Here is a 117718-nt window from a genome sequence, read left to right as displayed (position 1 = left end):
CAGAGCGGTGGTGAAAAGCATGAACTCGGTACGGCGTTCCTGGCCATAGGAGATTTGCGGAAACTAGTGATCGGGTGGTGTCCGATCAATGACCGGATGTGCAAGTTGAGGATTCGTGGCAGGTTCTTCAACCTGAGCATTATAAATGTGCATAGTCTACACCTTGGGAGCACCTTTTGAACACCTGGGAGGGATAAAGACAACTTTTAAACGCAGTTGGAGAGGGAGTGCGACCGCTGCCCACAACACAATATCAAAATTGTCATCGGGTATTTTAATACTCAGGTCGGACGGGAGGAGGCATTCAAATCGACGATAGGAAGGTGTCAGCGCTCACCAGCTGACGAATGACAACGGGCTTCGGCTCGTCAACTTCGCATGCTCCAAACACATGACCATCCGAAGCACCTTCTTCCAGCACGCAGCTCGCTTGACTTACACCTGGAGATCACCGCAGCAGACATTATCCCAGATCGACCACGTTCTCATCGATAGACACTTCTCGGATGTAATCGACGTAAGGACCTACAGAGGAGCAAACGTCGACTCAGACCATTTCCTGGTTACGGTTAAGTTACGCCAAAAACTATGCGTGGCTAATAAACTCCAGCGTGAGACACGACAGACCGGTCTGGTGGTACAGTCGTCAACTCGTACGACGTAACAACACGCCCGTCATGGGTTCAAGCCCCGAATAAACCGTGTCCCCATACGTAGGACTGACTATCCTACTATGGTAACAATAAGTCACTGAAAACCAAGCTCACTTCGCTAGTGGGTACAGACAGGCCTTGACCGTCAGCGGTTGTTGTGCCAAAGAAGAAGAAGAGTGTACCGAGAGCCGCAACATTTGCTAAAATCGGCACGAAGTGGTTTTACTCCCATGACCGTCATTTGCCGCAACAAGGAGGGAATACCGCGAGAGCGAGAGGCGATCGACAGGTGGCAGTGCTACTTTGACGATCACCTGAACGGAGCAGATAGTGTAGCAGAAGCAGGAAGCAGAGGAGAGTAGCCCTACGACAGCCAGTATGACGATGATGAAGTGCCCCCACCATCTTTGGACGAAGTCATTGGTGCCATCAAACAGCTGAAGTGTAACAATTCAGCTCGCAGCGATGGTCTAGTGGCCAAAATGTTCAAGATGGGCGGAGCGGCTTGCCGTTATCATGCATCAGTTGATTGTGAGGATTTGGGATCAGGAAGAACTACCGGACAAGTGGAAACTGGGTGTCATACACCCAGTGTACAAAAAGGGCGACAGGCTGGACTGTGCCAACTTCCGAGCAATCACAGTCCTGAATGCCGCCTACGATATCCAGTCCCGAATACTCTTCTGCAGACTTTCACCACTAGCTACAGATTTCGTTGGCATTTACTAAGCTGGATTTGTTGGAGGCAAATCGACCATCGACCAAATTTTTACTCTACGGTAGATCCTCCAGAAATGCCAAGAGCACCATATCCCTACGCACCACCTTTTCATCGACTTCAAGGCAGCCTACGACACCATAGACCGAAGTGAGCAATGGAGCATCATGCTCAACTTCCACTTTCCTGGGAAGTTGATCCGGCTGTTAGAAACCGCCATGAACGGAGTGCAGTGCAAGGTGAGAGTATCAAACTATACGTCGGAATCGTTCGAATCTTACAGCGATGTGAGATAAGGTGACGGACTCTAATGTCTGCTCTTCAACATCGCCCTTGAAGGTATCATTCGAAGCGCGGAGCTAGACAACGACATCCGTGGCACGATCCTCTACCGCTCTCTCCAATTTCTTGGGTTCTCGGACGACAGCGACATCATCAGCAGGACAACAGCGAAGGTGTGTGAGGCGTAAACCCGAGTAAAACAAAAGCAGCTATAATTGGATTGAGAATCAATACGACGAAGATGAAGTACCTGTTTGCCGGATGCTCAGTCCGTTTTAGTGTTGGGAATTTCGTTAAAAAAAGGAACGGAACGGAACTAGTTCATTTTTCAAAAAGATCGGAACGTGAACCTGGGGTGCAAATGAACCGACCCAGGGCTTAGAAGCAAAACTGTCATCCGGGGGGGGGGGGTGTTACTTGAGACAGGATATGAAAAGGCATTCATCATTCTGAAATCACCAAATCCAAATGGGTTCAACCTGATGTCCAGGAAGCTGTACCAGCTGTGCTAATATAAAGCATGCATTTATTATCTATCATTTTTAAACTTTTTAGATGCGACGACCATTTTCGGTCAAAGCCTTTCTGTACCACTAATAGGCTATCAGTAACTTAAATGCCCATAGCAGGATAATCATCCCAGCGTATTGGGGCACGATCCATTCAAGGCTTTAACCCATGCCGATGTTATTGAGTGGTAGGAGTTGACGATTGTATCACGAGATTGACTAATTATTTGAATTTCACTTACTACTTAGAACAAATAGTTTTGTTTTTTCACATAAATCGTTTACAACATCACGGCACTCAAACGGTTGTCGAATGGAACAGAATGCTTCGAATCGAATGGCTAAATATTGGAATCATGCCGAGTGCCAAGATCAAGCGGATATCGTGGCATAAAAAATAAATACATTTTATTTTTCGTTGTTCATAATCGCATATTATAATACATCTCTTCCAACCCGTTCTGCCATATGAGTACAGATTTAAATTTTATAATAATTATTTGTCTGGTTAGGATAAGCTAAATTATAACAAAAAGTACAATAGATGTTACAAATTGCACCATAACACCAAATAACATTTTTGGTCTCGCTTATCACGATTTTTATAAACGATACGCGACGAAGTGCGATGAATATTCCTGTGAGCATGGGAGAGTGCACAGACAACACATACTGTGTGCGAGAAAGAGTGAACAGTTATCTTGCACGCAGCAAGCAACAGCCGGACAAAGCCGGTTTTTTAAAGAACGGAACGCACGAACGATAGCACCTTGCTGACAATATTGAACCGGCAAAGACCGGAACGGAGTGAACGGAAAGAACGAATTGAACGGAACGGAATGAACGGAAAGAACGGAATGAACGGAAAGAACGAAATGAACGGAACGGAATGAACGGAATGAACGGAACGGAACGGAATGAACGGAAAGAACGGAAAGAACGGAATGAACGGAACGGAACGATTTTGTATAAAGGATCGGAACGGTACGGCCTACATAAAGAACGGAACTTTTTTACTAGGTTCGGACCGGAACGGCCAACACTAGTCCGTTTTAGAGCCCAGGCCCAGTGGGTGGCAGTGTATTAGTTGACGACGACAATTTCGAAGTAGTAAAGGAGTTCTGCTATCTTGGGACGGTCGTTACTTCAGACAACGACATCAGCAGAGAAATTCGGAGACGCACTGTGCACGGGAATCGTGCAGCGAATCAGGTGAAGCGAGTGCTGTCGGAGATCGGGTGTCTACATGGACCGAGCATCGGGGAAAATTATAGTTGACCGGGCCAAGTTACATCGACGTGCGATGTCGTGAGCAGTGCAACAAGAAAGAAAGAAAGAGAGAGAGAGAGAGAGAGAGAGAGAGAGAGAGAGAAAGAGAAAGCGAAAGATTGGCCCGTTACAAGTGTAGGGGCACGGTGCATTTAGGTCTTGACCCATGATAGGCATGTTTCTAGGTCCTGCGAGTTGACGACTGTACTAGTGTTGGGAATTTCGTTAAAAAAGGAACTGAACGGAACTAGTTCATTTTTCAAAAAGAACGGAACGTGAATCTGGGGTGCAAATGAACCGACCCAGAGCTTAGAAGCCAAACAGTCATGCTGTGCTAACATAAAGCATGCATTTATTATCTAGCATTTTTTAAACTTTTCGGCACGATCAATTCGAGGCTTTTACCCATGCCGATGTTATTGAGTAGTAGGAGTTGACGATTGTATCACGAGATTGACTAATTATTTGAATTTCACTTACTACTTAGAACAATTAGTTTTTTTTTTTTTCACATAAATCGATACGCGACGAAGTGCGATGAATATTCCTGTGAGCATGGGAGAGTGCACAGGCAACACATACTGTGTGCGAGAAAGAGTGAACAGTTATCTTGCATGCAGCAAGCAACAGCCGGATAAAGCCGGTTTTTTTCAAAGAACGGAACGCACGAACGATAGCACCTCGATGACAATATTGAAGCGGCAAAGACCGGAACCAAGTGAACGGAAAGAACGAATTGAACGGAACGGAATGAACGGAAAGAACGGAATGAACGGGAAGAACGAAATGAACGGAACGGAATGAACGGAATGAACGGAACGGAACGGAATGAACGGAATGAACGGAAAGAACGGAAAGAACGGAATGAACGGAACGGAACGATTTTGTATGAAGGATCGGAACGGAACGGAACGGCCTACATAAAGAACGGAACATTTTACTAGGTTCGGACTAGAACGGCCAACACTAGACTGTACCACCATACTGGCCAAATTTCTTCCATCATTAATGCAGAAATAAAATATTGAGTTATAAAAAAATAATACATAGTAAAATAATATTAATCACCCTTCTTGCTGTTTAGAATCCATAGATTCACTTGAGGAATTCAACTCATTTATTAATTCTTATTTTTATTTATGTATTAAGCAGTTACATGAAAATCTTTGAAGCTCCAAAAACTGATGCGATGCTTTATATTGTAGCATATCTGCTCAACAGATCTTATTATAAACCACACTATCAGCTATACCCGGTCTCGTAGTATAGTCGTCAACTCGTACGACTTAACAACATGCTCGTCATGGGTTCAAGCCCCAAATGAACCGTGCCGCCATACGTAGGACTGACTATACTGCTATGGGGGGGGGGAGGGATATCCATAAGTCACTGAAAGCCAAGCCCACAAATGGTATAGGCTGGCCTTTTGACCAACAACGGTTGTTGAGCCTAAAGAAAAAAAATCAGCTATAGGCTCATTGCAACACATTCATTATATTACATCAGCAAATCAATCCACACCATATCAACATACCCAGACCATACCGTCCATAGAAAAAACCATTGCGACACATTTATCGAAAACAACCGAAACGCGCAACATAAGCAATTCAAGCGTTACTGCAGCAAAGTGGACAAACAGAGAACGCATAGCAACTTATTGCTAAAAGCGCAGTGTAGGCAAAGACGAACGCATCAGTTCTTTGGCTAGAACGGTTGAAACTTTCCAGAACCTTCGTAAAAACACTAAAAGCGCAGCATAGGCATATAATGACAGACACCTCACTCCGATGCAATGTATAAATTGCACCTCATATCAATAACCCTTAATAGGCACAAAATCACATTCCATAACATCTATTGAGAATAAATAAATCCAACACCGATAGTGGCAACTCAGATTCATTCGAACTGTCAAAATGGGACGTTACACTGCCTAAAAAATTCGCCTACCAACTTATTTCAAGAGTTTAGTTATGTCCCCCTACCCAAGGTAAGGCTTCTAAACTCCAACGTTTCCTGTAAGGGAACCCCCTTTTGGGTTTCTATGATCGCCTGGATAATCAAGTGTTGAAAAGTCCGCTTCAACCAAAGTTTTCACTGACTACCGCGACGGTACTCGATGTACAGTTGTGCGACCGTATTCAAAATCGAATTCATTACATGGCGACCGTAGCATCTTCCAAACTCATTACAATATACTAAAGAATATACTAAAGAATTGGCTAATATGAAATATTTGTTTCATAATGCTTAATTCATTATAATCTATTTTGAATCATGTAATTATTTGTTTCATTTTCATTCACTTCCTGGGAAACAGAACGATTGATCTTGAGGTACGCAACGGCCTACAACAAAGTTGAACGATTCCAAAAACGGACACGTCTGTGGATACTGAACACCATACAAACAGAAGTAATAACGCCGGCAGTCAGTTGGATGCAGCAAAAAGGCACGGATGTCTTCTGGACATTCAGAACCAGGAAACAGTATGGGTAATGCACCTTCAACTTCTGGCAAAAATGTATTAGACGGAGTTGATGTGGTCGGTGCTGGTGTTGGAGCCTCTGTAGTGGGTGCTGGTGTTGGAGCCTCTGTAGTAGGTGCTTGTGTTGTTGGTTCCGGTGTTTGTTCGGCCTGAAAATCATTAAATCATTTCGAATTAGCAACATAACTTATTTTTATGTGTTGTTGCTCATTTTATTTACCTCACATTGTACATTTTCAGCAACATCACAACGTTTAATATCATCATTCCAAAGTAATCCCCCCGGACATTCAATGATTTCTACTACACCATTGCGACAGGAATAAAAGTTGTAACACTCTGGACCGGCAGAAAAATAATCGTCTCCTGGCAAACAAGTCGGCTCGTTTCTGAGCTCAATAACACCGCATGATACAGCATTGACAACAGCAAAGCAAAATACTGCGAGGAAATGTGCTGCTAAAAATATGTCAATTTGAAAAGCTGCATACCACTACATTACACTTTCGAACCATTTTAACTTACGCTGCATGGCCATCCTTTGAATTTTACTATCTCCAAAATACAGCAACATATCTGCTAGAGTTCTATTGCACTAATATGCTATTTTTGTACTTTCATGGACAGTTTAAATAAAAAAAAGGCTATCTTGAGTTATCTTGAAAGCAGTATGATTAATTGCTGCCAACTCCAAGAGAAGACTTTTTTGCACCTATCAAATCAACCATGACAACCAGCACTTGTGAGAAGATAAATTTTAAGGAAGTAGCTATGTTCATTCGTAACAGGGACTTCCTGTTATCTATACCTTTCAATAATAATAATAATTATAATAATAATAATAAAAATAAAAATAACAATAATAGTAATAATAATAATAATAACAATAATAATAGTCATTATTATTATTATTGTTATTAATATTATTATTTTTAATAATTATTATTATTGTTATTATTATTTTTATTATTATTATTATAATTATTATTATTATTATTATTATTATTATTATATTATTATTAGTATTATTATTAGTATTATTATTTTTATTAGTATTATTATTATTATTATTATTATTATTATTATTATTATTATTATTATTATTATTATTATTATTATTATTATTATTATTATTATTATTATTATTATTATTATTAGGATAAAAGTTATAATAATAAAAAATAATAATAATAATAATAATAATAATGATGATGATACTAATAATTAAAATAATAATAATAATCATAGTAATAATAAAGCAATAGTAATAATAATAACGGATAACACATGCCATCTGATGCCATTTCAGGAAACGGCTTTATACTCATCAATCATTGTAGTAAAAGAATGACACAGTCACGTTACACATACGTTCTTATCAAACAGCAATATTGAAGACAAGGCCAGGTTTCTGAATCATGCCTAATTCATTCAGCATGCTATGTTTCTATTGTGTGTATGTTAGAATTCCAAAGACTGTCTGGATATTTTATCTGTAAGAATCGAGTTAAGGCACCCCGAGTTTGACCAATACAAACATATTACGTAGCATAATGCCTACGTCTGTCTTGTGGCGGGTACATCCATAATTGATTAATTAGTATTGACTGAACACAATCGCAGACGCTTCAAAATACGACGTCACTGTATACACTAGCGTAACGTTAACGTGAATTCTGCAGTCACTGATAAGAAACACATTTTCTGGCCACTGTTTTATCTTATATGAACCTTTTTTATCCGTGTAAATAGATAACTTTGGCGCTCTGTTTGCCTACCACCAAGCATACCTTCTATAAAAAGAGCTGTCCAGATTTGATCGGACAGCAATTTTCTAGAAACAGTGACACCGTGGTGGTGCCATACTTAAATCAGGCGGCACATTCATTATTTTAAGGAAACTCCCACGTGACCAACGAGCAAGTGCTGCACAATATGATAAGTGAGTGCTCTTCTGTAAAGTGTTTGGTGTGGCTGGATAGCCTTTTCACAAAACCGTGCTGACCAGCGAAAGCGACATAAAATAGTAATTCATCTCAACTTTACTTTTTTATTGTCTACATTCAGGATCAGTATTGGCGCTATTCCTTTTGGGATGCGCAACGGCTCAAGCACAAACAAACCCTTGCGAAGGCCAACCTAATTACCGTTTTGTAGCCGATGCAACAAGCTGCTATAATTATTTTACATGTGTCAATGGTGAACCTTTTCCACAAGAATGTCCCGTGCCATTTGTTTTTGTTGAAGCAACTCAGTCATGCGACTATGGTGATCGAAACGCATGCGTTAACTGTCCAGCGACCGGCATTCAAAACTTTCCAGTAAGTGGTTCCTGCACCCAATTTATTCAGTGCATCGAGGGTACCCAGTTTCCGCGTGAATGCCCACCGGGTACTGCGTTCGACTCAAACAGTGGACAGTGCAACTTAGCATCAGCAGTCAATTGTATAGCATGTCCTGCCGAGGATGATCCTGCTAACCCGACTTTTATACCAGATGCAACCGACTGTCGGAAGTATTTCATTTGCGTCGGTGGTTCAGGAATCGAACAAATCTGCCCAGAAGGAACTAGCTTCAATCCATCGCTAAACGTTTGTGATCTTCCGGACCGAGTGCAATGTCCAGCTGCTGTAAGTTTGTCGTGAGAATAGATGTCAAAAACGCTCGAATCAAATGGCACTGTAAATAAATACTATTAGCTCTATGTAAATATTCATAATGTTATGTTGTAAATACTTTAACGCTCGTTGTTACGTTTGCTTTTTATCCCTTTTGCTATTCCAAATTCCTACCTCCTTGTCTAACTCCCAATCCACTCCTACTATTTCCAGCCTGTTCTGCTTCAAACATCTCAAGCTTCGAATGGAGCACTATGTCAAAATAATCGGGGTATGACATTTGAGCCCGTTCCTAACAAATGTAGTTCCTATATAATGTGCCTTAATTCCCTGCCATACGAAATGTCCTGCCCCTCCGGAAAGTCCTTTGATAAAATTGCTAAACTATGCATGAACACTGGCGAAGCTAAGTGTCTGTACGATTTGGAATCACTATGCGGTGGTACGACCTTTGTAGTGAACACTGTTGCCTATCCAAATGATTGCTCAAAATACCTTTTGTGTATCTACAACGAAGTCTATGAAATTGAGTGCTCCCCTCACCAGAAATACGATACGCGAACGAACCGTTGTGTCGACGCAAATAAAGCACTCTGTGAAAACGACGGCCCGATAATCTCAGAACCGAACCCATTTATAAACCCATGTGCAGATAACGTAGGAGTTAACATGGTGCCGGACCCTTCCAATTGTCAGCGGTATTTTACCTGCATTAACACGCAAAGCTTCCCAAATACTTGTCCCGGAAATCAGATATTTGACATTGTCTCAAAAAGTTGCGGACCCGTCAAGCAGTCCACTTGTATCCACGATGTCGCCCCAGCACCTCAATCCCCTCCACCACCACCACCACCACCGCCACCACCACCACAACCATCACCATCACCATCCCCTACCCCTATTCCGAGACCACCAGCTCCAGCACCTTCCAATCCTAACAATCCGTGCCGAAATAATAATGGCATAACTTACAAGCCCCATGCGATCGATTGCACGCGATACTTTATGTGTATGGATACTCAGTCTATCGAACGATCATGCCCAGCTGGTCAAGTATTCGATATCTATCTAAAAGCTTGTGGTTCCAAACAAACGTCCACCTGCATTCTGGATATTAATCCGTGCGATAAAAACACGGGTATTGCCTACAAACCACATCCTAGCGATTGTACCCTATATTACATGTGTATGGATACACAGGCAATTGACCGATCGTGCGGCTCGGGGCAAATATTCGATATCGAAAAGCTTGCCTGCGGTCCAGAATCGACCTCTGTATGCATTTTAGATCAGAAACCAGCAGAACCGATTCCCACCACTTTACCACCGAGCCCTACCACACCGTCCCCCGCCATCAACCCGTGCGCAAACAACGTCGGAATTGCTTATCTTCCACATCCACAGGATTGTAATCGGTACTATATGTGTATGGACTCACAGGCTCTCGAGCGGTCATGTGCCTTTGGAGAAATATTTGATATTTATAAAACTACTTGTGGTCCTAGTGAGACATCGAGTTGCATCTTGAATCCCACTCCAACAAGTACTCCTGGCGATATCCCAAAGCCCCCAACGTCTCCTCCAAACTTGAACCCCTTATTTGTTTGTCCTGAACCAACAGGAAATTTCCCGCATCCTACCAATTGCAACCTTTACTATCTTTGCATCAATAGCCAATCGTTTCAGCGTGAATGCGGTCCTAACCTAGTATTTGATATCCAAATCATGCAATGCAACCGTCCCGAAGATTCCATTTGCCAAGCTGATCTTGTCACTCCCCCAACTGCTGGTACGGGTGCAGCGACTCCACCACCACCAACTTTTCCAACACCACCAACAGTAGGAACCACTACTGAAGCTACGCCACCTGTACCCACAGCACCTACTCCACCCGTTACAGAGGGTGATGAACCAACTGCTCCAACTGCTGGGCCTACCACAATACCTCCTTCTGTTCCCACTGCTCCCACTGTTCCTGGACCTGAACCCACACTTCCTCCACCAACTCCGCCAGCCTCTGTCCCAACTGCTCCGTCTCCATCCCCTACCGTTCCGACTGCTCCGTCTCCTGCACCCACCACTACTACTACACCTGCACCAACTCCCGCCCCTACTACTCCAACTCCTGTTCCCACACCAGCACCAACTCCTGCACCAACACCGGCACCAACGCCGGCACCAACACCAGCACCAACGCCAGCTCCAACACCTGGGGTTCCAGGTAACCCTCCTTACTGTCCGGTTGATCAAACATTCTATTATCCCCACCCAAACTGCTCAATGTTCTACCGTTGTGTGTGGGGCACTTTATTCGAAATGACCTGTCCACCAAATCAGTTCTGGAACCAAGAACAAAGTTTCTGCGATCATCCTTTCAACGTTAACTGTCCCTCAGCAGGCAAATAATAAACTTTTTACAAGATGATGTTTATCGTTGGGAATGTCACAATAAACGCCACTGATTCTACCCCTTACAGACTGTTGATTTGATGTTTAAAAATATACAATCTACCAAGCAGCTTTTTTTATTAAAAGATTACATGTGAATTAAAATAAATAACACACTGATTATATACAGCTGCCACCAATAATGTGTACAATTGATTGCAATAATAATAAGAATAGCTCCAATAATTAGGGACCCAAGAGGCGAATCCTCCAAATAGGGACTCCAAATTTGCTATTTCCTGTTGAAATGGTGTAACAGGTGCAACTATTGTTTCTTGTCCATTTCAAATTTACTATTTTTCGTTTAAATCCAAACATATCAACCAAAATATTTAAAGGACAGTTTTTATTTTATTTTTCATCTGATTGATCACAGTTTTTTGACATTAGTTGGTTCATATGACTTCGCTTGTGGCCATGGCTGTGGTTGAAGTCGGCATGGTGATTTGGCTTGACTCATGCAACTAACACAGTTCTTAACGAAATTTTCAATGTGCTTGTCTAATTTCGGCCAAAACACGTGACTTCTCGCTATTGACATCATGCGTTCTATTCTGGGGTTTCCACGATGAAGCTGTTTTAAAATGCAATTTCGGAATTATTCTGGAATTATTATTCGATCTGCCATCATTAGACACCCTTTTACTGTTGAGATTAGTGATGGGTAAAGTTGGCAAAATGCGGAGTCGACTCCGATCCGACTCCGTTAAATTCGGAATCGACTCCGGAAGGTAGGTCCGCGCTGCAATATCCGGAGTCGTTCGGAATCGTCCGGAGTCGTACGGAGTCGCCCGGAGTCGCCCGGAGTCGGAGTCATCCGGAGTCGTTCGGAGTCATCCGGAGTCGTCCGCAGTCGCCCGGAGTCGGAATCGTCCGGAGTCGTTCGGAATCGTTCGGAGTCGTGCGGAGTCGTCGGAGTCGTTCGGAGTCGTCCGGAGTCGCCCGGAGTCGCCCGGAGTCGGAGCCGTTCGGAGTCGTTCGGAGTCGTTCGGAGTCGTCCGGAGTCGCTCGGAGTCGGAGTCGTCCGGAGTCGTTCGGAGTCGTTTGGAGTCGTTCGGAGTCGTCGGAGTCGTTCGGAGTCGTCCGGAGTCGCCCGGAGTCGCCCGGAGTCGGAATCGTTCGGAGTCGTTTGGAGTCGTTCGGAGTCGTTCGGAGTCGTCCGGAGTCGCCCGGAGACGCCCGGAGTCGGAATCGTTCGGAGTCGTTTAGAGTCGTTCGGAGTCGTCGACTCCGGACGACTCCGGTCGACTCCGGACGACTCCGAACGACTCCGACTCCGGGCGGATCTAGTGGTTCCATTTTGCCGGAGTCGGAATCGAACTAACAATAGTCGGAGTCGGATCGGAGTCGTGGGTGCGCTCCATACAGCACATCACTAGTTGAGATGGCATCTCGATGAGCAAAATATCCACGAATTTCTTCATTTTCAATAGTTTCAGCTCATCTAGGCCATCCCTCTTCACACATATTCTTAACATCCTGCAACACAGGACACCTTGATGTAGCATTTCGAATTATGTGGAATGTTATAGGTAACGTTTCAATAGCTTCATCTAATACTGCTGTGATGTTCTCTTCCGATAGTAATGAAGTTATAATAAACTTTTCATCTGGTTTGGTGTAATTTTTCATGAGCCACGAGAGAACGTCCGCATATCCAAAATTAGTTGTAGATATGTATTCTATTTCGAAATCATAGCACAATAATGCTAAAGCCAATCTTTCCAGACGATTAGCTGTGTGCAGTGGAATACCCTTCTTTGATCCAAAAATTCGCAGCAAAGGTTGATGATCTGTCTGAAGTGTGAATTTTCTTCCTAAAATCATCCGAATTTCAACACCGCAAACACTATTGCTAAACCTTCTTTCTCGATCTGGCTATAACCGGTTTCTGCTTTGAAAAGTGCACGTGATGCATGTGCAATTGCCTAAATTCTGCCATTCGAAAAACGATGCATGGCCACTGCGCCTATGCCATATTTTGATGCGTCCGCTGCTATGATGATTTCGTTCTCTGGATCGTAATGTGATAAAAGCAAATCTGAATGCAATATTTCCTTAATTTTGTTGAAGGAATATTCACAGTTTTTGACCAATTGAATGTAAAGTCCTTCTTTAATAATTCATCCAAGGGCCGTCTCCATTGATGCATGTTCTTTACAAACTTCGCGTAAAAGTTTACTGCACCTAGAAATGAACGAAGGCTTGTAACGTCGGTAGGTGCAGGCATGTTTTTTTATTGCTTTAATTTTGGAAGGATCTGGACGAATTCCGTTAGCATCTTGGATGTGTCCCAAATATTATATTTGTTATTGAAGCAAACTGCATTTTTCCTCCTTAAGGTGAAGCCCGTAATCTTCCATACGTTTGAAAAGTGCTCTTAAAAATGTGTGATGATCATTTTCTGTTTTGCTGAACACTATGATGTCGTCAAGAAAAAAATCAGTACCTTCAAGATTCGATATCATACCACTCATGAGCTGCTGGAATGCTCCAAGAGCAGATTTTACACCTGGCGCTAATCTATTGAATCGGTAGAGACCCCTATGTGTGTTAATGGTTAGCAATTCTTTGGAGGGATCATCGACTTCGACTTGCAGATATGCATTTGAAAGGTCAATGATGCTAAAAACCTTTGACCCATTAACTTTTGCAAAAATCTCTTCCAGAACAGGTAATGGGTAGTGGTTTGATTCAAGAACAGCGTTTAAACCCAAAGTGTATGAAGACCAGGTGGTCTCAAAGACTGCTTTTTATAACAAAATTTGAACGTCCTTTTTTGACAGCATGGGTGAAAACTTTTCCCCAAGCAAGCTTTCTGGCGACTTGCCTAATACACGAACAATGGGGCCCTTCACGATTCTAGTCAGTTTTTTGTATGGAGTTTGACAGTTGGAGGCTGAAATCATGTAAACACTCCATACAAAACCACACCTAACACAAAAACTAGCCTGCAATTTTTAGTCTAGATTATTCTAGCCACAAAGCTAGAATTAGATTCGAGTACCTGCTCGAAAACACGTTGTTGTTTACATTTAACCCAAGGTGTATTAAAGAGATCACGTGGTGGAATCTAGAATCAAAGTGTATGTAGTCTAGGTGGTCTCATAGCATTTTTTATAACCAAATTTGAATATCACTTTTTGACAGGATGGATGAAAACTTTTGTTCAAACAAGCTTTCTTGAGCCTTGACGAATACTCAAAACACTCTTAACATTTTCATTCAGAAGCAGAAGCGATAAAAATCAGCCTTCTAAATTCATACACCTTGGGATAAACCCACCTGTATATTATACTCACTTAGATAGCAGCTCGAAAACTGCTATACAATGCAAACAGCAGACAGGCTGAAATTTCAGCCTACGAACTTACAACGGAAAGGGCCCCAATCTTAGAATCCTTGTTATTTGCACTGAAATACCTAGACACGCGATTATTAATTTATTTCTTCACCAATCTGATCCTAGTAACCATTGTTTATCTTTACACGTCAAAATAAGAAGTTTCTGGAAACACGAATCATCCAGTCCAAATAGATACTCGGGTAAACGTGTAAGGACACATTTAGTATAAAAGTAGGCCATATTTTCAATAAAGACAGATTCAAACGCAGAAGCTTTTGGAGTTAAGAGGTTTAATTCCAATATCCGAAATAGGACAGAGCCCCTGGATTTTCGAGCCAAACATCCCCTTCCGTCTGCATAGGCTTCCCAACCTTTGGATTAGAAGCAACTAGCGGGAACTGGTTAGTAGGCGAAGTATCAAATACTCTGTCCACAATTGCTGTTTGTTTCTCCTCCGCTACGACGCTGCAACTCTTGCTGAGGGTCAAACCTTCGCGTGTCCTCGGAGAAGCTCGGTTCGTTACAGTAAGCTAAACCAAATCTGAACTAATTAAAATCCATTTCTGGATCAAAACTATGCCGTCGGTGGGGACACCAATGTGTACTACGTATGTGTTGCTAAGAACAAAGCGAACCGTTCCTTTGGAAATTCATTTCACCCATTGTGTCAAAAGGAGCTTTTTTTGTTTCAGAAATTAGTTGTCAATTTGTATGGGACGAGACCACCTGGTCTTCATACAGTTTGTTTAAACCTGTGGAATAGTCTGCACATATACGTACTTTGCCATTCGGCTTTTTAACGATAACTACAGGTGCAGCCAACGAAGAAAAATCGACAGGGGTGATAATGTTTCCAAACGATCGATCTGAACTAGAAATAACAATCGCACTTGTTCCAGGACTTCCATCAGAAGAACAAGAACAACCATTAAATTCCGTTGATCGTGGACAACAGAATGAGGAATCAAGACAAAAACTAGAGACCGAAACAGGATGACTAAAAAGAAATATTAAACGGCCAGAAAGGTTTGCTCCATTTTTCGTAAAATGAAATTAAAAAGGGAGATATTGTTACCATGTGATTATCGATCAGCCTTCAAGCTTAACAGTTGTGTTTACATTTGTTCCATTTTTACATTACAATAAGAACACACCACATGGCATCATTTGTGCAAGTTATCGAGTCTAGACGATCGGATATCTGAATTTATAGGTTACAGACTGAATTTATTCTTACAGAGTTTTTCGAGTCACTTTCGAATGTAAACGTTGTTATTCATCGCGTACAAGATGTTAATCCACATCAATCTGATATTTAATTTCTTACATCATTTTTTTTATTTCTTCTGCATGATTTCCTACACGTCTCAAGCCAGATTTAGTTGGGAAGTTCTTTGTGATGTGTTGAAAATCGTGTGTAAAAAAGTTGCTGAAATTTTATTAAGAAGTAATTAATTATGTGCATATTCGAAAGTGACATGGAAACCCCTGTAATATTACAGTTGTTTTATAAAAACGGAGCTTACATATACATACATATGCAAATTAATAGGTATAAACTGTAAAGGATTATTCGAGATTACAAAACGGTAACTTGCATAATACTTTGAATGTTTTTACGGATAAGAAGCATTATGTTTTACGCCCGACATCGCTAGCCCGAAGACAACATAATGTAACTAACGGAAGTTTGTAATTTTTTCTCATAATTCTGATCCAGTAACTAATGAATTTTGGGATGAGGCGATGCTTATGCTAATCATCATTATTGATCTGATTATGGGGGTATAAATGGGTGCACAGGAGAGTTCAACGGAAAGTGGACTGAGCGGCCATCAGGGACCCCTAAGATTGATGGATTTTCAATATGAAGCCCCCGATAGAAGACCCCTACCTGAACAATAGTTAAACAAGATTTGTTTCTTGTATTGTAAAACGGGAACTCACGTACTAGATACAACATGTTTTATTGTGGGAAATGAAACAAATTACTTCTTCTCTTCATTATAGCCGTTCTGCTTATAACTAAAACATCTAATTGTAAATCAAAAAACTTAAACATATTTTTCGAGTGCGAGATGTGCATAGTAATAGAGGGCTAAATCGTTTTGTTGTGACATCTTCTTCTTTATCACAATGAAGCCCTGCAAACGGTCGTATTCATTGTTTACAATCTGAAGGGTGAAAAGAAAATCAAATAATTAGTAATTAAAGTATTGATAGTATTTTATTGATAAAGTAATATATTCAAAAAATACTTACGGGCACTGAGCCAACTCGGGAAAGTCACATCGTTGAGCAACTCGGTTCCAATGCAATCCCGGAGCGCAAAACCGCTGAATTGGTGTCCCAGCTTGACATAGGAAATACTCATCACACGACTGAATGCCCGGAATAAATACCACAACATTAGGGTTATCGATATCGGGACATCTCAAACGTTCACAATCAACGCGCATTTCACTCTTGCACGCCTGCAAAACTACGTCGTACGTTTCGCCGGTCTTGCAATTGCCAACAAACGAGATCCCGTTTGAGCAAGTGATGAACTGGTCGCAATTTGTGGGGTGTGGAAATAGCTGGACACCGTCTTGTTGATTGCACACGTGACAGAACACATTCTGCGGAAAATCGCACAGCTGCTGTGCCTCGTTGAAATAGAAACCAGGCGGACATTGGGCATGTGTTGGAGTTTCACTCATGCATAAGAAATACCCTTCGCAGGATGTGAAATCATTAACAAACATCCCATCAGGTATACCTAGACAAGGATTACGCTGAGCACCAGTTGTGAAGATAAACGCAGTCAAAACTACACACACTAGCAGGTTATGTTTGAACATTTTTAATTTTCTGAACCAATTGCTCTTTCCTAGACAAATATACGAAACAACGTACCAATGCTACTGACGATATCCGCCCAGTTGATTCCATCTTTTATACAGATTTTGATTCTTCACCTACTGCGTTTTGCAAATCAATTCCGAATCCAGTTTGCGAAGTTATCTTTTATAGTGACATGGCCAAATTTACCGTTGAGAGTATTTCCTGTACGCATTGTTAAGCCTTAATCTTATCGACTGATTATATGTTACACGAGCGCTTCGTCTACACGAGCGCACACCTCTAAAAAGTGTATTTTAATCCTTACGCTGCACTTTAGCACCATTTGGCCTGGTTTATAAATGCGACGATGATTGTTCAAACATGAAATAATCATTCATTGCTCACATTACTTGTTTTGGTGACCACATGCTCAATTGTTTTATTTATTTGGTTGTGGAATGTCACCTAATCTCAATCATGCCTGTTACGTGAATCATTAAATCATTTCAAGAAGCGAAAGAGAGAAGAAATTTAACTTTGCCTCTGGCGCTAAATTCCTTTATTCAGCCCACAAGTCCATTTTGTTTTCCATTGTCTTTTCTACATACGTTGAACATTGAACTTTGATTCATTTTGTTCAATTTTGATGTGTTATATATGGATGTTCAAAAGCTTATCTTGTAATTGATTTCAATTATTAACAATTTAACTGTGGTATTGTTCATTCACTCATGTCTATCACTCATGGAACCATTCCAAGAGGCGAATTAGATCAATCCGCTCTATTAGACCAAGTCTATATAAAATAAATAATTCTCTTGTTTCATTTTTATAGTTGCTTAATTCAGTATTTGATTTATGATAATAAATGTGTTTTAAACTACAAAAATGATTTATACTTTTTATTAAAAAAAACTATTGCTGTGTATAAAAACATGTGTTGTATGCTTCTCGATTTATAATCCTTTATAATTAATCCTTTACAAAGCGTGACATTTGCTAGTTGAGTATGAGCGGATTCGAGTTGTCGAGCTAGTTTCGTATTAATTAAATGAGCTCTGTTAAATCAATACATGTGCAATGAGTATCGATTGATCGATCGATAAATTCTGCTACCCTATAGTCATTCTATATACCCTAGCACCATACTAAGCCGGTCCTATGGTACAGTTGTCAAATCGAACGACTTTACAACATGCCCGTCATTGCTTCATGCCCCGTATGAACTGAGCCCCCCATACGAAGCCCAACGACCGACTATCCTACTATGGGTAATCAACAGGTCATTGATATTCAAGCCCATTTGTGGTAAAACCGACCCGAATCAAACCGAAAGGCCTAAACCGACAGCGGTTGTTATGTCATAAAAGAAAAAGCATCCCAAGATTACTCGTATTGTTGGGAACTTAAAACCAAGACGGAATGATTGTCATGCCAAACACGATTTATTATCCTTCCTTCATATTTATTGCCAAAAAAAATTTTTCGTATTTTGCATGTAAAGTTTCATTTTTGTGCCTGTGTTCCCGTGTTCAACTCCTCGTTTATGACAGGTACTTAGATACTGTCGGTGCAAGGTTCCAACACGTGTCAAGCATGACTACTAGGTCTTTTACTAACTACCTTCGTTGTATCATCTGTCTATAGGGCGCATAGTCATAGATCGATGGACGCCGTAAGTTTGAATCCAGGTTTGCTATCCTGTGTAGTATCTATTTGAATCAGTACCACGCAGCTGGATATAGCGAGTTGGGGATTTAATGGTATGCGGACCGAGCGGCCGCGGGAGCATCATAGATTTTGGGGCACGATTTTGGGATGAAAAGTCCAGCATGTAAAGCAGTAGTATAGTACAGTACAACAATTCCAGTGAGTCTCGATTTTTTGTATCGCTTTGGGCTCCAGATACCCTAGATCCAGCACTGTTCATATGAGACTTGAACCCATGACGCTCATGTTATTAAGTCGTACGAGTTGACGACTGTACTACGGGCCCGCCTCAATTCACCCTCACTCACAGTGGGCAGCTGCCGGGCTGCCAATTTTGAACACCGTAAAACACCGTGGTATCATGTATACCATGTCAAAGCTTTACATTTAAAAAAAGAACATTCTGTAAAGAAATTAGCCGCTGCTTTGCGCAACTTTGGCAGACATTGTCATTTTAATGACAGTATAAAATATTTAAGAAAAAAAAGCGTTATCTAGTGAAGGATGACTAATATCTGTATATTTGGGATGTTAAGGGCAGTTTTTGATAGAATTTGACCATTGAATGTGATGATCAATGATGGCGTGATGATTGTTCATCGATATTTCGGAATTCTGATAGCAAAACAAATGTACCATGTAAGCATTATTTTGTTACAGTCAGGCTACGTAATATATTATGTATAACCCCGTATTTTCGTTACGCAGCCATAGAAGAACATGTATGAGATATCAGGATATTTGCAAAATAATTATAATCTTTATTTATACACACTGATATTTTATTTAATTTAAATGTTCAACACTATAATGTATCTAAGAAATCATGTTTTCAATGACAATTACTTTTATCCCGCTTTTTGTTCTACGGTGCGCACTGTGCCACCATTGAGTAAAATGGTGATGTTAACATAAATATAGAAAAAAAACCTTTCCTATCGTAACACCTGTTGAAGATCAAGTGCAGGCACAGATCAAGTATCCCTGTGGCCTTGTCAGGACCACGTGCTTCATTAAGAGCAGGCCAACCAAAGATAGAGAGAGAGAAAAAGAGCAAGAAATATAATGAAAGGGAGAGAGATAGAGAGATTGAGAGAAAGAGAGAGAGAGAGAGAGAGAGAGAATATAACAAACCTTATGCATTTCACTATTGCAATAACATCTCAATGCTCTGGAACATATGTTATGGTAATAAAAAAAATCTAACGAAAGAACCATCCAAACACAAAGGTGGAGAATTTGGTAACCATTTTCAATTCGTCAAAACAAATCGTGAGATACGCTGAGAATATAGATATCAATGGACTGTGGTATTTTACCTCGAGATAGCGGCAGGAATCTCAGACTACAGATTAACAGCGCAAGACCAAATTAATAAAAACAACATTAGCGGTCTTACTAACAAATTCCTATCTAAACATGGAAACGATTAAAGCAATGAACTCAGTAAAGTCAACGTTAACTTATAAACTGCCTTTATTTGGACCATGCATTGGACTTTTTACTTAAAATCTACCTTACATTTAAATCCCCGTTGCCTCAATACGTTCTGTGCTCCAGCGTCAGCAAAGGCATCGATAGATCATACGGACCTCCATACGCCTACCCTTCTCGCTTAGCAAGGTCTATGAATCGATCAACTGACTACCGTCTGTAATAATTATGGATGAACAATGCTCTACCACCGTCAACAATGCTTTTGGGACGACTGGTGGCGATATTCGTCCGCCATCAAGATATGAATGATATCGGGTAGGTGAAGTAATTATTTCTAAAGTGTATCGATATCGTATATGCAATGCTATCCGCCACAGATACTTACTTACTTACTTACTTATCCGGTGCTACAACCGCTTTGCGGTCTTGGCCTGCCTCAGGAGTATCCGAAACCGCTCACGGTCTCGCGCCTTCGTCTGCCAGTCCGTTATCCCGGCCTTAATGGCGAACACCTCCACGCCATCTTGCCACCTCAATTTGGGCCTACCACGCCTCCTCTGTCCTTGTGGACGGCCTAAAAAGACTTTACGGGCCGGGTCGTCCATGCGTATAACATGGTCAGCCCACCGGAGCCTGGCGAGCTTGATACGCTGTAAGACAGTGAGGTCGCCGTACATCACGTATAGCTCGTCATTATAGCGGCTCCGCCACAGATACACGTTACATATTAGCTGGTTTTTTTATCCTATGGGATGTAGATATTGTCCTTCTTTTTGTATTAGATTCAAGAAGCATAGTCGACTTGACTTGACACTTTTTCGATGAGTTTTAATAAATTCTGATTATTTCTTCATATAAAACTGTCTGTTGGACTTGGTTATCAAGCAGCATAATTTTTTTTTTATATAATTTATACCAATTTTAATTTTAATTTTTATAAGCCCAATTTTTTCAAGCTCTGCGATATAAGTATAATATGGCTGTTTTGATTGAAATTAGGCTCTTACAAGAAAACCATAATCAAACCTAATCAATAATTGTTTGTGAATGAACTTGCTGAGAATAGCCATCCTGCGAAGGTTATTTCTATCAAAGAAGACTTCGTATAAAAAAGGCTAGTTCCAGTTAAATTTCCATATTAGGCAATCCAACCAATGTGATCCTAACAGTTGTCTAAATGAATTTCAAAACTGTCACAAGGTTTTCATTTTCTCGAAAAGATATTGCACTTGATTCATATATGTTTACTTGATTTCAATAAAGCAATCTTATTTACGAAATAAAATAAGTGACATAACTTAAGTAGCATGCACTCTTTGTGGAGCAATATTTCAAGCCACCTTCCTTATTTTACTCAAGTCGTCTCGCGAAAAGCTATTTATGTGGTAAATACCATTTTTATGTATGCATTTTACACATTTCTTAGAACGATAAAAAAATTAGTTACGCCACGAGCATTCGCTCTATGGTCCAACAAGCAATGTTGCTCTCGACAGCAGTAAAACAGTGATCTGATCAGAGCACTAAGCAGAGTCATAAGACGAACGAAGCCACAAAAGCTGCGAGTAACTCGATTCAAAATGCTAAACGTCTTAGCAGATGCAAGCAAGGACCTCAATATGATGCGTTAAGCTAAAACCAGAGTCAATCCAAACATTTAGGTCCTCAATTACAATTACTAGACCTTGCAGCAGGGCAATTACAATAAATAGACCTACCAGCTGATTATAGGGGGTTTCAGAGATTGGCGTTTTTGGCTCTTTGTTACAGGAAGTGAAATTTTTCAAATTTAATACAATCCAAGAAGAATTTTCAATGTACCTGTCCAAAAAGGGTGCCGTAAAACCCAAAAAAGTGTAACAAAATTATGAGAACTCTTGAAGAAAAAAACAAAATAAGGACAGACAATAAATCCATCAGGGCAAAAAAGAGCAAATTAACGTAGCACCATTGCAAACTGAAGTCACAAAAGACATGGCAAAATGGAAGAGGAAGAAGTCTAACAGGAAAATACACGCTTCGGCTGCTCTAATCCGTTTCATTGTATGTGCCGTGAATTTAACGTTATCTGTGATCGTCATCAACCAAACATGTCGCGCGCCGAGTTACTAAACTATGACTAAGCTATGACTATTGGTACGTGCCGTGTGTCCTTTTACGTTTAATGTTATTGACCTATGACTGAACGTGAACGCATACATTTTGTGAATATGTTATTATATTATGTATAATTTTAAATGCTTCGAGAGAGCCAAGCGGTCCGTTGAATTATAAATAATCAAATAACAAATTACAAAAGGGAACGGGGACAGCAATTGCATCTGATTGTAATCTGTTTAAATAAAATACAGCATCTCGTTATTGAGTTCACTCTGAAGATTTTTGTATAAAGTATAAAGCCAACATGTATATTTAAAAATTCAAATTTTCGAGAACAAAGGTGAAGGAGCTTTGCGCTCTTAGAACGGTTAAAAGTTCGGCACGAGGCGCAAAGGAGAAAAGCGATTTTTTTGTCAGCATCAGGTGAATCAAAATCTGTGTACGTTCAAAATCATGTGAATTGCTTAAACTTAATTTTTGTTAGTATTTATTTTATCCAGGACAAACGGTTGCATTGCTTTGAATATAAATATCAATCAATCAAAATTGTTTCGGTCGGTGGCATGAAAGTAACGCATCAATCAAACGACGTGAAGAAGTTATTATTGAATTACTTTACATAATATTTTCGTACAGTTTTCCACATTCGTCGATTAACAACTTAACATTTAAGATTCGTGCACTCTATACCATCAGAGGAGGAACAGTTGGCTCTTCTCCATTGGCACAGCGTGATTCTTCATTGGGGGGACGGCATGCAGAATCCGTTATGTCAAATATTAATCCTGCAGCACAACTAACAGGTGTGGGACTCTTTTCTCCGTTCAGACAAACAAAGTAAGAGACGCAGTCTGCTGGATTGCCCACGTAGTGAATTCCAGTTGGAGGACACGATGTAGGTGATGGTACTCCCTCTTCCTGATGGTTAAAGTAAATTAAAGACATATTAATAAATTAGCATCAAACGTATTTTCTGTACATATTATCAATACCAATAACTTTTAAAACTAATCAGTGCATAACTCTTTAAGCTTATTGCCAGTGTTTACTTACACACTCTACATTTTCTTCCAAGTCGCACAGCCTGGTTTCAGGATTAAAAAGCAATGTCGGTGCACATTCACGTTCAGATGCTTCACCCATGAAGCAAATGTAATACCTCGAACAGTCAGATGGATTTGGCACCGAAAGTGGTACGTTAGGATTCACATTATTTGGACAAAGGGGAATTTCACAGTTCACATTTTCTGCCAAATCGCATGTTTTTTCTACAGGATCAAATTGAAGTCCTTGGGCGCATTCACGTAGTTCGCCAATACCTTGAACGCAAACCGAATAGTATGTGCACTCGCCATCGATTGGCTCAAATGTTGCTTCAAAACTGTCACTTTCAGGGCAGATTAAGCACTTCACATTCCATGGGTGGTCACACAGTTGCAATTCTTCGTTGAATACAAATCCAATGGGGCATACGCCTGGGAAGGCCTCTCCGCGCAAACACGTGTAGAAAGCGTCACAAGCGGTAAAATCATTTATGAACACGCCGTCTGGCCGATTCACACAACGCGTGTTATTCGACAGTGCTGCTTGCAGCAACAATATTTCAAGCAATACAGCTAATAGCCACACTCGATTCATGCTGCCAGACAGAAGTTATAGTTACGCTGCTGCAAAACTCTAGCACTGATTAGTCTTCCGTCGAAAATGAGTGCAAGCAATGGCTCGCATCCGGAACGTTCACGAGTATTTCAATACCCGTCATATATCACACCAGCGAATAATCTCCCTATCATTCGATTCGTCGGACGATAACAGACATATTGCGTTTTTGCATTTCACCCGGGCTGTAAAGTTGTTTTATGTTCTTTTCTTTTCAGCGATTATGATTAATCCCATGTTTTATGTGGCCATGGAACAGGAAGCCATTTAAAACCGATCGTATTTACCGTTTGAACTGCTAGGATCTTACGCAGGTGCAGACCAAACATGGGGTTGGCGTTAGGAATTTTTGGTCCCGCGACAACGAATTGTGTTAATCCACGGATAAGATAAAAGCATTAGTCAATGAAACGTTCATGTGTTCATTCACACTTATCGTGTCTACGAAAGTGTTAATCTTACCACTGCGCTACCTTCAGTGAAGGGCACCTCATTTAGTATCCATTTCAGCAGTCACAGAACAACATGGTCACGGGACGTTGGAGAACAAAGTTGCAGAGACTTATTGTAGTTGTGGGTTTGTTGTTAAAAGTTGCAAAAAGTTGCCCAGAACTGAGACAATGCTTCCCAGAGTCAGTCGTAACTGTGCCCTGCCAAAACGATCCCACCCCAGAATGGACCTCGGAGCCAAGTGATATAGACTGTAGTATTTACGTTTCCTGTTTCAATGCTATCGGCATAAAGATGTGCTGTCCGGATGGGATGCTCTTCAATCCGGACACACTTAAATGTGACGATGAAAGCAATGTGGACTGTCAAATCGAGCCCCCGCCGTGTCCGCAAACGACAACGACGTCCATGCCGGATACTACAACAGGCCTAGCCGATACTACAACGAACGATGCAGACACCACGATGGTAACAAATCCTGTAGAAACAACGACCGATTTAAGCACTGACGAAACTTCAACTACAACGGATGAAACAGATACCACCACGCAACCAATTACAACTACCCAAGAAATTACTTCGACCGCAGCGATAGATACCACCACCGTTCAGCAGGGGCCAGACTTAGCCGCACTTTGTGCAGCACTATCTACGGATTCGTTAGTGGAATTAGCATATCCCGGAGAGTGCAGTTCTTACATTGTGTGTTTGGATAGGCAATACATTGCCACCGAAGCATGCCCGGCCGGACTACACCACAATCCCATACTTTCCGTCTGCGACTCGCCAGACCAAGCAGAGTGTTTGGATTACATTTGTCAGAACAATCCCGAGGGCAGCCAAATAAATATAGCCAGCATAAACTCCTGCCAAAGGTTTTCAAAAAAACAAAGCTACAATGTAAGACTGTTCACTATATCAACCTTATCATTATTTACCACTACAGATATTACATATGCATTGGCAACATGACAGTAGAACGGTTCTGCGCGCCAGGTACAATCTACGATGACGAGAATGGTTGGTGTATCGTCGAAGATGTGGATAATCCTTGTGTGGTAAGCGACATAGCAATATCACCTACCACTGTGTATAAAACAATCAATTTTTAACTTACATATTTTACAAAACACAGCGCGAACGACTTCCCGCCCCACCTCAAGGGGTAATCATGCAGTGCACGGGAGAAAGTGAATTAACTAAAATTCGCCATCCAACGATGTGCGATGTGTATTACCGATGTCTTAACGGGCGGCTTTGGGCGCGACAGTGCCCCGCGGGTCTTTATTTCGATACAGATCGAGCTCAATGCAACTTGGCAGAAGTTGTGTCGTGTGAAGTACAGCAATAGTATACGTAAATATGAAAATATATATTGTCTTATAAATGATTACACATTACAAGCTTTTTGTGAGGAAAGGGTTGTTCACATGCGAACCAACGTTAGAGGGTTGCAAATACGAAAAATGCCGGCATAACGACAATCAAAATAAATAAATTTATGCATAGAAACATTGTCTGTCTATCTGTTCGACTAATAGTATTCTTTCAAACTTCATACAGTGACTCCAGCTGGAAAACCAACAAGAGCAAAAGGTTAACTATTTCTTTATTTCTTAGCACAAACAACATTAGTCGGTCTAGGTGTGCCTTAGCCCAAATGGGCTAAGCAATCAGTGACCAAATGATGATCAGTGATGTACCAAATTGAATATTTTCAAAATCATAGGGTATTTACGCCTAGTTTTTTTTCGGGTAAATTGCGGGGTTTTCCACAGTAAAAACTATCATATGTATAGATCATGCACGGCGCGAAATTAAAATAGAACCACTATGTTTTTTGCTAAAAATATGGAACTACCATATCACGATTTTTTCGTTTCAGAATGTTTAAATTACCTGTTTAATGCCTTTTAAGTTCATTTAAATAATACATCATTGGGATGTTTCTCAATTGCACTGAACGATTCTTAAAAACTGAAGCGAAATAAACATAGCACCATTTGTAAAAACAGCTTTCTGGTTTCTTTATTATTTTTTTTAAGTTCATTTAAGTTATGATTCAGTTTTGAGTAGTAATCATCAGAAAAGAAGTTCAAAAAGAAAAATCAAAAAGATGCTCGTTTTTTGTTAGACTACCAGTATTGTACTGATTGCAGCATCTGCCGTACGAAAAAAGTTTTAATGCAAAAATTAATATAGTACAGGTATATTACGACTGTGGAGACGGTTTGCATAATCTGAATACATAAAACGTCGTAAAATGAACCTGTAGCATATCTGCTTTACAGAACATATTATAATACACACTATCAGCTATAGACACATTGTAACACACTTTGGAAAGCCAAACCACACCATTGTAACACATTCATTATCAAATCACAGATGGAAAAGATCTCCCAATCGCGTATGCAAGCAAAAGCTTCGCGCAAGGAGAAAAGAATAAGTCTATCATAGAAAAGGAACTTACAGCAATTCACTGGTTAATCAATTATTTCAAACCATACCTATACGGTAGATAATTCACCGTGAACACAGATCATAGACCATCAGTATATCTGTTTGGTATGAAAAACCCAACATCTAAACTAACAAGAATGATACTAAACTTAGAAGAATTTGATTTTAAAATAGAATTTTTAGCAGGTAAAACCAACGTAGTAGCGGATGCTTTGTCTAGAATTGTAACTGATTCTGACGAACTTAAACCATTCATCCCTAAAAATAAGTCAGATATAACAAATCCTATCTTAATGGTAAATACTAGAGATATGACAAATAAAAACAAAGAAAACGAAAAGAAAAAGGAAGAAATAATAGATAAATATAATGTATGTCCAACAAACATGTATGAAACAGACAGGCCATCTGATACAACTAAAATGTTGAAAATGAAATCAAATATGAATGACAAAGATGAATTCATTGAGCTCGTGATATACAACCACAATCATTACAAAGCGCTGGGAAAATTTTAAATACCCATAACTTCTGCGAAGCAAAGTCAAACACTAGAGTAACAGCAAACACAGCATGAATCATCCCTATACGCTAGAAAGTATCACAAGAATTTAGCAAATGCATCGAAAACCTTTGAACATCATAACGATTGATACCGTTGAACCTTTACCAAAAACAGCAAATAACAACCGTTACAATCGAATGCGAATTATCTAAATATATCTTAATCATCCTGATTCAAAACAAAGAAGCAAATACTATAGCAAAAGCGCTAGTAGAAAATTTTATTCTTACATTTGAAAACTTTTTAGAAATTAGATCAGATCAAGGACTTGAATATAGCAATCAAATTCTGGCACAAATATCAAAAATATTAGAAATCACACAAACATTTGCAGCAGCATGTCATCCCCAAACAATAGGATCTTTAGAGCGAAACCACAGAAGTTTAAATGAATATTTACGAAGTTACACCAATGAGCATCATGATGACTGGGATCAATGGACTAAATTTTACGAATTCGTTTATAACACATTGTACATAGCAAACCTATCTCACCGCGAGACTACATGAGGTGAAATATACAGCGAAATGAACTATTTAGTAGGCGAAATATCTGACGGATAAAGCCTCACAGTAACCAGCTAATGTGCAATGTAAACAAATAACGTGCACAAAATCATAACTAAATCCATTTAATAACTTCAATATCCAGTACTTCGTCAATTTTGAGCCAACAGTTCATAATTTCTTCCAATTAGTGAATGTTCTGCTCAAGAAGATATTATTTTTAAGTGAATTTCGAAAGCGGATGTTGTGTCTCCCCCAACCCTTTAGCTGAATCTGTCAGATATTTCACCTGTCAGAATAGTTCATTACGCTGTATATTTCACCTCATGTAGCCCCGCTTTCACATCTTTTGAATTATTATTTGGAAGACAAGCTAATTCACCACAAGAATACAATACAAAAGTAGAGCCATTATACAATATAGAACAATACTACAATGAAATGCAGTTTAAATTACAAAAATCACATGAAATAGCAAAACAAAAACTTTTTGAAGCAAAATTACAACGTCAAATAAATATAAATGAAAATGCAAACAAAGTAAACATACGAATAGCAGATTATGCCTATTTAACAAATGAAAATAGAAGGAAATTAGATCCAGCTTATATAGGACCATATACAGTCGTAGAAATTACAAATACAAACTGCGTTATAAAACACAATCAAACAGGAAAAACACAACAGTACATAAAAACAGACTAAAACATTTAGTGAATAATTCACTCTTTCGTGTAGACTCAATCGTACATTATTCAAAAAGGGTGGAGGTGTAGCATATCTGATATACAGAACATATTATAATACACACTATCAGCTATAGACACATTGTAACACACTTCGGAAAGCCAAATCACACCATTGCAACACATTCATTATAACACACTCAGCAAATCAGATCATACCATAAAAAAACGCAACCAGAAGAATTCAGGCCACACCGTTCATATAAAAACAATTGAGACACACTTATCAGAACCAACCGAAATGTACAACATAAGCAGGAACAGTTTATGCATTATAGCCCAAAGCAGGAACAGTATATGCATTAAACGCAAAACAGGAACTTAGTGACACTAAGGGCGGTCCCATGGTACAGTCTTCAACTCGTACGACTAAACAACATGTCCGTCGCGGGTTCAAAACTAGAATGGACCGTCTCCCCGTAGCAAGGATTTGACTATCCGGCTGTGTGTTAATGAATTAAGTCTCGAAAGCCTGTATAGGCCAACATGTCCGCGTAGGACGTTACGCCGAACAGAAGAAGAAGTGGTTGAGTACCTTGATCTGTTAGATCTAATTTGGAAGATGTCAAATGTAGCGGGTAAAACGCTTTGATTAATTTCAACTTATATAATAAGTTTTCAACTTATTGTACGATATTAAGTTAAATGTAATCGCATTTTCTTATCAGAAAATTCCATTAAATCGAAAATACCCAATATTACGCGGGTAAAAACAGTAAGGGTGAAAACCCGGTAAAAATCAACGGTATCCCACGGTACAATACTACTCATAGTACCATAGTCCATCCTACATTTAAAAGTCTCAATATGGGGCATGAACCCATAACAGCAATTCGCGTTTGGCGTTGGCGTTTTGCTAAACTATGTACTTTTCCAGTTTCTACAATACATTTAAACTGTGTGGGTGTGTAATTGTATTTTTTATGTCATTCACTTTTTTATCATGTTTGTATCACCAATCGTGATTATCATCGGTGCCATATCATTTTCGCTGAGAATTTACACTTACTGCGAATGGTTAATTAAATAGAGTGGTCCCCTGCCGGTAGAGTGGAAGTAGATACACGCAACAAAGCGCAATATTCTCACCTTCAGTTGCTTTTCCTCTCGTCGTTAGCTATATCCTGCCTATCTTATGAGCACTATGTAAAAAATGTAATATTTTGTAATTCACACATACATAATTTCGTTTAATCTTAACAGAATAAATAGTTTAAATATTGTGCTGCTTAGTAATAGGGTCAACCCTAAGATTATACCAACTTTAATCACAACACACTCATTCGCACAAGATGTCATTATAACAATAATTGTGTTAATCAGAATGCCACTATCATAAATGCGTCCTGCCAGATATCATTCCGATATTGGAAAAAATATTCGTGATTATTCCATTAATACTATGCTGATTAAGTCAATTTTTCAACATTTTGGTCGTGGATAGTAGCTACCGGAAATGGCTACATTGCTTCATTGGAGTTGCCATAGACAGTTCAATTGAAAGTAAAGTGTAAATTGGAAGCAAATTTTCTTTCCTGAAGAATGTTTATCAGTTATCGAAGAAGCTGTTTCACCATTTGTTTCATATTTGCTGTGAAAAAAAAACATAAGCGACCGCTGTTTACGTCGGTAAAGTTTTATTAAAACATACGGTACGATCAATCTTCAGTATAAATAAAGAGAATATCGCTTAATACTTTTGTTTCCCGTTTGCTATATAATTGTAATTATATTAAATAATACACGCTACAGCTAGACATATCGGAGCACTGTTCGAAATTTGCTCAAAGTGTCTGCGTTCCACGTTATTAGTGTCAAAAATATCAGCATCTTTACTTTATTTTTTGTCTGTACCCTTACTAGCGTTACGATTGTTAGGCTTTGAATAATCGCAAAATTTTACAACTAGTTGTTGAATGCGTCCTATGATACATAACTATATTTATAAATAATCAGTATCGTTATTTGAATAGCTTTTCCATGAAATTATCATGTGTCACGATTTGAATGGTGATGCCACTAACGTTCTCCTACTTATCGCAGCTGTCCTATTTATCGCTTCGCTTCATTGTCTTTTAATTTTTAAAAGTAAAAAATAGCCGTACTCTAATGCTACACAAGCAATAACTACACGCGTCGAGTTGACTATTGCACCTGTCTTTCCCACTAATTTCCAGCTACGTTTTACGTACACTGAATATTGAATAAATCAGTTGCCTTTTGAATACCACCAAAGACATTGAAGGATTACACAATGGCACTTTCAACGCGGATCTCCGATGCCCGAAGATTAACATTAAATAATTATTTTATCGTAGGACGGGGGAGGAGTTTCCTCCGCATCCTTCGAGTTATCGGGCAGGAGAATCGCTATATGATACGGTGGCGGTGGAGCGACTATGCTTGCTAATGAAGCCTGTTGGATATTTCCAGGGACCAATCCACCCAGCGGCACACTTCCGGCAGTACCATTAAGCAGGGGCGAAGGATTGCTGCTCAGAAACTCTGGATTCTAAAAATAAAAGCATAACCAAAAAAATTAGCCTGGAACTATTAAACGAGTCAACGGAAATATTAGATACCCACCTGTAGTGAGCTTTGTTCTGCGTTCGAAATCGTTTCCGATATCACATTGTTGCCAGAGATTTGGATGTCCCGTGGACGTCTCCAGAGCGACACGGTACAAGCCGCCAAAAAGAATGTCGCCGAAAATGCACAGAAAATTAATACTTCTAGGCCGGTGCCCTGTGAGACCAAAGTTAAAAGTGGACGGGAGAATTAATTATGTTTGGCTAGATAAAGCAATGACTTCCAAATTTCTAACGGCAGAAGTACCTACCTGATGGTCGAAATAAAACTTTGCTCCAGCTACAAATACAGTGGCTAAAGCTAACGATGCCCACATACCACATTTGAGGTGTGCCGGCAACAGTTGTGCATCGTGTCCCACGTGCGGTTGTGCTTGCTGTCCAGCATTGCTGATTCCCTCGATTTCAGCTCCAGACGATTGTGTTGATGCACTACAAAGTTGAGATAGCAAGGGAATAAGCCGTAAACCTTTCTATATGTGGTAAACACATTTAACTTGTATTGCGCTACATTAAAACGATAACATTGTACAACAAGATCGTGGAACACAAGCATAATTTTTCATTTATTTTTACTATGTAATAAATTCACCAGATTTCTTGCTTCTTTTAATCCATCTATATGGGATAGTAAAATGTTCAAAATAATGCTCGATGGATTCTTTTAAGTAAACTTATATACTACAATTTTCTGTCGTTGTATGCTTTCATGTCAACAGAGGATTGAATTGAAGAATTTAATGCTCACCTATATATATGGTTCATCGACACAGGTACGTGGTAGTTCAGAGCATTCGGTGAAGAGCTCTGCTGTAAAATTGGACTCGACTGTGGATAAGGCGATGGCGCTGGCAAAATGCTGCTCTGGGGATTATACTGACCACTGATGTGTAGCTGCACCTGATGTACCTGTTGCTGCTGTAGATTACTCGCTTGCGATTGCTGCTGCGCAGAAGCTTGATTGTGGTGCGGATGATGTGGATGGTGATGATGATGCTGTTGATTTGTTTGCGACTGATGTTGTAGCTGTGGCTGCTGGTGCTGATGAGCTGTCGACTGTTGGTTTTGTGTGGACGAATGATGGGCTCCTGGGATAGACGGATTCGTTTGCGATTGATGCTGCTGCTGTTGCGACTGCTGCTGGCGATGAAAGTGAGGCCGGCTGCAGTCAACCGTTTGAAACCGATGTATTGGGGTGACCATTGATTTCCGGGGCACACGTCGCGGGTGGCCAAAGCCCAGACCACCACCACTGGACAAAGATGCTGCCACTCGGGCTCTGCCGAAACCACACGCTTGCGATCGTTTATCAATCCAAAAATGCATCTCCTCTCGCAGCCACCGCTTCTATTGAAGTGTTGCACTCTTCTAAATTCAAGAACAACGCAGATCAGACATCTGCAATCTAGCAATATATGGCACCGTCTAGTAGTTGTTGATCGATTGTCCGTTAATCTTATTCGGTTGAGCAGGAATCACATGTTAACTTATTTCGATTGGTCTACAAATAAAGTTTAGGGTAAGGTACGAGAAAATATTTCACTGAACAGTAAACGGTTTTTTTTAAATGGTGAAATAATGCAGCAAATTGTTTCGATGACACGTTGAATTACTTCAGTTATTATGTTCCTGTACACTTTAAAAAATCTCAAAAGCATATAGACTGTCAAAATTACAGCCTCTATAATTAAATCAAATAAGATATGTTAACATTTTATATTTACAATTCACATTTTTATATTATACATTTCCCTTTGCTTTAAATTTTCTGAACAAAAATATTTAAGCCTCGATTCCTCCTTAAAATGAAAGCTTAAATTTTACAAATACGCTCTGCCTTTTCTGCGTGTCAATATCAATTTTGCCGGGCGCTTGACAGTACAAAAACTGAATAAATAATGAAGTTACTGAAATTGAATCATTCCGTGAACTCTCTCTGTCTCTCTGTCTCTCTCTCTCTCTCTCTCTCTCTCTCTCTCTCTCTCTCTCTATCTCTATCTCTCTCTATATGTATATATCTTTCTTTCTTTCTTTCTCAACCTCTTGCAGATGCAAAAGGCTTCATTGAAAGTCCAGTACAGCGTTTGCATGCAGCCTCCACCCGGTTGACACAAGGGACGATCAATAATCAATGCCCTAATTTAGTTAGGACCGACAGCTGACGGTTGGCAAATGCATATATTTTCACCAGCTGTTCTCACGCATACTTTTCATCTTCAAAACAATAATCTATACTTGGCTTCAACACTATTAAGAATATTCGGTTCGATGTACAACCACTGATTATTGGCGCAATTTTCGTTCATTTTCAGATAAAGATACTTAAATAATTCTGTTTCTTAATGCTTTGCTTTAAATAATGTATAGAATATCCTTAAAGGAGTTAATTTGTTCATATTTTCTTTGCATTTTATTTCTGAAAATTTGGCTTTTAGCAGGGCTGGTCACTTACAAAAAAATGAATCGTTTTTTTGTTACACCCCTACTATTTCTTCTCCTTAAATATGTTCCTCTTCGCCGATGATTAGCAATGCTTTCTTCTTTTGTTATTAAATGTCAAGTAGTTTGGACGCAAAAGTGCACTCATTAACTGAAACAACATGTAAATTCAAGACTCTTCATTATACTTGTGAACATTCCTGTTGTGGACAGACCGCTGCCTCATCCTGAGGGCTCGCCGTTGACAGCAGGGCTGTCATCCGGTGACGTCCTCAGTGAGGATCGCGGCGCGAGAAGGACCAGCCGTCTTCTCCCCGCATTGCGTGTTATTGTGTGGTATTATTTATTATTGTAAACAGTTGAACATATACCAAAGATAGTGAATAAATACATATTCTGTTTGTGCCGTACACCACCGTCCTCATGTATGTTTTGTGCGGACACAACAGTGGCGACGAGGATGGGATCCTCCTCGCGTAGGGGGGGATCCTACAACGTACCGACGCAGCACGGAGGCCACCATTGCGGTTCCACCATTGCGCAACCGCCATCGCGCAGGATGGGCTCGCTCGAGCTTGCGCGTAGCCCCAGGATCCTCACTCCGCTGCAGCACTATACCGGACAAAGCGAGGGGACATTCCGCTTTGGACCGTCGTCACACGGCATCACCGCCGCCCGCTGCAGCGTCATCGGACACGCTGGTGCAGTATTGTCGTGCGCGGCATCAGGGCCGCCCTTGCTGCACCAGCATCATCGTCGAGCCCGGTGAGCAGGCACAGTGCTGAGGCATATCGGCTGCCCCCTGTCCATCTTCATCGCCGGCGCTCCAGCTGCACAGGTGCATCTCGACGGCGGCACCACTGTCGCCCCTGTGCAGCAACATCGTATGTGTCCCGGGTCACAGTCGTCGTGCGCGGCATCACGGTCGCCCCCTGTGTACCCTCATCATCATCGTCAACGTCATCATCATCCTGCGCGCCCTGCACAGCAGTTCACCGGCAGCGACATCACGGTCGCCCCTGTGCAGCGGTTCCGGCTGTGCGGTCCAAGCGCGCGCGGCACCACGGCCGCCCCCTGCTCAGCCGCACATCGACGCCCCAACGGCAGCAGCATCCGGAGAGCTGCCTCATCAGCATCATCGGCGTCCGGTGCAACGTCCTACGGCAATAGCATCATGCTGCAGTTGCACCAACAACAACAACAACAACAACACCACAGCGGCTGCAACGGAACGAGCAAGCGCAGCACATCGGCTGCCCCCTGTTGCAGCCCGTAACGCTCATCCCGTTCGAGCGTTAGGCACGGAGGCCGTTCAACACTCTCCCCCGTTTTACACAGCGCCACTTGAGCCGTACGCTTGCCACTCCGGTTTTAAGTACATTAAAACCGCTGCGTTGGCTTAAGCCGTACCGGCTTAATTAAAACGGGGAGATGTTGTGGACAGACCGCTGCCTCATCCTGAGGGCTCGCCGTTGACAGCAGGGCTGTCATCCGGTGACGTCCTCAGTGAGGATCGCGGCGCGAGAAGGACCAGCCGTCTTCTCCCCGCATTGCGTGTTATTGTGTGGTATTATTTATTATTGTAAACAGTTGAACATATACCAAAGATAGTGAATAAATACATATTCTGTTTGTGCCGTACACCACCGTCTTCATGTTTGTTTTGTGCGGACACAACAATTCCAAACATCTTCATCACTTCAGGTCAGAGCTCACTTCCGCTGCCCTTCATTTAATGCATTGCGACGAGGATTACTGTTAAGAGTTTCTCTCTTCATCTGTTGCCTACATGGTTTGTGGTGCAGGAAGGCTATCCGTACCTATCTTTGCTCATTCCTTGTTAGTCTGTGAGTGCAAGTATTTTAGTTATTCTTTGATTTTAGTTTGGTCAGGACACACTATCAGAATCGTTCGATATGATGAAGTTTTTTTTTCATCTTCTCCCATATTTTCTTTCTTGCTCCATGCATATGATTATCTTCACGTTCTCAACCAATCCTCTCAGCCTGTCGAGTTACAAAAAACCCATCGGGTTATAGAAACCCTTTTCTTTAGCCACATATGCAGTTTTTCGTATAACGCTATGTGTCGTATGGTTTATGTGTGAAGTTTTATGTATTTGTATGTTTTTCATCCCACGCACACCCCATTGAGGAAGTGAGGATGCATTACATCAAAGAAGCCCGGATGTTCTGATTGGTGTGACATTTTCCCACAGGAAGTATCCATACCTTGATCGTTGTGATGCACGCCTTTCAGATGATAAAACGTTGAAAATGTTGACGGTGATAACTTTTTAACCTGAAATCTGCATTTCCACCTAGCCCGATTGAAACAGTGAGACCACTACCACCCGCGACTGTTCTCATTTGACGTACAGAAGCGTCGAGGGAAGCAACAGCATCGCAATGTCCTTTAACGGCCATCTCATATCACCACATACCATATACACACATACAGTCAACGCGTTAAACATGCATCCGCAATATTGGCGTAGTGGCGCTACGTTCGGGTTACCATTTTCTCACGAGGTAATTGCACCACGAATACGTTCCATATAAATTGTTTTATTAGTGCACTAAACAATACATCTTTTTTAAGCGTCATTTCGCACTCTCTCCAGTTTTATCTTCACAAACAAGATGAGTGTGAAGAGTTTACCCTTTTTCATTTTTCCTTTTAGAGAGACACAACCGAATGGTTGTTAGAGTGTTTCCAACTGCATAGTGTGGCACACGAACCGGATTTCAACTAATTTATATTAGCTTATAACAACTGAGGTTAACTTATATCTTCCACTGTGCCAACAACGGAATGATGGCAGCATTTCACCATTATTCCACAACTCGCCACCTTCATTCCACATCAACACGTTAACTTTTCACCATGCATCAAAGTTCTTAGGTCACACTAGCCAAGATGAGGGCGGAATCGTTTCTCTTTTACGCCAACTCCTAATATGCAACCGTTTGCACGGCTCTAGGCACGGCGTAGGAAAACACTTTTTGCAGCAATATGGTCACTGGTGTATGAGCTACTACCGTTCTCAAATTTGCTGAGAGCAGTAAAAATGGCACACTAGCATCATCCTTCGATGGAAGGTAATTTTCCACCTGGCAGCAGTAGCTGCTGAAAGATTTTTCCCAGTCTATCTATCCTCCGATGAGGGTACTTTCGCACGGCAACACTATCACCTCAGTACTACACGGAACGGACCCAGACACTTTGGCTGGGGCGGGAACACATACTGGCTGGGGTTTGTTTCCTTTTTCATTTTCTACAACAACTCTCACCGTATACTGGCCGTTGCTCTCCATCATGCGCTCTTAGGCAATAGAAACTGCTCTCTATCGATGCGTATCTCCTCTCGCGCTCGCTCTTATTTCTTCCTCGTGCACAAACATCCCCCAAACATCCCCTTGAGGGGAGAAATCATAAAAAAGGATAACATGCTCATTTTTTTATCAAACAGATAAACACACACACGCACAACAGCTGTATCGTGTCGAAACCGATATTGTTTTCACAGTTCATTGGAGACATCCACCTTCACAGAGTGCTCTTTTGCAAGCTGTACATTATTGAGCAGTAAATCAGAATTTTGTTATGCCTATTACCATTACCTGTTTTATTTTCTTGCACGCAACTTGTTGTTACACTTTTTCATAACTTTTTAACTTTATAATCAACACATATATTTCTTCCTGAGTCTACGAATTCATGCCCGACCCGACTCCGATTCGGACCGTAGCATAGGGCCATTTTGCGAGCAAACCACCCAAGCTCTGACACTCACAAAACAAAATGTGTTGGGAGCAAATCTAGAGCGGATTTCCCAGCTCCAGTGAGTAAATCCTCTCACTCTCACAGCGCACCATACCCAGAAAAAATTAGTGCCACATTTCATCCGGCCGGAAAAACATTGGACCTTCCAGTCGGCACCCGAAAATGACCGATCGGTATGTTGATGTTTTGCGCACACCTTGGCGTTGAGTAAGGCGTGGATGATTCGCGTTTATTCGCGTATTTATTTTTGGATACTTCTTGGATACAGCAGCTAGCTATCCGTACTCATTATTAGCACCAGTCAAGCACCACCATGGGGTGTATTGCAATAATTTTTCATCCATTGACTTTTTCTGCCATCTCGGTTGATTAAGATACGCTTAAACTCTTTTCGTAAATGTTTTATCTCTACGAAATGTATAGATGAATGAAAGGAACTCATTTTGTAACAGTTAGGTGGCATTTTTCATTTACCCACACTAGGCTTCTTGTTAGCTCTTAAGCACCAGTTTTAGATAACGTTAAATGGCCCTCAAAAACTTTATATGCGAAGCAATGCGATCCGCTAGCTGAAAAGTTTGGTGACCCCAGCCTCTCGATAGACTTTAATCCGCTTTAATGGCATGTCTGTCCGACCATGCCTTTTTAATACAAATATTTCACAGTGTGCCCAAAGTTATTCAAACCTGCTCAATATGCTTTCTGTAAAACAAGTGGAGAAATTCACGTACAAAATATTTGCGTGGGAATAATTACTAGCCTTTTTCCCTTTTTTTTTTATTAATATTATTTCAGTCCGTCAGCTGACCATGAAGGGCAGGTTATCATCATCCCTTTGCGACCTTTTCCGGTGCAAACTTAATTCAAATGGGCCAATGTTCTACTGATAAGCAATGAAACCAAACCATCCGTTCGCGTTAAACATCTCAGCACATAATCCTTCGGACGCTTATAATGAGCTTGCATAAGAAAGTGCACGTGTTTAAAATACCAAACTAATGTACTGTAAGCGATGGTTAGCTTCCCGGTTCTGGGAGACGGCCGGCGTGTGCTATTGATGAGTGGCGGCGAGATAATTTTTTATATATATATAGTCATCATGAGGCATCGTGCGTCCTAGTATTCAGTGTCATTCTCCAGCGGTAGCATCAGCGTACGAGTACAATGGAAGTACGTAGCATCAAGTGCGAGCTTTAATCTCTGGGACATTTGTTGGTTTCCGATCTCAACGCCACCGGTACAGCAAGTGCAATCTTATCAGTGTGTACACAGCCAATTTGAGCTGCAGTACCAATGACATAGTGGATTCGAGATTTTAAACTGTATAAGCTATTAAATCTTTCAAGGACAAACACACAATTGAAAGAAAAAAAATAAGGCGAATTAACAGAATAGAGTGATGGTTGTAATTGAATTGAATCTGGGTGCTTAAAAGTTAACCAAAACTTAAGTGCTTTTTTCTGCCAAACGGTTTTACGTCCTGTTTTTACGTGAAAAGCATGCACTTTACTGCTATAGTTGGCTTTTGAATGTGTTGTGTGAAAAAATATAGTTGAGCTGTTGGCTGGATTGTACAACAACAATAGAATCATTTAATACATACCCAAGTGATTACTTCAGATTTCCACGCGCGGAACGCATGCACGCTACAGAACCGTTTCTTTGAGAATTGTAAATAAATAAAAAAAAAACTTGCTAACGGCTGATTGCTGTATTCTGCCTAACAACAAAACTGTCAAACGAGAATGTATGTATGTGTGAGTGATGACACAATCCATTTGACGTACAACAGATTGTTTACGTCCGTACGCCACACAGTATTGTTTCTGTGAACAAATTTGCTAATGTTGGTTCAAGAATCTTAGTTTTATTTCTGTACAATTTACCGGCTAGAAATTCTGTAATACGTCGATTGCAAGTGCCTTGATTTTGCATTTAACTGGAACGTGGAACCAGGAATGCGTCACTATATTCCGTGCGGTTCTTTGCCGGTAGTTCACTTCGTCTGATATTTATTATCACAGAATTAGTTCTCTTTTTACTTTATGATACGTTCTATTCTACAATTTCAACTTGGCTTGTAGTGGAACATAGTGCATCTAATACTATATAAAACAACCGACCATATTATGTATGAAATATAACTATTGTGTTGGACAGTAGTGCTATCGTTGCTTGCATGTGTTTATTTCATTTTACTTTTCTATTAATTTTTTATTATTCCCACGCAGGTGGCCAGCGAAATGAACGTTGTTCAACGAAGCAAAAATCCCAATTTCCTACGAACGAGCTGCACCGATAACTGGTCGGTCCCGTTCTGCAACTGCGAGTATCCAAATGAAACCCGATGGAAACATTCGACGAAGAAAATGCTGCCGTGCAGCTGCGGAGAAGATACATCGACAAGGCTAGATTGGATATGGGATAAAGCATTAACATTCGAAACGGTGGTATCTGGTGCGGAAGTGATTTTTCACCCAGTGTACAGCCAAGGAACTACCATAGTCCGTGGTAATGAACCATTATACCGAGGGCGACACCATTACTGGGAACTGAAAATTCTTTCACCCCTATCCGGGACAGACATCGTAAGTTTCCTTGTTAACTAATACAACTAATAACTTTATAGCAGTGGTAACATTTTATTTTTAATGTAAGCACATGTATCGCAATTGTTTAAACGAAACGACAGCGATCGGGGCACTATCTATTAATCTGGGATGCAAAATTCTTCCCTAACTGAACCACATCCTTGGGCAAGTTGCGAGAAGAACGTCCCGGGCGGACACTCTCTCGAAACCATGTTTCCGCCAATGCACTGATAATGGCGCCGACAGCTGAAGGGAAACTCCGACAGCGGTGGTCGTAGCAGTATATTATTGATCAGTCCGGCGCAAATATTGATCGTTTCGGTAGGATCGCACGCGTCCACACAGCGCTGGGCACGTTGGCTAAAGAAGCGACCCACTGGACAACGCCACTCGTGTTCGGTGCCATGATGGCAGGAAATGTATTCGTTGCATATTTCCGGCAATGGGAACCGTAGTCTCATTCCTGCCGGTATGCCATCGCAGAAGAAGGCTGTAGTCCCTGTGGCAAGCAGGATGACTGCTACGACGATCAACAAGACCCCTATAAAGGTTGGAATTGTAACACGCATCAAAGATAGATCGTAGTGTAAATAATATCCTAGGGTAAGACCTCCAAGACAACCTACCTTTCATTACTGCTCACCTACTAGGTAATAAACGTACTATTATGGAACGCAATCACTAGACGTGTTTAATTGCGTCTCCACGTTGCCAGACGCTTATCGTCTGTATTTTATCAAATCTGGTTCTCAATAATGATTGTGAAAAAGAAAATCCCTTTATTGCCCTTGTGATATTGCCGAGAATCGTTAAAATAAATACGCCATGAGGTAGTTGTGGTATGTCTGGTGATAAAAATAATATACCACCAGTCCGTTGAAAATAATTGATAATTGATTAACCTTGTAAATGATCGATACAACGTTGATACAAATTCGTGAAAGCTTCTTCAAAACTAGCATTTCAATCTTTTAAAACGCAATTTATTCTTATCAGTCCTCTGTTAAACCTCTTTTTCAGTTTTTTTTAATTTTAGTGTTTATTTTTTTAAGCATGAAAACATGCATAGTTCTTCAAGAAATTAACTATTCTCGTTTTCATAAGATAATTGCCCGTTTTATATTTACTTACTCATGTCACCCTAAAAAAAGCTTCAACACAATTATGCCATGTTATCCGAGTGTGTAGTAACTTTATTGTTATATTAGACAATTAGTGACAATATTAGCAATCATCTTGGCTAAAAGTACATGCCTGGAGCAGTTGGGAGAAGAAAAACCCTTGGGGACATGTGTTCAAGAACATGTTTCCTCCAAAACACGTGTAGTATTGTTGACAATTAGGAGCCTGCGTCGGTGGTACGCGAATGAAAGCACCATCCGGCACTCCAGCACACCATAAGGTTTCTGCAAGTAAAACGTAACGGGCAACAAGAATCAGGATATTATGCTATGCTATTCGTAATAATTTGTGCAGAATGTTGAAATTACCTCTTCCCGTTGGACAGGTGGCTTCACATTGTAGGTTACGTGGATTGAAAAATTCCCCAGTAGGACAGTACCACTCGTGATCGGTGTCATGTTGGCAGGCAATGTACCGATTACAGTCTGCAAAACTTTCATGAATCAGCAAGGTTCCGCCAGGAAGTCCATCACACCGAGCTGCCTCTGCAGCGAAGGGCAGAAGGGCAGAAAGCGAAACAAATAGAAGTAATATTGCAACAGTTGAGTGTGTTTTGATTGCTCCTGCCATTTTAAAATAGCAAATTTCACTATGCCTAGAACTCGTGACTGTTGGCTTCGAAAAGCAATAAGTAAATGTTTGTCGGACAAGTTGTAGAACATTGATTAAGCCGAATGGATAAGACTTCCTTGCGTCAGCTGAAGCCTAGACGAACGATTTCCGGCACGAATTTTATCAAAACATGATTAAAGTCGGGAACCGCAACCTCGATTAATCGTTTTATTGGCTCTGACGCTTGAATCTGAGCGATTACGACTGTTCTGTAGTAGCGAGATAGTAACTGCTAGTCGGGAATGGAAAGGTAAACTTATAGTATACGTAAGTATCGATTGTTATGTTATTACTGATTAAGGAATATTCTCAAGCAAATATCGAGACTGAGTGGTTTAAAATTTAGCTTACGCATATTTTTCCCTTCCTATCGCCCTACCAATTAACCCGAATAATAATATTTCTCTGATTCAATTCATTTTTAGATGTTTGGCATTGGCACTGATAAGGTGGATTTACTTCGGCATCAGTTTTCATTCACCAGTGTGCTAGGGATCGACGACCAATCGTGGGGCTATTCCTATCGTGGGTTGGCACAGCACAATGGCCAACTGAAGTATTATGGAAAGAAGTTCAGCCGTGGCCGCATCATTGGTATCTACGTGGACATGTTTCGTGGTACATTGGAATATTTTCTTAACCGACGTTCGCTTGGCCGAGCGTATTCGGGCATTCCGAGAGAAGACGGAGTAGAAATATATCCGATGGTTTCATCAACGTCCGCCAAATCGTCCGTTAAGCTTATAAATGCTGCCTCTTTCGAAGATAATCTGAGGTTTAATTGCATGAAGGTGGTTTGTAAATACCCAAAGCTCCTCGCACAGGTAAATGCTATACCAGGCCTGAAGAAGATCGCACAAGAGCTATGGTTCTTGCAATTAAAAGAGCCTAACCGGACAGAGGACTTCGCACTTAACAATTTACATCTGGCCGACGAAGCAGTACTGTGTGGTAAAAAGCTAAAACTCTTCAACTCAACCGATTCGGCCGCTGGTAACGATTCCAAAGGACAGGAAATCAATTCGGAATCCCAAATCTATGATAGCTTAATGAAGCGCGAGGATCTCAACGAAGAAACCACGAGATCATCAAAATCACACAACCACCGCTTCATTTCTACTGAGTCTAATAGTGAGGATGATGAGCTGGCTGTGATTATTTAGATAAATACTATTTATACTGCCAGTATACTGGTAACCAGTATACTGCAGGCGTGTGTACTGAACCAGTGCCATCCATTTCAATCATTTTACCACTACAGTTGTTACCATCGTAAGGATAAACATAAATTAACCTAAAATTGGGATCAAAATGATGCTGACGAAGTAAGTAATCTTTTGTTATGTTAGTCATTTTTTTCCTACTTGTGGATTTTCCTCGAAGTAATATGGTTATTTTACAACTAAAACTAAATACTTCATGATATACGGCTTGTGTATGATACGTATGTTCATCAACCGAGTTGGAAGCTCATTCATACTCGTTATCTTAAATTTCGTCTAGCATTTATTTTGCAGATGTATCGTGTACTTCCGTATGAATTAATAAAGACTTTGATTTTCACGATTGATAAACCTTAACATAGAACTGTTTATACATTACGAGGTTTTTGGACCGTTCCTCCCTAATAAAGAAAAGAAACATACAATTGTTTAGTAATATAAGCATTTTTCTTCTTATTTAGTACAGCTGTTGAATCAAGCCAAGGCCTCCAGGGTCTCTAGGGTTGGGCCAATTGGCCGATACCACGGGTGTGAGACCTTAAAAAGTCTCGTCTCAAAATAAGAAATCGTCATATTAAAAACGCACGATAATCATATCATTATTCAAAGTGCTTCTAAAGTAATTGAACATGACTTAACACACATACACATACACAAGTTCACTATAAAATATAAATACGAAGAATAATAAAAAATATTAATAAGAGTTAACAATAAACGGTTAGATTAGGGTATAGCGGAAATTCAAAGATGAATAGAATCGCTTGAAAACGAAGTTAGATGAGTTCAGTGGAACCACCCCTCATGACGAGTTGTTCGCATAAAAAATCAAAAACCTCTCATAACAAATAAAATCTCGCATAACGAGTTATATCACTTATGTTTTTAGTGTGTTTTTTGGAGGCGGTAAAATCTAGATCACGAACGGTAAACATTGAGCATATTATTGATGGTAATTATCACATAGGCAATCAAAGCTCTTATTTGATTTTAAGCAATTGTTTAATATTACACTATTATCAGGAGCAAAAGTGTCGTATAATGATGTGAGGCGCAAGTGTGGTATATGTTGGTTTCTAGCGCGTTTTTCTGAATTGCTTATGAAGGCGAAAGTTTCATCTGTCAATTGCTGCCACTTGTAGGCTGGGAACAGAATTTTTCAAATATGTTTTAGGTAAAAACAAATAAGAGAGAAAATGTGTATGCTTGAGCAATTCATTGGTGCACTCAAATGTGGTACTAATGATATGCTCTTGGGCGAGATGATCTTATTTATTATAAATTGCTTATAGCATAATTTCTTTCTTACTGAATAACTGTTTGAAGACGCGATAAAAAGTGGAAGACGGTGGAATCAAAAAGAGATAAAAAAATATATCAATGAAAAAATCAATTTTGTGCTGTAAATTAGTGATGGGCAAAACGGCTCCGACTGGCTCCAGGCAAGGTTTTAACACAAAGAACCAAACCCAAATAGCCAGAATTGCTTAAGCAGCTCATTTTGGCACGCTAAAGATCGCTGCTCTAATTCGCCTTTTGCAGTAGATAAACAGCATCAAAGTTCTAGGTGGGTCTTTCAAACAGCGCCTAAGCAGCTTCCTTATGCCACGATGCCAGGGATTATTTTTCTTTGTGTTTTATTTTCAAGCAAGCGTCATTGATGAAATAAACAACAAGATTTGTTTCGTTTAAACACATATGTATATTTTTAAATCCTTTGTATTGATGAATAACACAAAATTTTAAACAATTTACTGATAATTCACAATCACTTCACTCAATATTCATTCTTCAAATAACGAATCTAACTTGTGCAGCAGCAATGAGATTATTGCCGGCGTCCGTCTTTGACACTTTGACAAGAGCCACCTTGTACCGATGTCATGCATTAAAAAGCTATAAAGTTCCACCAAGTTCAGTACCCTTTCTTAACAAGCCTTCAAGTTCCACCATGAACCCTACACATAGTGCTAATCAGCCGCAAAGTTCCAAAAAGTACCATGTGCCTGTTAAAAAGCTCCATAGTTCCGCAAAGTACCGTCTATCTCTTAATCAGCCACAAAGTACGACATCGGAACGATTTTTCGTTAAACAGCCCTAAATCAGCTATAAAGTACGAGCTGGCTATTTGGGAAAGAACTTTTTCAATGAAGTTTAAATCGAGGAAATCCGTAAATAGCGCAGTAGGTCATGTTTAAAAGAATTTATCAAAAAAAAAACATCGATTAGTTTTCAATATTGTTAAAAAAGACGAGACTAACGAATGCTACACAACCACCGACAAACCGACGTGACACTGGTGTTACAAAAGTGTCCCACACGAAAGTACTGTCATTTACCAGTGAGGCGAACACTTCTGTCAAAGTAAGCTCTGTTCACTGCTGCTTCGATGTAAACAATTTTTCTAAATACAAATTACGAAGGAAGTGTGAGGCAAGATTTTGTAAGAATTATTGGAAAAAACACCCAGGAAAATCATTTTATAAGTTTCTAAATCAATGCAAAAGATGTGAGAAGTACATAAAACAATACGCAATGGAATTTGCAAAGAAAAACAAAAAGGGGGTTTAGCAGTTTCTTCTCTGTGTCAGTGTAGTAAGCGAATCATTATAGAGATGGCGCTAGTGTTTAACGTATTTTCATTTGAAATAAGGAGACAACTTTTGAAGCTCATTTTGTTCGAAGTGTCACGTCGGTTTGTCGGTGACACAACTTCATGCTTGTCAATACTGCAATCATATCGTGTGTTAGCTTCCACACGTGCGAGGATATATATTCATTTATGGAACGGAGGCATGAGTGTAGAGCCGTTAGTCCGGAGCCGGCTACGGAGCCGTTGGTGCGGAGCCGGCTCCGGAGCCGTGGGTGGGTGTGGGTGCGGAGTCGGCTCCGGAGCCGTTGGTGCGGAGCCGGCTCCGGAGCCGTTGGTGCGGATCCGGCTCCGGAGCCGTTGGTGCGGAGCCGTCGGAGCGGAGCCGTCGGAGCGGAGCCGGCTCCGGGAAAAGGCCGGGAAAAAGTCGGAGCCGGCTCCGGAGCCGTTGGTGCGCTCCGAAACGCCCATCACTACTGTAAATATTACCCAAAAAGATGAATTTAAAGTCCTTGAAACCGGTAAACTTTTTTTCGGCAAAATACCATTGATCTTCATACGAAGCTTCAAAAGACCAATGTTTCCGAATAGATAACTATGGGCAACATATGCTGATAATAACCGAACAATTCTTCATATAAAAAAAGACATCCCATTTGTTGATGGTGTAACATGTGTATCTACATTTGTTATAGAAAAATTTGAATTATGTTGATAAAGTTAAAAGGTACCGATCTAAAGACGCTTTTTAAAAAAAGTTTTAAAAAAATATATAGTACGAATATATCTTTTCATGCATCAGTTACATAAATTCAAAGAAAACATACTTTGGTGATATAAAAAGGAGGTAATAAGTTCACGTGCTCCAACTATAATCCACTGAGAAGCATTCGATCGTTGAATACATCATGTATTCCGCAATTGTTTCTAGTTTTGCTCTCGGATGGATCACATTTTTCAAAAAATCTATTCCAAGATAGTTTGTTGACGATTTTGAAGAACAGGCTCTACTGTAATAAACGCTCCAGTCTGGCGATGTTTTACTGTCAAATCCATATTTCTGTGTTTCCAATTTTCTCGGCGAACAAATCTCATCGCATCGCATCACTATCTCGTTCTCCGACGTGCGAGCAGGAGGCGAAGTTTTCGCGAGTTTTAATACTGCCATCCGGAATCGCAGAAACCGTACCAGAATATGGCATCGTTGGTGAATAGTGTACGCGGCCTGGCTTGCCGCAATACGTCCCTGCTCCGTTGCGTGTTTTTACGCTCGGTGTCTTCGGCCACGGTCGCCCGGCGGGATAGGTGTAATGAGAAGTTTTTGACAGCCCCGGCCTCCGCACTGCTGTCCCCCTTTGAGGTTAGAAACCCTGTGTTATTTGTCTGGTTCGTGCCGGAGCCCCCATTTATGTAACACAATTTTCCGATACTCCTTCGCCCGTAGCCAAAAGTATGGAGCGTACACAGATTCTTTGCCACCAAGCCGAAAGTAGATGAGATCAAACAGCGTGTGCTGAAAGTTGTTGGCGCTTACGATAAAGTTACAGCGGATAAGGTGCGAATTCAAGTGATTTGATAGCATTTGTTTTTCTTTTTCTCTCTCCCCCACCCTTCCCGCGCGTTCACAGCAAAATGGTCGATGGCAACTAGAGATAGTTAGAAATTACAGTGCTAAGGAACCGCTAACGCTTCAGCTGATCAAAGAGCGTGTCCTGCTGGTGCTCAAGCTGTACGACAAAGTCAATCCCGAAAAGGTAGGTGTTGATGCTGCTTGGCCTTTTTCTGTTATTGAAAATTGTTAGTTTCCAAGCAATATGACAACCAGCAATTTAGCACCTCTCGTTGCCAGCGATTGTTTTTGCTGTACCGTGGCGTACCAAAGCAATGCCTTTTTTTATTCTAAACCAAATCTATCCTGACCAAATCTATGTCTAATTTTTATCCCTACCAGCTTACACTGGAGTCGCACTTCATCAATGACCTCGGGCTCGATTCGCTGGATCATGTCGAGGTGATAATGGCCATGGAAGACGAATTCGGTAAGGAAAGCAAACCTTTGTAATGCTCGTTCAACTGTAATGTGTCATGTTTCGCTCTTGATTTAAGGATTTGAAATTCCTGACGGCGATGCGGAAAAGCTTTTCAGACCTGCCGACATTGTCCAGTATATCGCCGACAAGGAAGATATTTATGAATAAGGTTTTCATAAGCAGGACTCAAACTGTAAAAACTCTGTATCTGGCAGATGCTGTAGATCCTAGTGTGAGAAATTGATGATGAATGTTGTAAACAGATACTATTGATGGTCACCTACGACGAAAGCGTGCTGTAAGCAAGAAGAGATGCCGGTAAATATGCATTAGAAGGCACAAACATCTGCACATGGAACATAACAACAAACCTATAAATTAGGGTACACAGCTTCTCCGTGTTGCAAAAGAGCAAAAAATAGATGAATACCATTAATACCAATAAAATGTATCTGCTATTTCGTCGCTCCTGTTAAAACATGTGGATTTTTCGCAAAGCCCAAACAGTATTTACTTGAACCCTTGAGGTACATGAAAGAACTAAATACGATAAGGACCGAAACAAAATCTTGTGAATATGTGATAGCAAATGGGTTTGTATTAAGAACATAGTTAATTAATACGACATTGTTAAAAAATCTGTAAAAGATACCAACATCTTTGCTTATGATTCTCTTTTTTAGCATTATTGTGATCTACAGTATTTTATATTTTAATACAATTTGCTTACAACAATGCATCCACGCGATCATTGCTGTACAGTTGAGAAAATTATGATTGGCAACCCGGGATTGTAGCGAGAGAACTGCTCGCATTCTCAATAGCGAGAATAACAGACTCGAATATGTGAGAAAAAACTGCTCGAACGCGTACAAGTGAGAAGCTTCAGCTCCAACGCCGAAAAAGTGAGCAATAATTTTACTCACCTGACATTAATTACAACCAGCAATGAACAAAGCGGCCTGCATGGTTGTCTGCGATGCTTTGAGCAAAAAAGTTGCATAAACTCTTTAGAATATTCGATGAACAGTGCTAATTGATAACATTGGAGTCCTTAAGTCGTGAATTACGTTTTCACGTATCTGTGCGAGTGCGGCGTGTGGTAAAACGGCGTTGTTTGTTGTGCGTTCGTGCAGTGCAACCAAACCCACTCGGCAGCCATTTTCTCTTGCGAAGGCAAGCGGCAGTGAAACTTCTTGGTGCGGTGTTAGCAGTACGTAGTGCTATTAGCGAATCGATGGTTTGCTAAGAACTGTGCGAGTTTTGCATCGTGATTACTGCAGCTCGCTCAAAGGTTGCCAGTGACTAAGGTACATAAATGGCTAGTCCAACGCCACAGAACAGCCCAATGCCTCCGCCACAAGCACCTTCGCAAAGCCCTGCACCATCACCTTCACCGCACAGTCCTTACCAGCAGGCACCTCCGCCACATCCTGGTCAAAGTCAGGGGCCGCCTCACATGCCTACCCCTGGCCATCATGTACCGCCCCAAGCAGGACCCCCGCCTGGGCCACACATGTCGATGCAAGGGCCTCCGACACCCCACGGTGGCCAGCCACCTAATCCTCACGGACCGCCGCCACCCCAGCACCCTTCCCATATGAATGGACCACCACCGGGGCCGCAGGGAGCACCCGGGCATGGACCGGGCGGACCACCGCATCACATGCCTCCATCGGGACCGCAACACATGCCGCAACATCCACCCCATCCTGTAATGGGGCACCCGGTTCCCCCGCATCCCGGAATGGCTGGGCACCCGGCACAGGGCCCACCCTTGCCTCCTGGAATGGTTCCAGGTGGTTATCCGGGACACTCGATGCCACCAAATGCGGTATGTACAGTAAGAAAGTGTCCGGTCCCGTAGCATGATAATTCTCGAATTGATTATTATCCGAACATGAACAATCCGATGCGAAAAAACAAACAAGGATGAAACCAGGATAGGAGATAACTCAAGCCACTAAATTAAAATTCACACTTAACGAGTATCGTACGTTCTATCGTACAATATTATTATTATTATTTATTATTTTTTCACTTAGATTCTTCTGTTTGTTGTATTTTTAGATATCGCTCTCTACCCATAAGTTATCGTTATCACTGAAACCCTACTGAACTGGTTTTGGAATGATGATCAATGATAATCTATCCTGCTCATATAGATATTTTCACGAAGTCTACTGTCTCTTTGATTTTAATACCGTATTTCAATTATAGATATATGGTGTTACAGTTATTTATATTTAGCTTTTAATAACATATACAGGCGGTCCCGGAAATACACGCTACCTGTTATATGCGGTTTTGTAAATTTGACTATTATTATAGCAAATTGTACTGTTTTGACACATACGTTTTAGACTGCCAAATAATATCCCTTTTGATCGAATGTTAAAAACTGTTTCAAAAGGTTTGCAACTTTTATATTCAGTCAGAATCACATCAAACAATTCATTAAGTATAACCACCTCCCACTTGTACAATTACATGAAAACTAGTGATATTTTGACTGGAAGTACACACGGTTTTCCATTCCGATTTTACCGCCGTTTTCGGTTTCCATTAACCGTGTATTTCGGGGACCGTCTGTATTTAAATCACCATCGGTAAAGGTATGGTAATGGTAAAGACAAAAAAAAGATTTTTTTCATTTCATTATCCTTCTTCGATAACCGCAACCTGACACATTACAATATATTTATTGCTTATCAATTAAAGCTGCACCCAGTGGTCGTATAAAGTTAGTTAGTGCGGTTACGGAGGGCAGGCAATATTACTCCTTGCTAGCTAGCTTCTCATCAACGTCGCGCACTATGTTCAGTATCGTTTGAGCCAACGGTTCACTACTGGCGGCGACAATATCTGGCTTCATAATGTCGTACTGTCCTCCTGTGATGCTAATAACCGTGCCGCCAGCTTCCTGGATCAGTAGCGCGCCTGCTGCAATGTCCCACGGTTTAAGATACTGTATGCTATAGGCATCGATCTGTCCGCTAGCGATGTATGCTAATGAGAGAGCGGCGGAACCAAACGCACGCAATCCTACGCACTCCGCGATGAACCTCTGGCCCCGCTCAAACAGGGCCGCTCGTATCGGCTTATAGCTTCCGATGGAAAATTCATGTCCCACGAGGGCATCCTTCAGCTGTAAAATATAAAGAGGAAGGTGAATTCACCCAATCGAATCGAGCATGTCTTTCCTCTACTTACTTCCTTCGTGTTGCGCGTGTGGATCCGGGAACCGTTCAGAAATGACCCTTGCCCTTTAATGGCAGTGAATAGCTCATTGGCGGTTGGGTTCGCTATGATAGCGATCTGTAGTTCATGATTGACCGCCAGTGCGACAGAAATACACGTGAAGGGTACGCCTCGCACGAAGTTGACCGTGCCATCAATTGGATCAATTATCCACGTTGGCTCCGGTCCGAGAATCAGCTTGGCTCCACTAGCGAACGCCGATTCTTCTGCGCAAAATTTGTGATGTGGAAACTGTTGCCGAAGTCCCGCGATCAAAATGTCCTCCACTCGCTGGTCGTACATAGTCACCAGATCCCAATGTTTACCTTTCACCTCCACCTGCTTAGAAGCGGAGCGAAATCCCTCGAGCACTATTTCGTTACACTGTTTCACCAATTCCAGCGCTGTTTCGAAGGCTGCCTTTAATTCGTTTTCGTCGCACATGATGGTACGCTGATAACGTGTTGAAGATTTTTTTTTAAATTATGATAAACTGCGTACACCCGGTACGTGCGACCGCTGCCGTTGCCTGATATACTTGGAATGATGACAGCTAGCGTCACACACAGCGGCTCAATGACTTTTGATATTAGCAGAATCGCGCCTGTGTGTAAGTGTGTGTGTGTGGCAGATAAGGCGTACAAATATAGCGAAACGTGATATTCGTTACGCCTTTTGCTCGCGGTTCATGCATTCCGGGGCTACGGTACTGTTTTCATGATGTAAATTAGTGATTGTATTGTTGACTTAATCTCAATGTCAGCGTCTGTAAAATCTCGAACCAAAGATAAGCTTATCCTTCTAGTGATGCTTTATTTCGTGCGAAGTTGTTCGTTATATCATTTATCTTTCTCTTTCTCTATTTTCCTAACAGGGACCGCCACCGCCAGGGCCGATGCAGGGAGTTGGTGGTCCTGGACCGGGGCCTGTAATGCCACCCGGTGCTGCCAATCCCGGCATGATGCCCGGTTCGGCCCCACCACCACCCCCGGGACAAGAAAATCTTAACGCTTTGCAACGGGCAATCGACTCGATGGAGGAAAAAGGACTGCAAGAAGATCCACGCTATTCGCAGCTGCTGGCATTACGTGCTAATTCCAAGCAACAAAATCTAAACGCTCCGCAGCTGCATCAACTGCGCGGACAAATCATGGCGTATCGCTTGCTGGTACGTCATCAGCCAATAAGTAAGCAGCTAGCATCGCAAATTTTGGCCCAGCGATCCGATGGGACCCCTCCGCAATGTCCAACACCTCCAGCCAGTCCGTACCCGAACGCTGCTGGAGGGCCCTCACCGCAGCCGGGAATACCGCCGCAACCCTCGCAGCAACAGCAACCGCAACCACCACATCAACAGCAAGGACAACCGCAACCGCAAGGACCTTCTACGGTTCCGAGTCACCCAGGAGCACCACAGTCTGCAATGCAGGGCCCACCGGGCAAGCAAGGAGGGCCGCCCGGTCCGCCAGACGCGATCGGTTCTAACAAACCACCACTGGGAACCGGTGGAGGAATGCCTCCGAATCAAAGTCCAATGCCAGGCATGACCATGGGTGGACCCCCACAAGTGGGACACGGCCAGCACCACCAACAACAGCAACAGCAAATGCAACAGCAGACACATTCGGCAGCATCACACGGTCATCCCCAGCAGCAAATGCTTCCCACAGTCGGACAACCTGCCCGTCCGAACTCGCAAGGGCCCGCTGGTGGGCCGGGTCCAAGACCGGCCGCCCAAGCACCGACGATGCAACCGATGCCGAAACAGAACCGCGTCACGACCGTTGCGAAGCCGGCCGGATTGGATCCTTTAACCATATTGCAAGAGCGTGAAAATCGGTTGGCCGCCCGAATTGCTCTTCGGCTGGAGGAGCTCAATAATTTGCCAGCCTCGATGCCGGAAGATCTGAGAATGAAGGCCTTGATTGAGCTGCGGGCGCTACGGGTTCTGAATTTCCAGCGCCAGCTGCGGAGCGAAATTGTCCAGTGCACACGACGCGATACAACACTCGAAACGGCCGTCAACGTGAAAGCTTACAAGCGTACCAAACGGCAAGGTCTGCGCGAGGCACGTGCCACGGAGAAACTGGAGAAGCAGCAGAAGCTCGAGGCCGAACGCAAACGTCGCCAGAAGCATCAGGAGTTCTTAGCGTCGGTATTGCAGCATGGTAAAGATTTCAAAGAGTACCATCGTAACAATATTGCCAAGCTGGGCCGCCTGAACAAAGCGGTAATGAACTATCATGCCAACGCGGAAAGAGAGCAAAAGAAGGAACAGGAGCGTATCGAGAAGGAACGTATGCGTCGCTTGATGGCGGAGGATGAGGAAGGGTACCGTAAACTTATCGATCAGAAGAAGGACAAGCGGTTGGCATTCCTGCTGTCGCAGACGGATGAGTACATCAGCAACCTTACGGAGATGGTCAAACAACACAAGGTGGATCAGAAAAAGAAGCAGGACGATGAGATCCAGCGCAAGAAACAGCTCAAGCGTCACATTCTGGAAAGCGGCGATATCGAACATTTGGACGAACACTGCGAAGCATCAGATTGTCGTGTAACGGTGATGGAAACGGCAACAGGCAAGATGATTTCGGGAGATGATGCACCGTTCCTGCGCGATCTGCACAGCTGGCTGCAGCTGCATCCTGGCTGGGAGTACGTTATCTCGGACGGCGACGCCGACGATGACGAGGAGGAATCGGAGGGAGGAAAGAAGAAAACTCCCGAGGAAGAGATGAGCGATGACGCCAAGACGAAGGAAGTTATCCAAAAGGCGAAGGTTGAGGATGACGAATATAAGACCGAAGAGCAGACGTACTATAGCATTGCACACACGGTTCACGAGAAGGTGACCGAGCAAGCATCCATCCTAGTGAATGGAAAGCTGAAGGAGTACCAGATCAAGGGTCTCGAGTGGCTGGTATCACTGTTTAACAACAATCTCAACGGCATCTTGGCTGACGAAATGGGTCTCGGTAAGACGATCCAAACGATCGCTCTCGTTACTTATTTGATGGAAAAGAAGAAAAATAACGGTCCCTATCTGGTTATTGTACCGCTCTCGACACTCTCCAACTGGGTGTTGGAGTTCGAAAAATGGGCCCCAGCAGTCGGTGTCGTCGCTTACAAGGGATCTCCGGCGGGTCGCCGTGCTGTCCAAAATCAGATGAAAGCGACTAAGTTCAATGTGCTGCTTACAACCTATGAGTACGTAATCAAGGATAAGGCCGTGCTGGCGAAGATTTCGTGGAAGTACATGATCATCGATGAGGGTCACCGAATGAAGAATCACCACTGCAAGCTAACACAGGTGCTCAACACGCACTACAATGCACCGCACCGTTTGCTGCTCACGGGAACGCCTTTGCAGAACAAGCTTCCCGAGCTGTGGGCTCTGCTAAACTTTTTACTGCCATCGATTTTCAAATCCTGTTCCACATTCGAACAGTGGTTCAATGCACCGTTCGCCACTACTGGCGAAAAGGTGGAACTAAATGAGGAAGAAACGATTCTCATCATTCGTCGTCTGCATAAGGTGCTACGTCCATTCTTGCTGCGCCGTTTGAAAAAGGAGGTCGAATCGCAGCTCCCGGACAAGGTGGAGTACATCGTCAAGTGTGACATGTCCGGGTTGCAGCGCGTGCTCTACAAGCACATGCAGAGCAAGGGAGTGTTGTTGACTGACGGCTCGGAGAAGGGCAACAAGGGCAAGGGAGGTGCGAAGGCTCTGATGAACACGATTGTCCAGCTGCGCAAACTCTGCAACCATCCATTCATGTTCCAGCATATAGAGGAAAAGTATTGCGACCACATCGGTGTGCAGGGAACAGTCACTGGTCCGGATCTGTACCGTGCATCGGGCAAATTTGAGCTGCTGGATCGCATCTTGCCCAAACTGAAAGCGACTGGGCATCGGGTACTGCTCTTCTGTCAGATGACACAGTGCATGACTATAATAGAAGATTATCTTTCCTGGCGCGGCTTCGGGTATCTGCGTCTTGATGGTACTACCAAGTCCGAAGAGCGCGGAGATTTGTTGAAAAAGTTCAATTCGAAAAATTCCGACTACTTCCTCTTCCTGCTCTCTACTCGAGCTGGCGGTTTAGGTTTGAATTTGCAGACGGCAGATACGGTCGTTATTTTCGATTCCGATTGGAATCCCCATCAGGATCTGCAGGCTCAAGATCGTGCGCATCGTATCGGACAGCGAAATGAGGTGCGCGTGCTGCGACTAATGACGGTAAACTCAGTAGAGGAGCGTATTTTGGCTGCCGCCCGGTACAAGCTCAACATGGACGAAAAAGTCATCCAAGCCGGTATGTTCGATCAGAAATCTACCGGTAGCGAACGGCAGCAATTTCTACAAAGCATCCTGCACCAGGACGAGATGGATGAGGAGGAGGAAAATGAGGTCCCAGATGACGAGATGATCAATCTGATGATTTCGCGAACGGACGATGAGCTGGAACTGTTCAAAAAGATGGACGCTGAGCGAAAGGCGGAGGAAGTGAAGCCGCGTCTGCTGGACGAAGCTGAACTGCCCGACTGGTTGGTGAAGGATGATGAAGAAGTCGACCGATGGGACTACGAGGAAGAAACATCTATTCTGGGCCGGGGCTCGCGCCAGCGAAAGGAAGTTGATTACACTGACAGCCTAACGGAGAAAGAGTGGCTCAAGGCCATCGATGATGGGGCCGACTTTGATGAGGAGCTTGAGGAGGAGGAACGAGAAAAGAAACGAAAGGGACGCAAACGAAAGGGTAGAGGAAGGGACGACTCGGATGATGAGAGCATTGTTTCAACAATGACAAAGCGCAAGAAGGGCATAACCGATCCGAAGATAAGGAAGCAGATGAAGAAGGTCCTAAAGGCAGTAATCAAGTACACCGATGCTGATGGACGCGTTTTGAGCAAACCGTTCCTCAAGCTGCCTTCCAGGCGTGACCTGCCCGACTACTACGAAGTGATCAAGAAACCGATCGACATCAAGAAGATACTAGCCCGCATCGAAGAAGCAAAATATGTCGACTTTGCCGACTTGGAGAATGATTTCTTCCTGCTGTGTCAGAATGCTCAGACCTACAACGAAGAAGCGTCTCTGATCTATGAAGACAGTCTTGAGCTGCAGTCAGTGTTTAGCAATGCAAAGGCAAAGATCCTGGACAACCATGAAGAAGAGGAATCCAATGAAGAAGGTACGTAGGTGAGGTTTGGGCGTGTGTACAACTTCCATTACTAATCATTTGGATACTTTTCCTTGCAGAAGAGGAAGAATCAGACGAGGAAGGCGGTAGCGTGAAGATGAAGCTTAAAATATCGAAAGGATCAACTTCTTCCACCTCCTCTGCGAAGAAAGCTACCCCGGTGCGAAGGAAACGAGCACAGAAGAAGTATACCATCTCGGATGACGATGACGATATTGATTAAGTATGCAAACAATTTGCAATACCTATGGTTTATCTTTATAGTATATTTTATCGCTGCAAAACAATAGGGTCAGACAGTAGCTGTAATTTGTAAGTTCAGTAAAGCATCATCATCGTGCACCTTAAAAGCAGCAGTTGTGTGAGTTCGCTGCTATAGCGGCGAACGCATGACGAATACCATTCGCTTTTGTTTAGTTTAGAGAGCAGCATCAGCAGCAGCAGCTGATACATTAGAATTGTATTATCTATATTGTACAATTAAGCATCAACGCGTTACGTATTGCAACGAAAGTCGCATTCAAAAAATTGCAAAAGATTAGCTCCCCATAGACAAACACGTAGAAAAAACAAATGCTTAGATTTTGGAAACTCAAACCATTCAACAACTAATCCCTTATCCAGTTCGGCTTGTCGCAGAACTATTTCTAGAGGAAACTTATTGTGTGCATCGGCCAACGATGGTCAAATCTGTTCCATTACGGACAAATATTTATAGATCTGTTGGTTGTTCGTGCTGCACTACTACAGCGGGAACGTCATGTAAAGATAAAATCGGGATTTTTTTTTATTATTTTTTTCCTTTATATAAATAGTGACATTGTCATGCTATTATTATTAACCTTACTGGACACACATTTACTGGTCGGCTATAGATATTAATACGTGTAATGAAATCAACTGAAAATCGAAGTGTTATTTTTTTTTCTAATGCATTCCGAAAAAAACTTCTCTAGCGAATGTCGTCGGGCGCTCAACTAGTTGGAATCTCGGTCGGCCATGTGGCTATTGCATCGGATAGTACTCGCATTGCCTTTTTTATGTTTATCAAATAAGCTTTCAATAATGATCCCAAAAACTATTGATCCGACATTCTACATTTTATAAATTAAATCTCCCAATTATTCGCGATTCTGATTACAACTCCCGCAGATTCACCAAAATGTCCCGCGTAAGTGACCTACAGAGGAAAGCCCTGTATTTTTCGAAACGATGTGTACAATTTTGCAAGATGTGGTGCGATTATCGCCAACAAGAACTGGTGACGGTGTAACGTACGGACAAAAGTTACAAAAGCTGTTGCTAGAAACCAGTAAAATGATGGCACCCTCTTTTGAGTATTTCATTTATTAGTGTTACAGAGTGTTACTAAATATAGGACATATTCACCTTATAATTACATACATCATAATTATGTACAATGTCGGACTAGTTCATAAACATCAACGAATTCTGGATATGTTTGGAGCATTATTTTCGAGTTATTTAACTGGCACCCTAAAACAGAAAATTTTGGTTAACAGAATTCGGTTGTTTTAAGCAGACTCTTCAAATAGCTGATAATAATTGATCCGGTACGCAGGGAGTAGTTCTATACTGCGTAAGATGTAATGAGAAATTGTCATTCATTTGTAGCGTTGCATATTCGTGTGTTTTTTAGGTTAAAATACACTATTCTTATTTTGATATAGGTCAAAGTTGTAATACGGCTTGTCGGAGTGTCTTTGATCGAATCAAATATTATACACATAAAAGGCCCTTTTCAGTTTTCAGAAGGTTTAAGATTTTATTGTACACACTAATTCAACCATATTAAATGTTTACTTAACTTATCATTCATCTATGTACACTTGGCACGTCGGTCGGTTCCGAGCGATGTGCGCTTTCAAAATGTTTAAAACAAACTTATCAACTTCATTGGAGTCGAGATCAAGGAATGGTTCACTTCGAGCAAGCAAACTTCATCTTAGCAGACGATGGTCACGGAAATAATCCTTAAAAATACATTTTGTAGCCCTGACAAGGACTGTTTTACGAAATAGCCAGGGCAATCCGCCTCGTGCCCTTTGATGATCCGCTCAGCTTACTTCTTCGCAGCAGTGGCCTTCTTGGGTGCCGCGGCCTTCTTGGCAGGAGCGGCGGCCTTCTTCGGTTTGGGAGTCTTTGGCTTGGGCGCTCCCGTCTTCTTCGAGGGCTTGGTCGCCTTCTGCTTCGGTGCTGCTGTCGCTGCCTTCTTCACGGTCTTCTTCGCTCCGCTAGCTTTAGCGGCGGCTGGCTTCGGCTTCTTGGCAGCGGCTCCTCCCTCGGCCTTCTTCGCTACCTTCTTCTTCTTCTCACCAGCCGCCTTCTTCGTCGCTGGCTTCTTCTTTTTGTCTCCTGCAGCGGCCGCCCTTTTCTTCTGCACGGCGGCCTTCTTCTTTTTCTCCACCACTGGCTTCTTCGCCTCGGCCGACAGTTTGAACGATCCGGACGCTCCTACTCCCTTCGTCTGCACCAGCTTACCACCCGTCACGCCCGTCTTCAGCGCCTTCTTGATGAATGGTCCGAGCTTGGCCACGTCGACCTTGTAGTTGGCTGCCATGTACTTCTTGATGGCCTGCAGGGACGAGCCGTTGCGCTCCTTCAGCGCCTTCAGGGCGGCCACAATCATCGCGTTCACCGGGGGATGCGTCGCGGGCTTCTTCGGCTTCTTCGGTCCTGCGGCGGCTTTGGCCTTCTTCGGGGTCTTGGCCACGGCGGCTGGGGCTGCTGCTGCTGCGGGGACTGCCATCGCTGTATCTGCCATTGCTGCTCTTTCGATGCTTACTTTGCTTTGTTTTCGATTGAACGAGTTTGTTTGGGTCTGCGCTTTCACACACACACTGTAATGACGTTTCTGCAGGTAACACCAACACTGCTCGGTATCAGGTCCCTCGAATTGTGGAACCCGACGGGAAACTACCACTCGTGTAACGTTCACTGTCATGGCGTTGCTCTATGACAATTTTTAAATTACCTTTTGATATTTCCTCTCCTGTTGCGTTATTTCACTACCGTGTCGCTTAATGTTTATTGCAATTCCAATGCCCAAGATGTTCAGCTTTCTGAAAATGTATCACATGCCGCTATTGGCAATTTCTAAAGCACTCAAAAATGGAGACTAACTCTGAAAAAGTTAACTTTTCAATTGATGGTCTCAATGAAATTGCAAATATTATGGGTTTACCACACTTTTCGGTGGTCAAACTATGCTGAATCTAGTAGCAGAACATCTAATCTATCGATTTGAGTACAGTTTTCCAAGGATCGACTCGATTCGTTGCCATAAACAGGACTTACAAATCGCTGCTGCCGATCCTCGAATCGCCCAATCCGGGCCAGCTCTACGCCGATGGCGAACAAGTTAAATTCATGTAAATAATCTCATTTTGGTCGAAAATACTACAATTTGGGGTCTACAAACTGCCAGAACTCTAATTTCCCAAATAAAAAAATCGTCAAATCGAGTAAAAACCAACATTTCACGATTTTTCACTCCAACATCGCCTCACCGAAGGGCCTCTATGGTTGCGTCGTAGGAAGAATGTAATGTTCTTGGAAGGAGGAAGGTAGTGAAAACTATTGCGTCGTTAGAAATAAATAAATCACTTCAAAGCTTCTTATTTGCTAAACATGGCAATACGATATATTACTATTCTTATGCTTCTTTTTGATCAAATTGTAATGCTTTCCATTTGCGCTTCTATTTATAAACTTCGCTATGCAAGGTAAATCAAACAGCTGGAGGTGGCGACCTGGCGAGGTGTAAGATTAGGCAATACCCATTTACTAAGAATACATTAGGCTTGAAATTATTTATTTGTATTTAATATGAGAATTTAAAATCATTTTGAAGTCAAATAGCGCTAGCTTGGTTACACATTGACTTATAATTGCATAGGTTTACGCAATGCATCACCAGCTCCATGGCATTTGATAGAAACTAGGTCATCTACTGGCCAGCATTGGTGATGATTGATCTTCAAAAGAAAAATGAAAAAATATTTAATAAATTACAAATCCTTACAAAAGAAGTGATTTCATGCAGCTTCATAAATGTTTATCGAATAAAATTTATGAAATGCAGCAAAAGATCAAACGCATTTAATGAGCTGCATATATGGGTCCATTCGATACGAATAAAAAAAATACAAAAATTGTCAATTGAGTTTACATGGGAAAATGAATGTATTGGGAAAACAGTATTTTAACGAAATTAACAATTTCATGCATTCATAAAAATGGCTCCATACATTTCCCAACAATGTCAAATTTCGTCTTAGGTTTGTATCTTATTGTAGGCCGTACCATACGTGAATCCGCTACATTCTTCCTACGACGCAACCATAGAGGCCCTTCGGTGAAGCGATGTTGGAGTGAAAAATCGTGAAATGTTGGTTTTTACTCGATTTGACGATTTTTTTATTTGGGAAATCAGAGTTCTGGCAGTTTGTACACCCCAAATTGTAGTATTTTCGACCAAAATGAGATTATTTACATGAATTTAACTTGTTCGCCATCGGCGTAGAGCTGGCCCGGATTGGGCGATTCGAGGATCGGCAGCAGCGATTTGTAAGTCCTGTTTATGGCAACGAATCGAGTCGATCCTTGGAAAACTGTACTCAAATCGATAGATTAGATGTTCTGCTACTAGATTCAGCATAGTTTGACCACCGAAAAGTGTGGTAAACCCATAATATTTGCAATTTCATTGAGACCATCAATTGAAAAGTTAACTTTTTCAGAGTTAGTCTCCATTTTTGAGTGCTTTGGAAATTGCCAATAGCGGCATGTGATACATTTTCAGAAAGCTGAACATCTTGGGCATTGGAATTGCAATAAACATTAAGCGACACGGTAGTGAAATAACGCAACAGGAGAGGAAATAGCAAAAGGTAATTTAAAAATTGTCATAGAGCGACGCCATGACAGTGAACGTTACACGAGTGGTAGTTTCCCGTCGGGTTCCACAATTCGAGGGACCTGATACCGAGCAGTGTTGGTGTTACCTGCAGAAACGTCATTACAGTGTGTGTGTGAAAGCGCAGACCCAAACAAACTCGTTCAATCGAAAACAAAGCAAAGTAAGCATCGAAAGAGCAGCAATGGCAGATACAGCGATGGCAGTCCCCGCAGCAGCAGCAGCCCCAGCCGCCGTGGCCAAGACCCCGAAGAAGGCCAAAGCCGCCGCAGGACCGAAGAAGCCGAAGAAGCCCGCGACGCATCCCCCGGTGAACGCGATGATTGTGGCCGCCCTGAAGGCGCTGAAGGAGCGCAACGGCTCGTCCCTGCAGGCCATCAAGAAGTACATGGCAGCCAACTACAAGGTCGACGTGGCCAAGCTCGGACCATTCATCAAGAAGGCGCTGAAGACGGGCGTGACGGGTGGTAAGCTGGTGCAGACGAAGGGAGTAGGAGCGTCCGGATCGTTCAAACTGTCGGCCGAGGCGAAGAAGCCAGTGGTGGAGAAAAAGAAGAAGGCCGCCGTGCAGAAGAAAAGGGCGGCCGCTGCAGGAGACAAAAAGAAGAAGCCAGCGACGAAGAAGGCGGCTGGTGAGAAGAAGAAGAAGGTAGCGAAGAAGGCCGAGGGAGGAGCCGCTGCCAAGAAGCCGAAGCCAGCCGCCGCTAAAGCTAGCGGAGCGAAGAAGACCGTGAAGAAGGCAGCGACAGCAGCACCGAAGCAGAAGGCGACCAAGCCCTCGAAGAAGACGGGAGCGCCCAAGCCAAAGACTCCCAAACCGAAGAAGGCCGCGGCACCCAAGAAGGCCACTGCTGCGAAGAAGTAAGCTGAGCGGATCATCAAAGGGCACGAGGCGGATTGCCCTGGCTATTTCGTAAAACAGTCCTTGTCAGGGCTACAAAATGTATTTTTAAGGATTATTTCCGTGACCATCGTCTGCTAAGATGAAGTTTGCTTGCTCGAAGTGAACCATTCCTTGATCTCGACTCCAATGAAGTTGATAAGTTTGTTTTAAACATTTTGAAAGCGCACATCGCTCGGAACCGACCGACGTGCCAAGTGTACATAATTGGATAGTTTAAGCAAAAAGTATGCGTTACTGTATACCGTACGGTTATACGAATTGAAAGATATAAAATTTTGATATTATCCTAAAAGGAATATTTATTGCTCACCCTAACATAAAAAGTAAATATCACATACGGTGTCTACAGGCTTCGAACAACTAATCAGTGTGATTGGAACTCAGTTATTTTTTCGATTTTTGTTGATGGAACTCGGATGGACTCTGCCGACGTGTAAATGTCGCTTCACTTTCCCAAATCAAAACAAAGCACTGCAAGATGACGGCTGATGTCAGAGCATCTTGGCTTGTTGTACGAAATGGTTATCACTCTTCAACCATTTACATCGTCACGTTAAGTCTACGGACAGCTTTTATACAGGCGTAACACGATATTATTATTCACTTCTATTCAACGCTAAACATTTGATATTACTGTCCAATCCCCCTAAAATATGGAATGTGTTCGATCGCTGTGGGGTTACGCCTCGCGTTGTTTTTCCTGTCAAGAAGTTTCGTCTGCACAGGTAGGTGGCATTCGCTAGGATTGAATGTAGTTTCTATTTGCTCCAATTGCCGTTGCATTCTGCTTACTTATTTCTCTATTTCTGTCCCCAAAGGGTAATGAGCCTAGCGAACGAACTCATCTTCTTGCCGATCCGGTCAGCAACAGTCCAGCAGTGCGTCGAGACAATGAAACCTTTACGCAGGAGTACCCCAACTCTGTGCCCAAGAAAGATGAACAGTCTGCACTGGCGAAAATATTACAAGAAACTTCTGAGTAAGATACGATGCTGCGCGATGCTTTGCTGCCATTACCTTCTGCATTATTTTGGTTTGTTTTTGTAGAAATATCATAGATGTTGCTGCAATGGATACGCAAAAGCTGGAAGCTAGCGAATATAATGATCGCATAAAACTATACTCGCAGCGGCTACAGCAGCAGTGGAGCAACGTGAACCATCCGAATCAAGCAGAAAGCTCGAGTCTGCTTAAGGATATACCCAATCCTGAACCAGTGTTGGCTTCGGTGCCGATAGCTGCGGACGATCTGGCTATGGTAAGCTCCATTAATGCGATGTCCGTTCGCGGTTGCTATTTGTTAAGATGAACTTATTTCGTTTGCAGATTAAAACGATGGTGCAAAAGGCAAATGTTGCAGTTACGGAGATAAAAGTGGACCACACTGAGAACCTAGTCGTGCCGTTCCGGATTCCATAATATTATGCCGTGAAGCGTAACTTGTAAAATATTGTTCGCAAATGCGCTGTGTTGGTTTTGTTTTTGCTCCGTTGTAAAGTGTTTACATATAATATCTCATTTGATGATGAACAGTCGCCGATCGCAATACAAATATGTACGTATAGGCATATATAGAAAATGTTTTGTTTTTACTCTGCAGATTCTTAGTCCTGCAACTAACAATCAGCTGAAGCATACTTTTTAATCAAACTTCGTCTAACTGATGCATAGGAAAGCGTGTAAAATAAGAATAAAAACACTATACGTATAGTGTACAGGAGATAAGCGTACACCGGGGACGAGCTTGATATACTTGAAGCTTTGAATGAAAATATAATGAATAAAAAAGGCTGAGGAATTTGCTCTCGTACTCTTTAATTATTTTTTTTGTCTGTTACATGGTATTAGATCACGCCGTTGAAGTACAAGTCGGCTAAAATTAATTAACGACTGATTTTGTACGTTGATTTTGGTTCCTTTGAGTCATATCAGTTTTTTAATACCATTTCATAAACCATTTTTTATGCGACTGATTGGTAAATAAAGCAAAAACTTGAGCATGACTGTTGCACACAATTTCTATGATGCAGCTGGCAACCCTGCATCAATGCCCCTCCTTTCCAGAGTGACCAGAAATACCGATTTATCTGTATTCCTACCGATTTTTGATATGCCTACCGATTCACAGATGAGCCCCCTAAAACTACCGATTTTTCATTTATCCTACCGAAAATCACAGATTTTTTCGTAATACTGACCAAAAAGTCATATTACCATTTCCCAAATCACTTAATGTATTAAACTCTATATGGAAATCACTAGCAACCAGAACCAGAACTTCAACAGAGACAACTAAGGCCCGTGTCTGCTCTTCATGAAGTCGAACGCGCTGATAAAATTTTATATGCAATTTGACACATAATGTAACCCGGCGCTCTAGCAGCAATAGAACACGACATCGAACATGAAAAATGTATAGGACTTGACATGTTCGATTTGTGGGTTATTACATCGAACATCTAAAATCACATATATTTTTCATGTTCGATGTCGCGTTCGATTGCTGCTAGAGCGTACCAATCATTTTTTGGGTTAAATTCCTTAGTACAAGTTTCAGATCGACACTTCAGAAAGGCCTCATGTGACCGCTATGAACCAAATCTAAACTATCTACTTTAAATAAATGAACGATGTTATTTTCTCGTGCTGCTCTTAGTGGGACAGATTAGCTTCCAGCTCCGACAACGCCCCCCCCCCCCCCGATTAACACTTCAAAGCCTACTGAAAACTACCGAAAAAATCTTAAACTCCTACCGAAAACTACCGATAAAATTTTGATGCGCCTACCGAAAACCGCAAAAATAATCTGGCCACTCTGCTCCTTTCATCGACGGCTTTGGTCTAATTTGACATAAGCGCTTTATTGGATGGAAAATTTCTGTGGCTTGCACGACCAGGAAAAGTGAACGAAACAAATTCATGCAATCTGTGTTAATCAAACATTATTCTTTACTGTAACTTCGTATGTGAGGTGGAAAAATCATAAAGACTTTGTGAACAGTAGAAAAGCTCTCCGAGCAACATTGAATCGAACGATTTTTGTATTGCACAGTGGGAGAAAGCTGATGCATGTGTTGGTGTGAGACGTACTCGACATCCAAGCCCTTCCAAAGAGTCTTAGTGAGTGTTGTTTAGGAACAGCTATAGAGATTTGGTGTTTTGGTTGAAAACTTGGAAAACAAATTAAACAGTGTTCGTACTATTAGCACACTAAAGTCATGGCAGATAAAGGACTGTTGAAGCGGATTTCGCTATCTTCAAAGAGCCGGAGTAGTTTTCCTTCCGGTAGTGCCTCTATCGGTTCGTCGGCTGTCCCCGGCACTGCCGGTGTCGGTCCTGGATGCAGCAAACTGCCTCCGGTGAAACCGTCCCCAGTAGCCAGTATTCCATCTCCAGGCTCCCCGGACCACTCAGTACTGTTTCCACACATCAAAACATCGGACAACCTAAAGGTTTTGCCGAAATATACTGCAGGTAAATGTGCTTCACGCGTACAAAGCTCGTTTGAAAGTTAAGTCGTTTCCCTCCTTGCTAATCAGCGCTATCAAATACGACGGAAGAGTTGATACCGGCCGAAGATTTGGACACAATTCAGCTAGAACTAGAACTGCTACTGTCGACGGTCGCACTGAGATCCCGGGTGCTGAAGGCAGAGCTGGAAACGATTGACAAAGCTGATGAACGCCGGGAACGCAAAGGAAAGCATTTGGAGCGAGCCCCTTCTTCTCCCGGCAAGCGGAAACGCTTGGAGGAGAAGCAAAAGCTGCGCGAAAGTGCTGGAAAGCTAATAGGGCATCAAATCAAAATGTCCAAAATGAAACACTCATCTTCGCTTGTCCCACCTTCCCCGGCGCCGTCGCAAAATACGGATGATAGTATGGATGCAGTTCCGTTTTTGCCTCAAAATCATCATTTGCAACATTTGAGCAGCGATAGTACGAAACCGATCGTGCCCAAAAACGATACTCCCAACAAATTTTGGCTCTCAGTCGAGCCGTACTGTATGCCGATCTCTCACGAAGATCTTAAACTGTTGGACGATCTGTTGGAGGAATATTCCGGCCCACTGATTCCTCCGATACCTGAGCTGGGACCGCACTACAGCACTCAGTGGGCGGCGGATGACATAAAAGAGGAACAGGATGGTGTTGCAAACTCAGCTAGCTCCAAATCAAAATCAAAGCCCCTAACCAATGGCGACGGTAGTAAAAAAGAAAAGTTAATGTAAGTAGTACTTGTTGTAGCCTGCTTAGTTGAGCTTAACAAGTTGCAGCCAGACTTTATGATTTTTTCACTGTTCATATGGTTTTAATTACAAATCGATAATTGAATGGATTTTTTAGGGGTGAGGGTATCACTGGCCCTCTGACACAAAGACTGGTGTCGGCGCTGATGGAGGAGAACCTGAATCCCGACTGTAGCAGCAACGAGAACAGCAATAGTAGCTCCGATGTTACCCATAGCAATAATGCTCGCAGTGCCGTGGCATTGCTGAAAAATGGAATCAGTATCGAGCGGAGGCTTCGCAAGGAGCTAATCGAGCAGGGCATCCTTGACGCTGACGATATGCCGAAAAGTCAGCAGGATGATGAAATCCTATCAGAAATCAACCGCGTTCGCACAGAGCTGGCGGTAATAGCCGAATACAATTCGAACGAAATACGTAAACTACAATCAATGGCAAAGGATGAAATGAAACGCATCGAAGTCAAGCGCAAGCTGGACCGAGTAGATCAGGAGGTAAGGGGTTTTTTTTCATCCGGGCTACTTTGTTTCTCAGTAACAAAAATCTATACTGAATCCATTTCAGATAATGGACACATATCAGAAGGTGATTGCGGCTCGACTTAAGCGTCGTCCACTGACCAAACAAGAACGAGATGAGGTGTATCGATTGACCGAGGAGCAAAAGCGTCTTTCGGATCAGTTGGAGCTAATGCCTGTCCATGGGCCGTTTGGAAGAGCTACCAACTAATACCGTGAAACTGCGATTTCGTGAGGAACAAAGATGTATTCGGTATGATCAATATAGAACACGTTGAAATGGTTATATTTAACATGATGTTCCTACTTAATTTACTTTATTTTAATAACTGTGTGGCACAGGTTTCATTTTGCCATGAATGAGGTGTTTGCGTTATGTTAGTTGTTTTTGCCATACGAAGTATCACTGTTGTTCCAATATCTCTGCTGTTTGGGTTTGTTTCTGAACAGAACGAAATTATTTACCAGCAACAATGCCTTTAATTTTGTACTGTTACCAAGAAACAAAAAATGATTAAATTCAGGTGTTGCGATAATTAATTCAGCTATTTTCTTTCACTATTTCACTACTATATTCTACTATTCAATATTCACTACTATTTTCTTTTTTGTGCTCATTTCATTAGTATAGCTTCAGATGGTGAAAGTAATAAAAGGACCATCATCCTATTTCTAAGGAAAAAATATTCAATTTGACAGGGTCCTATACTGTTTCTTTTTTTTCTGCTAACAACTTTTCATACATAGACACAGTTTTTAGAAACAAAAAATGATTAAATTCAGGTGTTGTGATAATTAATTCAACTATTTTCTTTCACTATTTCACTACTATATTCTACTATTCAATATTCACTACTATTTTCTTTTTTGAGCTCATTTCATTAGTATAGCTTCAGATGGTGAAAGTAATAAAAGGACCATCATCCTATTTCTAAGGAAAAAATATTCAATTTAACAGGGTCCTATGCTGTTTTTTTTTCTGCTAACAACTTTTCATACACAGACAAGGCTAAATTAACTGTATTGGAAAATTTCAATGAGCGACTTTTTAGGGGATCCTATTGCTTTATCATACGTTGAATTTCCTTGGTTAGTGTCACGATGGTTGTGAGATGATCCATTTCTATGTCGACGTTGTCTAAATTTGAAACCAATTTCTGTTTAGATTCTTCATATTCGTCGTCTTCGTAAACCGTTTCATTGAAGCGCACTTGTTCTGGCTTGTTCTGACTGCTCTTGGTGGTAAGGGATTCATTCGCATCATTTTCTTTGCCATTGAAGTTTATTGTATGGGAAGAGCCTGGCTCTCCGTATAGAATACTCCGCAATCCGTGTCGTTTCTGGAATTTCTCGTACCATCCATTGCTAGCATAGAACCTGGCCGGGTGCGATGCTGCTGTGTCTGTCATGGTTCTACTACTATCAGATAATTTTCGGAAAATCGTTTTTGCTTTGCTACAAATTACATTGGTAGTTAGCGGAACATGTTTTTGCCTGCAGTCCTTTATCCATGAAACCAATTCTGCTTCCATCGTTATGATGGCTCTATTGCGAGGCGTTACTACACGCTTTGTTGTTTTGCTCACGGAAACTGCAGCCGTCGCTCTTATGTTTTTTTCATCCTTTTTAATGTAGCGTACTGAAGACTCGTTGATTCCGTAGTACCGACCCCCGGCAGCGTAGCTTTTACCTTGCTTAAGCATATCGAGAAGTTTAATTTTTTCTGCTATTGTAAACATTTTCCTTTGGCATTTTGGCTTCTCGCTAGCGCACTGGAGAGCCGTTGAAGATAACGACTTTTCATTCAGCATAATACTACTCCAAACGAAAGTATTAAATGCACAGTTGAAGTTTTTATAGATGGAATTCGTATTCCACAATTTAAATCAGTGGATGATATTTTTGATTCCTGTTTGTGATGATGGTATTGTTAAAGTTTGTTTTTATGGGCGAAAACAGCATCAGGGCTGCTTTGCTTGTTGTCAAACAGTAATAAAAAAGATGACATTTGAGACCAGTTAATACTGCCTCTTCATGAAGCGAGAATGATTGAGAAAACGCGCAAGCTGCATTCTCAATTTAATAGATAACGTAAAATCAAGTTTTAACATTTTTCCCATAGAGTTCTTTAAATCTTGCGCATGTTTGTGGGATGCTGATGCCATTACATGAATTGTATAGCTGGTGGTGCCATCTGTAGGTAGGCATTGGAGCTTTCCTTGCTTTGAGAGCTTTTTCTTTAACCTTCTGTACTGATGTATGGTTACGCATTACTAGTAATGCATCACTATAACTAAAACGCAGTGGCGGATTACGGGTATCGGGGGCCCTAGGCGGAAAGACGAGTTGAGGCCCCCTATAAATGGTAAATGTTGTTGAGTCGAGGAGGGGGGGCGGGGGGTTGCGGCACTAAACTTGCTGTTGGGAGATTGAAACTCCCACCTTGAAATTTGTAAACTTTAAATGCCGTCGGGGGCCCCTTTGATCATCAGTCACAAGGCGAAAGGCCATGAGAGTGACAAAATGCTGACAAATTTTTCAAAACGTGAGCTTTTGTCAAATTGTTGTAACCTGGAGCAGCCAGGAAATAAAGTTGACAAAAGTTGACAAAAAGTGACAAAATTTGAAGTTTGCGAAAATGCGTAAACAAACAGCTATTTGGCGCAGTTGTGACCCATTGCTATGATAATAATGCTAAAATGCATAATTCTAATTGATTTATGTACAGGCGTCCCCCGAGTTACGACCCCCTCGAGTTACGACGATTCGCAGATACGACGATTTTGATTTTGACAGTGAAAAGTTGTCATCGAGAAGAAATTGATGTATATTTTTGAATTTCTGAGCTGATAACCGTTACACACACATTGAAATGATTCGCCAGCCTTGGGGCCCCAACGGCCATCATTCCGGGGGCTCTTGTAGCTAGTACTCTGTCCATACGGCATACTATTGAATGGCGATCTACGGGGCCCCTGAACCGGCGGGGCCCCAGGCGACCGCCTAGTCCGCCTACCGTTAGATCCGCCACTGCTAAAACGGTATTGTTGTTGTTTTTTCTGTAATTATATCATCCAAGCATAGTTAAAAATTTAAGATACCTTCTTTAAAAACTAATTCTAATTTAATCATTTGAGAATCGACAATAGATGGCCAAAAATGTGACCAGTCAAAAACTAACAAAAAGGGATCAATATTGCTTCTTGAAGACCCAATCTTCCCACGCCGTAAAAAATATTGAAGAAATTCCGGAAATGATACAAAAGTCTGAAAGGCTGAAAAATTATCGAAACAAACATAGATTCAGTAATTTTAAAAATGCTTTATGGACAAGTTATACAATGTCAGACACCCTAGTCCGCAAACTGGTACAACATCCGTCACATGTGTTCCATTGAATTTTTCTGGACCAACATGATCCAAAAGCTCGACTCTAACAATTTTGTCACGAAAACTTAGGATGTGTATAGGCATGCCTTCGTCCATCGTGGCAAAAATTCCGAATAACTGATGAAAAGCAACTCCCAAAGTTTTAAATTTATTTGTCCAAGGAAGCTTAAATAATTTCCTTTCAAATGATGTATAGATAAAGAAATTATCTCTCCTAGTTTTTGTTGTACAGCCAGTCGAAAAAAGTCAATTGTTTCCATGTAAATGTTACGGGGATATTGATCACGAGTTCGAACATACCAAACGATCCGTCTTTCCATAGTTCTTTAATTAAAGTTGAAAGAGCACAATGGTATAAAATGTTATTCTAAAAGATATTCAGCAATTTGTATACGAATAGTTTCTTTCCATCTTTCAAAATCAGCCAAACCTTTCGCGGGCCGGATTCAAAGTTGCGGCGGGCCGCATTTGGCCCGCGGGCCGGACTTTGCCGATCGCTGATATAGACCATGATTAGTTAGGCGAACACATTGCAAGAAAAAGACAGTCATTGACATATAATGATGAGTTGTAATACGCCATCTATTGCGCAAACTAGTGAAGCTATGGAGCTTTCGTTTTTTTTTTCTATGGATATTCGATTTTCCAGTCGTTTAAGCTTAATCTGTGGCACTTGGGACGCTCGTTAATCCGCACTTATGAAACCCATGTGATGAAATTGTGAAATATGGTTAAAAATATAAATATCTTATAAATATATAAGCTAGTAATGTAATAATTAACTCGATCAATTGTGGCTTACTGAGCGTGAAGAACGGTATGCTTTACAGGTCCTATAATTATGTGCCGCGTCATAGAGTGCCGATCCGCCACAGCACCGTTTTATTCTAGGAAGTATATGATTCCTGCCATTATATATTGAATTATATCATGGGTTTCCTAATCACAATGCAATGACAATAAACCGTGGAATGGACTCAACACGATCAGGAATATTGCAATTTTTGTGTGTGCACAAATCATACCGAAATCAACTTTTTTGAAAACATTTATAGTATGTATCTAAGGATCATTGAGTACTGTGTTTTACAAGAGGTAAATAGCACTTTTGTTCGTTGTTTTATTTATGATTATAATCAATTGAGTTAATGATGGTCTTTCAAGCATGATCAGCTTTGTTTCAGAATGTCTGTTTGTGACTTCATGTCAAAGGCACTGATAATAACATTCACTACGACACTGATTACTGTAAACGCAATAAGAATATTATTAACGATATCAGTACGTTTCTGCTCTTCCACTTTGTTGATATCAAAAACAACTGCCAGAACGATGATGAGAAGGGCTTGGAATATCTGCCACAGGGGAAACAAATAATATTCGTAAAATATTTAGTCCTGACAATTATCCTGAAACTTGTGTGAGTGGACCTTCTCACCTGTAGCGAAATAGACACAATGATTAACACTAACAGGAGATGGTAGAATTGATGCGTCTCGCCAACAGTGAGAATGTACTTCAGCTGTGATGCATTGGCAGTCAGCAATGCAAGATCGAGCATGCCCTGTGCAATCGATTTACGCGTAGCATAGCTGTTTAAGTTGAGTCCCTTGATACCTTGGATCTGAAAGTACATTAATAGGAAATGCATTGAAATGCGGCTAAGAGTGCCCAGCTGTAAAATCACTTACTATATCCTTTGCCGAAATGTCGGGGCTGTCTTCATTCCGCTCAACCTGCGGCGCCTTACCCGATTGTTCGCCAAACTTCTGGTTTGCCATGATCACAACTAGCGTCTATTGCTGTAATTGTTCCATCAGCTACTGACGGTACGCATTCTCGTGAAATATTTTCAATAAACTTTTTCAATGCAATCTTATCGCAGCACGATAATGTCATACGTTTTCGTTGATGTTGTTTTGAAGAACAACTAACAAACGTGATACCCAATCTGCGCGAGACGCACGCTGGCTGTGAAAAAGAGCTGCTTTACTATCTATTGCCTGCTGATAAGCGTTCCATAACTCAAACAAAGAGAAGACTCCAACTTAACCGCGCCACTCTAGCTTAATTCTACTTACAACGGTTCGTTTAAAAATTGGCAATGAATGCGTTTGCAAGTAAACGGTAGGGAGAGCAAAGCATGTGGCAAGGTTTAATGCGTTTTTGGTTCAATACTAGAGGGCTCGTTGGCATTAGAATGGGCGCAATGCGCATGCACCGGATTTTGCCCCACTGTGTCCGATCTGTCGACAAATGACGGCAGCCCTTGAAGAAGCGTCAGGACTTTGGTGAGCTGTTGTTTTTGTAAAATTGTCCAGGAAGGATGGTCGTCCACTCGTCTGTGGTCTGTTGAGTTTGTTTAATGGATTTGAGGAGATATTTTATCCGTCGACGATTGTTTTTCTTTATCTGCATGCAAAAGTGTAGAAACGCATTCGGACGAAAGCCACATTCAAGCGTGTAAGTGGGTGGTGTAATTGGTGATTTCTGAAGTGATAACAGCAAAACGAAATCGTTCGACGGTTGCTCGCATATCTGGTAGCCTTATTAGTTTGGTTCCATTCTCGTAAGTGATTGCTACAGTGTATCTTAATTTGTACCGAGCATAGATTTGATAACACCATTTTTTGGAATTTAGAAGTGGTAAGTGTGTTTATACAACTCTTAGTATTGTATTTTTACCCCGTATGGTTGAAAATCTTTGAACGTATAAGAAACGTACATGAAAATGTTATACAACGGATGGGAACCATGTTTCTTCAATACATTAGTACGAAAAGGTTACAAAATCATCGTTTTTTAAGTATTGCGTGGAGTCAAGAAGCTACATGTGAATGGTAGTAATTATACATCGAATGTTCCTAGTTTAATATGCGTGCATATCCAATTGATATTACGATTTTTTAAATATCAATATAGATGTGTTTAAAATCTTTAGCTTATTGTTACTAAAAATCATTATAAATGTTTGAATTGCAAATTTGCAAACTACTGCCAAACATTAATTGAAAATTCCACCTTTCTCCAATATAAAGGAATCTGAAGGATCAAATTGTTGAAATATTAATTTGTTCTGCTTAAGATTTACTCTCTCCGCACCACGTGCAAAGGGAAATGAGTGCAAAAAAACTTTGTCCTAAAGCATACAACATTCGCATTGTTCTCTACAATATTAATTTGTTTATATTTCAGATGAGGTTCCTTTGTCTTTTTGCACAGTGCAGTGGCAAAAGGGGCACATCCCATTGGACCGATCGATCCAGTTTCACAAAGGTCGATTCGGTAGCATACTTTCATGGTTTCGCTTATTGCTACGTCTTCACCTCTGCGTCTAGGATGAGAACGTGCACAATCGTGGTGAATACTTCATGTATATTTCAAATGCATCGTGATGCTTTGCCCTTCATTGGACCAAGGTAGAAGGTAGAAGGTAGAAAAAGCTAGTGCTAATGCGCAAAAAAAGGACTTTCCTTTGCTTCTCGCGTACTCTTGTACTGTTTCCATAGAACCATCCGAGTGGGTAGATGGTGATGATGATGATGATGATGATGCTCCTGGTGGTGACGGTGGCGAACAAGAAGTTGCTGTATCATTCTCAAGGAATTGTCACAAAAAGATCGAAGCAATTTTAATATTCAATGTATCAACGGGTTTCGCCAGTTTTGTTTGTTGTTGTTTGTTTTGTTTTTCAAATAGTTTTTGCTTTACTGTACGCAAATGTATGTGTCCTTCGAAACACCACTGAAGATGTGCACATTTTTACTATTTGAAGTACATTTACTGTGTGAAATACAAACTAATTGTTTATGGTCTATTCAATGGACCATTGAATAGGCCAATGGTCTACAACCTGTGATCCGCGGATCACTTAAGGTACGTGGCGTTAACAGATGTGATCCGCGAAAGAAATCATTTCTGAAAATGATAAACTTATTACTATATATATTGTGCAATTGTTTTTTCTCACAATTAAGATTAAATTTTCAAGTTATCTCTGGCATAAGATATATACATTTTTAATCAAAAACTTTGAACTAAATCTACAAAATGTATGGTCTCAATGGATGTGAGGCAAAAAAGGTTGAAGAGCAATGGAATAGGCGCACTGACCCTTAAAAAAATTGAACGTGACTCAAAGCCGACCAGAACCGTCTCTTCATAGCAAAGATCTGGGTGCGCGAGATAAAATAAGTTTATTGAAAGTATTCCTATACTTACTCCAATCACTATTTTAGTAGAGCAGTGATTTTTAAATTTTGCGTTAAACAAACTTTGTTGTGACATTTCCTGTGAATTGAATTGAATACAATGCCCAACTGTTGCGAATCGTACGTGCAAGATTATTTGCGTTTCCCGTTTCTAAATTACTTTCCTCTAGTGCTTCACTTTACGCGTTTCCGTCATCGGAATGCTTGTAGTGGATCATGTTTGACCGGAAAAGCAATACCGCTGTTACAAAGTATCCAGCTGGGATAGACGGCATCAATCTTGTACACCAGCTCATACCAGTCATGTCAACGTTAATCTGGACATTGTTTGTTATGTTTTAATGAAAATATTTTCCATGCAATTGCAGTTCAGTTACGGTGCAATAAACATTGTCCTGTCGCCCTATTTTTTTCTACAGCTCAGTTGGGTTGGTTCTAGTAAACGCATTCTTAACAACACCACTGGTGGGTGATTTTGTATACATACTTTTACGTATACTACAATTACACAACTAATCCAAAAGCTTCCATAGGGACATTGGCACATAATTATTGAACCATAATTGAGCTTCCCGAAAGCTATGCGAACAATGAGCTCAGATGAAAAAGTTTTCACACGGCTATGAATCAGCGGTGATAGGAAATATTATTGTCAGTAAATTTTCATTAGCGCGCAAACTGGACCGCGTGAAATCTGTTCTAGTTTGCTAGCAAATGTGGCGGTCATAGAAGCAGCAACCGTACGTTTACTGCACTTCCAATTTAAACTCTTGCCGACACGTTCGTGGAATACTAGAGCCGCGTACCACCTGGAATATTCCACCTCCTCCTATTATATTAACCAGGTTAATACAGCACCTTCTAGCGAGCCAACTTTCCTTATACGATTGGCATCGGTCCAAGCTGCGGGGTTGTTGAAAGCTCGTTCCACTGAAGGTTCTACGGGCAAACAGGTAAAGTGCTTACTGATTGTGTGTAACGTTCGAACGAGTGTAGTGTGGTTCGCTTAGCAGCAGCAGCATCCTTAGTAGTGGCAACAGACTTCACTGCAGGCATAAATTGTGGATGATATCACCGAAAAAAGATCCCAAGGAGCAAGACATCAAGTGCACAGGGCCTGCATGGTTCCGTTTAGATTGGTCGAAATTCAAACTGCTTCGTGTTGCTCTCGGTATGGGTTTGCACCGTAGAATTCGCTTAAGGTTCGATTACTTCAATTTAGTATGCAACCTTTAACCGAGCGATGCATCGCAAATCGTCAGGTTTTAGGCTAAATTGAGATTCAAGTGGTATTTGAACTGGCAACAAAAAAAACCAATACACATTGATACTACGGACTGTCCACAACCCACTAAACCACGTTACTCACGCTCTCAGACTGGAGGATAGTTTAGAGGAGTTCCATAGTAGTGTAGAGGAGGAGGAGGAGGAATAATATTCCTAATTTGGTCTTCCCATTCCGTCGGATAGCCTGTGAACAAGATGTAGGGAGATATATTTCCGTTTAAACTCAACACGCCCAACAGATAACGATACATTTGCAATGTAATGAAAACAAATCGAGTTTTAAACCGAAGCAAACCACATTGCACTCTAGCATATTACTAATAGACCCCCGACCATGGAGCGAATGCATTGCTTGAAACTCATTTTTGCTAGCAATTTTTTGTTATAATGATAGTAGAGTAGAGTTGAGTTGGCAGTGCTGTATGCTTTGTGGCCTAGAGCAGTGGTGAACCCACATCGGCGCCTTGGGTAAGTTGTCTGATCCAACAAGAAATAAATATATTCATGAAATACAAACATCTACCACGCGGTACCGCTGCCCTGACTAACGCACCAACAACGGCAGCTGTACACAGTACGGGAAGGAAACATTTCCTTCCCTTGGGGAGGTGTCCTTTCACGAAAACTAGAACTTGTCTTGTCCCAAATGTCTCCATTTCCGAACCATCCACGTTCGTCTCCTAGAGTGATTGTGATTCTGTTTTTTTCCACATTTATTTTTTGCATTTCCTAGCAGCTTACGTTGTGTTGCGTAGTGTGTTGCGCTGCGAGCAGACGGCACAGGATTATGTTTGCAGCCGTGTGTTACGCTAGCGGCAGCGCACTCTTGCGGGATGAATAAATATAAAGCGAAATGAAAACAAAATTGTACAATATTGTACTTCTCATCTTCTCCCATCCTTCCCAGGATGATCTGGATCTGTTATGCGTCATCAGTTGAAACGATTCCTTCCAGCGGAGGTAAGCAACTTTTGTGTCCGACCATCCCCGTTCCCCTATTTTGTGGCCTGTTGATATCTTGTAATAGGCCGCCTGTTATTCTGGCGCGGTTTTGTGCACAATGTTAAGACCGAATGAGAAATTTCAAGGCATGACGTAACAATTGCGTTCATTTCAACAAACTTTAAGAAACCCTTTACTTATTTTCTTAAGCATTTACAAATTATAGCCTTCAAATCATTGCACTGCGCTTTATGTCGGATTAACGTAGGATGGAATTAATTTATTGAAACGGATAGATTTATTGGGGCCGGTCTGGTGGTCGTCAACTCGAACGACTTAACAACATGCCCGTCATGGAATCAAGCCCCGCGAAAAGACCGTGCTCCCATACGTAGGACCAGTGGCGGATCTAACGGTAGGCGGTCTAGGCGGTCGCCTGGGGCCCCGCCGATTTAGGGGCCCTATAGATCGCCATTCTATAGTATGCCGTATGGACAGAGTACTAGCGACAAGGGCCCCCGGAAGGCCGTTGGGGTCCCGAGGCTGGTGAAGTCACTGAAAGCCAAGCTCACTTCACTAGTGGGTACAGGCAGGCCTTGACCGGCAACAGTTGTTGTGTCAAAGAAGAAGAAGAAGTTTCATTTGAAATAGAAAAGGTGTTACCTCCACTGACAAGATAAGGTTTGCCTGCAGTTTATTCTGATTCGAAGGTAATTTTGTTTGTCTGTTTCACTAGACGATTGATCAAAAGTATTGATGAAAAAAGAATTACCTATCAAACTATTAAACATCCTAGCCGTTAAGCTAACACGATCGTGTAAGGTAAAAGAAGTAAAAGAAGTAGGATACACCTTAAAAAGAAGGTAGTCGCTAGAGGCTGATACAGACAGTAAGTTGCGCAACTCAACAAAAGTCTATAATGAGTTTAAATTTCAAATGGTTCAAGCTAGACATACAGGGTTTTACGAGTCACTTTCGCATGTAAACGTTGTTATACACCGCGAGCACGATGTTAATCCACACAAATCTGATATTTCATTTGCATCATCATATTATTTAATTTCTTCAGCATGATTTTCAACACGTCTCACGCTGGATTGAGTTTGACAGCTTTTGGTGTAAAAGCTGAAATTTCATTATGAATCAAATACAACATTTGACAGCTATTGAAAAATATCTTGGAGATGGTGAATAAGTATGTGCACATTCGAAAGTGACTTGGAAAACCCCTGTAATATCCTCATCTCATCTACATCAATCAGTCACATATAGCCAAGTTCATAAATGGTTTTGTTTATGTTATCCACGTTGATGAGGCGTTTGTTGTCATGCACCTACAGTTTAGCTCAGCAATTGTGCAAGAACGTGATCTCTCCTCAGTCGGTGTAGTGCAGCTAGGAAAAAGATCCCATCACATGGAGGCGTTAGCATGGAGGAGAAAAAAAAACTAATTCATTGAAATCCCGTGACAGATGAAATCGTTGATCTACGCTTCGACATAGGGTGCCGTTCGGTGTGGCCACATCACGTAGTGGCCAAAATAGTTGCTCAATTGTTCTGTCAATTTGGAGGGCTTTGTTTATCAAAGCCCCGATGCGTTTGATCAATTTCAGCATCATTTAAGATATTTATGTAGTTGAGACAAAAATAGTGCAGAAAGTGTCCCGACTTGCAAGTAAACTTATGGTTCCCAATTTGTAAATAACCATTGGTGGTTTTCACGAAATGAGTTTCAGGGCATGCATACACATCCATCCATCCATACACAATGAAACCCTACAAAATGAGCATATGAAATTTGAATGGCGCAAAAAAGAGAGAAAAATGACGATAATTTGATTCTGGAAGTAACTCCTAATGACGCCATGAACTGCAATGAGAATTTCTTGCTGTTGAACTCATTTTTTACATTGCCTGTTTTTCGTAAAGTTGTACTGTCTCCTGAACAAGATCTGCAATGCTTGGAATACCAACATCTCCATTACACAATGTCTTAGTAAAGGTGCCAGCTGGTTTGCCTGGTTTTAGAAATAGGATCAATTGAAAAATTCATGCAGTACAAAACATAGTATAGAATTCATAACGATTTGAGATTTGCAATCAACATAACTGGTGATAAAACTCAGCACCACTACCGAACAACATATTGCCTTGTGACGCGCGTAGTACATCGGATTTTAGAACAAAGTTCCACTGCACTTTAAACGCAACTTTGAGTTGGATTTGAATCTACAGTGGCTAAGATATTACAATACCGTGCGTATAACAGCTGTGCCAGGGTACCACTCGCCTGTGGTAATTCTGTTTTAATTGGGATATTACATTAAGATTCTGAAATACAAAAGTTGCCATAATCAGTGGTGTTAGGAAGTTTGCTAAACCATCGATTAACATAATCCATAGATCGTTTGTTTCGATCTCGATATGACGAAGAGTCTGCATTATATAGCGTATACACACAGCTCATAAGATACATACAACGCAACCAAGCATAGGATGGGATATCAGATGATGAGTAACTAAAAAGGAAGCAAAACACACCATAAATAAAAGCAAAAGCTACCTTATACCACGCATTCTTGCCCAATGCGCTTTCCAAGTGTTGGAAGAATCTTAAGAATTCGTGGCATTTTCAGCTTTTGGGCACGATTGCGACTGAAATGAAAACAAATGCCACGGATTAGTTTACTGTTATTGCTCTTGTTCACCGCAGTGATTGTCCTGAATTTTCCAGCTTCTTGCATTTACCTGTTTTTCGCCCTTTTGTGCTACTTTCGTTTTTCGTAGCATTGGTGTGTCCGTATGCTTCTGTCTAATCGTAAGCCACAACGGCACGAAAAGTTACTGCACATCACAAACAAGAATATTGCAGCAGTTCTTTTGTTTTGTGTGTTTTTCGGCTCTGCTTCCGTTGGGCAATTATTGAGCAACTTCACCCAAGCGCAACATTTGGAATCTTTGTTCCGTTGGGCAACAACAAACCCCATCGCAGGTCGCCAATCAATTTGGAGTATATGGTTAGAGTACACTATATCCGTTACACCTTTGGGCTGGTGCTGGTTGCTTCCAGCAGCTGCCATTTTAATTGAGTTTTATGTCCACACAGTTTCCGGCCACTGTGGCATGCTAGCGGGTCTGCAGGCTCAAGGGGAACCTTTCCGATTCTTACCACTGGTCAGGTTCATCCTGCCCTGGTCTGATTACTATTTTTTTTTTCATTCTTTGTTTGGTGGGCAACGTTTGTGGGCTACTTAATTATGCATTCAAATACGCCCAGTGTGAAGATATCGGTGTGTTTGAACAGTAGGATTGGGCGAAGTTGGTATGCATACTTTCCATTTCTATTTAACATTTTAGGGCTCCCATTTTCCTAAAGGCGACTGGTAGCTTTGAGGAGGAAAACAAAAGCATCAAAAGTTCACCAATCACACTTTCTGCTCCCAGTCAAATCACTGGAAATATTGCTAACATACAATAAGTGCGTTTAGCAGTGGAAAAGAAAATCAAAAGGTATTTAGCCTAATTGTTTAATCGGTACTTGAACGCTGCGTGCGATAATGTGCACCCGGGCACGCAATCCGAAAACCCAACCCATAAACTTTGATTTAAATCATTCATTTTTTAGGGTCAATATACAAACGGGTTTTTATTAAAACAGTAATATTACTGGAGAATCAGCTAAATAACATCATATGAGTAATATCCATTCCATTGATTTATTTTAATTAACAATCCCTGCTCATTATGAAGAGTGTTTCTAGGGCTTCTTAACTACTGCTATCTATCGGGAACACTATCGATCGCTTTTGCACCAATTGAATTTTACGAACGATTAAACTAATGAACGATTGTAACACTAATGACATCGTTTCGATTGAACCCAGCACTGAACCGGCACATGAATAAGTAACACGGACGACAAAATGTCATGTTTCCAACAATCGCCATCGTTCTATCATTGTTGTGTGGCCATGAAGCCTGGTGTATGTGTATTGCTTTTTTGTTTTTTAAGAGCCCTTTACATACATTTCATCTCAGCTCTTAGTGCGTTGTTGAGAGGCCTCATAATTGTTTTCACAATTGCTAATGTTTCTTTATAATTGTATCCAAACAAGACATAATAAAATGCTTATCCATAGTAAAGTAAGAACCTAACACAGGATTGTGGTGTTATGCTGTACTGATATGTTGTTTTTGTTTAGAACAAACGTATTCCAACAAACGTTCCATCTCGTAACAAATATTATTGATATAAAGTAAAGGCCCTATTTGTGCATATTTCTTACAAATAAACACCCCAAAGTGTTTTGAATCGTACTATGATTTCTGCAAGATGTCAGTATCGCATTACAATGAAATTGTAGCCACTTCAGTTTGGTTTATTTACGTCTAGTCACCATAAAAAAAAATAAATAAATAAAGCTGCCCTCCAAGTTGTCCTTCGCATGGTTGCACGAGGTTCTTGCGCTTATCGCAACCGTTTTGTGAAGGGGAGGAGGTCGAGAATACGTTAGGGAGGACGGTAAAAGCGAAACAATGAGTCATCCTTCGCCGCCACCTTCGAAAGCACCAATACGAAGAGAAATTACATATATTTTAACACCCACACTAACAGCTGTCGTGTTGATAGTCCTTCAATACCGGTGCATGTGGAAACATCATTGAACGAATGTACCCCAATCCCAAAAGAAAGCAACTAAACTAGTGTTGAAAATGTACGACCATACTAAACGCAAGCAGTAGCAAGGCATTAAGTAAGCCGTTAGTAAGTACATAGCAAGCCATGAATTGTGAAACCGGCACATGTGTCAGTATGCGCTAGTGGACTGTTAATTTGCTTACTTTTCCCCACGGGAAAATTCGCGGCACTCCGTAGCATATTGCGTATGACAAGCGATGGTAGATAAAACGAAGGAAAAGCGATGCATTTTTATTCCACATCAAGTGCAAAGGATCAATTGCGACAGGTGCCACGAGTACGGCAACCGTTCGAAGATAGTATTGGTGTAATCGTTCTGATTCGCGTACGACATTCCATGGGTTTGCCGTAGGTTGTCGATGGTATCGATGCGATTCCAATGGGTGTAGGAAATGGAGGAAAATAAGAAATGTTTGCAGCATTGACGACATAACGCTGGAATAGAAGGTTGTTCTGGCTGCTTCGGTAGACAATGTTTTCTTTTTATAAATACATTAATACTTTTCCAACAAGTTGCGACATCGCGTAAAACGAACTTCTTTAGACGAGTGTAGAAATTCAAAATGAGTTGAATAAGCACAGACTTGACGTCATTTGTTCGGGGGTTCGGTGGGTTGTATCCTGCGCAGTTTTCTTCGAAGTTTTCTCGCTCTCTCTCTCGTGATTTAGCTTGCTTTCTCTTTTTCTCTCTTTTACACACACACATACATTCTCTCTAACATTCTCCCATATACACTAACACTAGCAAAGGTGGTGAAAAACTGGTTTGCCATGATGGTGCGTGTGTCTTGCTCGGGTATGTTCTCGGGCGGAGCTAGTAGGTTCGTGATGTGCAACCGAGTTCAAAAGGATATCAGCGTTTGTAGTGGAGAGGTGTACTACCGTCCGCGCTCTGTCACCGGAGAGTGAAGGACAGTGTTTTGCAAGTGAGGAAAATTATTTTGTATAGCTTGCTTATTGTGTTGGTTATACATCTCTGATCTACTCGTTGTTCGATGTTCGAAGTTAGGCGGAAACTATACAATCGTGGGTTTGCGATTGATAGTCAGTAGAGGAAATTATTTATTTGGTGGAGATGCATTTCCTCGCCCCGCAACTCGGTCATGTGAACAGGTTCATCGGAATTATTGGCGAAAGCGGAGAGCCTAGTGCACTACTTGCTTGGTTTGTTTAACGAGTGTCCGGTGTTATATAATATTTGTGTTCCATGATCTAATGCTACTAGCTGCAAATAAAAGTGAAGCAAATAGAGTTTTCCTGGTGCGGTGCTATATTGTGTTCTTATACGAGAATGGATTGGGGGCTGTTTCATAATATGATGAAGTAGACAAGTTTTTACCATTAAGGGCAAAATTGTACACCAAACAGTTACCAAATAGTAGTGACATACAGTGGAAAATGTATTCCTAGGTTTAATATATTTCCCCACACCTCTCATTTCGGTCCTAACCGGCGCCTCCCGGTGTGTGCTGCAACAACGATGTCCTCAAACTGTGTACATCAGATGTGTACTCCTTGTGATTCCCGAAATGCACCTGTGCTCTCCTCTGCTGGCAAATCGTATAACAACGCGCATATCTTCGGCGATGCAGTAATGAGCCATTTTTTTCAAATGCTGTGAAAAAATCGCTTGAAAAAAGGATGCGGCAAGAATAGCGGCAATAGGTTGGTAGCGGTACCGTAGTAGTAGGAGAAACACTGCTGAGAGAGAGAACGAGTATAAGAGTTGGAGCGAAAAATTCTAAAAAGGAAAAACAAACTAAAGGACGTGATGTATGTATCGGGGATTGAGTATGTGTGTGTCACTCCGTGTGTTGAGAGAGAGAGAGAGATAGAAAGAGAGAGAGAGAGAGAAAGAGAGAGAGAGAGAGAGAGAGAGAGAGAGAGAGATAGAGAGAGAGAGAGAGAGAGAGAGAGAGAGAGAGAGAGAGAGAGAGAGAGAGAGAGAGAGAGAGAGGGGGGGGGGATAGAGAGAGCGAGCGAGAAGAAGGTGAGGGATATATGGAGAAAAAGAGATAAATTAAATGAAAAAATTGAGCAAAGTTGATTAGGTTTTCCTGGTACTGGGTACGACCAACAATTGGTAATATTGTTGAAAAAACCTTAGACAGGGTGAAGGAAAGTGGAATGAAAAAAGGCTCCGGACTATCGCTGCAGTGCAACGTTTCGGTTGTGGTAGTTTCCGCGCTTTTCCTGTGCCGCGGTCGGACAATGTCGTTGTAAAGATGATTAATAATTAAAATCTAATTTGTACACAATGTGTACAGAATTATACAGGTGCTGGGTGGAAAATTGCAAAATCGGTCATAATAAGAACAAACGAAAATAATAATGTTCACTAAAATGCATACAACGAAAGTGCAGTATATAATCATTGTATGCGGGCTTATGTAATTTTATGCAGTTCAGTGCAGTGTGATCAGTTCCAGTGCTAGTTAATTTACCATAAAGAATAATGGAATTGCAAATATTCTAACACATTTTTTATTTATTTAATTTTTGTGATTTTTTAACGAAAAGTAAAACTCTTTCAAGTTTTCGTTTTTGACATCGATCATCGAACAATTTTTTGAATAATCATAAATTGAGAGGAGACTTTTACAAAAATAGATATTATTTAGGCGGTAGAAATGAGTAATGATTTTCTTTTGGTTTAAAAATCAAATGTTGAATATGAATTACATATGCATTTTTATTATAGTTTCAGAAAATAAGTGACGCAGAATAGTGCCGTATATTAGCTTTGGAATAGTGTGTAGCCATTTTTTATTATTGTAAAATTGTGACATAGTATGGACAGCAACCAAACAAGCATAATACCCCACCAAAATCAATCAAAACAATTTATTGTGAAAGTGATCTGACGGAATTGTGATCCATTTATTATTTTTTGTGTTGAGCAGTTACAAATTTTAACCTACGAAAACACGTTCAAAGGCGTATGCAACAATAAAACACACAAAAACCGCTCAAAATCATTAATCGTGCAAGAGTGTAAAGAAACAATTCAGACACAAAACATTCTGCAGATATTTGAAATGCTACTTAAACGTGCAAGGAACGAGTACAGCTTTTGAAATAGAGAAACTATGAGAGGATTGTATTGAATCTTCTTTAAGGTACGTATACTTTTTATTAGAATTTGTTACTACTGCTCTCCATTTGTATTATGTACTGCAGTAAAATCTGGGTGATAAGAAACCCAGGGAACTAAAACAAGTATTGCTATACGAAGTTTATATCATGTCCATTTCAATACAAACTGTACTATACTTTGTTCGGTGATTGAATTTTATGAATGGCATTTGTTAATTTGTTATTTATATTTAGCATTGGCAATACAGTACACTGCAAATACAGTAAAGCCCCTCATAACGAGTATCTCTTGTAACGAGTTTTTTGCATGACGAGTAGATTAAAATACACAAATGCCTCTCTATAAACAAGTAAAATCTCGCATGACGTGCAATATTATTGGTGTTCCTGCTGCATTTTTAACTTCCCATAAAGAATCAAGTTAACTAATGTTAACATTGAACATTTCTTTGATTTTGATTACCGTTCAGGTAAATAAGAGTTTTGATACTTATAATTTTTGAACACCAAACTATTTCCAGAAAAAACAAAAGACGAAAATGTTTGCATATGTTTGTGATATATTAGTGTGATATATATGAGTTTCTTCCATTTCGATACTTAGATTTGACATACACATGATCTACCGATTGCTGCCATTTAGTCATACAAGTGTGTTGTAGATTTGATGCCAATGAATTGATTGGAATCTTAAATCCCGTGTAAGCGGGAATTCGTGTTGGAGAATATTTACCACAAAAAATCCATTGGATGAAACTGAATTATTTTAGAAAAACAAGTCTAGCAGGAAATGTGTAATTGCTAAGTCTTCATAGACATACACTATTATTTTGCATAATTATTATTTTGCAGCAATACCATTAGTGACTTGGAATTATTTTATGTCTGCAAGTATCATCCGGGTGAAGCTGTGGCTCTTCAATGGCATTTATGTAACTCGGAAAATTTTAAAGAAAATACAAAAACAATCGATCACTTTTTCAAGGAAATGGATCAATGATCATACAAATTATATGGATAAGAGTCTCCAGCATACCGAGTAAGTCACTGGAACGGATTAAACTCGTTATGCGGGGTTCCACTATAATCTGATATAATAGTTATATGTATCGAATCAGTAATGCATACAAATCCTAAATGAAAACAATAAAAACATTTCCGTAAAAGGGTAAAATAAATAAACCAAGCATTAAAATTTTTATGATTATCCAATGCTTATGTATCCAATGAAAAGCAAATTTTTAATATAAGTTGTTTTAAACTATTGTAATAGTATTGTTAGGAAAAGGTGGTAATCTTCAAAATTGCACTAATGCATAAGTCTATTCATTTTAGCATGTTGTTGAAAAATAGAAACGAAATGTTATGTTTATTTCTTTCACGCTACCTAAATTTGCCAATTTCTATAGAATTTTGAAATCTTTTGAAATAAATATTTACCATTTACCATGTTTTCTCACCAGATTCATCACACCAAGTTTTCTCGCTTGTAGAAATCTCTCTTCTGTATTTTCCAATATGTATGTAAAGCCAAATCAATAGATATATGTATAAAAGTAAAGGGAGAGTAGTTAAGTTTCCAGTTTACTAGACTAGACATGTTGAATTCCAATGAATGTGACTGAAAATTTTCTATTACTCGAAATTTATCAACTATTGCTTCGTTAAATAAATCATAGTCACATCCTTATGACCACAGTAAAAAGACATATTTAATAGCTACAGCTCTGATTTATGTTGATGATGGCTCCAATAGAAAGCAAATTGTGTAGGTTTCTTTATGTCCCAAGGTTGTATTGGGCCTTTTCCTTGCTGGTAGCATTCTATCCATCCTCAAAGCAATCAATACGAAAGAATCTATCATAGAAATGAACTCATTTATGTCATAAATAAATGATCATCTACGAATCATTGCAAATGCCGTCATAATATGTTGAATGATACACAAGTACGTACCCTAATACATCAATAGTTTGCTCGCAGGCAAGAGACAACACAAGACAAAAATATGGTACAAACCGGAAATTTCTTCTGTTTACCACTTTGTTCTTTTATATTTCGTATGGCATTCAAATGTATGTTTATGTGTAATATCAATCAAAGAGTAGGGGCAGTAAGTAATGTTCAATTTCCCGTCCGGTAGTGGTTGAATTTCGGGGAGGAGATTTTGCTCTCTACGTCGGAAATGGTACAGTAGGTGACCGCTAACTGGATGTGTTTTACTTGAGTTTTTTTATGTGGAAGTTCGTTAACTGGAGTGGTTCTCAGCTAAAAACACAAAAAGGTCAAAATATTAAACATCTTGAATCTTACGAAGGGAAATTCACAGCAAATATGCATTTTTTCACAAATTTAAACTCTCAGTTAGCGGTCATCTACTATAGTATCGTAAAATATATAATACAACCCGACCTAATTCGCTGTATAAATTTTTCTGACATATATAATAATTTTATTGATTTATAGAAGAAGTGCTTATTCATTTGGACAGTCATGTTTTTTTTTTATTAAATCTACCCTATTTTTCAACGATATCCGTAGGTTATTATGATATAAAATTATCAATAATTAAATTTGAGACCAAAAACATCTTAATTTCAGTATAAATTCATGCAGCAAATAAAATCTTTAGGATAAATATCCTGTAAACTCCTGCAAAAAATAGTGTGGCAGGAAGGATTTGGATTCATCTTCTAGCTTTAGTATATTACTTCTAATTATTGTTAGTGATCATTTCCATTCCCACATTTGAGACTGGTATAGAAACAAATAAGATAAGCTTTAGAAAATGTCTTTAATTTGCGCGAAAGGTTATTTTGTGCCCAAAAATTGAATGATACATGATGGACAATATTGTTTGTATATAAAGTATAAATTGAGCATAGTTAATTACTTCATTGATATCACTTCAAGTATTTTATGGACATAAAAACAATTAATCATCCGGGAAAGAGAACCAAGTGAGTGAATGAGGCGATTTAGTGTGTCAATAGACATTTCCAAACACATTCAATTAGCAAATTGTAGGGGTTTTTTCTGTGAAACATTTAACGATCTTTCTTAAACTGCCATCTTCATTTTTATCGCAGACTGGGGGTTGTAATTCATGATTTCAAAATCGTCATAGGTAAAATCGTCAATTGATTCTACCTTTCGTTTAAAAACGAGTGTTGGGAATTTTGTGGGCGTTCTTTCTATTTGCTCACGCAAGCCATCGACGTGATTCAAATAAATGTGAGTGTCGCCGGTGGTATGGATAAACTCTCCTGCCTGAAAACATTGAAAACATTTGCATGATTGTACCCATCAATATTCTAGCAGACAATATAATCTTACCTTTAGTCCGGTGACATGCGCGATCATGTGAGTCAGCAAGGAGTAGCTGGCAATGTTAAAGGGCACGCCCAGACCTACGTCGGCCGAACGTTGATACATCTGACACGACAGCTCTCCATCACTAACGAAAAACTGTGCCAAGCAGTGGCATGGTGGTAGCGCCATGTTAGGAATATCAGAGGGATTCCAAGCGCACATGATGATTCGACGGTCGTAGGGATTGTTCTTAATTTTGTCGATCACTTCAGCCAGCTGATCTATTCCCTGACCTGTGTAATCGTCGTGGCATGTTTTGTAGGTGGCACCAAAGTGGCGCCACTGAAACCCATATACCGGGCCCAAATCCCCTAGAACAACGTATAAATTAAGTTTTACATAAAATGTGTGCCCGTTTCGCAATAACAAGAAAATATTTACCTTCCTCACGATCGGTGAAGCCGCACGAATCCAGATACTCTCGAGTGCTGTTACCATCCCAAATGCGTACTCCCTTTGCTTGCAAATCCTTGACATTCGTCGAGCCCTTGATAAACCAAAGTAGTTCTTCGGCCACTCCTCTAAAGAATACCTTTTTTGTTGTTAACAACGGTATGATCCCGTCGCGTAGACTAAATCGCATCTGGGCTCCAAATATCGACAGGGTACCAACACCCGTGCGGTCGAGGCGTTTGCTTCCTTTATTGATAATATCACGAATTAACTGCAAATATGCTTGTTCCTCTTCATTTCCACTGTCTTTATTGACGATATTTCCGTTTTCGCCCTCCATTATTACCGGGAATAACACTGGAATTAAATTATATTTGCGCTGTATCTAGTTTGGTATGTTGACAAAAGGCAAAAGATGTAATGAATCACAATTGATTTGGCGCCATTTGATTTGGTTTGACAGCTACGTCACAGTGTGGCCATTTATTTCTGATTATTTAAAAATATGTACATAAAAATATGTAAATTTTTATATTCATGTTTATCGAATAGTATTTAGTATAATTCTTATATAGATTTATTTTAAAGTAGCATTTGAGTTGTAACATATATTTTCCTTCCCCATGAGCAGCTGGAAAACCCACTGTGCATTTTATAGCTGATGAAGTTTTATGGCAACTTCAAAAAAGCAGCTTGTAATAATTTTGCATACAACTTCATTTATGAAAATTAAAAACCTAATCAATATTAAGATAAGAGAGATATTCCTATTATTTTACAGTTCAATCTTGAAGATTGGAACAGGAACTTCTGTTCGTTTGTGTGTTGATTTCAAAACCACGATCGTTAAGCATTATGTTAAGACAATTTCCGGTTTAATTATGAAACAAGACAGCCATATATATTATTATTAACTTCATTTCATTTCAAATTTTCAAATTACATTATTTACAAGATGAACTGCTCATTAATCATTCTGGAATTGGTTTTCTTATAATTCCATTACAGAGATGCATCCTAAATCATTACTAGCATTCAACTTCTGACAAAATCCTGATAGATGGTGAGTACTATAAATGACGGTTTCAAATGATTTGTGTTTATATAAAAACGGTTAGGTCTATTAAACAAAAAAAAAATACTATATGATTCTTTTGATGTTTTGCTCATAATTTCATGCATTTCATCGCATTGATATAATATTTATTTTTTCAACTACCGGTAACGGCTGGCAGGTGGCAGTACTCAGTATTCTACTGAACGCCTCACTGGTTTAGAGTTTCAGAGTAATCACATAACAAATATGTGAAATAAGTAATTGAATATCTCGTTTAAACATATTTCTCTTCTTCTTATTTGGTGCTATAATCTAGCTTTACATTGGCCTAGTTTGCTGTGGCCTTCAGTGACTTGTTTAGTTTACTTATAGCAGGAGATTCAGTCCTAAGTATGGGCAATTTTGTCCATATGAAGCTTAAACCCATGAATTTTCATGTCTAGCTAAACATGTTTAGCTCCAGAATCCAGCTGAGTGATATAGCATACATTTTGCTCCCGAGTTACTTAGTACGGAACTTGCGCGCATTTTCAAATTGAATTCTGTTTATAAAATGCTGTAACGAAAAAAATATTACGAACATTTTAGATGCATAATTTTTGTATCAAATGATTGTATTTTTTTTCTTTTGGCTCAACAACCGTTGCTGGTCAAGGCCCGCCTGTACCACACTACTTGTGGGTTTGGCTTTCAGTGACTTATTGATCCCCCCCCCATAGCAGGATAGTCAGTCCTACGTATGGCGGCACGGTCCATTTGGGGCTTGAACCCATGACGGGCATGTCGTTAAGTCGTACGAGTTGACGACTGTACTACGAGACCGGCTTATGTTGGGTTGAATGATTGTATTATGTTGCGAATTGTCGCCGACAGAAATGAACAAGGTCTAAAAATAGAAATGAACTAATTAGGATTAAGACTAGAACTAGGATGAATTCGGAAGTAGGATGAACTATAGCATAGGATTAGATAGGAAGGCCACGCCCACTTTATAGATTAGGACAGCTTGTGCGGTTAGTAGTTTAAGTAGTGTTAGTAATTAGGATGCGCGCGTAAAGTGCGTGGGCATAGAAGCCACATTAAAATAAGGGTGGGGGTATTCATGATAAGGACATAGGGCATAAGGAAACTAGGATTAGGAAAATTAGGATTAGGCATCGCTAGAGTAAGATAGCGGCGTAGAACGGCTACGCTGATATGAATGAATAAAGTAAGTTCCGTTCTTCCCTAAGAACAGTGTAGCGTTTACTTACTCCGCTTGCATACGGGGTTGCGATTCCGTCACTGCAGACCTTCTACTGGGATTATTGCCCGGTTAAGGATACGAATAATATAACGTGAGATTGGATTCTCTTAACTGAATTTACTGCAAGATACATTGCAGCTACAGATTGTCTGTCTATTTACTTACAACAATGTGTTACAGCTTTTACAAAAGTTGAGGAATGATACCATGCTTCACTGCAGAATGTTCTTTCCATAAAATATTTGCGACCCAAGATGTCGGCTTCTATTTTAAGGGACATACGGAAGGGTCATACATGAAATATTCACTGCAAGGCACACGTAACACGTGGCTAGCGAAAGTATAACATTCTATTACGTTCGTTTACTGCTTAGAATGTGCTGGAAAGAGCGAAAAAATCCGCGATCGTTCGAAGACGGCAATAGACGCTTAAAGGGAAAAAGGATACATTTGCACAAACTTCACAGCAAAACAGCACTACTCCCCTGGAACGGGCTTGCAGGATTGTTAACAAGCAAAAAAAACGAACCTGCGCATATAAACATCAATGAGTCAGGTCATAAAACCTCATGTACACAGGAACGTCGTAATGGAGAGGAGTCGTTACGAAGTACAAATATTTTTATTGCTGCAAGGTTGGTTGCTTAGCGTGTACTTTTTCTTTGTGGTATGGAGCGATGGGTCACTGGATCCGTGGATGGATTATTGGCCAGTATTAATTTACAAGCAAATGTCATGTATTTTGAGAGAAGCAAAAACTTTCAAAACTCCAATGGGTGTAGCAGTAAAGTAGCAATATGAGGCAAGTTATACACTTAATTACTATGTTGCTTACGTTGATTAATTTGGCAAAGCTACCATATAAAAACAGGAACTGTAGTGCATTGGTAAAAAAATTAAATAGTAAACATGTCTTTTCTTTTATTATATATTAGTTTAGGTATGCTAGGTATAATATGTTCCTAAAAATGATATTTTGTTTCGTGACTTGGCCGAATCATACAGTTTCAGATTTGATGAATAAAACAATGCTCTAATACCAATATCATTAGCTAGCATATTGGTAAGACTTTCTAAGTGCTGTACTACAAAGTTCAAGTTGATTGTATATGAGTTGATGGAGCCATGGAGCCCTACTGGATCGATTCCAGACATAAAGGCGCCAATGCAAAGCTACGCTTCTCCGCTCCGTTAAAACCTTGCCTCCGTTACACTCTTCTGGCATGTTGGCAACGTTATGAGGTTAGCTCGTAGTGTTCAAGGTCATTTAGTATCGGGCATTCCAAACATCGATCGAACCTGGTGTCGCGTGGGTGATAGCGCGTGGTCGAATGGAAATGAGCAAGACTGACCAACACCAACCGAAAGAAGGATGAACGAGAAAGGACGAGAAGGTGAAGAATAAAACGTTTTGCTTTGCTACTACCACCAGGATTGCAATGCACGTGTGAGCGAACGGTGACCTTCACAGTCCGGTATGGCATGTGACGAACAGCAAATTGCCAACGAGGTTGATAAAGAACACTTTTCACGAAGCACTATTAGCTATGACTAATGCAACATTTATTCGATCAATTGCTATTTTCTTGATCCATATAAATTAAATAGGAACCCGGAGCGAAGAAGAATCTTAAATAACTATGCTGGTTTTGAGAAGAAAGGTGTTTAGCTATTTATTGAGAATCTACTGAGTTGAATATTTTAATGCAATGTAAGTTAATGTAATCTTACTTACATCGAGATATCCTAACCATTAGCATGATGCACTGATAACAGCGTGGTCATAAATCGCATGTCCTCTTCAATCTTCCGGATGATCAACTCACAGCAGGAGTTACCGAGCAACCGTACACCTTGTTAATGCCATGTTGCTCGATGCTTGATTTGAACATCTGCCAAGCCAATTTGTATTTCAATTTCACAGCCGTGCCCGTGGTTGTGTATTGCCGTAGCAATATGTGGCAATTTTTGGCAATTGTTCAATTTTGGCAATTTTGAACATCATTTTTTTATTGTTATCCTTCCATCTGACGGCAAATGCCAAAAGATATGTTCAAAAGGTACGCTTTTCGCAACATATCTAGTAGAATAAATTGATCTTCTCGTGCAAAGAACCCTCTACACACATCAATACCTTCTAAAGTGATAAAAAATGGATGTCCACTCTCATTGTGAGTAGTGCTGTTGCGCCATTTTATCATAACGAACATTGTGCTTCTTTTGTTGTGCCCTTCAAGAATAGTAAGATCCTGAACTTGTAGGTTCTAAAGCAATCCAACCGAGAGTTTCCGCTTGCCTATCTTTACCTTTTTTCTATATGGTTTCACAAAATATGCTGGTAGATATCTGTTGCACTATGAATTTATGTGTTGCTTCTAAAAACTCTTCCGGTGTAATTGAATTGAGGAAAACAGTGGAAATATGATAACGTTACTTTCCTTCTCTTGCCAAGTGGGAGGGAAATTTTGAAGCAATGAAAACAAAAAAAAAACACTTTACAACAAAGAAAGAGTTTTATCCAGACGATATGGAAAAAGAGTCAATATCCTGTAGGTCGGTGGTACCGCTGACCAGGATAGGTTTTGTTCGTATGACGCTCGATTTTGCTTCGTTCTTCATTAGGGGTTTGGATATTGATTTTTTTTTGCCAAATCTCATTTTATCCGAACATTTGTGCCAAACTTACGACTATGCCGTGGTACATGCCAGCTGTATGACCAGTAAGTTTCACAGGGAAACGAAAAAGGAAAAAAGTGACAACGAGTACGACAATGACAAAACTTCAAGATTGTAAAAAGTTTTTCCGTTTCAGGAAATAGCACGGAATGTAATATGAATAAAACGTAGCTTTTGCACTTACCTTATTTCGGTAGAAAAGGTATAAGCTGACAGACTGAAAGAAACGGTAACGCTGTAGCAGTGTGGCAAGTGTAGCAATTCATATTTTTACTTTTCGGAGGAAAACTGTGTGTAAAAATGAGTTACTTGGTGGGAAAAATGTAGGTGGTTATGCTAATGATGTGGTCCAAAACAATTGCACATGAAACTTATAATTTTCTGTGTAATGCCAAATAATAGTAGTTTTTGTTTCCAATATTAGAAATACTTGTTATATTAGAAATACGTCAAATATAGGCTAGAGTGTATCTGAAGCAATACGTCAGAACAATGGTTGATGGCCGAAATGTCTAGCTATTTGTAAAAAATCCATAGACTCCCAAAATCCTCAAAGACATGATGTAGTATCGCATAAATAGTGCAAGCACGTAAAAAATGATTCTCCAGCGCATTTCTGACGAGGAGGAAAAACCCCGTCATACCATGGCCGAGCGTCGAAACGGTCCGAACGTGAGTAGCTTTACATGTTTTTTCTGCATTTGTAGTGAGCTTTCGCGGTACGGGCTCTCACACTACACGTTCAGTATATAAAATGCTCTCGTAAAAGTTTGCCAGAGCGAATCGCACGTTAAGGGCGAACAACGAAACAGGGCTGAACATAAATCATACCCAGAGGTATACGAAACAGCACTCTGGCCCGGCGAAGCTGCTTGTTCAGCGGAAAACCCCTCATGAACTGCAACAATATTTTCTCCTGAGTATGTTTACCCATACCGATGCTCATGCACGTCGTTCGATTTGTTCTAGTTTGGAGAAGGATTAGCAGACTCATCATAAACCATTTCCGAGCATCCACCGAGAGTGCACACAAAAATTGCAGATGGGTTTTTGTGTTGGAGAACACAACGAATCGTGCAGTAGAATAGCACGAGTTAGTGGAGCAGGCAAACGTACATGCACCGAAAAGCTTCCCCTAAGGAGAGCTTTTGCAAAATGTCGGAGAGAATTGCAAAATTCGCTGAACAAAGAGCAGTACGAAAAGGACATTAGTGGCATCGTTGCTTCTGGAGCGTCTGGGTCACAACATTCAGAGCATTGTAGAAGCTGGGTAGGGCAAGGCAAGTGTCCCATGTTTATTAGCGTACACTTTATCCGGTGCGGAGTGCAATAGATGTGTCAGGCTCGATCTGTAACAGTAGTGTAATTCTAAAGTAATACGTTTTTTTCTGCACCGTCAAAGGAATCTCTTTTACTTGCGTAGCAGGCAGTCTTGACAGCACCAACACGACGTACTTGTAGGGCTTCTAGTGTTGGTGGTGTAGTTTTACGTCGAGATGATGCTATCGCTGCACCGCAGACGCCGGTTTGTCTGGAACACGATGAGTCACCGCCGGAAGTAGCCATCGTCGTCAGCATCGTCGGCCGGTCGAAGGCTTTTGTCAGATCTTTGCCACGAGTTCAGTTCGTTACCATCAGCTCGTGCGCGAAGGTGTGCCACCAGCACTATATGTTTTTTGTGTGATTTTTTATGGCTTTTTGCCTGCAATTAGGAGCTAAGTAGTGAAACAAACCTTCTAGAGTCTGATTAGGTGCAACCGAATCCAACGATATCGATATCATTGGACTGTGATTTTTGTTTTACTGAAGCCATGTTGTTGAATTTTCGCAGTGTCGCGGGTGTGAGTGAGCTTGTTGGCAAGAAAAGTCTTCGCAAATCGATAAACGGACACTGAGCTCTGCTCTACAAACACGATACACTAATTTCCAGTTCTGATGTTTTCAGCACAATCAAACACTAAATCATATAGTATTGTGTGAGATGATACTTTAGAACGTGTTTATCAAACAGTTAAAATTACCGACGAGTATATCCTATTTCGCATTGATCCGGCTTAGATCAGTTTTCATTCGGCGCGTTTGAAAACTTAGGACAAAGTGGCGTACTTCGGGCACCGGTTGCAGTATCGTACCGCACTGTTGTCGTTGTGTTTACTGATAAACACAATCAATAGTGTGCTACTCGATGTGCTGATCAGGCTAAACTTACTTACGACCGGCCTGATACTGACGATAAAAATAGGTACCGATTCTATGGTCACGATGGGACTGAAAGGAACCAACATTTTCATAGGTTAGTGTTCAAACCATCAAAGTGTTTCAAAATTGAAACCGGTACATTATATTGATGTTCATTAAAAATTATCAACAAGTACTACTTTTTATTGAAAATAAAATTAAAAACTACTCATAACACAAATCCTTGAAAGAAAATAATAGAAATAGAGAAAATGTATGGATATTGTGCTCGATACATTACACACACTAAAATATTTCATTATGAACGCAAAACGAGCATAATCCTGTTATAAATGCACCATATAATGTTGCCCAATAACTGGCCAAGTACTTTGCAGTGATTTATTTGCGAAATTATTTATGACAATCATCTTCTCTTTTATATAAATAGTCATCGTAAAGAAACCCACATAGTACAAATTCAACATTCAAATTTTTAGTGTGAATTGCGCATACTTAACTTGTCTAAAGATAATAGACAATTTGACTACATGACAACAATGACCATTTTAACAATTTATGAGTCAATTTGAAGAGATAAAAACAATATTTACCTGGTTCAACATGGCGTGCATTCGTATGAATCTTCTTTCTATTTGGTACATCAAATGTAGTCGGTAGAGGTGGGCCTTAGATACAAAAGGACATTGTTTTTAGCGATTTGATTGGTTTAACCATATCATGATAGTCAGTATTTAACATGTTATTGAACAACTATAATGCAGTTAAAATGTGTGGTTGTTGTTTAGCATCACAAACTTTAAAGAATGTGATGATGTTCAGTCCCTTTTTCTATCTGATGTAACGTGCTACGCAGACATGCCGACCTATATAGGCGTTCGAGACTTAATTCATTACCACGCAGCCGGATAAATCAATCCTTGCTACGGGGGGACGGTTCATTCTAGGTTTGAACCCATGACGGAAATGTTATTGAGTCGTTTGAGTTTACGACTGCATCATGGGACAGTCCATATAAGTACACCCCATATTTCAGCCCCTATGGGTATTGATTCAAGAGATTGAGGGCACTGCATATGTAGAAGATATGATTCGAATGTACTGACTTCGAATAGTTCATTTGAATGCTCCCACTTTATGGCAATTTTATAAACTTGTTTGCCAATCAGCCGTTATTTTATTGATTTCAGTGTAACCGCTTTGTAAAGGAAGTTAGTCATTAGTTAGTTAGTCAGACACTACCTAAAAAACAAAACAAAAATATAAAGAAATCAATTCTCAAACAACACAATTATCTCCTATCCAGATTAATTAATTTATGATTATCTTTCCTTCTCGTTTCAGGTAAGACGCGGCTCGTTAGTAGTTGAATGTTGTCAGGTGATATTTTGATCCGTCAACCTTTGAGTGTGGCCTTGCTGCCGCCACCCTCATTAATAGAGTTTTGTAAAATTATGGCGGCAATTGCAACGCTTGCCAATCAGCAAAATATCGACGATGATGACATTTTCCTAGGTAAATGATTGTGCTTAATAGAGATTGACGTTTTCCGCTGTTCAATGATTCCTGTAAGCACTGCCGGAATTGTGTCATTTTTTTTGGGTTTTCTTGTTGCATACACATGCTTTTGCTGTGCCACTTTGAAATACTGTACGAAAATTATTTCAAAAATGTGTACTTATTTAAAAACTCTATCAAGTGTTGTTAGCTTTGTTTGCTTTTGCTGTATTGATCATGTTGTTGTATGTATTTATATATGTTGTTAAATGTAAAATTTTTTAGAAATAAATCAATCTGTTTAAATGTTTTTGCATCAGGTTTAGTATTAGGAAAAATGAAAAGAGCTCCGAATTACTCAGAATATCTTATCTCGTATCGTAATCGAACACGTTTTGCCGAAAAGAAACATTGGACGAAAGTCCATTTTGGCATTCACCATTCTAGTGCTTTCTTTCACATAACACTTAACCCAAGGGTGGGTACGTTCCTCCTTGGGACGTTTGCTTGGGCCAACCGAACGTATGCCGAAAGTGTTTACATGCCCATGAACACATCTGTACAACGAACATGGCGGGGTTTACCCACCCGTGTAGAGGTCAGCAGCAGCACTCCCCATGAATGTTCGACAAGCGTTTCTGGCTTGCTGGTGGATTATTAGATTAGAGCAGAATTAGTTTTATGGTGTTTATTTTTGGCTCGTGAAAGTGTGCTTTTATTGCATTTTAATTTATTTATTCCCTCCACCAAGTGAATGTCCAAGTGAAACAAGGACCTGAAACAAGGACTAGCTGAGTCGTAAAGTGAATCGTGCAAGGATAGTGCGGTTACTACCCTATTCGATCACACCACAAATCGCATGGCTGACCTCATTACTAGCTGACGGATGAGGTTAAACTGTGTTGTGTAGTTGTTGTAGGACACCAGTTCCAGCTATTTGATGTTTACATTTGAAATGAAAATCCGGTGTAGTCAGTAGTGAGTTATTAGTATTTTTGAAAAACTACGAGGTTAATGACTTCTCACTGATTAAACACTGTTTACTTCTTCTTCTTTGGCTCAACAACCGATGCCGGTCAAGGCCTGCCAACACACTTGTGGGGTTGGCTTTCAGTGACTTATTGATTTCCCCCCATAGCAGGATAGTCAGTCCTACCTATGGCGGCACGGTCTATTTGGGGCTTGAACCCATGACGGGCATGTTGTTAAGTCGTACGACTGTACCATGAGACCGGCCTAAACACTGTTTACATAGTATCTTTGAAGTATTCAGAACATTCGTTGCAAATAAATATGATGTTTAATTACATTGTTGAAACAAATTATCATCAAATTAAAGAGTGTTCTTAAATTAGCCTTTAAGTTTAATCATTTTTTTTGCATAATCGATACTTCAAAGAAACCAATGTATCGTATTTCTAACTCGTCAGACTCTTGTTATCTTTTATGTAGTTGTTGAAACCTTCTGAAAAGGTCACTTTCTTGAATTAGGACAGTCAGGACAACAAGCCGGAAATGTGATGACTATACTACGGACCATGTCTATCATGTTCTGTGATAAAATTGAAGTATTTCGTCCAACTAGTTCCAGTGACTAACCAACCAGCGTGAAATATAATATACCAACTATAATGTACTAATGACATTCATTAAAATAACGACAGAGAAGAGTAAAGGTACAGCGATCGTTAACATTGGATGGTACAAAATATCTGTACATGCTTTTGCGTTATGGCAAAATATGACTCCCAATGCAACGATAGAAGACATACTCATTCTATGCTAGTCGAATGACGGTCATTCTATCATCCCCAAGCAACATTAGCTGACTCGGTGCTCCTTCTGCACTGTAACTGGATGAAGAACACCTTGCGCTTATCACACTGACGGATGTTCAACATTGACTGAAGACTAAACTTTCGTCATTACCGGTCCTAAATTAATGCCCCACGATGGCAAGCTGAACCGGAACCTTTCACAGATTTTGGTGAAAAACTGCAAGGCAGCTTTGAAACGTGAGCTTAAATTATGCAATCAATGAAAACATAGACAGCTGTTTTCTGAAAGCCTAAAAATGCCTTTTTCTCGCGATGGGACGCAAATTCAAATGCTTCCATTTCGCCGCAGCAATCGTTTCAGAAACTTAAAATTCATACGGGGTTTTCCAATCCCGTGCCCGTGTAACGGTGGTTGTTTTTCAATTGAGCAAACATTTCCCCCTTTCCAAAAGCAAGTTTGTCATTTTTTTCACGTTATGTTCGTTACGATTTTGTCAGATAAAAAAAAAACATATTCAGCCTGAGGTAGACTTGGGACGCTATAGCAAAAACCTTCCGTTGCCGTGCCATTTACAGTCGGTCAAACCATCAGGGGCGTAGGGCCGTGAGCGTAAGACGACTTGACTGCCACACTTTTATGATTCAGATTTCATTACACGTGCGTCACTTTTATGACGCCTGACGCCTGTTGTCGGCCTGCCAGCAGTTGATGGTAAGTTTTCCGACTTCCACGCTTCAGGTGCGCGTCGGGGCAATTTATGCCGCCGGCAATATTTAGCTAAACTGGTGGAAAAGAAGAACGATCACGGCTTGCACCAATGGCGTTCGTGGAGTCTTATAGGGCAACCATCCACACCGTGTAGTGTTGCCGCCTATTCCCGTTTGTGCTGGCGAACAGATTCTCGTCGGTTTACTTACTTGCCGACCTTTGCGAAGAGAAAGAATAACGTCCCTTTACTGTGTGTGTGTTCATATGCCTGCCCGCCGTTATTGCAAAAGCCTCTGAAAGTGGTTGGAAAATTGATCCGTTTTTCCATGCTCGGTTTCGTTTATCGGTGGCACTAAAAGTACAAGCGACACCGAGGAGAAAATCGATCAACAACCAGTTGTTTAGAAACGTTTACAGCGAGATAGAATTAGGAGACATGCACTCCTGGTACCAGTATTGATCTCGTTTACAGGTGTTTGATAAAAACAAAATACCACCAATTAAGAATGAAATGTCACATTTGCCTTCTCTGATGAGTATGTATGAGCCATTGCTTGGTTAGATGTTTTTATTATAGAGCTTTAGTTAGTTTTGAACTATTTTTTGGCTCATTAACCTCTCAGGTTTTTAGGTAAAATTAGTAATGTATACACAATTTCTTGCTACAAATGGAGATCAATAAACCATTAATTTTCAGAAAGGTTTCCATTCGTATTATTCAGTGGGTTAAATTAAATAATGTTGAATAAAAAAAGGTTTTTTGTCTACTATATTAAACTCTTCGGTGTTTGTAAAAGCCATTGATTAACTTGAAGCTTCATTTCTACAGCTATCTGAATTCTTATTACTTCATAAATTAAAATGATAAAAATTTAGTTTGACTATAACTATCCATTACAATTACATTCGCGAACAATATTTTTTTCACCAAGTTTGATTTTTTTGACAAAGTATAAAATGCATTTTTTTCTGTAAGGAAAGTTGTATACCCATTTCGTCAGTAGTTTTCGTTCTCTGTGTACTATGTGGCAATATTTGTTATGCATGTTTACGAAGTGTCAGTTATGTTTTTGTTTTCGAGATGACATACAAATCTGTTGATGTGGAAAATTTTGTTTTGTTGTTAATTTGTTTTTATTGTTTTTGTGCAAAATATATACGTCCTTTTTTAGTTTATTTATCGTGAATAAAATTATATGTGAAATGTCTAGTTTTCAAATATTAAACTTGAAGCGCTAACTGTCCTTATATCTTATACAACTGCTAACAAAATGCAAGCTTATGCAAACAAGTGAAATTTGGAATGCGTTTTGTGCGAATTAGCGAAACGATATAATCGGGATGGACTTGCCATTCCTCTGCCGACTCCACTAAATCCTAGGTTATTAGTTTTGTACAAAAAAACATGTTATACCGCCGTTTGTTGTTTTGCGCGGTACAATTTGCAAATTGTTATTGGTAGCTGATTCCATTCAATATAGACCGCCTATCAAAGGAACTATTTTGCAACCCACCATGCGATTTTTCCTGACCATTCTTAGGAGCTTGTGGCCGCTTTTACTTATCATCATGGAGTTATTTTTTCCAACGATAGTAGAAAATCTAGTTTCTCAGCTAATGGACACTTTATAGTACAAAACTCGATCGACTTGAAAACTAAAAAGTATATCATATCAAAGTATATATATATATATATATATATATATATATATATATATATATATATATATATAGTTGAAAAATAAGTACAAGAAAAGCGTTATATTTACACAACAATTATACGACAATTATAAACAATTCATTCTTGCGTTAAATTTGAATGAGTTATTTAAATTGCATCGCCAATTGGATCCTCTATCACAGAAGTATGTTTTACTCTAAATTCTAAGGGTGATAATATGAATTAATTCAATGAGATTATGAATATTTAACTCTCTTTCTTATTCCTTTAATCTCTCGTTTTCGTGCGAATATTCTTATAACTAGTACTGGTCGACTCAAAGCGTTTGCGAGTTAGCGTATTAACTTTAAACTAAGGTTTTAAAAGAGTTAGTTAGTTCACGAACGATTTAGTTCACAAATGTTTTAATTTACTGTTAATATAATTCTAGTCAATACAGACCATTTGATTGCAAATGATTTATTAATACTCATTCATTGCAATAGTCCGTCCCCGGATGATCGACAATTTACTGTATTTGCTTTTAAAAACAACTAGTTACATGAAAAATGTAACGCGGTAAGAACGAAATAATTTTGGTTTATAAATTTACAGGTTTTTAATAATTTAAAGATGTTGGAACATTCTATGCACTCCCCATATAAGTGATAAGCGTAAGCTCTTATTATACAGCTGATTATTGTATAGAATACAAATTTATGTGTGATTTTTGTATGGGCAAAATATTGTTTAAATACATTATGGATTTTTATTTGAAAAAAATCCAGAAGTATATGATTGCCATAACATAAACAATCAACGACATCTAGGTGATGCTATCATTAAAAGGTGCAGTGTACAAGAATAATACTTTGGAAAAATTCAATACTTATTTCACCTCAATTCTTGTCACCAAGTAACATTGATGATGTTGGTTTAAGAACAAGAAATCCAATTCAAAAATTGGTAAGATTTTGGACCCTACTAGCAGCGCATTTCATTAAAAGAACAATTTGTTCCTCTTATCGATGATAACTAGACAGTTCCTATTCAGCGAGGTGTTACTGTACTTTCAAAATAAACATAAACAGTACATATTAGAAAAACGATCAAGATTAGGACAAATATACATCAATTTCACAATTGGCAGACGTGTAAAAATTACGTTTAATGTTAATATGTTAAACTAATACACAAATGCTGGACAGTGCTAGCTTTTAAATACACAAGATTTGGTTGTTTTGTTCCACCTACTACCATTTATTTCCTTTGTCACTACAGAAAATGGTCTTTTGAGTTACGAAAACCCCAACTATCATATGGATCCTCAGCGAATGGAACGCAATTCTCATCTGTACGAGGAAATCATTTCTGAATTGCAGCAGCAGGGTACACTACGACCGATTGCGGGCGTACAGAATGGTTCGCAAATGATCGGCAACAACCGCAAGGGTTACGGAATGCTTGACCTCGGCACAATGGGAGTAGAGCTGAAGGGCGGTGCAGACGAAAGGTAGCTATTTAGAATTTCCATCGGCGTGCGTTGCCTTCCAGCATCTTCAGCGTTGATAATATGTTCTGGCTGTTTGACAGTTCCCCGAAGGAAAAGAAAACGTTGCTTAGCGACACGTCTCCGAACGAGTCGAAAACGCAGAAAGATCAGGAACCGGAGCATGGCGAAAAAACGCAAGAGATTCAACACATTCCCGGCACGCTCAATTCGGACGACCTGTACGCAGTCCCGAACAAGCGGAAACAGACCGAGGTAGGGGAAGTGCCACCGGAAGAGGACGACGCTGACGACGACGAGCCGGACGGAGACGGCGCGAGGGATGGCGAGGAGAAAGGAAAGCGGGAAGATATCGACGCAATCGAAGACAAGGACAAAACAAACGATCTACCACCGGGCTGGGAGAAACACGAGGGTAGGTGAAAATGTAGTTACACTTTGGGTGGAGCAGCACTTCTATTCATGCTTTAATGATAATACACAGACAATGGAGGTGCTTACTACTGGCATATCAAATCGGGCACCATCCAGCGCGAACCGCCTGTGTGGCCAAAGGACGCTAGCAGTTCTGAATTGAAGACACCCAGCATTCCCATACCGCGAAGTATACAGAATTCCTCCTTTACCCAGGCCTTGAACAATCTGTACGGCAATCCAAAGGAAGGCAATGGCGCTAGTGGCAACAGCAAATCCGCCCTCTACGACAGTATGACGTCCTCCGTCACCAGAAGTAGCACCAGTTCGGCATTGGATCAGGAAGACGAGCGACGCCGCCGGGAGGATGTGGCGTTGAAGTGAGTGTCGGGTTTAAGTGTCTGTGCAATGTTTTAAAGGCTCCATAAACATACGCACGTGGTTTTCGATTTCCTTTACTTTTTGCATCTAGGCGACGAAGCTTCCCTCTCAAATCTGATACAGATCGACCAATTCGGTTTGCGGTGCGTTCGCTTGGTTGGGTCGAAATTGCGGAAGAAGATTTAACACCGGAACGCTCATCCAAAGCCGTTAATAAATGCATCGTTGATCTGTCCTTAGGGCGCAACGATATGCTCGACGTAGTGGGGCGCTGGGGTGATGTATGTCAACAATACTGAGAAATGTGCTGCGGAAATGTTACTAACTAGTTGTTTTCTTGTAACCCTTAGGGTAAAGATTTGTTCATGGACCTTGACGAAGGCGCACTGAAGTTGATAGATCCGGAAAATTTGACAATATTAAACTCACAGCCAATTCACACGATACGCGTATGGGGTGTCGGACGTGATAATGGCCGGTAAGTGCAATTCTGACGATGACGTAGCTCAGATCAGGCATTAGGGATTTTTATTAGGCTTACAGCAATTCGGTACCCATCACCGATAGCATCGGATATGGCCAACAATCGCCACTCATACACCCATGAGATTCACGTTCAACGAAAACGGTTCCTTTATTTATGTATTTATTTTGTAATGTATACGCTCATCTTGTTGTGTTGCTATCTGCGTTGGTTGTTCTTTTGTGAGTTTAATTATTTGTTGTATTCTATCACGATTTCCTAAACATCTTGCTTGCTGTTCTTACTCACAACACGTTGCTCCTTTCTCCTGGCGTTGATTTCCATCTCTTTACTGTTATCGATTTTCTCGTTTTCTATACATGTTTTTCTTTTCCGTTTTCATTTCTACGTACCGGCGTTTTATTGATGGCGACGATGATAATGATGATGGTGGTAACGATGCACGACACCACACTTATACGATATAAACACAAACACAACTCGCATATCTGAACGATGCGGACGTTTTGTCCGGTTTGCAGTGAAAGGTAAATTAATGGAATCGAGCCATAAGTACGTAACGTTTCGCACCCATATCAACCCCGAGGGTCCTTGCTACACGCAGCAGTGAGCTCCCCCGAGATACGCGAGATACGAGTTTAGGAATGGAAAGCAATCGATAGCGTTAAAGCAATAAGTAAACCCACGGCATTTAGCTCCGATTGTATTTGTGTGTTTTTGTGTTCTTTTCGCTTTCGTTGCAGGGATTTTGCGTATGTTGCGCGTGATCGTCTCACCAGAATACACATGTGTCACGTGTTTCGCTGTGAAACTGCTGCCAGGACGATTGCAAATACGCTCAGGTACACAGTCATATTTCGTGTCGTTACATGGATTGGCACTTTTGTAGCAAAGTTTGTTTGTAACCACATATTTTATTGTTTCCCATTTACAGAGATATTTGTAAGCGAATAATGATCGAACGTTCCCTCCAACTCGATGCAAATGGATCCAACATGAACAGCACACGGTGCGCTATACGTCCCACGGATCTACCGACTGAAAACCGACGCTGGATACGACACCGTAGGTTTTGATTGTTACCGAAATGTGATTCGAGCAGTTATCTGATTTTAATCCATTCCATTTTCTATAGCACAATCATTCCCTACTCCAATGGAAGAACCGAAGAAAGTATTACGGGCACAGTACGTTGGCTTTGTGGAAGTAAACCAACCGACCGGAATGGAAGTGCTGAATGATGCCATCGATAAACTGACTTCCTGCACGCTACCAGAAAACTGGGACTACGTAAATGTCGCAGTAGCTCCTAGTATGATTAGCGTCAACTCATCGGTTAGTGTTCTCCAGTCAATAGGATTGGTGTGTCACATTTTCTAACCTATCCATTTCTCATTAACATCCATGCAGGATCCTGATGGACGCTTGCTTAGCGAATGTCGTGTACGGTACTTAAGCTTCTTGGGTATTGGTAAAAATGTGCAACAGTGCGCATTCATCATGCACACTGCACAGGATAAGTTTGTAGCACACGTATTTTACTGTGAACCAACAAGCGGACCACTTTGCAAAACGATAGAAGCCGCTTGTAAGGTAAGGGTATAGGCGTTTGTAATTATTGTACTGAAACCACACTAATGCTCTATTTTTTTATTTTTTCTGCAGTTGCGTTACCAAAAATGTTTGGATGCTCACCCTGAAGGCAGCGGCCGTTACTCAGCCGATTCGCAAACGCCAGGAAAGGGAATTGGTGCGACTTTAAAAAACTTGATGAGCTCGTTCTCGCTTAAAAAGGATAAGGTCAGTTCCTGAGAACGAGCCAGATCTCTGCAGGTAAGATTGCATTTACGCCGTAGTTTGACACTTAAATGTGCATCTTTCTTGTGTAGTGTGTGATTTGGTATGTGTATTTTTCCCCCATTTCAGGAAATCTGGCCACTTCCTCCAGAGAGGGAAGTTATTCCGCATCGGCATCTGCAATCGCCATTGATCAGCAAGAAAATTTTTGAGCATCCGAACAGTCCTTAGCATTCGATGCTGCCAGTAGCCTGGCAAAAGATAAACTTAGTCAAATACAGCAACAACCAACGCCGGAAAACTACTTCTGGCAAGGGTTTAGGAGCGGCAGAGCCACACTCGAGTGTAGCGATCGACGATAACCAACCGAAACCGGCAAATATAAACCATGAGGCCAATCAAGCTGCTATCGATACGATTAATGACGGTAGTATTAAGACGCTTGATTCCGTCATGGAAGAATCATTTGGAAACTACTCGGACTGGCAACAAGTTACTTAAGAAGAGCTGAATACACTTTTAATCCTACAGCCACTGGTGCATTATATAGCACCGCCAGACATAAGACGAAGGACAACGCATTAACCATTCTATATCAAACATGCATTCGCTTCAATGCGTGCTTGCTAAAGCAACGTTCGATATTGCTACACTTTCGCCTTGTCGCTGTATTGATGGAATTAGGAGAACGTTTGGTACATCACCCTAGTGCACTGTGAGCGTAGATCGCCCTGTAGATCCTACAACAAAGAATTTTGAACATTATTGGATGCATTTTGTAAAAGTGTGTCGTAGACCTTCTGTATGCGAGAGTTGGCTGCTGTGCGGTCGATATGCGTGAAACTAGATGATTGATCGCTTAGTTTACACTTGTAGCATTTCACGATCATTTCCATTAATGTTCAAAGATTACGGCTGAACTGGTGGCGGTTTGTAATGTTGTTATACGCGTAATTGGCGCAGATTGACTCTGCCGAAAGGTAAATGTATCGCAAAAACGAGGATCGTGGAAGCACGAAGTTATCTACCGAAAGAAGGTAATGCGTACCACCTTGGCTTGGCTTCACAAGTGCTGCATGCTTGAGCATGGAATAGGCATGCTTATTTCTTGGGAAACTAAACTGTGTGATTCACAAATGTGTATACTCTAAGGAAGTTTACAGTTTTGTTTGCTTATACTAAAAGCAAAATGGGAGTGAATTTAATTTCGTTTTATATTGCTATTACGACAATGTTTCGGTTTGTTTTTATTTCGACAACGTACGGATTTGAGCCGTAACGTAAATTTCCGCAATAAAATCTGTTCTCAATGTCATCAAAATTCTCACGAGGGACAAGGTGGTAGATCAGGCAAAGAGCTTACTTTTCAAGCCTTTTAATTGTTTTCTTGTACGTTTCTTTTTTATTTACATTTATTCATACAAACTCTATTCTTTAGAATAAAACATACCATTAGCGAATCGAAACTGCCGTTCAATTTAGATATATTTCCACGTTCGGTGTATATAAATTTACACTTCTATATTTTTGTAACAAAGCAGCAGTAACAAAAAGAAAGGAAACAGGGCAAGTTACACTTAAAGAGAAAATCGAACTAAGAGCGGATGACCCAAAACCCTCATCAAATAGATTTGAAGGTGGTAGGGCTAAAGTTTCAGGGCAGCAACAAAAAACAAGTAAAAATCACACACAATGCTATGTGCACCATGTAAATCAGTTTTAGAAAACTATGAAAACAGCTTGTGTAACGCCTTTTGCCTAGCGTGTACGTAAACCGATCTGTTGCTTTTCCTTAAAAAACCAGTGATAGCTACCGCCTCAATGACTAAATATACTAGTAGCGGTGCTGAACATACGAAAGAGATAATGACAAAACGATAGATATATTATTTTTGCTATATCATAGATTGTGTTTGCTTTAGGAACTATTCTAAATTTATAGCGAAACAAAGGCGAGGGAAGAAATGTGGATGGATGAGAGTGAGGTGAAATTATGTGCAAAGAAAACAGAAATAGAGAATTGTGTTGAAGCGGGAAAAGTACAGTGGCAACCAAACAAACCAAAGGCTCGCAAATAGGATTTAGGGAGGAATTTTTTTGAAATGATAAACAAAAAATCTGCCCGGAAATAATCATTTCCCTTCTCACAATTTTCAGTCGACGTTGAAGTTGTGGTACAAATTCGTCCTTTCAGTCACGTTCCTGTGTGATGTCTATTTGTATGCTTGGTTCCAGCATGTGAATATGCAAGTCCTACCGTTATGATCAATTGCACCTCAAAACTGTTGGGGCTGTTTGATTTTCAAACATTCGTTTAGTGTTTTAATTTATTAGTTTACTAACGAATTTACAACATCAACTATTTTTAGTGAGCTGGCTATAGAATACTTATGTCAAATCAAAAGTATCATCTCATTTATGTTTGTACCGTCATGTTTAATTATTTTATAGTCAATTAATATGTCACTTTTGGTGAAACAAAGTCATGAACTTCGGAACGAGATAGTTTGATAGCTCCTTCCTATATTGTACTACATTGCATGGACCAATTGTGCTATATTCGATAAACAGAGGAAACCCATTAACTCACTACATCGGAAACAAGAAATCAGGAATTTAAATGAAACAGAGAATATGCTGGCATGCTGGTTGCCTCCCCAAAATAGACAAACAAACCAAGCAAAGGAGGAAGACGAGAAAAACGAGAGAAAAGCTTTTCTTAGCTGTATGTCTTGCTATATTTTTGTTGAAGCTTACACATAGCATCCCGGTGAGAGGATACCGCATACCGCATACTCATGCAAAAGCGACAAAGTAAAGATAGACAGCAGAATGAGAATCACATCGAGCTATTTTGTGCTACCAAAGAGATATAACGAAAATCTTGTAAACAAAATGTTACAAACATGAAACATTAGACATAATCGATACTAGGTAAAACAAAAACGGCTTGATAAAGCTTGCAAGAAACAATCGTGTATCACAATACAATACAATGAGAAAGAAATACTACCAACAGATGCTAATATCATGCAATTTTGCAGGTTTTTTTATGACTAGCTATACCGAATTGTGAAATGACAACGTTCCGTTCGTTCAAGATACTTTTCATCCACCGGTTTGTCAGGCATGAAACGATTTCTGTTTTGGTATAATTTAAATAAAGGGCTTGAACAAAATTATACAAAGCGTATGGTGTACTTGATTTGTGATTGGCCATTTTAGTGTCCCTTGCCATTACTTAATGGAATATTGTATGCTCGAATGAAACTGTAACAGTACAGTTAAACAGCCGTCCTTGCTAAATAAAACAAAAGAAGTGTTAAACAATTGTGATGGATTTTGTTAATGCTGATTACCTGGGTCAACCTATTTTATTCTTTTTTAAAACATTTTTTTTTAAACATTTGTAGGCCGTATAAGCTTGTGCTGCGCAAAAAAAATGCGCTAAAAGCGTACGCTCTTGTGCTTAAACGATTCGGTCAAAGCGAAACGCTCTCCCAGAGACAATTCCTGTCCCACAAAACGTATGCATGGCGGTGGAAAAAACACCTAATTATTATTTTTATCATAAAACCAATACTCGATTCACGATGTACAGACAACGGAATACATCCGATTAACAAATGCATCACTATCATATGGGAGCTGAAAGCTAAATTCGACAGTGCCGCTACTATCGCTTGAACATTTTACGCTAACACCACTGACCAACTAGCTGAACTTTTCCGATTTTCTGACAAGATGTACTACAGATGAAGTAGCAGTAACAAGGTAACAAATAACAGCAGGAACAAATAAAACATACTAATGAGTTAGCGATTTATAACGGTTCAAAAGAGAATAGGAAAAAATGCAGATCACCTTAACAAATAAGGAACTTGTGAGTTGTACTACTATTATAAAAAAGTCTACAAATCACACAAGCAAAACAAAACTACGTAATTTAACAAAAAAGTTTCTTTTTTATTACTCTTGATGCACTATATACCGAGTGTTCTAAAATATCAATGAAATGTAATACCACTTTTTGTGCCGTGATTTGCTTGAACAAAGGTATAATTGATCAACAATAGTATAAATGGTCCTATTTTAGTTAGTCATTTCCTTTGCCCTCAACACCAATCGATTCAAACGGAGGTGGTTTGTATTTTTTCAAGTTTAGCTAGTGTTGGCGTGATCTGTGTTGTGCACTAATATCGGTGCACTATTGAGCAATGGAGCGTAAAAATTGCACACTGCACCACATACGTTGTCTCGCGCTGTTAAACAGCATATTAACGCGGATTTTGATCTTGAACTTGATCAATCATTGCTAGTTGTCGTAACATACATACATGCGTACGCGCAGGATGCTTTTGTAATGTTTATGATAAGTTTGATTTATTGCGAAACGATTGCTCTTGCCGTTGAGATTCGTTAAAGCAATATAGTATCCCAAGATAATACGGCTTACGTTTTTAATTTAAGATGAATACTGATAGCAAATGCTTATTTACGATACGCTACGAAACACAACGGGCAAAACGTATAAATTGAAAGTACAGCATTTGGCATTTGTATAATGGATAAATTAAACAAAAAAAAAAACCATGCAGAAAAGGGACACTTCAAGACACTGAACGAAATCGCAAAATGGGACGGCTAAACGACAGTACTTCAAAGGACAGCTGAACAAACAATCGACTGCATCGCTTTTGATTTTAATGTAAAATTGTATAAAAAAATATGTATACACCTATAAAATATATAAAAAGACGTATAAACACAAACTTTTTATCGCGCATTTATTTATGATATGATACCACCACCATAAAGTTATCGAGCAAAACGGTCTAAACTGTGTTTTTTCTTGTTTTTTTTAATAGCTCATTTGTGAGTTCGAATTAAACTAAAAGCAACAAGCTAAAAGCTTAAGCAACAGGAATTTGGCTATATTACACTTAAGATGAAGTTTGCATAACACATATTGTTATCCACTAAACATAGCTCAGCCACAGTATTAATGTAAATGAACCGTGAGTATATGTCCGGTCCCTTGCGAGCAATACAGTACTAAGTTGATGTGTGTTTCGTGTTTGGTTTACTCCCTCCCCTATTGGCGCTGTATACTAACAGCGTTTACGGTCAGCCATCGGCAGTCACAGCACAATTAGAACCGCGATAGTCAGTGTACAACTACCGAAAAGTAAACTTCGGTACCACAAACGTCGACGTTTGTTCTATCAAAATAGTGTTGGTATTGTGGTTGCTTACACAGGAACGAATGGTATTTGATCAGTTTTTTCGTGCGAAGCGTTCACCAGCACTCACGGAAAGTCTACGCTGTGGACTTGCCTCGGTTGCTGACTATGAACGGCGTGTGTGTGAAACGGTTGATGGCACCGTCGTCGATTATTGTCGTGGCGGGGCGGCCAGTGAACGAACCGTGGCACAAAATCGTGCTGCTTTCGACCGTTTGATTATACGGCCCCGATGTCTGCAGCGTATTGGTGGCAGTCGATCCCTGGCAGTGACATCCTTCGGCGTAAGCTACCGAATGCCTATCGGAATTGCTCCTGTTGCGTTGCAATGTCTTGCTCATCCGGAGGGCGAAAAGGCGATGGCAAGAGCTGCCCGAACATACGGTGTGCCGTTTGTGCTGAGCGTCCTTTCGAGCGTATCGATCGAGGAGCTGGCGGAGGCTGTGCCGCGTGCCCCAAAGTGGTTCCAGCTGTACATCTTCAAAGACCGGGAACTAACCGAGTGTCTGGTGCGTCGTGCCGAAAAAGCGCGGTTTCGGGCGCTTGTCGTTTGTGTGGATACACCGGCACCCGGGCTGAGCCGGTCAGAGCGCCGTAATCCGTTGACGCTGCCGGCAAAGGTTACATGCGCTAACTTTGTTCCTAGTGGCAATGGTGCCAACGGAAACGGCAAGGCCAGTCAATCATGCTCGGCCAGCGTGCTCGACTACGTGCGCAGTCAGCTTGATCCTAGCCTCGGATGGGACGCCATTCAATGGCTAATGAGTATAACAACGCTACCAGTTATCGTGAAGGGCATTCTTAATCGAGCAGATGCCCTCATTGCCGCAGACATTGGCGTGCATGGATTGATTGTGTCCAACAGTGGAGGCCGCCAGCTCGATTGTGCACCTGCTGCGGTAAATATCATTATGCTTAAACGTTTTTGGCACTGTTTTTTATCCTGAGTCTAATTGATAGCTCCTTAAAAATTGGATATCTATTAAATTTGCAACGATTTTTTAAACCTATTTATCATAAAAATTAGTTCTCATGCATTACATGTTCAATTTCAGATTGAAGTATTGCCAGAGATAGTGCATGCTGTTGGAAACCGGTTAGAGGTAATGCTAGATAGTGGCGTTAGCCAAGGTACGGACGCGTTCAAAGCCCTAGCAATTGGTGCACGCTTGGTATTTGTCGGTCGTGCCGCGGTGTACGGACTGGCCGTTAATGGACAGCGAGGCGTGGAAGAAGTGCTAGACATTCTCAAAACCGAGCTGGAATCAACGATGCTCAATGCGGGATGTGGTACGTTGGCTGATGTGACACCACAGCACGTTTGCCATGAGGTGCAGCTGTACTATCCATCTGCAATAGATCGAATGAGGAGCTCCTGGCGAGGTGACAGCTTTCGCAGCGATCGTTACCGAACGCGCGATCGTAGAAGCAATGCTGAAACGGTCGACACGGAAACGATTCAGGATGCGGAACAGGATGATGTAGAGCAAGCAGGAATGCGAAAAATTATGGAAAGTGCGTCTGAACGGGGTGTAACCTTTCAGCAGCGCTGCATCGATACAGCGGTTAGTGATACGCAACCATGTGCGGAGACTAAGCACCATTTATCCAAATTTACTGTAACTGCAGCTCCTCCATATCGCAACGTTCCTTTGCAGCTTAGCGTACCTCGAGGAATATACCGGTCCAACACGAACAACCTGTCGAAGTGTAATGGCAACGTTGCGTCCGCATGTCCAGCGGACGGTAATATACGAACCGCAAGAACCGTAATCAATAGAAAAGATAACCCGCAAAGACGCTTCAAATCCCACTCTCTGCAAAATCTTTGTGCTGCAAGCAATGAAAATTGTAATAACTAACCAATGCGTTGGTTTAATAAACAAATAACGCTGCTTTTTACTGAACAAAAGTATAGTATGTATTCGATAGAAAGAAATGTAAAGACATATTCGAAAAGCTAGGCTAAATTAGTTTATTTAATAAAAAAATCCCGGAAAATTTATACTTTTTGGATAATGCTGTTCTTTCTTCATTGTGTATGTACAGAATATGGTTGCAATAGAATAACTGAACATTTTGTCGCAGGAGGTTAGATAATTAATGATCATACATTACCAGGTGTTTATGAAATAAGTAAGAATTGCATTTTTATGAACATATCATATCATATGAGTTTACTGTACAATTATTTTCTACATTTGTTACGAGGTCCTTAAAGTGCTAAATTTAAGCTTGTTTTTCGTTGTTTTTTTACTAACCGATTACGTTACGTTCCTGGTCATTTGGAATGTTACCTTGACTTACCAGCCAATGCCGTTCAAAAAATGCTGACGCCAATACAAACAATTAATCTATTTTGTGTTCATGATCGTGTATCGTATACCACTTGAGTCGATCAGTGGAAGATGGTTATTTTTTAAATGATCGATAGGAATGAAATAGTTCATTTGTGGGTGTTGTGGTGAACCAAAGTAATGGCGGCATAAAGCATACTGATTGTATTTGAAATAAATACATCTGCGGTTAAAAATATGATTTGATGATATTTTCTGACAAATGTTTTGTTGATTATTACTCCATTATGTATTCTAAATGAAATATATGTGTCGGAAACAACACAAATACAGCATTGAAATCAAGGTTTGGTCACGGGCTACCATATCTGATTTAGATTATAATTTGTAGAAGAGTGCCAATGTCAATCTTCTTTTTCTTATTTGGCGCAATAACCGTAGTCGCTACAGGCCTGCCTAAGCCACTAATGCGCTTGGCTGCCTAGCTGTGACTTTTTTTTTTAACCCATAGAAGGATAATTAATTAGAGAGAGGATCGGTCAATAAGGGGCTTGAACGTTTCTATGTTTGTTCAGTCGTGCGAATCGCCGACTGTATCATGGGACTAGAGTTGCGGCAAATTCACAAAAAAGCGGAACTGGGCCGGACGGTTCCATCAAATTTCAGAACCTGTTCCGAAGGGTAGGTTTAATCGCTCACGTCAAAACCGTTCGGAATCATCGAAAGCATCAGGATCACCGTGAGCATCGGAATCGTTCGGAATCATCCGGAATCTTCGGAACCGTTGTAATCGTTCGAAATCGTCCAGAATCGTCGGAATCATGCGGAAACTTAGTGGACCGATATTAGTGAATGTGAGAAGACACATTTACTATATATTTCACTTTCTCCACCATTGCGTTGTGCGCACCTCTGGTATGCGCTCCCTAAAATGTTTGGAGCGTAGATGAAGAGTCTTAGATGAATAGTTTGGAGCGTAGATGAAGAGTCTTAGATGAATAGTTTGGAGCGTAGATGAAACTCCTTAGTAAACTGGCAACATAAAGTCTTGCCCGTTTTGCGGGGTTCGAAACACTTGAAGGCGATCGGTAGGGTGGCTCTAAAGTAAATTCAGATCACTCCATAGTAGTTTCTGAAATGGAACCGGATAATTTTTCTTTCTATTTTTCCGTTGTTTTGTTGTTCTAAATATGGACAAAAAACATCCATGTTCTAAAACTGCACGAACTAAAGCGCAGTTCATTTCACACTATGTGATCGATTAATCTAGCTGTGACTTATGTTTGTATCAATATTTGGTATGTGCACTCGGTTCATTCAGGAATCGAACCTATAACCTCCTCCTCTGTATTATAAATTAAATAAAGGAAGGCAAATCTAAGAAATGAGACTCATACAAAATGATCTTTCATGTTCAATACCAATTTCCTTTGCTAATGCTAGATTTGCATAAGGAACTAATGCGCTTGCATCGGTTAGTTATTGTGTTTCTTTTGATGGATGTTTGTAATTATTTACTTTTTAAATGTTTCTTGTTCAACGAGTGATTCGGTTCATTCACCATCACCAATTTACCGACCTCTATTAGTTGTTTTGTACACCAGTGGCTTTAATTATCACTACGTCTGCTTTACCACGTTACACGCGCCTGTCGAACACGCACCATTGTTCAAACCGCTCAGTTTACGATTAGACGGTTAGACGATTAGACGTACGTTGGAATGGATCTTGATCAGTGTTCTTTGCGCATTTCAACAGAAAAATTGCCAGTAGATGTGCCGTTCGTTATAGGACCAATTTCTATCACAAACGCTGCCCTTCACCATAATGCATCTATATTTCTTACTGCAGCGAAAATAGCAGAACATTTTCAATTGCCGTACGTTCATACATTAAAATCACCCGTATCGATGGAAGAACTCGATGGAAGCATTTTTAAACCAACAATGGTGCGTTGGCTCGAGGTGTTCCCGTTTGTAGATGAGTGTATGCTACAATCCTTGGTGAGGCATGCCGAACATTGTGGTTTTAGTGCTTTTGTGTTATCCTTCTTGGGGCCCTCCGATCATGTGACGAGTATATTCAACGAACAACCTCACGTCCGTTTTTCTGACCTTCATCGAACCCAGGGCGAAGCTATTTATCGGTCAAAAAATATGCTGTCGCCAGCTAGGGAAGCAAAGTCTGTGACATCGTTTATTCATCAGTTTCGTTGTTGTACGGAAGCTCCAATAATAGCATGTGTATCTACCACGCAAAAGGATCTAATTTTCCAAGCGCTCTACGCAGGTGTCGACATCATTTGTGTGGTTATTGATGAATACACGCCGTTCCCCGTATTCGTGAGTATGATCAACTCATTGCAAATAAAATCTTCTTTAAGAATAAAACAAGTACTACTTCCCCATTTGCATTACGATAGGTTAAACTTATCCAGATGATAAAGCAGTCAATTTTCATAAATACTCCAATATACGCAGGAGGAAGCAGTTTCACAGAAACAGAAGTTGCAGAGCTCATTGCACTAGGTGTACTACGCATAATGATCGATCAACCTATCGTATGGGGGTTTATGATAGATGGATTTGACGGAATATGTAATGTAGTCAACATTTATAAAAATAGAATACGCAATAAACGATAAGTTTTCTATTTCTATTATTATTATTTTTTATCCTGAAAGAACACTTCTTTTTGCCGCTATTACACATACAGTATTTATTCCTCTCTGAGACGGTTGATCCAAAGCCACTAGAACAGAAAGTCCGGCTCGCAGGTCAAATGCAGGCACAAGAGAGTGCCATCCGGGACGAGAGGATGAACATTTCGGGAACTACCCTGTATACTAACGTTTGCATTTAAAAAAATGGACTTTTTTCATCTAGCTGTAGAAAAAAACTAAGAGATATTTTTTTCCACGAACATCCTTTAAAAGGTGCATCCGACATACAGGTACATCCAGGTACATAAACATCTTTTAAATGGTAATTATTTAAGCTTTCTTGCAAAAATATATCTACGACCATTCGAGCTTGCCGTTTGTCATTTATTCGGAATTTTCGCCAGCGCTGACGAATACATGCGTGTTTTGAAGATCTACCTCGATTTTTAACAGATCCTCTGCAGTTTTCGCGATAAAAAAATGTTGGAGTCGATCTTTTGCAACTTTTTGGTTCAGAACATTTCGATGGGACGCAGCTGGAGGATGTTGGACTGGTTGGCGGACTGGCGGTTGGTGTCATATCGAAATCCTACTTGCTGTTGGTGTCTTGCCGAAATTCGCTTAAAATGTTCGAATTCAGTTTTGCCGTCATTGCTTGCCGCTGTAAAACCTGAGGACCCGATTTCGGATTCCTAATATGTTTGTTTATGTTTCCCAGGTTGCATGAATCTCGCCGCTAATCGCAAGCTAACGCAGCGATGTAGCCACTTGTCTCTCCCTCTTCATTTTCAGCTTCCTATGGATCTCAAGTCGCTCAGGATCGTCGGCCATTCGGTACCGGGCTTTAATTACTGAAACAAGCTTATATGACGTCCGTAAACTGACCCACGGAGTCCGTTTTAGACGCTTTGGGATGCAGTTCTTTGATCGCGCTCACTCTTGAAGGAAGTTGTATAACTTTTTTGGCCATCATGGTTAGAGTTCGATTGATAGAATTGTAGAATTCTAAAAATTTTCTCATAGGTTACTAAGATTGGTAATGCGGAAGAAAGTTTGAAAAAACAAGTTAGGTGAACCCATGAAAAATCAACAAATGTTTGTCCATTTTTTCAATGCAAAAGTAAGTCAAAACTGTATTTTAATAAATCAATTTATTAAATACACCCCGATTACGCGCTTATACAGGGTTAATACAATTTGGCTAGCCAATTTAACACAAAAAAATGTATCGGAAAATAGAGTGCTGTTTCTTACCATTAAATATCAGACCAAAGTGTACTCCATCCAAGAAGAACGTAATATTTTCCTCGCTTTCACCCGTTCCCATAAAGGACCATGCCTTTTCAGGGCTCTTCTTCTTCTTCTATTTGGCGTAACGGCCTACGCCGGCCTATACAATCTTTCGAGACTTAATTCATTACCATACAACCAGATAGTCAAGTCATTTCCCGTATCAAGGGAAACGGTCCATTCTAGGTTTGAACCCATGACGACCATGTTATTGAGTCGTACTATGCCACGGAACCGCCTTTTCTATGTATACCCAGGATATTGTTGAATAACAAAGAGGAAATATCTTGAGATTGTTTGCACAAGTAAAGCTAAAAATACGATTAAAAGTCATGTTCAAGAATAAACAAGTAAGTATTAAATGTACAAACGCGTAATTTGTGTGAATCGCATTATCATAGAATTGAAAAAACGATTATTAATGCATGGTAATAAATGTTGCGGAACAAATAACAAATGACAAAACTTCATTTACATCGTTTTTTTACAATCCAATATCAATAAAATACCAAAACTAGGCATAAAAACCAGGACTT

At 40.6% G+C, this 117718-nt stretch overlaps 19 protein-coding genes and 1 long non-coding RNA gene across 37 annotated transcripts; 10 read left to right on the top strand and 10 right to left on the bottom strand.

Annotated features, from left to right (window-relative positions):
* Window positions 1-5669: 5669 nt before the first annotated feature.
* Window positions 5670-6559, bottom strand: LOC121599550 (peritrophin-1-like). 2 transcript variants are annotated; one of them, XM_041927426.1, is made up of 3 exons: window positions 6448-6559; window positions 6143-6381; window positions 5670-6071 (listed from the first exon to the last, which is right to left on the bottom strand). In XM_041927426.1, exons 1-3 carry the CDS (start codon window positions 6494-6496, stop codon window positions 5733-5735), a joined length of 627 nt encoding a protein of 208 aa, XP_041783360.1. In that variant the 5' UTR covers window positions 6497-6559; the 3' UTR covers window positions 5670-5732. The 2 variants fall into 2 exon arrangements, with proteins under 2 accessions (XP_041783360.1, XP_041783361.1); XM_041927427.1 differs by having other exon boundaries at window positions 6143-6378; window positions 6448-6550.
* Window positions 6560-7735: 1176 nt separating this feature from the next.
* On the top strand, window positions 7736-11014 carry LOC121599537 (mucin-5AC-like). Its single transcript, XM_041927407.1, has 3 exons — window positions 7736-7864; window positions 7990-8552; window positions 8754-11014. Exons 1-3 carry the CDS (start codon window positions 7858-7860, stop codon window positions 10944-10946), a joined length of 2763 nt encoding a protein of 920 aa, XP_041783341.1. The 5' UTR covers window positions 7736-7857; the 3' UTR covers window positions 10947-11014.
* A 5268-nt stretch (window positions 11015-16282) lies between these two features.
* Window positions 16283-17256, bottom strand: LOC121599553 (peritrophin-1-like). Its single transcript, XM_041927429.1, has 2 exons — window positions 16597-17256; window positions 16283-16508 (listed from the first exon to the last, which is right to left on the bottom strand). The coding sequence occupies exons 1-2, from the start codon at window positions 17175-17177 to the stop codon at window positions 16502-16504; spliced, it is 588 nt and encodes a 195-aa protein (XP_041783363.1). The 5' UTR covers window positions 17178-17256; the 3' UTR covers window positions 16283-16501.
* A 5732-nt stretch (window positions 17257-22988) lies between these two features.
* LOC121599543 (protein obstructor-E-like) lies at window positions 22989-24161 on the bottom strand. The gene is made up of 2 exons (XM_041927414.1): window positions 23461-24161; window positions 22989-23325 (listed from the first exon to the last, which is right to left on the bottom strand). The coding sequence occupies exons 1-2, from the start codon at window positions 24043-24045 to the stop codon at window positions 23092-23094; spliced, it is 819 nt and encodes a 272-aa protein (XP_041783348.1). The 5' UTR covers window positions 24046-24161; the 3' UTR covers window positions 22989-23091.
* A 266-nt stretch (window positions 24162-24427) lies between these two features.
* On the top strand, window positions 24428-26041 carry LOC121599539 (probable chitinase 10). Its single transcript, XM_041927410.1, has 3 exons — window positions 24428-25391; window positions 25463-25574; window positions 25652-26041. Exons 1-3 carry the CDS (start codon window positions 24592-24594, stop codon window positions 25865-25867), a joined length of 1128 nt encoding a protein of 375 aa, XP_041783344.1. The 5' UTR covers window positions 24428-24591; the 3' UTR covers window positions 25868-26041.
* A 4326-nt stretch (window positions 26042-30367) lies between these two features.
* On the bottom strand, window positions 30368-39300 carry LOC121599119. 3 transcript variants are annotated; one of them, XM_041926655.1, is made up of 5 exons: window positions 39214-39300; window positions 32134-32886; window positions 31637-31817; window positions 31384-31542; window positions 30368-31309 (listed from the first exon to the last, which is right to left on the bottom strand). In XM_041926655.1, exons 2-5 carry the CDS (start codon window positions 32709-32711, stop codon window positions 31094-31096), a joined length of 1134 nt encoding a protein of 377 aa, XP_041782589.1. In that variant the 5' UTR covers window positions 32712-32886; window positions 39214-39300; the 3' UTR covers window positions 30368-31093. The 3 variants fall into 3 exon arrangements, with proteins under 3 accessions (XP_041782589.1, XP_041782588.1, XP_041782587.1); XM_041926654.1 differs by lacking the exon at window positions 39214-39300 and adding an exon at window positions 37448-37590; XM_041926653.1 differs by lacking the exon at window positions 39214-39300 and adding an exon at window positions 36056-37384.
* On the top strand, window positions 38708-44718 carry LOC121599120 (SPRY domain-containing SOCS box protein 3). Of its 5 annotated transcripts, none has more exons than XM_041926658.1 (3): window positions 38708-38780; window positions 39842-40198; window positions 42421-44715. In XM_041926658.1, the coding sequence occupies exons 1-3, from the start codon at window positions 38775-38777 to the stop codon at window positions 43156-43158; spliced, it is 1101 nt and encodes a 366-aa protein (XP_041782592.1). In that variant the 5' UTR covers window positions 38708-38774; the 3' UTR covers window positions 43159-44715. The 5 variants fall into 5 exon arrangements, with proteins under 5 accessions (XP_041782592.1, XP_041782595.1, XP_041782593.1 ...); XM_041926661.1 differs by having other exon boundaries at window positions 38733-38847; window positions 42421-44718; XM_041926659.1 differs by lacking the exon at window positions 38708-38780 and adding an exon at window positions 39290-39357 and having other exon boundaries at window positions 42421-44716.
* LOC121599121 lies at window positions 40229-40931 on the bottom strand. Its single transcript, XM_041926662.1, has 2 exons — window positions 40828-40931; window positions 40229-40742 (listed from the first exon to the last, which is right to left on the bottom strand). The coding sequence occupies exons 1-2, from the start codon at window positions 40832-40834 to the stop codon at window positions 40321-40323; spliced, it is 429 nt and encodes a 142-aa protein (XP_041782596.1). The 5' UTR covers window positions 40835-40931; the 3' UTR covers window positions 40229-40320.
* On the bottom strand, window positions 41370-42261 carry LOC121599122. The gene is made up of 2 exons (XR_006005639.1): window positions 41692-42261; window positions 41370-41607 (listed from the first exon to the last, which is right to left on the bottom strand). It is a non-coding gene; the product is annotated as an uncharacterized LOC121599122 (long non-coding RNA).
* A 2174-nt stretch (window positions 44719-46892) lies between the features above and the next one.
* Window positions 46893-48316, top strand: LOC121598206 (acyl carrier protein, mitochondrial). 3 transcript variants are annotated; one of them, XM_041924731.1, is made up of 5 exons: window positions 46893-47168; window positions 47253-47258; window positions 47437-47562; window positions 47760-47847; window positions 47915-48316. In XM_041924731.1, exons 1-5 carry the CDS (start codon window positions 47004-47006, stop codon window positions 48004-48006), a joined length of 477 nt encoding a protein of 158 aa, XP_041780665.1. In that variant the 5' UTR covers window positions 46893-47003; the 3' UTR covers window positions 48007-48316. The 3 variants fall into 3 exon arrangements, with proteins under 3 accessions (XP_041780665.1, XP_041780667.1, XP_041780666.1); XM_041924733.1 differs by lacking the exon at window positions 47437-47562 and having other exon boundaries at window positions 46894-47168; window positions 47253-47363; XM_041924732.1 differs by lacking the exon at window positions 47253-47258 and having other exon boundaries at window positions 46895-47168.
* Window positions 48317-48761: 445 nt separating this feature from the next.
* On the top strand, window positions 48762-57192 carry LOC121598203 (ATP-dependent helicase brm). Its single transcript, XM_041924727.1, has 3 exons — window positions 48762-49672; window positions 51953-56276; window positions 56345-57192. The coding sequence occupies exons 1-3, from the start codon at window positions 49157-49159 to the stop codon at window positions 56506-56508; spliced, it is 5004 nt and encodes a 1667-aa protein (XP_041780661.1). The 5' UTR covers window positions 48762-49156; the 3' UTR covers window positions 56509-57192.
* LOC121598205 (inositol monophosphatase 2-like) lies at window positions 50506-51621 on the bottom strand. The gene is made up of 2 exons (XM_041924730.1): window positions 51052-51621; window positions 50506-50986 (listed from the first exon to the last, which is right to left on the bottom strand). Exons 1-2 carry the CDS (start codon window positions 51520-51522, stop codon window positions 50615-50617), a joined length of 843 nt encoding a protein of 280 aa, XP_041780664.1. The 5' UTR covers window positions 51523-51621; the 3' UTR covers window positions 50506-50614.
* Window positions 57193-58044: 852 nt separating the features above from the next.
* LOC121598204 (histone H1-like) lies at window positions 58045-59185 on the bottom strand. The gene has a single exon (XM_041924729.1). The coding sequence runs from the start codon at window positions 59068-59070 to the stop codon at window positions 58369-58371; it is 702 nt and encodes a 233-aa protein (XP_041780663.1). The 5' UTR covers window positions 59071-59185; the 3' UTR covers window positions 58045-58368.
* Window positions 59186-61295: 2110 nt separating this feature from the next.
* Window positions 61296-62424, top strand: LOC121599816 (histone H1-like). Its single transcript, XM_041927902.1, has one exon. The coding sequence runs from the start codon at window positions 61409-61411 to the stop codon at window positions 62087-62089; it is 681 nt and encodes a 226-aa protein (XP_041783836.1). The 5' UTR covers window positions 61296-61408; the 3' UTR covers window positions 62090-62424.
* A 77-nt stretch (window positions 62425-62501) lies between these two features.
* Window positions 62502-63926, top strand: LOC121599817. The gene is made up of 4 exons (XM_041927903.1): window positions 62502-62853; window positions 62947-63107; window positions 63176-63386; window positions 63455-63926. The coding sequence occupies exons 1-4, from the start codon at window positions 62782-62784 to the stop codon at window positions 63545-63547; spliced, it is 537 nt and encodes a 178-aa protein (XP_041783837.1). The 5' UTR covers window positions 62502-62781; the 3' UTR covers window positions 63548-63926.
* A 1044-nt stretch (window positions 63927-64970) lies between these two features.
* Window positions 64971-67415, top strand: LOC121598215 (transcriptional adapter 3). Its single transcript, XM_041924765.1, has 4 exons — window positions 64971-65602; window positions 65668-66352; window positions 66472-66868; window positions 66939-67415. Exons 1-4 carry the CDS (start codon window positions 65347-65349, stop codon window positions 67101-67103), a joined length of 1503 nt encoding a protein of 500 aa, XP_041780699.1. The 5' UTR covers window positions 64971-65346; the 3' UTR covers window positions 67104-67415.
* A 3490-nt stretch (window positions 67416-70905) lies between these two features.
* On the bottom strand, window positions 70906-72203 carry LOC121598217 (ninjurin-2-like). Its single transcript, XM_041924767.1, has 3 exons — window positions 71974-72203; window positions 71721-71906; window positions 70906-71637 (listed from the first exon to the last, which is right to left on the bottom strand). Exons 1-3 carry the CDS (start codon window positions 72061-72063, stop codon window positions 71452-71454), a joined length of 462 nt encoding a protein of 153 aa, XP_041780701.1. The 5' UTR covers window positions 72064-72203; the 3' UTR covers window positions 70906-71451.
* A 254-nt stretch (window positions 72204-72457) lies between these two features.
* LOC121598213 (protein Fe65 homolog) lies at window positions 72458-107554 on the top strand. Of its 9 annotated transcripts, none has more exons than XM_041924755.1 (16): window positions 72458-72928; window positions 84123-84540; window positions 89291-89345; window positions 96805-96975; window positions 102386-102617; window positions 102698-103029; window positions 103099-103408; window positions 103501-103690; window positions 103760-103887; window positions 104415-104420; window positions 104637-104735; window positions 104828-104958; window positions 105029-105228; window positions 105304-105486; window positions 105559-105726; window positions 105820-107554. In XM_041924755.1, the coding sequence occupies exons 4-15, from the start codon at window positions 96831-96833 to the stop codon at window positions 105703-105705; spliced, it is 2103 nt and encodes a 700-aa protein (XP_041780689.1). In that variant the 5' UTR covers window positions 72458-72928; window positions 84123-84540; window positions 89291-89345; window positions 96805-96830; the 3' UTR covers window positions 105706-105726; window positions 105820-107554. The 9 variants fall into 9 exon arrangements, with proteins under 9 accessions (XP_041780689.1, XP_041780691.1, XP_041780690.1 ...); XM_041924757.1 differs by lacking the exon at window positions 84123-84540 and adding an exon at window positions 76688-76740; XM_041924754.1 differs by lacking the exon at window positions 72458-72928 and adding an exon at window positions 82213-82347.
* On the bottom strand, window positions 86943-88731 carry LOC121598216 (thymidylate synthase). The gene is made up of 3 exons (XM_041924766.1): window positions 88271-88731; window positions 87854-88200; window positions 86943-87787 (listed from the first exon to the last, which is right to left on the bottom strand). Exons 1-3 carry the CDS (start codon window positions 88620-88622, stop codon window positions 87578-87580), a joined length of 909 nt encoding a protein of 302 aa, XP_041780700.1. The 5' UTR covers window positions 88623-88731; the 3' UTR covers window positions 86943-87577.
* A 2744-nt stretch (window positions 107555-110298) lies between the features above and the next one.
* Window positions 110299-112916, top strand: LOC121598214 (peroxisomal (S)-2-hydroxy-acid oxidase GLO3-like). Its single transcript, XM_041924764.1, has 2 exons — window positions 110299-111832; window positions 111989-112916. The coding sequence occupies exons 1-2, from the start codon at window positions 110957-110959 to the stop codon at window positions 112793-112795; spliced, it is 1683 nt and encodes a 560-aa protein (XP_041780698.1). The 5' UTR covers window positions 110299-110956; the 3' UTR covers window positions 112796-112916.
* Window positions 112917-117718: the final 4802 nt, after the last annotated feature.

The sequence above is a fragment of the Anopheles merus genome, chromosome 3L (assembly GCF_017562075.2).
Source record: "Anopheles merus strain MAF chromosome 3L, AmerM5.1, whole genome shotgun sequence".
Taxonomy (NCBI): domain Eukaryota; kingdom Metazoa; phylum Arthropoda; class Insecta; order Diptera; family Culicidae; genus Anopheles; species Anopheles merus.
Note: the sequence above shows the minus strand (reverse complement) of the source record. Positions and strands in the feature narration are given on the sequence as shown.

Bases quoted from the DNA above. Each gene is read 5' to 3' on its own strand.
- LOC121598216 (XM_041924766.1), bottom strand. From the start codon at position 88,622: ATGGAGGGCGAAAACGGAAATATCGTCAATAAAGACAGTGGAAATGAA. The intron at 88,201-88,270 runs GTAAATATTTTC...ACGTTGTTCTAG, and splicing joins CTTCACCGATCGTGAGGAAG to GGGATTTGGGCCCGGTATAT. The intron at 87,788-87,853 runs GTAAGATTATAT...CAATGTTTTCAG, and splicing joins CGCATGTCACCGGACTAAAG to GCAGGAGAGTTTATCCATAC.
- LOC121598215 (XM_041924765.1), top strand. From the start codon at position 65,347: ATGGCAGATAAAGGACTGTTGAAGCGGATTTCGCTATCTTCAAAGAGC. The intron at 65,603-65,667 runs GTAAATGTGCTT...CTTGCTAATCAG, and splicing joins TTTGCCGAAATATACTGCAG to CGCTATCAAATACGACGGAA. The intron at 66,353-66,471 runs GTAAGTAGTACT...TGGATTTTTTAG, and splicing joins AGTAAAAAAGAAAAGTTAAT to GGGTGAGGGTATCACTGGCC.
- LOC121599816 (XM_041927902.1), top strand. From the start codon at position 61,409: ATGGCAGATACAGCGATGGCAGTCCCCGCAGCAGCAGCAGCCCCAGCC.
- LOC121599817 (XM_041927903.1), top strand. From the start codon at position 62,782: ATGGAATGTGTTCGATCGCTGTGGGGTTACGCCTCGCGTTGTTTTTCC. The intron at 63,108-63,175 runs GTAAGATACGAT...TTGTTTTTGTAG, and splicing joins ATATTACAAGAAACTTCTGA to AAATATCATAGATGTTGCTG. The intron at 63,387-63,454 runs GTAAGCTCCATT...TTTCGTTTGCAG, and splicing joins CTGCGGACGATCTGGCTATG to ATTAAAACGATGGTGCAAAA.
- LOC121598214 (XM_041924764.1), top strand. From the start codon at position 110,957: ATGGTATTTGATCAGTTTTTTCGTGCGAAGCGTTCACCAGCACTCACG. The intron at 111,833-111,988 runs GTAAATATCATT...GTTCAATTTCAG, and splicing joins TCGATTGTGCACCTGCTGCG to ATTGAAGTATTGCCAGAGAT.
- LOC121599537 (XM_041927407.1), top strand. The intron at 8,553-8,753 runs GTAAGTTTGTCG...TACTATTTCCAG, and splicing joins GAGTGCAATGTCCAGCTGCT to CCTGTTCTGCTTCAAACATC.
- LOC121598204 (XM_041924729.1), bottom strand. From the start codon at position 59,070: ATGGCAGATACAGCGATGGCAGTCCCCGCAGCAGCAGCAGCCCCAGCC.
- LOC121598203 (XM_041924727.1), top strand. From the start codon at position 49,157: ATGGCTAGTCCAACGCCACAGAACAGCCCAATGCCTCCGCCACAAGCA. The intron at 49,673-51,952 runs GTATGTACAGTA...TTTTCCTAACAG, and splicing joins ACTCGATGCCACCAAATGCG to GGACCGCCACCGCCAGGGCC. The intron at 56,277-56,344 runs GTACGTAGGTGA...TTTTCCTTGCAG, and splicing joins AGAGGAATCCAATGAAGAAG to AAGAGGAAGAATCAGACGAG.
- LOC121599120 (XM_041926656.1), top strand. From the start codon at position 39,569: ATGCGTCACTATATTCCGTGCGGTTCTTTGCCG. The intron at 39,602-39,841 runs GTAGTTCACTTC...ATTCCCACGCAG, and splicing joins TTCCGTGCGGTTCTTTGCCG to GTGGCCAGCGAAATGAACGT. The intron at 40,199-42,420 runs GTAAGTTTCCTT...ATTCATTTTTAG, and splicing joins CCCTATCCGGGACAGACATC to ATGTTTGGCATTGGCACTGA.
- LOC121599119 (XM_041926655.1), bottom strand. From the start codon at position 32,711: ATGCATTTTTGGATTGATAAACGATCGCAAGCGTGTGGTTTCGGCAGA. The intron at 31,543-31,636 runs GTAGGTACTTCT...TTGGTCTCACAG, and splicing joins AGTTTTATTTCGACCATCAG to GGCACCGGCCTAGAAGTATT. The intron at 31,310-31,383 runs GTGGGTATCTAA...TTTTATTTTTAG, and splicing joins CAGAACAAAGCTCACTACAG to AATCCAGAGTTTCTGAGCAG.
- LOC121599553 (XM_041927429.1), bottom strand. From the start codon at position 17,177: ATGTTCAAACATAACCTGCTAGTGTGTGTAGTTTTGACTGCGTTTATC.
- LOC121598205 (XM_041924730.1), bottom strand. From the start codon at position 51,522: ATGTGCGACGAAAACGAATTAAAGGCAGCCTTCGAAACAGCGCTGGAA. The intron at 50,987-51,051 runs GTAAGTAGAGGA...TATATTTTACAG, and splicing joins ACACGCGCAACACGAAGGAA to CTGAAGGATGCCCTCGTGGG.
- LOC121599543 (XM_041927414.1), bottom strand. From the start codon at position 24,045: ATGAATCGAGTGTGGCTATTAGCTGTATTGCTTGAAATATTGTTGCTG. The intron at 23,326-23,460 runs GTAAGTAAACAC...TTTAACCATCAG, and splicing joins TGGAAGAAAATGTAGAGTGT to GAAGAGGGAGTACCATCACC.
- LOC121598213 (XM_041924756.1), top strand. From the start codon at position 96,831: ATGTTGTCAGGTGATATTTTGATCCGTCAACCTTTGAGTGTGGCCTTG. The intron at 102,618-102,697 runs GTAGCTATTTAG...GCTGTTTGACAG, and splicing joins AAGGGCGGTGCAGACGAAAG to TTCCCCGAAGGAAAAGAAAA. The intron at 103,030-103,098 runs GTAGGTGAAAAT...GATAATACACAG, and splicing joins GGGCTGGGAGAAACACGAGG to ACAATGGAGGTGCTTACTAC.
- LOC121599539 (XM_041927410.1), top strand. From the start codon at position 24,592: ATGGTCACGGGACGTTGGAGAACAAAGTTGCAGAGACTTATTGTAGTT. The intron at 25,392-25,462 runs GTTTTCAAAAAA...TTACCACTACAG, and splicing joins AGCATAAACTCCTGCCAAAG to ATATTACATATGCATTGGCA. The intron at 25,575-25,651 runs GTAAGCGACATA...TACAAAACACAG, and splicing joins ATGTGGATAATCCTTGTGTG to CGCGAACGACTTCCCGCCCC.
- LOC121598217 (XM_041924767.1), bottom strand. From the start codon at position 72,063: ATGGCAAACCAGAAGTTTGGCGAACAATCGGGTAAGGCGCCGCAGGTT. The intron at 71,907-71,973 runs GTAAGTGATTTT...ATGTACTTTCAG, and splicing joins ACATTTCGGCAAAGGATATA to ATCCAAGGTATCAAGGGACT. The intron at 71,638-71,720 runs GTGAGAAGGTCC...CCCCTGTGGCAG, and splicing joins TTGTGTCTATTTCGCTACAG to ATATTCCAAGCCCTTCTCAT.
- LOC121599550 (XM_041927426.1), bottom strand. From the start codon at position 6,496: ATGTTGCTGTATTTTGGAGATAGTAAAATTCAAAGGATGGCCATGCAG. The intron at 6,382-6,447 runs GTAAGTTAAAAT...ACATATTTTTAG, and splicing joins TCAAAGGATGGCCATGCAGC to CAGCACATTTCCTCGCAGTA. The intron at 6,072-6,142 runs GTAAATAAAATG...AATGATTTTCAG, and splicing joins CTGAAAATGTACAATGTGAG to GCCGAACAAACACCGGAACC.
- LOC121598206 (XM_041924731.1), top strand. From the start codon at position 47,004: ATGGCATCGTTGGTGAATAGTGTACGCGGCCTGGCTTGCCGCAATACG. The intron at 47,563-47,759 runs GTAGGTGTTGAT...TATCCCTACCAG, and splicing joins ACAAAGTCAATCCCGAAAAG to CTTACACTGGAGTCGCACTT. The intron at 47,848-47,914 runs GTAAGGAAAGCA...TCTTGATTTAAG, and splicing joins GGCCATGGAAGACGAATTCG to GATTTGAAATTCCTGACGGC.